At 41.3% G+C, this 144,179-nt stretch overlaps 2 protein-coding genes across 5 annotated transcripts; both read left to right on the plus strand.

Annotated features, from left to right (window-relative positions):
• Positions 1 to 393: 393 nt before the first annotated feature.
• On the plus strand, positions 394 to 72,056 carry ANKRD31 (ankyrin repeat domain 31). The gene is given in 25 exon segments (XM_013130932.3): positions 394 to 725; positions 1,545 to 1,600; positions 3,365 to 3,444; positions 7,215 to 7,261; positions 7,895 to 7,989; positions 8,983 to 9,023; positions 14,844 to 15,473; positions 16,863 to 17,014; positions 17,449 to 17,576; positions 21,822 to 22,001; positions 26,295 to 26,437; positions 28,172 to 28,316; positions 30,727 to 30,788; positions 33,742 to 33,781; positions 34,960 to 35,076; positions 41,596 to 41,784; positions 42,605 to 42,747; positions 44,680 to 44,843; positions 45,327 to 45,405; positions 46,171 to 46,252; positions 49,407 to 49,503; positions 56,278 to 57,340; positions 59,444 to 59,584; positions 60,122 to 60,218; positions 71,036 to 72,056. Coding segments are annotated over 25 exon segments (4,314 nt in total). The 5' UTR covers positions 394 to 534; the 3' UTR covers positions 71,188 to 72,056.
• Positions 72,057 to 78,919: 6,863 nt separating this feature from the next.
• On the plus strand, positions 78,920 to 95,569 carry GCNT4 (glucosaminyl (N-acetyl) transferase 4). 4 transcript variants are annotated; one of them, XM_031042741.2, is made up of 4 exons: positions 78,920 to 78,983; positions 82,447 to 82,617; positions 88,582 to 88,679; positions 93,359 to 95,569. In XM_031042741.2, exon 4 carries the CDS (start codon positions 93,360 to 93,362, stop codon positions 94,725 to 94,727), a length of 1,368 nt encoding a protein of 455 aa, XP_030898601.1. In that variant the 5' UTR covers positions 78,920 to 78,983; positions 82,447 to 82,617; positions 88,582 to 88,679; position 93,359; the 3' UTR covers positions 94,728 to 95,569. The 4 variants fall into 4 exon arrangements, with proteins under 4 accessions (XP_030898601.1, XP_030898602.1, XP_030898600.1 ...); XM_031042742.2 differs by having other exon boundaries at positions 78,947 to 78,983; positions 82,419 to 82,617; XM_031042740.2 differs by having other exon boundaries at positions 78,967 to 78,983; positions 80,107 to 82,617.
• The last annotated feature ends 48,610 nt before the right edge of the window (positions 95,570 to 144,179 follow it).

Below are 144,179 nucleotides of genomic sequence, written 5' to 3' on the forward strand. Positions count from 1 at the left end.
GGTTATGTATAAGATCACTCCTGCGAATACTGTGACAGTACTGGCAAGTGTAATTTGGTTCTCTAACATATGCTCCTATTCTTTAAAACACCGAATCACAGCATCTGCTAGGTTGGAAAAGGCCTTTAAGACCTTCAACCCAGTAACTGCCCTCACACTCCTCAGGACAGCAGATTAAGTTAGCTGCTTAAAATGTGGCTATGGAAGCACAAAAATTAGGAAAAGAGAGCAATTTTTGATGACACGTGTATGAGAATGTTGAGCACTTTGTGGCTTTGCTGAAAGATGTGTACAACAGGCCCCTGATCAGCGGCCCAACGCTAGAAAGGAGGTGCAAACCCCACCAAAGGGCCGCCCCAAGCAAGCCAGGGCTGGTCGGGCTGAAGGACTCAGATCCATCTCTCAGCAGGGAGACCTGCTTTTATCTCCCGCCACCAGCCGCTCTGCCCCTGCCCGCGCAGTAGGCAGCGCTGGTTGCGGCCAGGCTCTCCCCTCCAGCTGGCCTGCTGCAGCGCGGGGCTCAGGCTGCACAGGATGGAGGCCCCCTCCTGCGCTGAGGGGAGCCGCGCGCCACGCAGGGGCCAGAGGCGGCAGCCGGGGAGAGCAGTGGGAAGCGGAGCAGGCATGAGCGGCGGTGGCGAGGACAGCAGCAGCGACGAGACCATCGTGGAGGCTTCCGTGCCGGAAAGCGATGTGGACGACGAGGAATTCCTCTGGAGGCCGAGGTAACGCGGTGTTGCTCTGCGCCGCGAGTACCTGTGGGAGCGGGACGGCAGGTGTGGCGGCGGGCTGAGGGGCCGCTCCCGCGCCGCCATGAGGAGAGGCGGACTGCTGGCCTCCGGCTCCCACCACCGGGCTTCACCCTGGCAAGGAGCAGCCAGAGGCTGCCTCCTGATCCTCACAGGAGGCGCTTCTCGAGTATTTTAATATATTTAGTTTGGGCTTGGCTTTGTTCAGTTTTGGTTTTGGTTTGTTTTTTTTTTTCCTCTGTTTTTTATGCCCCCAGTCACCGTAGTTCTCAGCTCTGCAAATGGCCCTGTGCCTTTTCACAACACACCTTGTGGGCCTCCGAGTTTGTAACCTCCAGACTTAGCAGACATGAAACGTATCAGAACTCAACTCAGAGAAAATAAAGAACACATTATTGAATACAATTGGTACTGATGTTAACTTCTCCACAACTTTAACTTGATACCATTTGCATGACATTATCTCTTATGTCATCTTAAGACATGGCAGAGTTGAAGTGATTGCACTTCTTTGTGCTCTCCTCATGGCCCAGTATTGCTTGGAAAATCCATAAAGCAGTGATGCACCTCCTTACCGCAGGTTTTCTGTGCAGAGTATCAGGTGTATCTTCACAGTTTGGGGGTTCTTCACTGCCCGTGTTAGCTTGAGAGATGCACTCTGCCAGTATGCGGTTAGCAGTGTCCCCAGGGGAGGCCAAGATGGTGCACTTGGTTGCCTCAACTCTCCCTGGAGTTTATAGGATTGAAAAGCAGAGCATGAAACTGTTTAAAGGCCTTTTATTTTATTTTGCAAAGGTTGCCTTTTCTTAGTGAGGATTTGCATTTAAGAGCAGAAACAAGAATTCATAAAGGTAAGAAAGTTTCTTCTTTCAGCCTGTGTTGTTTTTCCAATAAATTGCCGCTGTGTTGCCGAGGTCCATGTTACTTCAACATAAGCATTACATGGAGTTCATTTTTATGAACTGTATGTGCTCCCTAATTATATCCATGGATTTAGCTCTCATTCTAGAAGAACTTTAAGCACATTTTCAATATATGAAAAATAGGCTTGCTCTTAATTCCTCTTTTTCGTAGGTACTAGTAACTGAGAATATCTGGTTTGGGAAGTGCTTGAACTATGTGTAGGGATATCCTTTTTATTTGGGTATGTGTATTGTGTTTGAGCAGAATAAAATAAATGGAATCTAAACACATAAAAGCCTTATAGATGGAATCTTTACATATAGTAGTTGTAGTTACTATAGTTACACATAGTATTTTTTTAAAAAAGCTTTAATATTGTTAAAATATCTATAATCTTTAACACAAATTTGGGTAGGAATATTTAAATGCACTATTTTAAGTGTATTATTAATTTTAACATGAATGTGTGCACAATCATTTAAAGTCTTAAAATTCTCCCTTAGATCAAGTTGCATAAGCAATCATGTTGTAGTTACATAATAGTTTTACGGGTACCTCCTCAGCATTTTTGTGTAATCCATTTGACTTGTGTCCTGTACATTTTATTGCAGCAATACAGAGACTACCCATTCTGTAAGTGGCGCAAGGTGTTCTTAGTGTTCCTCTGGATTTCTTTTTTTGGGTTGTCTTTTTGTCAGTTTAAAGACCTGGGCAGGCTATTGTGGTCTTTTAATCAGCCTGCTCTGAGTTAATACAAGTCTTACATACAGCCCACTGAAATCCACAGAAACTTTTCAAATCACTGTGATTTCCTGATGCTGAGCCTTTCAGAGTTGCTCAGAAGTTTTGTCTGAGGAAAGTCGCATCATCCCATTTTGAATTTGCCTGTGGGTCACTGGAATTAAAACCTTGCAGCATTCAACATGCGTGGTTTAAGGCATGTTTATTTGACTCGTTCAGTTTTTGGACTGGGGATTTGTCTGAGGGCTGGGTGGGGTTTTTTGGTCTCTGTAAATGTAATAGATTATGATATTTTTAGTATTCTGCCTGTGGCCATTTATGTTCAGTAAATTGGAATTAATATTCTTTGCTCATATATTTGTGCATACTCCTATAGTAGCACTTTGGTGATGAGACACATAACAAAGATTAATTTTCTGTATATTTTGTTAATGTCAGTAGCAACATTTTAGTTTGAAAACCTAGGGGCTTTCTTTTTTTTTTTTTCTTTTTTTTTTTTTTCATTTCCATAGAGAAGTCCTTCCTTTGCATAGTTATTTAAAGTATTCCATATAGGACTACAAATATTTCTTAGTCAAGTGGATCAGGCAGCTCACCAAAATTACAGTTTTAAATTAAAAAAAAAAAACTTTAGGAAAGAGTTAATCTCCAATACACACTCGGGGAGGGTGCCAGAACACTAACTGAAATAAATTCCCCCGAGCTGGTTTTATTAATTTCTGACCTCTCCTATATTGTAGATTTAAAATCTAGTTAGATAGACTGTTTAACCACTTAAGTCCATTGCATATCAGAAACTTTGATACCTATACCTCAATTACTGGGTTATGTAGAAATGTGTGGAGTTATGGAATGTTATCTAGAAATGAAGGCAATCAAAACTTCCTTTAATTATAATCCCTTCACCACATATGTCACAGTCTCATTCCTACAGTTACTGTAATTTTCTTGTTTGTTTATTTGTTTTCTAGGAATTGCTTCTCCAGAAATCTGTTTTATACCGAAGTTTTGTGATCACACATATAGTCAGAAGCAACAACACATAAATCCAGTAAGCATAGAAATTATATGTACCTTGCTACACATACCTAGCTAATAATTGTTAATAAACTCACTGGGACTCACATTCTTTATGTGCAAAAGAACCTGGTGGTTTGCAGCTGAAATTAATTTTATGTCATGACAGTTGTCACATGTGTAGGACATTCTCTCCGGGAATGTATCAAGGTCTCTTCCCTGATATTTCATGAGGGTGTATGTGAGGAACAAGACCATGACAAAGATAAAGAAGCTGTGGAGGACAGTTCTTAATATGTTCCCTTCAGAAGCTGAAGGACAACTATCTGGGTTAACCATGCGAGAATACACCCTTCAGTTACTCATTATGAGATTAGTTGTGATCCATTGATTGGACAATTATTCCTTTAAAAAAGATAATAATCTGAAATGCAGAATAGAATGCTTGCATAATGATGGGCTAATTGTTCTACTCTATGGATAATTTTGCATTGCCTATTCTGCTAATTAGCCTGTCTTTCAATATGTTTGCCACATATGGTATCTAGTCAATAAACTCTTGTTCAGTTGAGCAATCAGTTCTCCATCTGCATAGGACACACTCATGAAACAATTAGAAACAAGCAGGTTTCTACTCTGTAACTGAGATTATTTTAAAACCTGTAACTGTTATACTGTCTTTAGTGTTGTTGATTCACCAGTCCAAAGACCACTATGTATCCTTTTTCCAGTATGAGAAAAGTTTTTAAAAGAACTAAACTGCTTTCTAGAGGATGGAAACTACATTGAAAAAAGACACTCCTTCTACTGAAGTGAATGTTTTTACAGAGCATTATAGAATTCCTAATTTCTCTCAAGTGGCAGCATGGGAAATAGTGAATAAATCAAAAAGAAGCTATTACTTCAAAGACTTTTTCTGTAAGTCTGTTCTGCTGCTTGCATGTCCCAGGATTGTCTTGACTGAAGTTTATCATGGTTTTCTAAGGACAGAGGGAGTGACGGAAGTGCCGATTTATGCTCTCCCTTTCTCCTCTGGGAGCAGGGATGACTATCTGCTGCCTAACCTAAATTTTTGGCTTTATGTATTTCACCGGAGTAGCCAGTTTGCAATCCCAGAAAGGGATTCTTCCAAGTCTAAGGATACCACCAAAGGAAAAGTGCTAAAAGCAAAGAAACATAGTACTTTTCACCAAATAGTTTGGGAAACACACAATTTTATTTGTTTTGGTTTTGTGGGTTTTTTTTTCCTGGGAGAACTATATAGCATGCCACTGGCAGCTTGGTTATGCACAGCATGGGGACAATATAAAATGTAAATCTTCACTGAATGTTGTAAGGAACCATATTAGCCTTTCATCATTGATACTTGCATGCATAGATTGTACCAGCGTGGCTCTTCACAGAAAAAGATCTGGGGGTGCTGGTTGACAACTGGCTGAACATGAGCCAGCTTGTACTCCGGCAGCCAAGAGGGCCAATGTCATCCTGGCCTGTATCAGAGATAGTGTGGCCAACAGGGTGAGGGAAGTGATTGTGGCTGCACCTGAAATCCTGTGTTCAGTTCTGGGCCCCTCACTACATGAGAGACATTTGTTGCTGGAGTGGGTCCAGAAAAGGGCAGTGAAGCTGGTGAATGCTGAACACAAGTCTGATGAGGAGTGGCTTAGGGGAACTGGAGTGGTTTAGCCTGGAAAAAAGGAAGCTCAAGGGGAACCTCACCCACTCTACAACTACCTGAAAGGAGGTTGTAGTGATGTGGGAGTCAGTCTCTTCCCCCAGGTAACAAGCAAAGGATAAGAGGAAATGGCCTCAAGTTGTGCCAGGGGAGGTTCAGGTTGGATATTAGGAAAAATTTCTTCACTAAAAGGGTTGTCAGGCTCTGGGACAGGATGCCCAGGGAAGTGACTGAGTGACCATCCCTGAAGGTATTTAAAAGACATGTAGATGTGACACTTAGTGACATTGTTCCATGGTGGACTTGGCTGTATTATGTTTATGGTTGAACTTAGTGATCATAAAGGTCTTTTCCAACCTAAATTATTCTGTGATTCTGTGTAAGAGATTGTAAGTAAAGACTTCTCTTCCACGAGAGATGCAGTAGATATACAGACAGATTTTGTAGGAGTCAGGTTCTTTCCAACTGACAGATCATTGCTGTTATCTACTAACCCCCTACTCCATGGCTTGTTCAGCCAAGTCCCATAATGGAGGTTTGTGCTTTTCATGTTTTTCAGGGTCTTTTTTTTCTTATCCAGTTTGACCAAGTGCATCTGAAGTTGTTTGGTGGCACTTAGGCATCAGTATTTTTTGTAGCACATCTGGAGTCCCCTCAAATAGTTGGCTGTATTAGTAAGTGTTCAAATGAGAAAAATAGTTTGAATGAATTTTTTGCATGAATTTTCTTGCCAAAAGCAAGAGAACAGGACAAAAGGCTGTTCCAAATACTTGCAGTCCATGGCCACAAATACTACTTGTGTAACTTTCATGATGTTAGAAGGCCTCGCAAACTATCAGCAATGCACTGATTTTGCTTAGAACCTGATTTTTTAGCAGACAAAATAGCTCCTCCTTCTTCTGAGGTACACCATTGAGCTTTAAGTGTCTGACTGAGCAATGTTAGCTAGTCAAAGAGATTTAGTAGTTCTTCTGCTGGTCTGCTGACCTTGCTTGGTCCCTGAATAATGTTCTGTGTAAATACCAGGGCTGATTTGTACAAAGGGTGTATTTAGCACAGTTGGTAACTTTCTGCCAGTTATACCATTGCAGTATTTTTGACCTAGATCAGTCTATAATTGTTACACAGGCTGTTTCTATAGAATCTGTTCTGTACCAGTGAGCCTTTTAGCAGTCCTTACTGGGCTAACTCCTCCTATTGCTCATGTCATTGCTAAGATAGTTGTTCTTGCTGTGTTGCTAATATCTTGTGCAAGCCAAATAAGTCATCACTTTGTGTCCACACTAACAGGTTCTTTACCAGAGTCTTCCTGCTGCTGTGAATTTTCTCCAGTGTATGTCACTGATGTGTTTAAAATTGCAGCTGTTAAGCTGATAGTCCACTAGTAATACCCAGTCTTTGGCTCATCTGGATCAGAAGTGTTCTGCAGTTCACTTGCCTGTCTTAATCGTTCCTTGGTTGCCTTAGACTTTACATAAAGGTTTCTTGTTCCAGGCTAGGGGAGATCTTGCCGTTATGTACAGAGACAGAAAAGCAGATCCAAGTTCCTTTTACTAAAGAGTTCCAATTTGTTTCTAGCTGTGATATTAACTCTCATCTTACCCATATGACCTTTCATGCCCCTGCATGTGGCAGCTGTGTCACTTGCAGCTTGCTGATGAGACAACAAGTTGTCAGCTAAGTTCTTTAATTCTGCTCTTCCCACGGATATTGAAAATTGTATACTGAACTCCACAGTCTCTGGAGTAGCACCCTGTCTTAATGAAAAAGGCAATTGTTACAAAAACTGGGAGTTGAAATAAAAATACCTTGTTTTTTTTTTCTTTTGATGTATAAAATACCTAACATTTAAAGCATTTGTATCGTACTTGCATAGGTATGTTTTCCTTTGGGGTGAGTGCTGTCTTTCACAGTATTGATCTATTTTTCAGCATTTTTCTCAAACAGCACAAAGAAAAAAAAAAGATTTAAGTGGAATGGATTTTTATCTTATTAGTATGTATGTAAAGATTGGATCAAAAATTTCCATTTTCCAACTCAATTACAGAAGTATAAGCATGTAATAAAGCTGAGAAAATAAATAATGAAGTGCTTTGTTTGCTAACTTGCTAATTTTTTTTTTCATTCAGATATTTCAAGAGGCATACACATCTGACCAGTCTCAGTCTCTCCTGCAGTGAGTATTATAGGTCACACAGGAAGTCCAGTCAGGTGGACTATAATTAAACAATTAAATTCTAGTTCCCTTTGTATGTTACTTTATTATAAATATTCTATTGTGAAGTAGTTTCCTTGTTTGCTTAGTGAAGCATCTATATTTATGTCAGTGGCAATTCTGTTTCCAGTATGGGTCAAACTGTACTTGTTTTCATTGGTGATATTTCCTTCAATGATATAAGGGTGTAAGCAACAGGAATGACTGTGAGCTACTCAGGGATTAGACATTAGACAAATAAACAAAACATTTGTAACAAATAAATTAGAACTTTCGCTCTTAGAAGCTATGGACAGATTTCAGCAGCAGATAAATTTATAACAGAAAACAGGAAGAAGTAATAAAAATAGGAATGACCATTTTTTTACTGATGTACAAACATAGTTAGCTCCTTTTAGGAAATCTGAAAGTCTTAGTTGCTATATGTGCTTGTAAAGAGATGTATGCCTTTAAAATAATTGCAGTAGTTTCCACAAGTAATTGTAAATACAAAACTGCATAAATAAACTCTGAAGTATTGTAGAAATTGTCCTAAACTGAACAGATTACAATTATTTCTGAAGAAAAACTTTTTATTATATTATTTAATTCCAGGGGTTGGATAAAGTGTCCATCACTTACTGAAAATATTTCTAAGTCTGATTTTTCACTGAATGCTGCAGTAGAGGGACATCAAAATAATTCTGCGGGTATGTTGTGTTTTGCACAAAACTGAAAGCTGCTCTCGCTGTGGCAAAATAATTTGAGAAGCTGAAGCTGAGTATCCCCATAGGTTTATTTAGGATCTGGCTATATGTGGCCTTTACAGCAGTTGTTTAGTCTTGGACTACAAGTTACACGCTTGTAAGTATTCTGTTGGGACTGTTTGAAGAAATTAATGTTTTTCCCAAGCCAGTGGTATATTTTCAGCTTAAAACTATTTTGTTGCTTTTCTGACTAAAGTTACAAGCCACATGGTACTCAAGTGCTCTATGGATATGTGAGATAAACATGGATGTATCAGTTATTAAGGTTCTTACATGCTTCTTACCAACATATCCAAAATCAAAGGCATCTGTAAGAAAGGAGAAGCAAAAAAGCTACTGGTGATTCCCCAGATCTCTCTGTCACCTGCTGCTACGTCAGTTGTCCTTCTTTTTGTTCCTCTATGCTGCCAGCAGTGCAAGATTGACCTAGCTGTTTTGCTGTCTCCCTGTTTGAGCTAATTTTTGCAAACCCAGTAGAAAATCATTCACTTAATTTCTGATTAGGAAATTCCCAGGGAGTTACATGTATGTCAAAACATGGTGATTGAAGCACAGGGATTTGGATCAGCCCTTTTCAGAGGCAGTAAATTATTGGGTTGTTTCGGTTGTATTGTCTAATTGCATTGTAATTACAGGGAGAAGGGAACAGATCTCATCCTGGGGAATGAACGGCAGTTCCATCTGCTGATTGTCTTTGGAAACATGGGCCTCTAAGCTGTGGTGAAGATAATTGACAAAATAGCCATAGAATACATTCTGGTGGCTAACAGAGCCTAACTAGAAACTGTGTTGTCAATTTCAGTTAGGGAACAAGACTGTATTAATTTTTAAAATTTGGAACTTTGGCCTCAGTCAGGAAATGAGGCTGTTTTATTAGAGATGATAATTTTCAGATGTGGAAAATACAACTGAAATATTTTACTCTTCTAAATTTAGATATTGAATTGAATGGATTTCAGAAAGATTCAGAAGAAAAGGTTAGTGTATTTTTACAACTAAATGTATATAAAATACCATTTAATTTAATCAGTTTATAAAGGCCACAATTTACTGAATTAATATAGACCATATTTTACTGAAAAAAATCCTGATTCTTTAATTTTAAAAATCAAGCACACAGCTGTAGAAACTGAAACTGAGTGCACTAGGTGAAAACAACTTGAGAGCTAATTTTTATTTCCTGCTTTTTGAGTAGGAACTGCAGTTATTAAGCTTGCAGGGCCCAAGGGTTGAAGCATAGCAATAAAAGGGAAGTAGGAAAGACATCACCATGACCCAGAATCTATAAGGAAGCTAAAGTAATGAAGACTTATAATCATTTAAACCATATTTTCCATCAATTAAAGTTATGGGAGAGATACCAGGAAAGTCTTTGAGGAGGAACAAATTATCTGTAACTGTCCTTCTTTTAGGGAGTAATGACTTGTCCCAAAAATAAGTAGTACCAGTCTATTTGATACACCTCTTTGGTAACGCTAAAGCTGCTCATGAGTGACGGGTTTCACTGCTGATGAGGTAAAAGTGAGGGAATAGCTTTGGATCCATCTTTTCCCTAAGTTTTCAACTCCGTGATGTTACTTGTATCTGCTTTGCAACCTCTGCATTGTTACTTCCTGTTCCTACTCTGAGACACAATGCTCTGTGTGCTTTTTGATTTCTAGTCTCAGTTCACTCTGACTGGTTCATTGCTTTCAGGTCTATTTGTGCTGGACAGAGAAACTAGTTGAAATTTACTCTGTTGCTATTTTTGCAGCAAAAAGTAACTGCTATTACCAAGCCCTACTGCACTGTCATAGGCAGTTTTGAGAATTTCTGACCGCTAGTGGCATCAGCTGCATGGGTGCTAGAGAAACGAGAGGATCTTACTGGGTACATATAATGCTTGCTGCTATCTGCAGTTTCTTAGGAAACCTCCCATTAACTTAGAGAGGTTACCAGTTCCATTATGTCTTCTTTGACATTCCAGCATGGAGCAATTTACAACAATATGCAGTGTAACTTTCTGCTGAAATCATAGCATTATGACTGTTCTGACTAGTCCCATAGGTTTGTATCAAAAAATAAAAAGTTAGAATTATATATAAATCTATTTTACTTTACTTTTCTCAGGCAGGCTGATTAAGGTTGTGGGGAAAACAGTACTTGCTAAAATTCACTGAGGAGAAATTTAAGACCACTGTGGCTAATTGTCCCTGTCTTGTAGCAAATATGGTTGATTGTATGGTCAGGTATCCCTTATCTTGGAACAAAGGACAAAAATGAAATCCTCTAGGCTATTCCTTTTTTTTGGAAATTATACTACCAGTATACAACTATAATACCAAGTTTATTAAATCAAACATTCATTGTACAGAATTAGTTAAATAGAACAATATCAAAATGCCTTAGGCAAAGGTTATCTACAGTTAACAGCCTCTGTAGAACAGGCAGATTGGTTTCATTGAGGAGTACCTCCAGAAAGGATATTTTAGGAGCCTGTACTAAAAAGGTTGGAAATGATCACTACAGTGAATTATTCTTTTTGCATATTGGTTGATGTTTGCACTGGCAAGATCTAAGTGTTGCAGGAAGATATCTTGTGAGAGGAATAGCTGTCATAGGTTTGTGTATCCTAATTGAAGAAAGGGCAAGACAGCTGCCTTGACAACCAGGCAGTGAGTCCCTGCATGTGTTAGTTTTGTGTACTTGCAAGAGAAATTAATAAACTAATAATCTCTACATAGAAGTCCTGACAGCAGAAATTAGTCTTGCTGGCTTGCCTTGATTTTGGCAGTGTAGCAGCTCTGATATGTATTGTGGTTAGTTTATTACTAGTGGGTCCAGTACTGTTCTGTATCTTCATTAATGGGCTGTAAAAAGGAACAGAATGCACTGTCATCAAGTTCAGAGATGGTACCGAGTGATTGATACACCAGATAGTTGTGTTACTATTCAGAGAGACTTGAACAGGGTGGAGTACTGAGCAGAGAGAAATCTCACGAAATTCCTTGAGGGAAAATGCAAAGTTCTACCTCTGGGGAGGAATAACCTTGGACACAAGTACATGCTGTGGACCAATTGGCTGGAAAGCTGCTCTGCAGAGAAAGACATTGGGATCCTGAGGGAAAATAAGCAGACCATGAGCCAGTGACGCACTCGTGTAGCAAAGGTGAATAATATCCTGGACTGCATAAGGAAGAGTGTTCCCAGCAAGTCGAGGGAGGTGATCTCCTCAGAACTGGTAATGCCACCCAGAGCAAACTATGTCCAGTTCTGGGTCCTCAATACAGGAAAGATACACACACACTGGACTGCATCCAGGGCAGAGCTATGAAGAGAATTAAAAGACTGTTGCATCTGGTTCTCTAAGGCCTTTGATGGGGTTCCCAACAACATCCTTCTCTTTAAATTAGAGAGATCTGGGTTTGATGGGTGGATGAGAAGTTGGTTGGGTGGTCACATCCAGAAGGTGGTGGTCATTGGTTTCATGTCCAGATGGAGATCAGTAGCAACTCAGGGCTCTGTAGTGGGACCAGTACTGTTTAATACCTATATCAATGACATGAGCAGTGGAATTGAGTGCACCCTCAGCAAGTTTGCAGATGACACCAAGCTAAATGGTGCGGTTGGCACCTGAGGGGTAGGACTCCATCCAGAAGGACCTGGACAATCTTGAGAAGTGAATCCATGTGAACTCCATGAGGTTTAACAGGGCCAGTTGCAAGGTCCTGCGTGAAGCTCGAGGTGATCCCTGGTGCCAATACAGGCTGAGGGATGAAGGGAATTAGAGCAGCCCTGCAGAGGAGGGCTTGGAAGTACTGGTACTCGTAAGACCTCACCTGGAGTGCTGTGTTCAACTCTGGAGTCCTCAGCCCAGGAAGACAACCTGTTGGAGTAAGTCCAGAGGAGGGTCACAGAGATGAAGAGCGATGGAATAGCTAATCCTGTGAAGACAGGCTGAGGAAGTTGGGATTGTTCAGCCTGCAGAAGAGAAGGCTCCAGGGACATGTTACAGAGTATTCAAAGGGGGCTGATAAGAAAGATGGGACAGACTTTTTAGTAGGGCCTGTTGCAGGGCCTAGTTTTAAACTAAAGCCCCTAGTTTTAAACTAAAGGAAAATAGATCCAGACTAGGTATAATGAAGGTGTTTTTTACAATGAAGGTGGTGAAACATTGGAACAGATTGCCTAGAGAGCTGGCTGATGCCTCATCCCTGAAAACATTGGAGATCAGATTGGATGTGGCTCTGACCAACCTGCTCTAGTTGAAGATGTTCCTGATCATTGCAGAGGGTTTGGACTAGATGACCTTTGAAGGTCTCTTCTAACCCAGACCATTCTATGATCTTTTGTATGAAGACAGGCCAAGAAAGCTAGAACTGTTCACGTTGGAGAAGAGAGGGCTCAAGGAGATCTTGCCAGTATGTATGAACACCTGACAGGAAGGAATGAAGATGGGAGAGCCGGATTTCTCAGCACTGCCCAGAGAGAACAATCAATAGAAACAAAAAAGAAATACCATCTGAAAACAACAAAAAAAAACCCAAACCAACCACTTTTTAATTGTGAGGGTAGCCAGGCACTGAAACAGGTTGCACAGAAACCTTGTGCGTTTCCATCTTACATAGATACTCAGAACCTGACTGGATGTGGTCCTGTGCAACCTGCTGCAGCTGGCACTGCTTGGGTAACATGGCTGGACTAGATGATCTCAAGAGGTCCTTTCCAGCCTCAACAGTTCTGTGGTTCTCTGTGCATCCCTCATGTCCCACTATATAGAAGTAATCTTCAGCTCAGATGATAATGTTGATCTTTCTGACACCTTAACTCTTACAGTGATTCTTTTACATCTGTATATTGAAAGGCTGAATTCCTCTGCTGTTTTGAATCCAAGCTAGCAGATAGAGGAGTCCACTTAACATTTCCACTATATCCTTATTATTTATGCTTCAGTATTAGTCAGTCCAGTGATATTTGAAAGCCACAGTCTGTGACGCCAAATAGCCGCTAATTTCTCGGTAACTTTTTAATTGTGCTCAAAAACACATGGGAAAAAAGTTCGTTGCATTGATGTGAATACAGTGCCATCTGCTGGAACTGACAGGCCAGATTAACTCTTGCTCCTGTAGTGTGCAAGGAGAGGTGGGTGTCTAAGGCTTTGGTAAGCCTGGGTTGCTCGCTGGGCTTCATTGCAGGGAGTTTATTAAAACACAGTTTTTATATCCACAGACAAGTAAATTTTTTTTTTGATGAAAGTCGTGGTTGACTTCTCTGTCCATGTGCTTCGTCTGGTGTGTTGTTCTGCATCAGCTGTTACCAGTGTATCCTAACTGGGTAAGATGAGGAAATAAGAGATTCTGGGCTGATGCAAGAAGGTCAGTAGGATCTGTGCCTGGATTAGAGAATAATTAACACATGAGGATAGCAGGGGTTTTGTGAACACCAGTCACATTTAAAGTGTTGGATTTTAGTTCGGATTTGGGTTTTTAGGATCTTGCAAAATTATTCATTGATGCCTGTGTGATACTTCTGCATTAATATAAATGTATGTTTCACCCGCCCTTCAGCAAACACATTGATCCCTTTTCTTAGGAGATTTGTAATGTACATACACGCTGTTTATACCACAGTTCTTCAAATACAGAAAGTCATGCCAGTGTTTTGCGTTTTTTTTTTCCCCAATTGTCTAAAGCCTGCAGAAATTAGAGATGTAGTCCAAAAAGAAACTGTAATTCAATACAATAAAGTAAGAAGTAATCAGTACTTCAAGAGCAATTAGCTGCACAGGTACAAGTTAGGAAATAGAAAACTAGGAAATAAGTTTCAACAAGAGTCAGGAATTTACAATGGCTTACAAACTGAATGTGAGTTAGTGCTATCAGATATCTGCCCTTTCTGTTCTACTGACTGTGTGTGAGCTTTATCAAAATAACATTACCAGTGGTTAAAGGATTCTTGCAGTGCCCAGTATTGCCACTTGCTGGCAGCAAGAATCTAAAAATATATTGAAATAGATTTCTTTATGATCAAATATTACTACACAACAGCACTATTATATACAAATGTTATCTAGAAAAATGTACAGTTTAGTTCTGCTGAGGTGTCTGATTTTCTGCAGAGGTATTTGGACCAGGGATAAGAAAAAACATCAAAAAACTACTAATTGGTTTAAAAATGGATGAACCTGTTGAAAGCAGTTAGAGTATTAGAAAAACAGTAGTGGTATTACTTTTCCAAGAACAGTCATGGTCTTGTGTTTCTGTATTCTGTAATTGTATTCCACATTTCTCCATTGTGGAAACTCAAATGTGCAGCCTCCAAACATATGCCTAAAGTTTTGAACTCAAGCTTGAAGCAGAAATGCTCCATACTTGTGTGGGATCCACATAATCACATACTCAAAACTCATACATTGTGTTTTACTAACTGTGCTTTTATATTATTGTGAATATGTTAACTTTCATTATTTCTGGGTGACATGTAATGCCTTCTTTTTGAAGCCCTTTAATACCCTCAGCTCATTGGCAATGACATAGTATCTTTTATTTTTATGAAAGATTTAGTCTCTCTTACTCTAGATTTTCACTGCTAGGGAAGTAAACAGCTAAGGTGCTCTACTTTTGAAACTGAGACCTCATTCTGACCCTTGTTGAGAAATTGTATGAATTCTTAGGAAGGCTGTAAGTCTTGTAGTTTGCGCAAAAATTGCAAACAAAATACATGTATTTATATGGATTACTTCTCAAGTGAATGTTAATGACATGCTTTTCAGAAAGAGTTGTTCCATTGCTTTTTGTAAACTTTTTTAAAATATTTAGATTTCACAGAAATTCAATGAAGATCTCTCTCCAGAAGTAAATGTTTGTCTAGATGTCCTGGAGGATATGATGATGCTTCCAAATGAACAGACATCACAACATACATTTCCATATGTTTTAGAAGATTGCCAGGGAACCTGCATGACCGTTTCTGACATGGATAACACAGTAAAAGAACATTCCCATGATGATGATACACATCTTTCACTGACAACCGTAGGGAAGATTTTCATGGAAGCATTCACTGAACTGAATATAGGCACTAGTGATCTTGAAATTACTGATTTGTTGGGATCCCTCAGTGATTCTGAGAATCTTAAAATGATAAACCCATTGTCTGATGATTTAGGTCATTTCTGTTCCATTGATTCATTAGCAGATGAGAGTAGTGATGCACTGCCAGTAGAGCTTGTGACAGCTCTGAATGCCATGTCAGGATCTCCTATAGTGCCAAATGAGATACCGCTTAACACAGAGGAAGAGCCGTTAGATTCAGAACCTACTGTTCTCCAATTAGGTGATGATTGTACACAAGTAACAAACAGGACTGAGCCTCAACTTGCTAAAATACAGATGGAAGAAATAAAAGCCTTAAGAGGATCTGACTTGCAGAGGACAACAAATGAGCAAGTATATACAGTTTAATTAATACTTGAAAAAACATGTTTATCATGAAATATTTTATAGAATAGCCAAATTACTTGGGGTTGTGAATCTTAGTAAAGAATAAACTGGCATCAGTAATTTACATGTTTAATACATTTGAATTGTTTTTTGTTTAAAAATCCAGTAGTGTTTTTCTTGTTTTGATAGCGATGTTACAAAAATGTCTGAGCTTGCTGGGATGGGAAATCCCAGAAAAGTTAATTCAGTGACTGATGTGGAAATCTATAATCAGCATGGGAGTTTCAAAAACTTCTGATGCCTCTGAACCTGTTCGGCATCTCATGTTCTCTCGAAAGTTCCGAAGGCCCATATCACCTCTGGACCTGGAGGGACCACATCTGCTGAATGTGTCAATTAAAAGAATTAATCAGCAAATCCTCCATTTTCATCTATGTCCCAAGAAATGGCTAGCAAGTTCTCCCACATCACGTGAAAGAGCTAGTATGCGTATTTGCTGAGGGTGTGTGCTGAGAGCTTTCAGCATTGCTCAAGTGTGTAATGAGCTACCCAGGTTTTGGCAGCTTGAGTAATACTTTGCAGCATGTCACATGCGGACTAAAACAGTGAATATACTCAAATTAGCTGCCATGTGATGACATATCTTCAGAGTGGGCTTTCTCTTCCTGACTATTAAAGATAAGCCTCTGGTATACACCAGTAATTTAGGTTCCCATTTGCACAACTTAGGACAATGTGAATTACCATCATGTCTGAAAGTAACTCTTCCTCTTCACTAGTGGTAGGGGTAACAAGGATGTTAGTGTTGTCTCAATACCTGGCTATTAGAAGGCTGAAGGTAAGTGAAGTGAATCTCATCTGTGATGGCTGTAGCTCAGGTATGATATGTCTTTAGAAGTAACATCTTAGGTGGAAGTTACTGAACCTCAGGTGAAGCATGATTCCTGATCTTGTGTGCATATCTAGGTTTGTGCAAGAGTGAAATAAAAAGGGCTAGCTTAAGACATCTTAAATATCACTTTATTTTTTAGGACAGGAGCTCATGCCCATAGGAAGGTGAAATTAATCTGTTAAGACATTTCATATGTCCAACCAAACATCTTTCAGATAGTAACAGCTTTTGTTCACTGTCAGCCAGTCTAGATTTGTTGTTTGTCATTCTGAGTATCCAAATTTACTTTGATAATTCTGCCAGGAGCACATACTACTTTAGGAGTGCTTCTCCGTTGGCAGCCTCTCTCTGTTGTCTCTGTAGAATTCAAGTTATTTGGTTAAGCAACCCCTCTGTTTTTTGTGAGTATACGTATAAGACAATGTTCTTGGAGCTCCTGTATATACCACCCTTGCTTTAACTGTGTGCTACAAGTTCCATGTAACATTTACTTTTTGTTGTAGCCTGTGGGTGATCAGCAAAGAGAGAAAGAAGTAACTTCAAATTACTGGGGTGCCACCTCTAGTGAAAAGCAAACTGTTCAGGGAAGTGCACATTCAGCGAATGCTGCCACATGTGCAGAAGCAGCCCAAACCACATCAAGGAAAGCAATGCAGTTGAGGGAGACCTCCTCAGGAGAGTGCAGAGCTCCTGTTTCCAGACACTGCCAAATGCTTGAAGAAACTCAGCAGAGAATGTCTCACAGTGGCAATACAAGAAGAAATAAAGCTAAGGATTTTGAGTATGACAAAATCATGCATAATATTCTTAAATTTGTTTTTTAAATTAATGTAACGTACAGAGTACTCATTCCTCATGTGAGTGACTATAAATGATGAAAAGGTAAAAGGTACCTTTTTATTTGGAGATCTAGAAGTTTCTCTTCTGACTTTCTCTTTTTTCAGTACTATGTTAGCCTGCATACTTGCGTGCTCTTACAGACTTCCTTTAAAAATCGAATATATTGACGTTTTTATCTCTCATATATAGATTTATATAGAGAATATAGATTTATATGTTTTTGTTGATTCTAAGTAAATCTCTTGTCAGTGAAATTCATGAATCTGCTTCTGAAGATAAGCAGGATCTAGAAACAAACATATGCCAAGAAATAACTCCAAATGAGGATAGTGAAGTTAAGCAGAGAAGAAGGAGCAAGAGAATCAAAAACAAACTGAGTAAGATATCTGTTGATTTTTTATTTGAACAACTATACTGAATCAAATATAATTAATAACCTTTCCAATATATTGGGACATCGATCTATTTTAAAAGGATGGCATAAAAGTTCATTTTAATAATTAAAATTGTTGATAATTTCTCTCAGTCATTTAAACCTACATATTGGCAACCTAACAGTTTTTTCTTAAGGAGTTTATTCTTAAACTCTGTAAGAATCATGAGATTTCTTTTCAGGATGCAGTTTTTATCACAGCATTTTGTATGGAAAAAAAATAAAAATTATGTATTCTGAAAAGCAGAGGAGAAACATTTTCATGCAGAGCGAATATGTAGATCCTAATATACATTTATAAATCCTTCTAAAATCTAGTGTTCTGTGTACATCATTCTGAGGGTATTGCCATACTCAAGAATTGACCTACTCAAACCAGTTCTTCCTGTTTGAATGCCTGATGTTTTTACCCTGTCTGTTTCAAATATAGTATTATAAGGACTTCACTACAAAGTCACAGAGCACTCTTTTGAAGTATTTTTCCTTGCAGTGTGCTTTGTCAGAGAGAAAGATAGCAATTTTTCATCCTTTGAAGATGTATGCAGAGAAGTTCATTGCTTTAAAAAAGAAGTGTGTAGCAGAATACAGAATTTTCTCACTTAAGTGCTCACTCCAGAACATTTAAGACTGGAGTCTTAGAAGGTGTTTTTTTTTAAGCTCACTCAGTCTGGATTTGTCTGTGCACCTGCAGTCATTTAAACAGCTTGCAAAGTTTGGAAGTATTTGAACTGTAACAGCTACATCTTGGGTCTTACAACATATGAGTAATTCTACCTCAAATTAACAAACCTTTTCTTTTACAGGGTTTTAATTACTCCCAGTGGAAGCACTGTTTTTATGAGATTTAAAGTTGTATGACTAACTGCTCATCTATTTCAAATTGACTTACTAATTACCACTCAGAAAACAAGCTGTTGGGTTTTTAGCATGATTTCTACAGAAGGAGTTGCATTGCCTATAGAGGTAGCATCATGTTAATCCAATCTAGCAAGTTTACCTCCCTTTCACATCAGATCTAGCAGTCAAGTTTGTGAGCCATCTCAGTTTGGTCATTCACTGAAGAAAAACCAATCCCATGAAAAACGTCAGTTTGGATCAGCAAGCACCACTTGTTTTGCACAAAGTCAGACAACAGGACAGCAGGGCAGAAGCGATGGGAAATAGGTCCTGGCAAAGTATCAGTTTAAACTGGATTAAGTGTAACACACAGCTCTGCCTTGTTCTGTATATAGAATCATAGAATCATAGAATAGTTAGGGTTGGAAAGGACCTCAAGATCACCTAGTTCCAACTCCCCTGCCATAGGCAGGGACACCTCACACTAAACCATATCACCCAAGGCTTCATCCAACCTGGTCTTGAACACTGCCAGGGATGGAGCATTCACAACCTCCCTGGGCAACACATTCCAGTACCTCACCACCCTAACAGTAAAGAATTTCTTCCTTATATCAAGTCTAAACCTCTGCTGTTTAAGTTTCAACCCGTTACCCCTTGTTCTGTCACTACAGTCCCTAATGAATAGTCCCTCTCCAGCATCCCTATAGGCCCCCTTCAGATACTGGAAGGCTGCTATGAGGTCTCCATGCAGCCTTCTCCAGGCTGAACAGCCCCAACTTTCTCAGCCTGTCTTCATATGGGAGGTGCTTCAGTCCCCTGATCATCCTCATGGCCCTCCTCTGAACTTGTTCTAACAGTTCCATGTCCTTTTTATGTTGAGGACACCAGAACTGCACACAATACTCCAAGTGAGGTCTCACGAGAGCAGAGTAGAGGGGCAGGATCACCTCCTTTGACCTTCTGGTCATGCTCCTCTTGATGCAGCCCAGGATACGGTTGGCTTTCTGGGCTGCAAGCACACACTGCAGGCGGCTCATGTTCATTTTCTCATTGACCAGCACTCCCAAGTCCTTCTCCACAGGGCTGCTCTGAATCTCTTCTCTGCCCAACCTGTAGCTGTGCCTGGGATTGCTCTGACCCAGGTGCAGGACCTTGCACTTGGCATGGTTAAACTTCATGAGGTTGGCATCAGCCCACCTCACAAGCATGTCAAGGTCCCTCTGGATGGCATTCCTTCCCTCCAGCATATCAACAGAACCACACAGCTTGGTGTCATCAGCAAACTTGCTGAGGGCACACTCAATTCCATTGTCCATGTCAGCGACAAAGATATTAAACAAGACTGATCCCAACACTGATCCCTGAGGGACACCACTTGTTACTGGTCTCCAGATGGACATTGAGCCATTGACCACAACTCTTCGCATGCGACCATCCAGCCAGTTCTTTATCCACTGAGTGGTCCACCTATCAAATTGTTGTCTCTCTAATGTAGAGACAAGGATATCATGTGGGACAGTGTTGAACGCTTTGTACAAGTGCAGGTAGATGACACCAACTGCTCTACCGCTATCCATCAGTTCCATAGCCCCGTCATAGAAGACCACCAAATTGGTCAGGCAGGATTTCCCCTTAGTGAAGCCATGCTGGCTGTCACCAAGCACCTTGTTGTTTTTCATGTGCCCTAGCATGCCTTCCAAGAGAATCTGCTCCCAGATTTTGCCAGGCACAGAGGTGAGACTGACTGGTCTGTAGTTCCTTGGGGCATCCATTTTTCCCTTCTTGAAAATGGGGGTTATATTTCCCTTTTTCCAGTCACCAGGAACTTCACCTGACTGCCATGATTTTTCAAATATGATGGCCAGTGGCTTTGCAACTTCATTCTCCAGCTCCTTGAGGACCCGTGGATGGATTTCATCAGGTCCCGTGGACTTGTGTACATTCAGGTTCTTAAGATGGTCTCAAACCAGATCCTCTCGTACAGTGGGCCCAAGGTCTAGGTTTTCACAGTCCCTGCATCCACCTTCCAAGACTTGGGTGCTGCATTCAGAGCCTTTGCCAGTGGAGACCGAGGTGGTTTAATCCCTTCTGAACTGCTTGGCAGGTTCAGACCAGCTTTGACTAGGGAATGCAGTATCTTACATGATTAAGGTCTTGCAAGGCTGGACAGGTAGAGGAGAGGGGGACTGTCCATGTGGTTAACTGAGGAAAGGTGCTCAGTAAACTCATTCCTATTAGATTCTAAAAATCTACACAGAGACAAGGACTTAAGAAGGCTGGGAATTAGTCTGGGCTCACAGTATATGACGATGTGCAAAACAGCAGAGACATCAGGCTTTCTGAGTTACAGCTCAAGGAAAACCATGAGTTTGTAAGGTCACACTTTAAAACATCTGTTTCTGACACCCAGATGGAGTATTAGGGCTAGTGAGCCAGATCTACAGAAGTGGAGAGAAGCAGTGTATATAGCCTACTGTCCCATTTTTTTTCATTAGTACATTAATTAATGGCTTAGGCTATGCATTGTTCTTTTTTTCCTCCCTGCTTTCTTTCCTATTTTTTCAGAAGAGAGAGTAGCCAGAATGCTCTTCTCCACAGCATGAGGATATGCTGGGATAGCACTGCTGGTGCAGTACAGAACTGTTCATATATGTATTGGAAATAATTTAACCCAAGCTAAAAAACTAATGAGTGCATAATTGGAAATCATATTTGTTTTTAAAACAATAAGCTGAAAATTAAAAATAGTATCTTTCTACATTTTATTTTTTTGCATTTAGACCTTATATTTCCAAACAACTATTCCTTTTGCTCATTGCAGAAATGGCTGAACTGGCTGTTCAATAATGGGTAAAAGTAATCAGAGGGAGCTAATCTCAATCATTATCATAGTGTATATATTCCTTGCTCACAAAGTGGAGGTTTTGAAATGGAAATGAATACAAAAGAATGGCTGATAAAATTGGTATTTAAGAAAAGAAAAATATACTGAATAACTCACTAGCTATTGAAATGCATGTCTTGTAATGAATTGTAACCTAGAATAGCAATTTTATTATCCAGTGGGAAACAATGCACTTGGAGAAGATGTCATTAAAAGGGACACACTTCTACAAAGTCATTTCTGTGCATTGAATTTCAGTTGTTTTGTTATGGAATTCACTATGACATCTTTTATTGAATAGTATTACTATTTAATTGATAATATTTTTTTTGAGATACTTGTTTCTACTAGATTGAGGGTCCATTTTTTTTCTCCAGAAAGCTTATTTACTAACTTTAATGCAAGCTGAAAACACGAGAGGAAAGATATTTTTCTGTTCCACAGATCTTTTGCATTATTTTTCAGGACAAGAAGCCTTTGGTAGGAATTCTGTAAATCCAGTTTGCCCCATTTCACTTTCAGTCATCCATAGGAGGAATCTCTATGGTGAAACCTTACTGCATAGGGCTGTTATTCATCAAGATGTAGACCTTGTACATAACATAATAAAAGCTGGTGGAAATGTAAACATTCGTGATTATGCTGGTAAGTTGCAGTTGTGTGAAAATACTATTTCAAAACAAGTACCTAACAGTAAAAAATAAACATTATGAGTCTGTACAGCTGACAAGACACTAGGTTTGTGCTAGTCAGTAGATTATTAAATTTTTATTAGTTTAACTTGGTAATTGATCATGAGAAAATATATACACCTATGTATAAAAGTATATTTAAAAAAAGTTCATGGAAAAAATAAGCACTTAAAAAATTACAAAGTGATGCAGTTGAGTTTACGTAGCCTTGATTTAACAATCCTGTTCATTTTTATCACAAAACAGTCTCTTAGTTAAATAATCAGTGTAATGTTTTTTTTTTTCCGTTTCAGTGGCAACTTGAAATGCCAAGACTTAAATTTTCCAGTTTACTTTTTCAGGGTCTGTGATTTCGTTCCTTGGATCTTAAAGGAAGTTGTAGCTTCAGAATTTCACCCTGCTTTGATTTGGTAAAGTTCTGAGTACTTGGAATTTTGCCTTTTCACTTCATCTTTGGCACAAAAAAAGAAAAAAAGCATGACAAGCAGTGGCCAGCTGTGACCATTTGGTTGAAGCAGTTCACTTTATCTGGCTTCACTTGTGATATTCTGTGTCAAAGACATTGCCAGACCCTAAAGTGTCGACTGATCGTCCCAAATGTAAAACTGTTGTTCCTTCTTTCGCAGTTCCATGTTTCATCCTTTATGCTCTCTCAAATTCCATAACGATAGAGAAAATGGATTCACAGACAGTTGGCTCCTTTTGGTAGAAAACTTCTGAGTTATTCTTAGAATGTTTCCATCTAGTGCAGTGGCTAGGATTTCACAACTGTTCTGGGGGAACAGCAACAACAAAAATGTGTCTTGCAGTTGAATGCTGTTGCATAATGCGGGCATATAACAGACCAAAATTGAGGTAGAAAATCTTTGTCTTTTGGAAAATATTGAAATGGATTGGGTAGCAGCAAATTTCAGACTTTTACAGGATAGGACTCAGGCATTAAAGCTAAGAGTGACTGGTAATGTGGATTAACTTGTGCTAGAGCGTAGATAAGAAAGTATTTTTGTAATGGTTTCAAAGCCACCTGCTGATGTCAGACAGAGAAGCGTTGCTAGTGTGGGTTAAAGTTGCAGCCTCTGTGGTCAAGTGTACTAAAGTGCACTGGTTTCAGTTTTCGGCCTCACAGATACTTCCTTTTTTGTCTTTGCATGTTTTGCCAGGTCACTGTTTCTTCATTGCCTAGACTCTGGCAGCTATTTTTTGGGCAAAAGGAGCACAACTGCACAAAACTTGTTTTAATTGAACTCCTTGAAAAGATGAGAGGCTGACCTAGCTCGACTTCTTTTCTTAGTAAATAAGGTGTAATCAGAAAGAAGTACAGAACCATAGAATCATAGAATGGTTTGGGTTGGAAAGGACGTTAAAGCTCATCTACTTCCAACCCTTCTGCCACATGCAGGGACACCTTCCACTAGACCAGGTTGGTCAAAGTCCCATCCAGTCTGGCTTTGGACACTGCCAGGTATAGAGCTGTCACAGTTTTTCTAGGCAACCTGTTTTGGTGTTTCACCACCCTCATTTCTCCCTCATGTCACACTCTTTTTGCTACAGCCCAGCATATGTTGGCTTTCTGCGCTGCAAGTGCATGTTTGCTGGATCATGTTGAGCTTCTTGTCAACCAGCACCCCCAAGTCCTTCTCCTCAGGGCTGCTGTCAATCCAGTCCGTGCCGTCTGTAGTTATGCTTGGGATTTTCCCAACCCAGGTGCAGGACCATTCACTTGGCCTTGTTGAACTTCATGAGGCCCATCTCTTAAGCCTGTCAGGGTCCCTCTGGATCCAATCACTTTCCTCCAGTGTATCAACTGAATCACACAGCTTCGTGTCATTGGCAAGCTGGCTGAGGGTGCACTCAATCCCACTGTCCATGTTGTGAACAAAAATGCTGAAAAGCACCAGTTCAGTACCATCCCCTGAGGAATACCACTCCTCACTGATCTCCACTCGAACATTGAGCTGTTGACCATAAGCCTTTGAGTGTGACCATCCAGCCAATTCTTTTATTTACTGGGTGCTCTATCCATCACATCCATGCCTCTTCAATTTAGAGACAAGGATGCTGTGCAGGACAGTGTGAAATGCCTTGCACATCCAGGTAGATGATACCAGTCTCTCTTTCCTTATCCAATATTTCCATATAATGCCACCAAATTTTCAGGTGTGATTTGTTCTTAGTAAAACCGTGTTGGCCGTCACCAATTGCTCTCTTATTGTCCATAAACCTTAACATAGTTTCCACGAGGATCTGCTCTGTGATCTTGCTGGGCACTGAGGTGAGACTGACCAGCCTGTAGTTCCCTGTGTGTGCATTTCTAGCTTTTTTAAAAATGGGGGTTATATTTCCCCTTTTCCAGTCAGCAGGAACTTCACCAGACTACCACAGTTTCTCAAATATGATAGAAGATGATTTGGCGATTACATCCACCAGTTCCCACAAGACCCATTGAGGCATCTTGTCAGGTCTCATGGACTTGTGGACCTTCAAGAGTTGCCATACCTGTGCCACTTTGAAATGTACTTTCATCTTGGGCTCTTTGGGAATCATTGTTCTGATCATTATATTCTGCTTCTGTGCCTTTTCGCTTCCTTGAAAGTACTCCACCAGTGACTGTGCATATCTTAGCCTCGTATTTTTCCTTATTCTTGTGCTACAGTAACTTACTGAGTTCTTGGGTTCTTTTGTGTTTTGGTCTTGGGTTGGGTTTTTTCCCTCTGTTTTATTTTCTAGACATCAGCACATAGGATATGGACAACATGGAGGAGATATTGTCTGTGCTCTCAGTTTGAGATGTAATTCACAGTGCCTTAAGGGAGCTGAAAAATGGTTGCAATTAAACTTGTGTTTTGCCTTCGTCTGGGGCACGCAAAGTATCCTCTGAGAATGATGTTGCTAAACTCTATTAATCGTACATGTTGCAGGTTCAATTTTTCAGTTTATTATCTCAGGCATAGGATACTTTTTTACTGAAGAAGAAATAGGTACTTTCTTCTAAGTGAACCATTTTTATCCTCTGCTTAACACACATCAAGCTCTTGCTCTGAAGCATAAAGTTAGTAGAGTTTTTTAATGAAATAGACTCTGTAAAATGAAAGTTAAGTGTTTTACAGATTATACTCTTATAAAAACATTCATCTTGAAACACTGTCTGCATTAGGCAATGTAGTTAAAACTTAGTTGAGTTTCAATTTGGGAACAAAGCCTAAAAGCACAAGGTTTTTTAACAACTTGGTGCAACATCATGTGGCCATAACAAACACAATTCTATACAGATATATAATATTCTGGGTTGGGTGGTGTATTAAAGATCCTCAGGAGTTTCACTTTCCAATGAAATTAAGATAATTTTGCACAGTGGGAGCAAACCAGACTTAATAAGCCAGATTCACATACTAATTAACATATTTAGTATGTGAATTAGGCCCAGACAACCTTCTGATGATGGGAGATGATTGAAGAGTTAGTCTGCCAATCAAAATGGTCTTCTGGAGGGCATGGTTTTTTGAGAGCTGGAAGGTAGGATTCAGAAAACTTCCTGTCTTTTCCACTTACTTTTCTCACCATACAAAAAACTGTCACATAGTGAATGTTTAAGAAGCTGATGCGAGGCTATGATAACCCAGTTCAGAGAGTTACATTACATCTTTTATCCATCCATCCACTCCATCCTTCATGGAGTAGAATTGTTGTGTGTGTCAGGAAGCTCATATCTTGGTTTATTAAATGTAGCTGGGAATGGATATGGTATTTCGGTAAGGATTTTTCATTGCTTTCTTTGGGCACTCATACTGTTCTTGGGTAGTCTTAGAAAACATTTTTGTTTGACAGTAAGGAGTCCAGGTCATTATTTTGTTTCTTCTTTATCACTTACCCTCTTCAGCATGGCTGTGTAAATAAAAGGGTGCTATAAAAAAAATTCATTTTTCTTAAAATAGAACTTATGTTTTATTGGGGGAGAAATTACTAAGATGTGGGTGAAATAATTTTTATTCTCTTATTTTGTAACAAAACTGTCAAATCTAAAACTAATATTGTTACAGCAGCATGTGGTTCTTCAGCAAGTGCGAATTTTGACAGAAGAATGAGATCTACCAAACCTTGTGACTTTGTCATAAATATTTCTTCCTACAACGGTTTTTACCTTTTCAGTATACTCTCTCAAATATTTATCAAATAGACAACCTAAAACTGACATAAATTTGTATAAATTATTTCACACAAATATGAAGTACAGTTTTTCTTTTTGTAGGCTGGACTGCACTACATACAGCAAGTGTGGAAGGCTCTTACAGGATTGCAAATGAGCTTTTGAAAGCAGGAGCTGATGTTGATGCTAGAGGATATGAACAAGTAACACCATTGCAAGATGCAGCTAAGGAGGGTCATTATAAGGTATATTCCAAACTGAACACAAATTATGGTTTAGGGATATAAATTATTGTTGTTGGGCTTAAAAGGTCACGTAATCCTTTTACACATATCTGGTCTTTTCAGATTATGGATACATTCAGGAGCTTGGAAGTCCTTTCTGCCTGATTTCTGTTCAAACTATTCCATACTTTACAAGATTTGTCCAAAAGCAGAAATCAGTTGGTTTTCTAACTGTCTGGGACAATAGCTGAAGTACTGAGGAATAGATTGCACCTGTTTAATAATGTTTCACTTGTTTTGTAATCACCTTACAGAATAATTTATGACCTGAGCAGTCCTCTGAAGTTTTAATTACTTTTTCATCATTTGCTAAACCTGCATGTATGGTGTACAGCCACAGCCATGCACAGCCATGTTTTGTCTATTATCACAGAATCACAGAGTCCCAGGGGTTGGAAGGGACCTCGAAAGATCATCTAGTCCAACCCCTCTGCAACAGCAGGGTAACCTGGAGTACATCGCATAGTATGGAGAGTTATGAAGGCATGACTTTGTATTTTGTATGGTCTTAAACATGAAGTCAACTGAATAGTCAATTTGAATTAAGTATGAGTTTTGTTGCCAAATGCTGTGGTTTCATAAGACTGTGTCTGCATTGTGGATGCTCTTTCAGTCTGTCACTGGTTGCCTCTGCCTGTCTGTGGAGGTTCCTTGGGTGGCCCAGATTTGTGTAGGAGTTCTGTATGTCCCTTTCACCTGCTTGCTGTTTCTTTCACTAGAAATGCTCATATGCAGCCTAATGCTTATCAATTTCCAAGATTTTTTTAGTTTTTTTTTTTTTTTTTGGTGGGGTGGATAAAGTTTTGTCCTTACACTGGTCTCAGCTACGTCATTTGGGGTGCACCAACATCGTTCAATGCAGAGCTGTGTTACAGTTACATGAGCTGGTATATCCACAGGGAATGGTAGTACATGGTGGCACTATATTTCCTCAGGACCAGTGTGGCTGTATCACTGAAGTGGTCTGTCAGCCTTAATTTTTGTTGCTTCTGACTAGCAACAAAATAGTGATAGCGATTCAGTAATACTGCTTTTGGTAACATGGTATTTGGATCAGTTTTTTTCAATGCTGCCTTCTATGAGTGAAGTTATTAACTGTATACTGGAAATACACCTTTTGGATGCTTTATTCATTTCTGCACCTACAATATAGCAAAATCAATTTCTTATTTCAGAAAAATTGTTAGTGTATGAGAGACTTTCTAATAGTATAGTTTAGGGGGAGAGCATATAAGTGTGATGTGCAGCTAAAGATCTCATTAAGGAAGAAGAGTTCTCAACATTACTTGTTGAAAAAAAATGAGATTTGAGACAACCTGTGGAGCCTAATAGGGGGTTTGCTGTGGATTTAACCCTTTTTTATTTGATCTGTTCTTAGCATGTATGTATTGAGAAAACTTCAGATTAAAAACTGGAATGAATTTGTAAACATGAAAATAGTAAGATGATAAGATAATCATAGAATCATAGAATAGTTGGGGTTGGAAAGGACCTTAAGATCATCTAGTTCCAACCCCCCTAGGGGAATGCTTGGGGTCTGTTAACTAAAATAGAGAGGGATTATTTTTCCTAGGCCTTAGATTTGGTTTTAGTTGCTCATGTTGTTGAACAACAAGAGAGATAAGCCATTATAAGGAAGGAGTATGGAAAATACTATCAGAAGATAAACAACCTGAAAACATTCATTTTTTTCAGATGGCAGAGTTATTACTTTTTTATGGAGCTGATCCCTTATTAAAAAATGAGATGGGAAGATGTGCATTGGAAGAAGCTTCTGACCCAGCTATGAGGAAACTGCTTAAAAGCCATGTAGCAAAATACAGAGTAAATTCAGTAGCAGGTAGGATAGAGTTATTCTCACATACGACATTCTAAATGGAGAAATTCAGAACAACTGTTGCACTGTATTTCCTTTATTACTTCTAGTAGTTCCATGGGCTTTACTGTCTCGTGCCTGAGTACCAGTAAGTGCTCCTTACCCAGCACAGTTGCTGCACATTGGCAGAGTAAACCACATAATGATGTACAGCTTTTTCTTGGCTGGAGCTACCTTTACATTTGAAATGAAGATATCAAGCACAATAGCTGTTACCTATCTAAATGTAAAATGGTGACTTGTTGATTGCTGAGGTATGGCTTTAGAGGTAGAGATAAAATTTGGTTCTAAACTGGTACAGAGGCTGAATTTTGAAGGATCCATAAGGTAAAATAATGGATATAGGATTAGATCAAGATCTTGGGGGTTGCCAAGTCTTAACTAGTTATCCTTAACTGATAGTCGTACGACTGGGACAAGAGTAATACTGCTGTAGATAATAGCTAATGATTTTGTGAGGGGTTGGTAGGTGAACATTTTGGTTAAGGCGAGAGTTTGATTTTGTACAGTCTTAGAAATTAAGTTGAGAAGAAGGTTCAGAAGAGACTGCCTACACAACCAAGCAGTGTCCCTGTGCTCTTCCGAGAATACCTGTCATTTCGTCTGCTGCCTGTGCCTCTCCTTTTTGCCTTCTAGTTTGAGCAGCAGGTCTTGACTCATCCATGCTGGTCTCTTGCCATCCCTCCTTGATTTTTATACCTGGAATTACAAGCTCTTGTGCACTATGAAAAGCATCCTTAAAGATCTGCCAGTTCTGTTCTGCTCCTTTGTCCCTGAAGGCAGTTTCCCAGGGTTAGTCCTACTGACTAACTCCTTGAACAGCTAGAATTTTTCTTTCCTAAAATGTAAGTGTCCTGACTTTACACTTCTCTTGACCCTTATTCCCCAGGACTGCAAACTCTGCCAGTACATGGTCACTCTACCTCTGTAATCCAAACTGCCTCCAATCTTGACATTACTGATTAGCTCACTTGTGTTGGTGACCATCAGATGCAGTACTGCATGCTCCTGGGTAGACCTATTACTTGGCTGAGGAAGTTATCCTCAGTGCATTCCAGGAATCTACTGGATTGCCTACAGCTCACTGTGCTGCTTTTCCAGCAGATGCCAGGGTGTCTGAAGTCCTCCAGCAGGATGAGGGCTGGTGAATGTTATGCCTCCTGTAGCTGAAATACAAAGGCTTTGTTAATAGGCTCCCCTTGATTGTGTGGCCTATAGTAAACGACATACACAAGGTTCCCTTTGTTTCACTGGACTTGAATTCTTACCCATAAACTTTCAACCTGCTTCTGGCTAGTCTTCAGAGACAGCTTTTCACAACCTACTCATTTCTTGATGTACAGGGCATCTCTTCCACCCCTCATTCCTCACCTGTCTGTTCTGAACAGCTTGTAGCTGTCAATAGCCACACCCCAGTCATAGGATTTGTCCCACCAAGTTTCAGTAATGGCAACTAGGTCATAGCTTTCTGGCAGCACAGTAGGTTCCAACTCCACCTTTTTGTTGCTCATGCTTTGTATAGAGGTACTTCAGCTGTGCTATTGGCTGTGTAACCTTTTTAGAGGAATATAGTTTAATTCCTCAAAGGTATTTCCCCAGTAGTTTCCCTGTTGGCTCCTATTACCTCAGGAACCCCTGGCTCATCTCTTTAAGACTTCAGGTGTGCTCCACTGTATTCAGCACATGTCAGAGCAGCAGGGGGAGGCCCATCCCTCTAACTTTGCTATGACATCCTACAGCTTCTCATGGGCAAACCTGATATTATCCCACTCCCCTATCAAGTCTAATTTAAAGTTGTCAGTGAGCCCCACTAGCTCATGAGCAAAGACCCCCTTACCGCATTGACAAAGATCCATCTGACATTGGCAGGCCTGCTGCCATGCAGACCATCCCATTATCGAAAAACCTGAAACTGTGGCAGTGACACCAGTGACAGAGCCATGTATTAATAAACTCTGTTCATCTGTTTCTCCCAGTGGTGCTGCCCACAATTGGAAGGATAAAGGGGAAAACTACCTGTGTACCAGGCTCCCCTACCAACTGTCCCAAGGCCCTGGTATGACATGTTGCAGCTTCATCACCACCCACATGGAAGAACAATAGTGTATAATAGTCTGAGGGCTGGGGATTCCTTCTAGACTTAAACTTGCCACAGCCTACACTGACCCATTGATATCAAGCAGTCCTCTCTAATCAAGACTCCTCTTGTGGCACTTTGTACCTTTCTCTGACCTTTTAGATTCTAATAGAATCCTTACAGCTTGATTTTTTTTTTGATAGCTTACACACAGGATTGTGAACACAAGATGGTACATATGTAAAGTAAAGAATTACAGTCTTTTCAATTCTGGTTTCTTTCCATATTTTATTTCAGGTGGAGATGATCCAAAGAATGTGTTAAATGCTGGAAGTGTAGAGGATACAAACCTGCATCAGGTACATCTTTACAAAGAATCCTGATGTCAATTTGATGCTGAACTGTTAGTGGCTTGCTAGCAGTCTTCAGTAAACTAAAGGAGAGGACTATTTCTCAAATGTGTTTTGAAATTAGCACATAATGTACTAGATGCTTCATACCCAGCAGGGGCTGAAACAGAGTGATATTCAATGCTATGCAAATTGTTTGGCAAGCAGTTGATGATTCTCACTTGTATTTGGGATAAGCTGCTGCCTTATGAAAATGCAAAACAGAGACCATAAGCTGTCTCTCATGGACAGTGGTTCTTGCTGAGTTTTTGCAGGTGCTGCAGAGGTATTTTACAGTAAGCATGGTATGTCAGTGCCTCCTGGTACTTGCAGAAACCTGGCTGAAACTGCAAGATGTTGCCTGGCTTGAAGCGGTAGTATAGCTGCTGTTTGTCTCTGTGTAGTAGGTTGTGTTGGATTTCAATAGGAAAAGGTTAGGGAGCCACTGTCTTGCAGAGGAGTTTCACAGTTACACCATGAGACCTCTGTGGCAGCTAGTGCCTCACATGAAGACAAGACACTATGATCAGTCATGTGAGTCATAGTTCATTTGCATATAGCACAACAGTTTTTTTGCATTAAAAGCTGTACACTTGCTTTCTCATTTTCTCTTATTTGAACAATGATACCTGGTAATATCTGAAACATATAATGCAGTGTGCACAGTCACTTAATTTTTGCTTTCTGAAGTTTTATGTAATAATGAAAACTGTCCTTGTTATTCTTAGTAATTCAGCCTACAGCGTCCTTAGAAATGTTGTAAGAGCATCCCTGGTGTATAGACTTAGATTACTTTAAAACATTAGTTGATTGATGAAGAAGGTGTTGTAAACATTTAATTGGGAAACCTATTACTGTGGCTGTGTAACTGGTGATTTCAGTAGTTCTGTGAGCTGTTGCAGTGTTTATGTTCTGGTTCTATCTCCAGATATGAAGTAATCAACAGGATAATTCTATGTAGTCATTGGCCTTTGGAGAAGTTTTCTTCTGAGATTGCCATGAGTTAATTCTGCGGGGTTTTGCTGTGTTATTTCACTTTCTTTATGATTTCCTAGAATCATTGTAGGTAGGTTTGCCAGTAATGGGAACCTAGTGTACAACCACAGAAGCAATGTAGTTTTAATTCTTTAAAGGCAGAGCATTAATTTGAAACTGGTTCAATTTTCAGAAATAAATAGAAGTGTAAAGCATTTCAGTAACATTTGTTATTGGACTTCACACATTAATTTTTACACTTTTATACTCATATTTCTTAGTTGCTTAATTTCCTTGTTCTGCTGTCTTATGAAGTTACATAGACAGAGGAAATAGTTAATTTTATAATAGCACAGTTTTAGAATATAATAAAGCATTTTATTAGAAAATGAAATTAAGTATATGGCCTATTTTGTAGATAGAATTAAATAGAGATTCAACATGATAGAGGGACTCTTCATTAGGGACTGTAGCGGTAGGACAAGGGGTAACAGGTTAAAACTTAAACAGGGGAAGTTTAGATTGGATATAAAGAAGAAGTTCTTTACTGTTAAGGTGGTGAGGCACTGAAATGGATTGCCCAGGGAAGTTGTGAATGCTCCATCCCTGGCAGTGTTCAAGGCCTTGTTGGCCAGAGCCTTGAGTGACATGGTTTAGAGTGAGGTGTCCCTTCCCATGGCAGAGTGGTTGGAACTTGTGATGTTAAGATCCTTTCTAACCCTAAGTATTCTGTGATAATACTAAAGCATCAAAGGAAGTTCTGCTAAAAATGAGCAAAACAGAAAAACAAATTTGGTGAAATATAAAACCAATAAAGTTCTTTAGGATTCTGAATGTAGAAACCAAATGGGGAAAAAAAAAGTTTAAAAAAGACAGATCTGCTATTGTTACAGCAGAGGCTACAGCCGAGGGTTGAACTATTCACAAATAGTGTCTCATGTTAGAGGGACCTCATGTATCCAAGTACAAACCAAGGAACAGTTAAATTGCAGAAAATATATTTCCCTGATGATGGACCTAATGAAACAGGCCACAGTGTTGGCATTTCTGATCATAACTGTTGTATCCCAGTTAATTTGTAGGAAAACTGAGCTAAGTGAGACAAAATTGCAACAGGAACACAAATTCAATACTGGTAACAATGAACATCTCTTTACAGAAGAAAAGGATAGAACTGGTGAAGGTTCAGTGATTTCTGTTGTAATAGGGGAGGAGATTATCAGGTTACACTGCCCCACATCAGTGGTTTCTGGGGAAAAAGTGTCTGCACAGCATTCTCAGACTACTGATTTAGCAGAACTTGATTCTCAGTCAAAACTTGCTTTGACTTCCTCTCACAACCTACTTGTTTTAAAGCTACTACAGGTGATAAACACAGTCTCAAGCAGAGTAACAGTAGTAGTTTGAGTGTCAGGAATCTAAATACCAATCTGATAATAGAATCATAGAAAGGTTTGGGTTGGAAGGGACCTTAAAGATCATGTAGTTCTCACCTGCCCCACCATGGGCTGGGACACCTTCCAGTTGACTGACGAGGTTGGTCAAAGCCCCATCCAACCTGTTCTTTATTTCCTTAAATACACAAACAAAACCCCCTCAGTTTAGAACCAGGGCTAATGCTGTATTGCTTTTGACTAAATTTCCATTCTTTCTTTTTTAAATTTCTTAATTTTACAAAATAAAATTTGGTTATTTAGGTGACTTAGATAATTTATCTTGCCAAAGACTTGTGCATAATCTTGTGCTGCTCAACCGCTGTTCTATAGCAGTTGTTTGTTTGTTTTTCTTTTTAAACTGAGCAGCTTGCAACTTCTTTTGAATGTATTTGTGTAATTTCAGAATGGTTTATTTCTTTGCAGAACTTGACAAATCAAGTTAATTCTTGTGTTGTTGGAAACAAAATTAATGGATCAGCTCTAAATTTAAAACACTCTTTGTCTTTGAGCAGATTTCCTTACAGACAGATGAGTCAGAACCAGCATGTGCAAATTATCTGAATTCGGACAGCATGGACATATTGCAACAGACTATTGTAAATGAGGTTCAAAACATTTATACTGATATACCTGGAGGTGGAACCAGCTGTACTGAACAGACAATTCAAGCAAATGCTGAAACACTGTTAGCACAAGAGTGTTTAGCAGCTACTTATGGAGGAAGTGTTTCTGGAAATCCTTATAATTCTACCAGTAGTGTACTAAGCAATGCTGAACTGAAGGCTTCACAGCCAGAGGGAGGAGGAAGTATTCTGTTTAATATAGAAGAAAGTGTTGAAGGATGTCACATTGAAACTGAAAATGTTAGTAGTTTAGAGGTTGAGCCTATAGCTTTACAACTCCATGAAAAGGACACACTTCAAAGTATTCAAAAGAGACCTCAAGAAACCAGTTCAAAACCAGATTTGCATTTTGGTGTTAATGTAGATAGCAGGTCTCCTTACTCATTTCAGATTGTGGAAAACATGCAGAAAGAAACCTCCCAGGAAACAGGTACAATGTTTTATTTTAAAATATTTTTTTTCATGAGATTGCTGTGAGTGTTCTGTGTACTGTATTCTAAAAACCTAGCTGTTGGTCCCCAGAGAATTTGTTTTGCCATTAATAAATAGCATGGAATGTGCTGTGGTACAGTTATGCCAGATTAACTAGTTAGCAATTTTTGCTTTGAATTTTCTTGATTTTTTTATATCCAAGTCCTTATTGTATTTGCTAAAATGTGAGCACAATGGTCATTAGAATAACTAAGAGGAAATTCTAAAATACCTTCTTCTTTTACTATCTAAGAATCAGTAAAAGTCATATTTTCACAAAAAAATCTTTGAATTGTTCTGTAATCAGTCCCAGTACGTTAATGTGTGATGACTAGTGGATAAAGGATTTATTATGTTGAAGTATTTTCAAAATTGAGTGAGTTATTGCAGGCATTTTTTAATCTACTACTAGGTAATAATTTTGACATTCATTTAAATATCAGTTACAATTTCTGAAATTACTGAGTGTTATGCCACAGTTACTTGTAAGTTCTTTTGTTAAACGAACAGATGAAGTGTTTGCTCGAATAAGTGGGACAAAAAGCTCTGAAAAGAATGGAGAAAAAGTAAATGCAAAGATCAGCATGCTTTGGGAGTTTACTGAAACAGGAATCCAAAGTAAAAGAATAAGATTAGACCCTCAGGAGACAAACAAAAAAGCAGCCTCATATTCCAGTAGCAGCAAAACAAACCTTTCATCTAAGGAATCACAATTCAGTCAAGCAGGAGAACAGCAGACATCCAATAAATCAGGTGAAAAGTTAATAGTATTTTGTGAAAATAGTGGAGGTTTCTTTCAGACATACATGAAGAAAGCTTTTTGTAATACATAAGGGAAAGTTCGGAAAAATGTAGCATGTTGAGCAAATACTCAGGGAGTTCCAAATACTTCAGTCCTTCATTTTATAGAATGCACATATTTATTCTGTTTTATTGTTACATTAATCAGTCTTTCAGCATTGTGGTTGAGGGGACACAAGCTCATAATCAAGAGCTTTAAAATAACATTAAATTGATCCTTACTTAACTATGTTATATAAACGATAGTTTAAAATAACACTTAATTGGTCTTCAGTGAACTATTTTATGTATCACAGATCAAGGCAGAAAACATGGCTCTCTGTATATTTGGAATATGTATCAAATTATATTTTATAGACGATATCCTCATCAGGCACAAATCATCATAGGTGCTAACTCTACTGTTACAATTGGTTTTAGCTATAGTATAGAAACAAATCTACTTATGTGAGGATAAGGATCTAGCAACCTCCAGTGGTTATATTAATTTCTGCCTGCACGTGTTGTTTTCTGTTTAGCAGTTTCATCTCATGCCTAAGATGAGCATTTATCTTGTAGCCTCACTGTCACAATAGGGCCCTGATTGCTCATTTACAACTGATTGCTCATCATAGCCCCATACTCCTTTTTTTAGTAAAGCTGGCAGTGATCTTGTCTATTTCGGTTCTTTATGCAACCAGGGAACAATAGCACTCAAGACTTGCTAAAACTAAAATCCCTAGTTTCAGTGGGATCTCTCCTCTCTTAAAACATTTAAATGTAGTATATCTGGCCCACTGATTCATAAATGTTTATCCTTGTACAATTTGGCATTATCCTGAACTTATGTTGAAATTAAAAGAACTATGTCATTAGATGACAGGAATTGTGTAGCTTTGTCTTGATATGGACTAGAGTATTTGTCTTTTCTGATTGTCTTAGATAATCCTATGGTTTCTGTCTTGTAATTAGGAGTTTGGGAATAATTTTTTTGGGGGGTTGATAGTTTTTAAAATGCTGCCTTCTTAGGATCTTAGCTGTCCGTGACTATCTCCCTGTATTCTTTCGTTTTTCATAACTGCTTATTTATTCTTATTACCATTCACTTCCCATTTTTAATTTTGCATTTACTGTTGCTTCCTAATTCACCTTGTACACCAGGTTAGTTTTTTAATCAGTGAAGCTGTTCATCTTGAACGTGTGATATATTATGAAATACTTCCTAGCTATTACTCATATTTTTCTGCTGACTTTTTTTTTTCTTCAAACTTATTTCTAGCTCTGTGGAACTTTGCCTTTCAAATAACTACTGTGTCAGTGTAAATGTATGCTTTGTATATACATACATAGGAAAAGGGATTTTTTATATATATAGGTTTGTAGAAGCATATGTGAATGCTGGTGTATTTGTGTGTGGATATAGCATTGGATTTACTTTTTCCAAATGCGTGCAGCAAAAAAAATTATTTTCTTCCTTGGACGGCAGTTATGTGTTGCTGGGGTTTATTGGTCTCAAACTGAAGTCGTCTTCGAGTGGAAACTGCTAACATTGAGTATATTGTATATATTTTGAAAATCAATGACATTCATGCTCCTATGTCCACAAAAATGCTTTTAAAACCAGATTACATAACAGCATGCACACTTAATACATGTAACAAATATAGTTGCTTACCCATACACACACACAGCATGGACGAATACATCCACACACATACTGTCAACATACTCAGTTGTTGATCTCTTTTTGTTGTTTGCTTAGTTACTCTCCTTCTCTTTGGGGACTTTGGATCCTCACGAGTCTTATAAGTTGAATTAAGGAGTCATCAGCCAGCCTATGCAATGTCATGCATCACATGAGAAGAAACATTCAGGATCATGCTGATCCTTTTCTTTCTCTTTGATAGTCGCAGTCTTCTTATCTTTCCCATATGTAGCTGTACAGAATACTGTTTCCTTTTTCTGTCTCAGGTATTTGTGAACTTTCAACCCATCTTTAGTTACTGCTCTTTTGAGTTTTTGGACTGGAAGCTTGTGTTTTCTTTTTGAAAAAAAACAAAGGAACCTCATGTTACCTAGGGCTCTCCAATATCTGGCAGTGTTGGCATGAGGCTTCCCTATTTCCAGATTTGGTTCCTTATATTGTAGGAATGTCTTTTTATTTCATTCTGGGAAAAAAAGCCGTAGTGTATCTGGTGCCTTCCATCATCCACTGCTAATTACTAGAAGAATAAACATTCAACATAGAAATGATTCCTTTCCCTACAGCAATTCTTTTTGTAGCTCATATTCCTGCTTAATCTTTCTAAGGTCCATGTGCATGAATACATATTTTTATTTTTTTCCTTTATTTTTTTTGCCTCTAATTTTGATTTTAAAAAACTTTATTCCATACATGTGTCTAACATTTTGGTTACCTCTGGAACTGCATTTCACAGATTAATTTTCCCCCTAAAGAGATTCTGTTGTGGTTTAAAACCAAGTCCGCACAGCTCGTCAACTCACTTCCCCCTTGTTCCCCCAACTCTCGGAGAGTTAGGAAGGAGAATCCAAAGAATGTAGCCCCCACAGGTTGAGATAAGCACAGTTTAATAGCTAAGGTATAACATAAATCACTACTGCTACTACTACTACAAATAATAATGATAAAGCCAATAACAAGTGAAGAGAATACAACACCTCACCAGCCACCAACCCATAACTCACCCCACCCTGCCCAGCTGAGCACCGACCAATACCTCCTTCATCCCCCCAGAGCTCCAGCCCTTCTGGGTTTCCCCCGGTTACATCCTGGGTATGACGTGATATGGTATGGAATACCTCTTTGGCTAGCCTGGGTAAGGTGTCCTGTCTCTGCTTCCTCCTGGCCTCCCTCCTTCCCTGGCAGATCATGAGCTCAGAAAAGGCCTTGGACAAACCAAACATTTGAGCAGTAACTCAAAACATACTTGCTATCAGCAACCATTCCAAGCCCGAAAGTCAAAACACAGCACTGCACCAGCTACCAAGAAGGAGAAAAAATTACTGCTACTGCTGAACCCAGGACAGATTCATAAGAGATTTATCTAAAATTGAATTATTTCTTTCATCCTAGGAGAATGTGGAGGTTTGAGAGTTGGTGTGAGAAAGCATAGCCCTCTGTGCAGTTGAAAGCATTAATAGCTTTGGAGACTGGGACAATGGCATTCAGATTGCAGCAGAAAAAAGTGGAATATGGGATAATGTTTTTTGATGTTGTGGGGTTTTCAGATTTGTTTGCTGTCTCGTGCTTTTTCTTCATTAAATGGCCTTTGTATCTTATATGATTGTTTCTGTGTCCTAGTGGTCTTCCTGATAGTATTCTATTCTTCAATTAAAACCTTTTCTTCCTAAATGACACATTATCACTTTCATCTACAGTCACTTCAGCTCCCAGCTACACTAGGCTCCCACAATACCTATTCTTCTTATACAGAAGGAAGGTACAAACAGCTCACTTCTTATCTTACAGTTCAATTCGTGGAAAGAGTTACTCATTGACCAAAGTTCAAATGTCTTTTTGAAGGAGGATGTCCTTGAAGTTGTTGAAGTGTGGCAGCCTAATCTAATCTGATTGCTGGTTACTGTAATCTCTCCATTTAATCTTAGTACCTCTCTCTGACTGGATTTTGTATTGGCCAAGTACCTGATCTTTCCTGCTTATGACCCACCAGGCAATGCATCCCATGGAGAACTAGTATTTTGTGATTCACGTACCAATGTCCCGTTATACTTCTGCAAATGTTTCATAACAACCACAACGAAAAGTTGTGCATGACAATTTAACTGGAAAACTTTGCAATTATTTATGTTCACTTGCAGCCAATATTGCTAAGGGTCATTAGCTTAATGGTCTGTTGTGCACCTTTTTTTTATTTCCTTCATCTCTAAAAAGTCCCTAGGACATACTCCTATGAATCAAAGGGGAAGAAAAGGAAGAACCAGAAAGCAGATGATTGCTTTGGGAGTTCATACCCAGAAGCTTTTAGACAAAATGCAATACCTTATCTTACAGAAAAGTAGGTCTCAGATTGGAGGAGTATTTCAGTAATGTGACACTTCTATGTGCTCTAGAATATCAGTTTTAATTTAAAAAAAAGAAACACTTTAGCTCTTCTGGTTGCCAGGCTCTGTGAGCCAAGCATCTCCAGTGCACAAAGGGCTTCCTGAATGCTTTCTGACAGGTTAAAATATCCTATGGTGAGCTCCTTTTCTGACATAGTATGTCTGCCACATTGGCTGAACAATTTAGTTTAAAATTGGTATGCATATATCCACACTATATATCTGTCTTCACTATAGTTGCAGTATGTCTTTCATGGTTTTCCGAACAGTGTTGGATTACAAGTTCAGTACTTTACCTTAAAGGAAACCTTGGAAAAAAAGATTTTCCAGAATGCAGGAGGAGGCTGAAGAAAAGCAGCTGTCAAATAATGGAAGATGTTTGATAACAATAGATAATTGTGGGTGCTGGTCGATGGGAAAATGAACATGAGCTGTGTGGTTCGGTTGATACGCTAGAGGGAAGGAATGCCATTCAGAGGGACCTTGACTCACTTGTGAGGTGGGCTGGTGCCAACCTCATGAAGTTTAACCATGCCAAGTGCAAGGTCCTACACCTGGGTCAGAGCAATCCCAGGCACAGCTACAGGTTGGGCAGAGAAGAGATTCAGAGCAGCCCTGTGGAGAAGGACTTGGGGGTGTTAGTCAATGCGAAAATGAACATGAGCCAACAGTGTGCACTCACAGCCCAGAAAGCCAACCGTATCCTGGGCTGCATCAAAAGGAGTGTGACCATCAGGTTGAAGGAGGTGATCCTGCCCCTCTACTCTGCTCTCGTGAGACCTCACTTGGAGTATTGTGTGCAGTTCTGGTGTCCTCAACATAAAAAGGACATGGAACTGTTGGAACAAGACCAGAGGAGGGCCATGAGGATGATCAGGGGACTGAAGCACCTCCTGTATGAAGACAGATTGAGAAAGTTGGAGCTGTTCAGCCTGGAGAAGAGAAGGCTGTGTGGAGACCTCATAGCAGCCTTCCAGTATCTGAAGGGGACCTACAGGGATGCTGGTGAGGGACTCTTCATTAGGGACCGTAGTGATAGGACAAGGGGTAACGGGTTGAAACTTAAACAGCAGAGGTTTAGACTGGATATAAGGAAGAAATTCTTTACTGTGAGGGTGGTGAGGCACTGGAATGGGTTGCTCAGGGAGGTAGTGAATGCTCCATCCCTGGCAGAGTTCAAGACCAGGTTGGATGAAGCCTTGAGTGATATGGTTTAGTGTGAGGTGTCCCTGCCCATGGCAGGGGGGTTGGAACTAGATGATCTTGAGGTCCTTTCCAACTCTAACTATTCTATGATTCTATAATGATAACTGAAAATATTTGAGAAGACAACTTGTCTGATAAGAAGAGGAAATGCTTGGAATACAGCACTAATTGTTCATAGGAATAACTAAGAAAACATGTACAAGAGTTGCAGAGTGCTTATTTGAAACCTTACGCTTTTCCTTTTTTTTTGGACAAATTACAGATTTTTAAGATATTGAAAAAGAACACCATGAACTTTTAAAAAAATCTGATAGCACAGTATTGCAACAGCAGGAATAGGAATCTTCTAAAAGCTAACATGCATGCTATAGCTTTGGAAAATTCACACACACTGTCTTTTTGGTAGCAGTTCAGTGAGGGGCTTGTCTTTATATGCAGAATCAGAACTTTTAAAACCTGTTTTTTTCTTTGTATCCGTTCCCCTTTGATATGTCTGTTACTAGGAGCCTCAGCTTTAGGACGTGTCTGATGATCACATGTTAAAGTATAATGTGCATGTTGTTTGATTTGTGAACCAATAGGAAAAGAATTAAATCAAGGTTATTTACAGTTACGTGTCCAATGCTGCATGTGTATTATTAAAAGGCACTTCAGCTGTGTCACTAGACATTAACAGAGATTTGTAATCAGATTACAGGACATTTGCACTCACAAGCGTAGAAATACCTTATCTAGAACCCTGTCTATTCTCTGATACAGAATTAGGAATGGAAAAGAGGCAATGGTCAAATCTTCACTTTTATATAGTTTCTTAAATACCTTCATGAAAGCATTTTATATATTTAGCTGGCATGTCTGGTAACTTTAAAGCAGCCCATGGAGAAATGTATCATACTCCCTACCTCTATACAATATAAATGTTCATCCTTGTTACCTTTTTGGTTGATCCGTAATTCACTGGATCCTTGTTAAGTCACCTAGAACTGAATTGTAAATTCTTTTGCATAGGGTCTGTTTGTTATCTGAAGCAGTTGACAAGGTACTGTTAAGTAGTGTCTTCTAACCTTTTGTTATAGTGAATTAATGTTACTGAATAAGGCAACTGCACACATTTACATTCATTCAGATGAGTTATGAAGCTTAATTATTTGTTTATAATGAAACATTTTTGTTGTTCCTAATGAACACCCAATATGTGTTTAGAATCCTCCCTATCTACCCGAAAATAAGCTATAATTTTACATTATGAAATTATAGGAGCTGGGAGAAAGTTAACGAAGAGAACTGCAAAAGGGGAAACTCAGCTGCATGTTGCTGCTAGGAGAGGAAATATGTCTTTGGTCAAAACGCTAATATCATCTGGAATGTGTGTCAATGAACAGGACTCTGCAGGTTTGAATATTCTGATGGGCTTGTTTTATGATACAATTCTATATAATTTGTAGTATATATGGTTTTACATAATTTGTGTAATTTGTAATTGATTTACAATATAATTGTGAGGAGGAAAGGAAGTCATTCAGCAAGTGCAAGCACAATATGTGAATCCCTGGATTTTGTGTCTTAGCATGCAGGTAATGCAGCCTTTTTCTCAGCAGGAGCATTAATCGTGTCTTCCTCCTCTGCTGAAGACCATATTTTCAGAGATGTATATGGAAAGTGAACTTGAAAGTTTGGCGGGAGAATTAATGCTGACATACATGAATATATACATGTGTGAAGCACATTCACACACATCTTACTTCCTTAGGAAACAAGGACAAAAATAAGATTACAAGATCATTTCTTCTTTTTTCTACCTGCATGTATAATGCGTTTCTGTTTTTATAGTCTCAGAATGGATGGTATTCTATTCTGGATGCCTGGCTGAGTTGATGTTACAAAATTGCGGTGGCATTAGAAATCAGACTATTAATACTATGCTTCTAAATTTTTTGAGTCTTCTATTCTGTTGGGCTTTTTTCATTATTTTTATCAGTGTAGTACAAAAGTAAACAGTATTTTCCTGCTCAATATTGGATGCATTTTTCTCTAAAGTAAACAGAATTACAAATTTACCTTGGCATTTGAAGATGGCTGTATAATATTTGTCTTAAAAAGAGTAGTCAGTTGCTTACAGTACAGCAAATGCAGCAAAATGTGTAATCATTAATTAGTGATCTGTGTGGATTTTTCCAAATGCATGCTGTATGTGTCATCTTGCTTTTATTAGGTTGGACAGCAATTCATGAAGCTTCCAATAGGGGATTTACTGAAGTGATTTTAGAATTACTGAAAGCTGGTGCTAATGTTAACAGCAGAAGTCTGGATGGTATTTTGCCAATACATTATGCTGTTTCTGGAAATTATTTGGAGGTACATTTACATTAGATTTCCTGTGACTGATTTTCAGCAGATTGTCAGCAAAGCAAAGTCTTTGTTTAAATAAGGAAAGTAAAAGTTACTAATACAATTTTAGTGTAGATTTGCATTTAGGAAATAAACTAATATTATTTAAAATCATAGAAATTTTCTTCAGTAGTGACAGTTCAAATTGTACAGTTAGTTGTCTTTTTCAGTCCAGCAGACAAATCAGAAAAAATTCAGAAGCTCCCCAGGGTTGTTTCCCACATATTGGGCTTTTAAAAAATAACAATCAAATAGAGCATTATCAATTTGATCATCTAGTCCAGCTCTCCTGCCACAGGCAGGGACATCGTTCCTTAGACCAAGTTGCCCATAGTCCCATCCAGTCTGACACTGAACACTTACAGTGATGGGGCATCCTCAGCTTTCTGGGCAGCCTGTTGCAATCTCTCACCACCCTCATTGTAAAAGATTCAATATTTTTGTAAAGAAAAAAACTCTAGGCCTGCTGGTTAAAACTCAACAGTCATTTTTCACTGTCTGGTCCCTTCCAACCCGAACCATTCTATGCTTCTATAGAATAGACTGGCCTATTTCATTTGTTATTAAGGGCATTGTCCAAATGCCTCTTCAACACTTAAGACTTGGGGTATTGACCATCTCTAGGAAGGCTGTTCCAGGGTTTGACCACCCTCTCAGTAAAGAAATGCTTCCTTATGTCTGTCAACCATAAACCCCCCCTTGTGCAGCTTTGAACCATATCCACACGTTGTACTACTGGATACCCTGGAGAAGACCTCAGCACCTCTCTCTCCACTTGTCTTCCTCAGGAAGCTGTAGATAACAGTGAGGTTGCCCTTTCAGCCTCCTTTTCTCTAAACTGAACAAGCTCAGAGTCCTTAGCATAGATATGTCACAGGAAATGCCTTTCAGGCCTTTCACCAGTGTTGTTACCCGGCTCTGGATACTTTCAAGGACTTTCACATCCTTTTTAGATTGTGAGGTCTAGAACTGCTCACAAATAAACAAAATGGTTTGGCACGGTGTGCTCCAGGGAACTGAGCATAAAATGGTAATGCCAGATTGGCTCAAACATACCACTGCTATTCCTGTAAGAAGAGCTGATATTTCATCACATTTATGTTTTCTGTGAGGAAAGACAATGATAGGGGTTAGTCACAGTCCTTGTGCCAAAATATCGGTATAGTTCTTGCACACATGTAAGCTATTATTCAGTACTGCGGAGAGAAACTGACAGATACTTTTTGATAATTAACAGCACTCTGAAGAGGAGAAAAAAAGAAATGCTAAATTTCATATATATGAAAATTCTTTAATATTTTATAAAATCTTTAATATATTCTTATAAATTTCATATATAAGAAAATTCTTTGCCATCAAAGCTGAGTTTGTCAACACTTGTGTGTGATCTGAATTTTAGGGGGTAGATGATTCCACTGATGCCACTAATCTCATTTCCACATTTTACAATAAAGAAGACTTGCAAGAGACCTGGAATTAGGAAAAAAATAGTCAGTGCCTATACCCAAAAAACAAACCCACTATTAAATACTTAAAGGAAAAAAATCAACTTCTTTTCTGCACTTCAATCTTATTACAATAGACCAGTTCCTTTTATTTTAGAGATATGAAGTTTTTTAATTGCTCTCTATAACAGTACTATAAATATGATAGGCTTAATAACAAGTTGTGAATTATTTGTGTATTCTAATGGAAAATTAGAAGTGTTAAGGTACAAGTCGGTGTTGCCAATAGCCAATTGAACTTGTTTGTTTAACTGGGATTGCAACTGTAACAGGCTTTAGGGTATCTTATTTGTACCTTTATTAGTAGTGATTTATGATAGATACAACACATATAGTTGTATTATAAATTTACAGCAAGAATTACCACAATACACATCATAAAAATCTGTAACAGGCCGTCAGGGTTCTTCTACAGCATGGAGCAAATCCCTGGGAGAGAAGTAATTCAGGGAGAAGTGCTTTGGATGAAGCTCATGATAATGAAATGAGTGAACTGCTGAGGTCTTACTGTGTTATGGACTCACTACCTCCTGTTGACACTATTGAAGTTACAGGTATGTCGGGTTTATAATGTAAATCATAGGATTACCCTGAGTCTTAAGGAAAATCAGTATGTTAGAATGCTGCTGATTTGTGGAGCTACGTATCGCCCAGCAATGATACTTTAATTCAATTAACTACTAAATTTTATTTATTTATTTTCAGAAAATAGGATACATTAATTTGGTTTGTTTTGTTTCTTTATTTCCTGAGAGAATGACATACAAAGACATACTTACCTCTTCAGATTTTTGTTATTATCCAGTTTCCCTTCACAGGAGCATTGTGGTTTAGAATGGAGTAGCTTTAAAGACTTATTTCCTTGTGCTACCTAAACTCAGTCTGATTTGCATCTACAAGATATTTTTAATGATGTGAGCTGCCATTGCATCTTTGTAACCTATATTAGCTAATCTAACCTATTATGCTCATGTAAATTCATTTTAAATTCTATTTATTCTTTCTTAATTGCATAGGGACAAGAGATCCTTCTAGATCAAGAAGTTCAAAATATCCTTGTTACAGCAATTGTGAAAATGCTAATGCAGATTTGGAGCCACAATGTGAGAAACACAGTTTGGTAAGTATAGATAATAGAATTTTGTTAAGCTTCTTTATAGTGTATTATTGCAGTGTTATTTACTGACTAAATAACATTAAAATGTAATTTAAATAATTAACCCTTTAGAATGTATGTAGAAAACATCATTACGCAGAGGCTTACAGTATATAAACTGTGATTTACAGTGTGCAAGTGTGTGTGTTATCACTTCTCTCTTTTCATGATTCCTTTGCACTTCTATTTGTTGTGCAAACAGTAGTTAATACTTATATACATTTCTTATTGCCTATATGAATAGAAAAAAGGTCAGAAATCCTGAGGCTTTTCATCACATTTTCAAAATGGCTCTTTGAAAGTGTAACGATTTTTCTTCATGATAATTAAGGTATTTAGAAATTGTTTAATCTTAATTCAAAACAGGAAGATTTTTGCGCAAGTTGTATGTTAAGACAGTGCTTGCTGGTATCTGTAGTCTGTCTACATTGTCTAGGTGGTGCTGTCATGGTGAGATTCACTGTCTAATCCCTGTAGTGTACTCAGGGTTGAGACCCTGAACATGGACTAATTTGAATGCCTAGGCAAAACCAGGATGTGACAGCCCCTTGCAGAGCATACCTTTGGTAATATATATATGTCTATGTTACCAGTGCTCCCATTACTGCCATCCCCTGCCTGGTATTACTAGAGTCCACCAGTACTTAACTTGCAGGCCATTTGTCATGGCATGTTTTATATTGTACATTTGGCTCTATTTCTTAACATCATTTCTGAATTTATCAACAGGAGCCTGTTGCTGCCATACAAGATGCAGAAAAGAGACAAAAAGAACTTTTGCTGCTTGAATTGAGAACTTCCAAAGATGCAGGTAGACATAAATATAAGTTGTTCCATTTTTTTTTTGAGGGGAGGAGGACACAGATAATTATTGTTGGTAATATAATTATTTTAAAAATAATATTAGTTGTAGTATAGTTGATATATATTACATATATTAGGTCTATTAGATGTATAATAAATTAGAGAAGAATGCACACTATTAGCAACATTATTCAGTGACAAATATGTGAGCCCCTCCATGGTCAAGAATGCTATGCCTGTATGTAAAGTAACAGTTGCATCATTTTCATTCTAATGTGTCAGGACTTTCATGATCCTAAAATAATCTATGAGGAAAAAAAGGAGAAGACTTTAAGGCGGGCACTGTGGATGATGGGCAGTTTCAGAAGTACTGTTGCCCAGAGGTGTAATTAGGTGGAAACAAAGACAGGTGGCCTGGAAAGAAAACAGAAATGTTGTCCAGGAAGCTAGGCACCAAGTCAGAAAAGCTAAGGCCCAGTTAGAATTAAACTTGGCTAGGGCTGTGGAAGATAACAGGAAGGGATTCTGTAGGTACGTTGCAAATGAAAGACAGACTAGGGAGAATGTGGGCCCTCTCTGGAAAGAAACAGGAGAAGAGGCTATCCTGGATTTGGAGAAGGCTGAGGTTCTGGAAGACTTCTTTGCCTCGGTCTTCACTGGCAAGTGATCAGATCACACCATCCCAAGTCTTGGAGGGTAGATGTGAGAATGAAGGGAGGGACTGTTGAGAATGAAGACCTTAGGTCCACTGTAGTGCTGAACATCTTGTATTTTTATATACTTAGCTATTTTCTATATCACCTTTGGCTCTGGTAATACAGATTCAAGTTCTGATGGGAGATAGGAGAAATGAGCAAATGATTAACAGAACCAGCACACCCACAATTCAACTTTGGAAAGTCCAAATAATAAATAATGAGGTCTACAGTACCTATGTGAAATTTAAGGAGGCAGACTGAAGTAGCAGAAAGAGGTTTAGGATGTGGTTTGAGAGCATCTTAAGAACCTGAACATGCACAAGTCCATGGGACCTGATGAAATCCATCCATGGATCCTGAGAGAGCTGGCAAATGAAGCTGCTAAGCCAGTGTGCATAGAATCATAGAATAGTTAGGGTTGGAAAGGAGCTTAAGATCATCTAGTTCCAACCCCCCTGCCATGGGCAGGGACACGTCACACTAAACCATGCCACCCAAGGCTCTGTCCAACCTGGCCTTGAACACCGCCAGGGATGGAGCATTCAAAATTCCTTGGGCAGCCCATTCCAGTGCCTCACCACCCTTACAGTAAAGAACTTCTTCCTTATATCCAATCTAAACTTCCCCTGATTAAGCTTTAATGCATTACCCCTTGTCTATTACTACAGTCCCTAATGAAGAGTCCCTCCCCAGCATCCCTGTAGGCCCCCTTCAGATACTGGAAGGCTGCTATGAGGTCTCCAAAGCAGCCTTCTCTTCTCCAGGCTGAACAGCTCCAACTTTCTCAGCCTGTCTTCATATGGGAGGTGCTCCAGTCCCCTGATCATCCTCGTGGCCCTCCTCTGGACTTGTTCCAACAGTTCCATGTCCTTTTTATGTTGAGGACACCAGAACTGCACACAATACTCCAAGTGAGGTCTGACGAGAGCAAAGTAGAGGGGCAGGATCACCTCCTTCTACCTGCTGGTCACACTCCTTTTGATGCAGCCCAGGATATGGTGGGCTGCAAGCACACACTGCAGCCAGCTGTAAGGATGCAGGCTTATAAGGATTCTGGGGGGGGTGGACTCTTCATTAGGGACTGTAGTGATAGGACAAGGGGTAACGGGTTAAAACTTAAACAGGGGAAGTTTAGATTGGATATAAGGAAGCAGTTCTTTATTGTGAGGGTGGTGAGGCACTGGAAGAGGTTGGCAAAAGAAGCTGTGAATGCTCCATCCCTGGTGGTGTTCAAGGCCAGGTTAGACAGAGCTTTGGGTGACATGGTTTAGTGTAAGGTGTCCCTGCCCATGGCAGGGGGGGTTGGAACTAGATGATCTTAAGGTCTTTTCCAACCTAAACCATTTTATGATCCTATGATTGTCTTAGGCTATAAAATCTCAGTTCAGATTAATCTCAGGAGTTTACTAAGTAACAGTGACTTCCTAGGAGATCTCGATGCAGGTGCTGTGTAGCAGTTCAAGTCTATTGTGTCTGCGCCATGACTGTTCCAGTGGCAAAGCTTGCTGCAGGAATCCCTTGCTATCCAGGCAGGGCTGTTTGTGCATGCCCATCAGCTCATGCCCACGGAACAGTTTTGCTGACTGAAGAAAGGAAGGGGGTTTTAAATTTATTTTCCTGAATATAAGGTGGAGCTTTCAAATTGTACTAAAAATAGTTAATTTTAAAAATAAATACAGACTTATGCCAAATTATGGCTTCCAGCTCAAAATTGTGGTTATCAACTGTTAATAAAAATTGATGTGTTTTCTTGAAAAATGTGTTTTCTTTGAGAAAGAGGTAGATGATACAATAGATAAGCCTATAGGCAGAGATCAGTGCAATTTCATAAATAAAACAGAGCTGTCAGACTTCTCCTGTTTAGGGGAGTAAGAGAAATGAGCATGAAGACTGTTACCACTACTGACAAAGGCACCTCTTAAACTAAATTATAGTTATTACTTGTGAATAGGCACAAGACTGAACAAGAACATAGAAGTACACTGACAAACTTAAAATGTAGAATAAAATACTGAAGGTATTTGCATGCAGTAAAACCTATTGTAAATAGTAGATTAAAATTTTCTATTAAGCTGCCTTAATAAGAGTGATATTTTTATATTTCTGTATTTTACAAAGTAAATAAATACCTGTACATACTATGAAACAAGTCTGGGGAAACATTTTACAAATGACATTTTTAATCCTGTAATTTCCCATTTATTATGATTATGGAAAATTAGTTTTTCCTGGTTTAGAATTTCAGGAATTAGGTTAAATGTCTAGCATTGTATCTCAGTGGCATTCACTGGTCATGACTTCTGAACTCTCCTATATGTTACACGGCTAAGAGATAGGTCATATGAAGAAGAATCTATAATTGCTTATATCATTTTAGAAAAATATAGCTACATTAAAAATGTTATTAATGTAATTATTTTCTACCTCTTATTGTAATAATTTTGATTGTATCAAATTGGACAGATACATATATCCAAAGGCTGTCTCAGGTGCAAGATACTTTGAATGAAATGCTTGCAAAACAGAAAGTGGAAAGGGATACCCTTGCTAAAAAATACAGGTAAGTAAAATAAAAGGACTGTATTTGAAAGAACCTATTTTTAATAGCAGTAGTGATAGAAGTTGTTAGAAGGTGAGCATACAGTAGTGTGCAAGTAAAACTATGTCATTCTTATTCATATTTTGTGGAAGTATGGTCTGTATTGGCTTCACTTATCCCCAGTAAGAGTTCACATCAAGGGAGAGCTCATCTATACTAATCAGTGGCTGTGCATACAATGAAAACTGAAATTAGGTAGTGAACATAAAAAAGGTATGGAAAAATTCCTAAACAAAAATGAGGAAATTGAGGTACTGAGTAATTAGATTACATTTGCAACATCATGGAGGAAAGCCATAGTACTACTTGTAGCATCCCTGCCTCCAGTTTTGTTTCTTTAGCACCCTTACGTTGGGAGTGATTGATCATAGAATCATAGAATAGTTAGGATTGGAAAGGACCTCAAGATCATCTAGTTCCAACCCCCCTGCCATGGGCAGGGACACCTCACACTAAACCATATCACTCAAGGCTTCATCCAACCTGGTCTTGAACTCTGCCAGGGATGGAGCATTCACTACCTCCCTGAGCAACCCATTCCAGTGCCTCACCACCCTCACAGTAAAGAATTTCTTCCTTATATCCAGTCTAAACCTCTGCTGTTTAAGTTTCAACCCGTTACCCCTTGTCCTATCACTACAGTCCCTAATGCATAGTCCCTCCCCAGCATCCCTATAGGCCCCCTTCAGATACTGGAAGGCTGCTATGAGGTCTCCACGCAGCCTTCTCTTCTCCAGGCTGAACAGCTCCAACTTTCTCAGCCTGTCTTCATACGGGAGGTGCTCCAGTCCCCTGATCATCCTCGTGGCCCTCCTCTGGACTTGTTCCAACAGTTCCATGTCCTTTTTATGTTGAGGACACCAGAACTGCACACAATACTCCAAGTGAGGTCTGACGAGAGCAGAGGGGCACGCTCCTTTTGATGCAGCCCAGGATACGGTTGGCTTTCTGGGCTGTGAGTGCACACTGTTGGCTCATGTTCATTTTCTCATTGACTAACACCCCCAAGTCCTTCTCCACAGGGCTGCTCTGAATCTCTTCTCTGCCCAACCTGTAGCTGTGCCTGGGATTGCTCTGACCCAGGTGTAGGACCTTGCACTTGGCATGGTTAAACTTCATGAGGTTGGCATCAGCCCACCTCACAAGTGAGTCAGGGTCCCTCTGAATGGCATTCCTTCCCTCCAGCATATCAACAGAACCACACAGCTTGGTGTCATCGGCAAACTTGCTGAGGGCACACTCAATCCCACTGTCCATGTCAACGACAAACATATTGAACAAGACCGGTCCCAACACCGATCCCTGAGGGACACCACTCGTTACTGATCTCCAGCCGGACATTGTACTGTTGACCACAACTTTTTGAGTGTTACTGTCCAGCCTGTTCTTTATGCACCGAGTGGTCCACCTATCAAATTGATGACACTCCAATTTAGAGACAAGGATGTCATGTGGAACAGTGTTGAACGCTTTGCACAGGTCCAGGTAGATGACGTCAACTGCTCCACCCCTGTCAATCACTTTTGTAGCCCTGTCATAGAAGAGCACCAGATTGGTCAGGCAGGATTTCCCCTTAGTGAAGCCATGCTGGCTGTCACCAAGCACCGTGTTGTTTTTCATGTGCCTTAGCATGCCTTCCAAGAGAATCTGCTCCCAGATTTTGCCAGGCACAGAGGTGAGACTGACTGGTCTGTAATTCCCTGGGTCATCCATTTTCCCCTTCTTGAAAATGAGGGTTATATTTCCCTTTTTCCAGTCACCAGGAACTTCACCTGACTGCCATGATTTTTCAAATATGATGGCCAGTGGCTTTGCAACTTCATTCGCCAGCTCCTTGAGGACCCACGGATGGATTTCATCAGGTCCCATGGACTTGTGTATGTTCAGGTTCTTAAGATGGTCTCGAACCAGATCCTCTCGTACAGTGGGCCCAAGGTCTAGGTTTTCACAGTCCCTGCGTCCGCCTTCCAAGACTCGGGTGCTGCAGTCAGAGCCTTTGCCAGTGAAGACCGTGGCAAAGAAGCCATTCAGAACCTCAGCCTTCTCCAAGTCCTGTGTAGCCAGTTCTCCCGAAAGTTTCCGGAGGGGGCCTACATTGTCCTTAGTCTGTTTTTTAACTGCTACATACCTATAAAATCCTTTCCTATTATCTTTAACATCCCTTGCCAAGTTTAGCTCCAATTGGGCCTTCGCTTTCCTAACCCAGTCCCTAACTACCCTGACCACATCCCTGTATTCATCCCAGGCCGCTTGTCCTTGTTTCCACCTTTTATAAGCCTCTTTTTTCCTGTGAATTTTTCTCAGCAGCTCCTTATCCATCCAAGGAGGTCTCCTGGCCCTCCTGCTGCACTTCCTTCTAGTTGGGATGCAACACTCCTGAGCCTGTAGCAGGTGATTCTTGAATGTTAACCAAGAGTCTTGGGCCCCCTTGCCCACTAGGGCTATATCCCATGGAACCTTGCTAAGCAGGTTCCTGAAGAGGCCAAAGTCTGCTCTCTTGAAGTGCAGGGCAGTGAGCTTACTGCACACTCTTCTCACTGTCTTGAGGACCTCAAATTCGACCATCTCGTGATCACTGCATCCAAGACTTCCCTGGAGAGTCACATTTCCAACGAGCTCTTCCCTGTTGGTGAGCACGACGTCAAGCAGGGCACCTCTCCTCATCGGCTCCTTTACTGCTTGCAGAAGGAAGTTGTCTTCCACACAATCGAGAAACCTCCTGGATTGCTTGTGCTGGGCCATACCGTTGCCCCAACAGATGTCAGGGTGGTTGAAGTCCCCCATGAGAACAAGGGCCTGCGAGTGTGAGGCTTTTCCTATTTGTCTGTAGAGTTCTTCACCCACAGGTTCCTCTTGATCAGGCGGTCTGTAACAGATCCCCACAGTAATGTGTCCCATCACCGATTTCCCCTTAACCCTGACCCACAAACTTTCTGTTAACTGATCACCTGTCCCCAGACAGAGTTCCATACTCTCTAGCCTATCCCTAACATAAAGGGCAACTCCCCCTCCCCTCCTACCGGACCTGTCTTTTCTAAAAAGCCTATAACCTTCCATTCCAACACTCCAGTCAAAGGAGCTATCCCACCATGTTTCTGTGATGCCTATTATATCACAGCCCCGTAGATGTGCCCACATCTCTAATTCCTCTTGCTTATTCCCCATGCTACAGGCATTTGTATAGAGGCATCTGATCCGAGCTCCAAATGAAGCCAGCTCAGTGGCTGGAGCAGCTAGAATATTACTACATTGCTCAGAGTATTTATTATAGGTGCTGGCAGCTGACTGGATGTGTTGGGATGGAATGATGCTCCCCTCCCCCAACACAACTAGTTTAAAGCATCCTTGACAAGTCTGGCAAGCCTCCCAGCAAAGCCACTCTTCCCTTTCTTTATCAGAGCAGTTCCACCAGCCCCCAGTAGGCCTGGCCTACATATGTGGGCCCCATGTCCAAGACACCCAAACCCTTGACTATGACACCACCCTTTTAACCATTTATTAACCTGTCCAATCCTCCTTGCCTTTGGAAGGTCTTCCCCTGTGTCTTGGAGAATTGTCAAGAAGACTATCTGAGCTCCAGAACCCCTGACTACCTCTCCCAGAGCTCTGTAGTCCTTCTTTATACTCCTCAGGCTACAACTGTCTATATCCCTAGCACCCACATGGATCACTAGAAGCGGGTAATAGTCCGTGGGACTTACTAGAGCAGGCAGCCTCTCCGCAACATCCCTGATCCGTGCCCCAGGTAGGCAACACACCTCCCTTGCGACCGGGTCAGGCTGACAGATGAGCGCTTCTGTCCCTTTCAAGGCAGAGTCTCTTACTACTACAACCTGCGGCTTTTTCCTGGAGGCAATAGTAGAGATCTTCTGTACCACTGCACCAGCCGACTGTTTCTGATGCAAGTGCACTTCCTCATCAGCCCCCTGCAGGACAGCAAAGCAGTTCTGGATGGGTACAGCAGATTTAGGAGGAAGCCCCTTGCTTTTAATTGCTCTCTTCCTCCTTTGGTTGTTTTTTTTTTTTGTTACTAATTCCCAGCTTCCCTGATCAACAGCCTCCTTCTTTCCTCCATGAGTTAGAGGACAATCTTGAGGCCCCTGTGCTGTTTGGTCCTGGAGCAAGCAGTCCTGCTTCCTCTCAGCTTCCCTGACATCTTGCAGCTTACTGACAGCATCCCGTAGCTCAGCCACCTGCTGCAGGAGGACCTCCATCAGGGAGCAGCGAGCGCAGCCCTGCCCATTCTGCACCTTTCCCTCACCAGACCAGTGCAGGCACTCTCTACACTCCAAGCTCTGCACCGCAACCTCCCCACTTACCAGCTCTGTCTGGGTGCCTATGCTGGCCACCACTGGGGTGGCCGGGGCAGAGTTCCCAGACCAGACCCTGGTCGTACGGCGAGTGCTCACCATCCCACTCACCTGCCCGCGTGAGCTGCCGCGCAAACTGCCTCGACCCGCTCTGTTTGCCCGCTCTGTTCGCCACGCTCCTGGTTGCTGCGCTTCCTGGGTAGATTTTTACCACTCACAGTTGGTGCCAATCCTTCTGTCTCCGCCCCCGGTGAGTCACCTCCTCGCAGTAGCTGAGCTCTTGGGCAAGTCCTGTGGAGGACTTGAGGCTCCCTCCTCAGTGGCTCTTGTCGCTCTGTGGTGAGGCTTCTGGATGCTGATCTCCCCCGGCCCCACTCTGGTGTTACAGGCGTCCTTTCTCAAGCTACTCCCCTCAGCAAGTGACTAACAATGGCTGCTGATGGCCGGTTTTGATGGCCAGGTTTTTGATCAACCAAGAGCCATGTAAAGCAGTGGCTTAAAGTGTGCTTGCAGATGTTCCTTTTCTGTGGGAACACCTCAAATGTGAACTGGGAGTGGTCATCTCAGTGTGAGCATAGACTGTGAATTGTCAGGTTCCTCCTGCCAGCTCTCACAAAGCCTCTTTATACTTCCTCCTAAGAGGGACTGCCTAAATGCTGGTCATGTGGGGAGTGCTCAGCTAACAATGTAGCATTGTATTCAGTGGATGCTTGGAAGCTGTCTGATGAGCATATCTACATGTTGTTTGTGTAAGCAGTATTCATTTGGTCATGTAAAAGCAACAATTCCGAGTTTCAGATAGTTACATGGCAAAACATATAGGCTGGTTGAGCAAACAGTCTGAAATGTTTCAGTCACAGACCATTTTGCCAACTATAAAATGTAAGATACATAGATTACACAGATAATAAAAAATAGAGGATTTTACGTGAAGTTAGGGTTCCACATCATCCTCGTGAACAAACCAGTGACTAAATTATGAAACAAGAACAGTAAAACTAATATCTACGCAAACTTACCTGCCTTCTAATATTGAAAGTGAAACCGTTCCACAGCAAAATGATAAATATTTCTTGGTATTGCAGGTACCTTGCAGCTAATGCAACAGCTATTTAACAGTAATGAGGTATATGCCAAATTACATTAAATTTCCTTTTCATTATACCTTGAACATTTTCTTAACTAATTAACATATAAGCTTTTGTCACACAATACATAAATGCATAGAAAATCTGGAGACATCATAACGTTTTCCATCTTTCTGTTGTTCAATTAGTTAGCCTGCTAACACTTTTCCATTTCTGTCCATTCATTTGAAGATATTAAGTTGTATCTCTCACCTAAGAAAAATGGGAAAAAAAAGCATCCTATTTGTCAGTGGCTGTTAAGTTACTTTGCCTTTGTCATTTTAGTCACACTATCTTTGCCTTTTCAGTAGCAGGTTCTTCTGTATCTGTGTAGCAATAAAGCAACAATAATTTCCTGAAGAAACACTGCTAGAAAACTGTGTGGAGCCTCACTGCCTTGTGTAGGAGTACATAGTTGTAAAGGCTTATGCATATCAGTGATCAACTATATGCTGATATGTTGATCATATCATGGATTCTAAACACATGGTAGTAAGCAATATCACAACATAGACACCAATATATGGTATGGGTGTCAGTGTTCTGAACCAATTAGTCTTGCTGTACCTCTCTCTCTCTCACTAGGATGGTGTTATTCGCATGACACTTCTGGTGTGAATGGAGTTCAAAGCAAACCATGCTGCTATCCCTTTTCCCACACCATGTGGTACTCCCGTCTTCCCAGCATGGTGCCAGAATGGTGGTGCAATCACTTATCTCGGGGAAAGTTAGGAGGAAAGAGTATTACACTGTTCTGGTAGCTGTTATGCCAAAGGAAGTGAGGAAAATAAAGAATTCCCTTCCAGCAGGAAAGGGGGAAAGTCACAGGGAGATGAGCTCAGGTAGAGAGCAGGCTCATGGGGTATTATTACAGTTTTGGCTTCGTAGAATGTTTTGTTGTGTACAGCATATAAACTTTGTGATAGTATCATCCTTCAGTAGCCCATCCTGAGCTCATTTTAAAAGGCTCAAAATGAGAGCTGCAAAGGCACTGAATTTAATGAACTGTTGTGATTTGTGGTGATAAAAGAGCAGCTGGTGTGAGCAGACAGTTTTGATTCTGTGAATGAAGGGTGGTATAGAAGGACAAGGCTATCACTGAAGTTTTGATGCTTTGCATCCTACTTCTAGGCAGGACTCTGCAGTTTGTTGGGCATAAGCCTGGGATTGGAACTGTAAACTTCATGCATGATAAAGAGATTGTTCAAATTTGAGGTGTTGGCAGAATCTTCTGAAACATATTCCTGTTCTTAATGGGTCGCATCTGTTAAGCTGTTTCTGTTTTAAATTTTCTACAGGGCTTCCGTAGAATCTTTTAAAAAAGGAGCACTGAGGAAGCAATTAGTTAACCTTGCTTCTAGGCAAAAGAGTCTGTTGACTGTTGCCCAAAATCAGGAAAAATTAGTCCAGAAAATACAGAATTACAGAAAAACAAAGCAAGTGTTCAGTGCACCACGTTCAGAGAAGCAGATCTCAAACTCAATTATTTCCCGTGGAGATGATGAAAGACAAAGTTTAACTGCTGATAAAATCATGTGTCCTGATGTAGTTACATTTAGCATGGGGCTTGGTGCCAGCACGCCTAATGGAAACAGAGTAGAAGCACATCTCCCTTTAGAAAATAGATTTCTAGCTCAGGACTGCAGCCAACATCCACACATCTGCTTGAATGAGACAGGAGCAAATAAAGAAGCAATTAGAAGCAAAGAGGCTTTTGATCATGCTTTGGCATCTGAAATCAGAGTAAGAGAATATTCCTTCGAAAACAAGTCAAAACCGACAAATGCTGTGGAAGTGGTGACACTGCCTTCAGAACGTACTGTTTCCACTGCTAAATCAAAGTACTCACAGCAAACAGACATTGATTGTGTAGCAATTGCAGAACAAGGAAACAAGTCTTTAAATCCCACTTCTGTGACAAATGTATTAAATACTGTAGAACCCCGAAGCACTGTTGTCAATAACAATGTCTGTCAGCCAGGCAGTAACTGCCAGCAGGTTCTTACAGTTGAGGATCTACAGAGATGCATAAACGAGAAAGAAGCTTTCCAGCACGAGCAGCAGCAACAGCAAATAATTTTGTCAAAATCTACAAAGAACTTCCCTAATACTTTGCAACAGATGATCTTCCGGAGTGCTGAGAACTCGTTTAATGCCAACTTGGTACTTTCAAATCATACCTCAGGTACAGATTATCCAGTAAATCACAGTGAGAAAGCTTCCCAGAGCTATAGTAAGCAAGAATGTGCACAAATCCGAGTGAGGTGTGGACGAAAAAATAAGAAAAAGCTTCAGTTGATAGATCTACTTGAATTGGGAAAGATTAAGCCAGGAGAAAATGTTTTAGAGTTCAAACTGCAGGTAATTACTGAGATATAATAATGTTAAAGTTAGTATATAATGAAAAAAGCCCACAATAACAAACAACGCAAAACACTGAAATGGGGAAAGAGCAGTTGTCATGTTTTAGTCTGCATCTTCAGCACTTAGTATTGAAAATTTCTACTCATTGGTTACAGATAACTTTTTATGAGTTTGGAAGGGAAATGCTATGAATGGCATCTTCTGTTAGCCTGTAATTTTAACACCCAGAATGTTGCATATGTGGAGTTTATTTCTTAACTTTGCATTATCAGCTTCTTAACATTTCCTGTTGCTAAAACCAGAGTGGAATCATTAGTTGGTCTACATTGTATAATACGTGATTTTCATATTGGAAGTAGCAGGAACATTAAGGTTTTTATTAATTAATGTGATTCTTTAAAGCAACTGTCAAGCCCCTCAAATAAAGAAATGTTACATCAAGGATTTCATAGCCCTGTGTTAGACACAAATATATGCAAAATTACTTCCTTACATGCCAGCTGGTTCCATAGTTTACAGTCTGGTATGAAACATATGTAAAAAAAAACCCACAACAAAAAAAACACCTTTTTTTTTGCTACAAAGGCATATCCCTGTGCCTGCAAATACAGAGCAGATTTGTGAGGCAGCTGCCAAGGGACTGGCTTAGTATTGAGCAAATAATGGAATTATTTACTGAATTCCCAGCTGTGAGCTTGTTGATTTCCAGGGCAGCATATTGATTAAAACATGAAGGGTTCTTTTCAGCCAAAGCACCAGGTGCAGATAAGGTAAAAAAGACTGTTTTCTGCACCTATAATCTGCTCAAGAATGCTATTCTGCTGCGAGTGACCACTTCTTGTGGACTTGCGTTTTGTAATACATGGCAGCTGAGTAAGTCACAAGCCTCTACCTTGGGTTGTGTCATAGGTATATATGCATGCTTCTTTTCTTTAAAGGACATGTAATATTTCTCTGAACCTCAAGATGATTAAGTGAAAGGATGAAGAATTCAATATGTTTACTCTCATTTATCAAGGCTGTTATCTGTGATAGTGGCATGATGCATGTGGATCTTAAAGAGTTACAACCCTATATTGAAATGTTGTTTTGGAGTATGGAGAAGTCAGTGATTTTTACAAGAATGAAAATGACAGTCATTTATGTCTGGGAAGACAGTGCTATAAGATAGAAGTTTAGAAGCCAGTGTCATCTTACGAAGAGGAGATGATCAGTAAAGTTTCCTTCTTTATCATTGTAGAGATGTACTAAATACAACATGGAGCTGCTATGTAGTCCTTATGTAAGGCTAGCTTTGGGCAGGCATAATGCAGTTTTTGGATGTTTCACCTAAGCTGTGAAACAGTGAACTGGATTGAGTGTTCATCAAAATAGTGTTTCGAGTGTTCATCAAACATCTTAATTTAGATTCTTATAGACACCCAAGCCAGTGGATATGGTAGGAGGCCAGGTCAGTGTTTATTGGTGGGTCATTACCTCTTACTCTGATTGTTTAACCTTACGCAGGTTAAGCAACCTTACTAAGTTGTAGCTTAGTTTATCAACAACTAATTTTTTGCATTATTTAGTTGTTCTAGCCTGAGACCAGTTAGGTTAACATAATATAGTATAATTATATTATCATAATATACTGATCTATGAATAGTATAAGCCATGCTTCTGGGGGTGCATGTATGTTTGCAGAGTTAGCACTATCAAAGTGGCAACAATAAATACGTATTATACTTTATTTTGCATAAGGCTGTCAGGTTCCTCATAAAACATGTAATTGTTGTCCCTTGACATAAGTGAACCTTATATGCAAACATATTTAATTTTTGAATCATTGCTGGAATTTCACTGTGACATATGCATGTCACAAGCATTGTTCCACATGTGTAAGGAAGAGTGCATTTGTGTAACAGTTTCTGATTGCACAGAATTGCTTCTTGTGAGTTCCTGGTTTCACTGTTGCAATTTTTTTTTTTCTTTTTCAGAGAAAAACAGAATTAGCTATTTTCAGCTATATTGTTCTTCAGTATTTTTTTCATGTTTTAAGGATATTAATTCAGATTTGTTAATTTATGAATTGAAAACTACTTCCTGACTTTTATTTTTTAGGAATTTAGTCATAAAGCTGCGCTCTTAAACAATGGCAAGATCAGAACCAGTAAGGGACAAGTAATGCAGAATCCAGTTCATTGGGTTAAAAACCTACTAGGAAATGATATTTATGTGACATGGAAGTATGCATGGAATAAGGTAAGCCTGAATTTACTCCAAAAATAGCAATACATCACTAATCTGGATCTCTCAAAAGGGGGTACAAGCCTGAATTTTAAAACGGCTTCATACTCTTAATGAATAAGCAGCAAAGAAAAAGCTACATAGCTGTAGGTGTACAGTGATGAACTAGTACAGGTGCTGAGAGAATGTGGAATGCCCACTCTGTAAGCTATCAGTGCTTTGAAAGATTAGTTTTAAAGGTGATTAACAGATGATTAAAAGAAAAAGCTAAAAGGTAGTTAGAATGGAAAGGACCAAGTTCACTGAAATGTCAGCATGTCAGGGACAAATGTTGCAAAAATACTGGTGGAGTTTAAGAGGGCTTTGCAGATGTGTTGCATTATGCTTTTTTTTCATTTACAATTCAAATTAGAAGAATTTTTGCTTGACAGATACAGATTAAACTGTTAAGTGCATAAACTCAGTTTTATGAAAAAAGTGAAATTTTTACACCTATCAGAAAAAAAGCACTAATTAAAATTACCAGGCATCCATTTAGGTGAATTTTTACAGGTTACATATCTTGGGACACAGTTGTCAAAATTTCTTGCTGAAGGAGTATCAGTTTCTGAAGACCCAGAATTACCATCACAAGGAGGAATGCTTTTGGGTATGTACCACTTAAAATCTACTATTCACCATGACTGAAGCATCAGAAAGTGGTTTCTAAAGAGCTTAAATTCAAAAATTCCCCTGTTGCCTCCTGATTAATTTTTTTCCTGAGCTATGTACTTATCACAGATCTTGGGCTTGAAATATAGATAATGGCAGAACTTACCCATGGTCTCTAAAGAAGTATGTTTCATTTCTTCCATAAATTGGTCGTGTGAAGAAAATAAATACTAATGACTCAGTTGCTATATAAAAAATATTCAGGTAACAATTTACATAATAAATATTTTATGTATACTGAAGTTTTAATAAACTAATATTTTTTTATTATGTTGAAAACTCATATACACTAGTATAAGTTTTAATTAGATGTACATCTTAAAATCATATTAAATATTCTTTGTTGGTGATGATCCAGGTATGCCCAAGCAACAGGAATTATAATTATTCTCCAAAAACAAACAGCTATAAGAAGCAGAGTGCATTGATATGACAAAATTATGTTGAACATTTTCTTTAGAAATGCCCAGCAGACTTTAGAACTTCAGCTTAATTTTGATAAGTTGTGTATTTCCAGGGAAACTCAAGTCCCTTTGACTGCTTGTTGCATTTGGGATCTAAAAAGCTTCTGGGCTTTTGTGGTTGGTTCCTTTAATTGTTGGGACACTGCATCTCACTCAAGTGAACTGGGATACCAGGCTCGATCTGTTGTTAACATACTAGAAATAAATTAAAATAAATTGAAATATTAAAAAATAATAATTTAAATTAACTAATTTGGTATTCAGACTACTATGTTCTACTGGAATTTGGTCCAGGCTAAGAGCATCCAGATGATGAGTTTACCTTGCCCTGCTTCATAACCTAAGTTTATACCAGTTGTAAGTGACTTAAAATCGAGTCTTTTAACTGCTTAATAGGTTTTTGAGTATTTCACTAGTTCTTGAAAATTATTCCTGTAATGGAAAATTTATGATAAATATTGTAACTTCTAAAACAGAGAAATCCATTTATTCAAAAAATACTCTTGACAGACAAAAATCAGCCCTAAGATCAGTAAGTTGGTGGGGTTTTTTTTCCTGTTTTTCACAAACAGTCCAGTGTAATCTTGGAAAGGTATTTAAAGAAGTTCTTTTTTTCTGTCACATGTAATTTAAGATCACAGTAATGCCTAACCATTAGCCCTAGGTGAGAAAATGAGGGAGAAAAAGACAGTTTATCTTTTCTCAGTTTCAGTTCTGTTCCAGGTACTATGTGGACAGATAAATATAGAAAATCAAACAGTGCCTTAAGTCATTCCAGAAGAGGATTAACCTGCACTGTTGTATTGTGAGAACAGTTACAGGAATCAGGTAGCTCCCAAATGGCTTCCAGGCCCTGTTCAGGAGTTAGATGTTCCAGGGGCAGTTCCCAACAGGCACTTTGCCTATAGCCAGCCTGCTTGAAAGCACAGGAAAGTTTGCTGGTGTGGATGTGAGCTATTCTGTTCCACTTGCCTGGGGACATCCTGAGGCACTCTTTTATCTTTATAATATACTTAAAACATGTGTGTATTTTATTCATCCTGCTTTTGTAGAAAATAATTTTTTTTACTGTGTTGTTGAAATGAAATTCTAATATGCATCCCAGAACATCATTTAAAAAGAAGACTGGGGCCTGAATAATTTGAGCATTTTTGGAGGAGAATGCTATTCTTTTACATACCCCTATTATTTTAAATATCCCCTTTCACACTCTTTCCAATTTCTCGTATCTTAGCTTTGTGTTCATTGGGCTACTGTATGAAAAGGGAAGAAAATGGTACAGTCAGTGGCTGTGTCCAGTGATCTTTTCCAAAAAAGATGCAGCTATCACTGAACATTGTATAGAGCCCAGTTTAGGAAGCATGTTTTAAGAACCTTGACCAAATCAAGGTCCCTAGGCAAAGACAGAGTATAAGGAATTGCTCTTCTGTGGCTGCCAGCATAAGAAGTGTCCTAGCTTTTCATCTTGGTTGAGATTAAGGTGCTTCAAAGTTAGTGTAGCAGCAGATTTTTAGATGCCTGAGGAATGTTAACACAAAAAACTTGAAGAGCACATTAATTAAAGTAATCCCAGACCAATGCAGGTATGTAACAGAAGCTTTAAAGATTGCAGTTTTGGAATTGGTCACCTAAATTCTAACTAAATTTCACTCTATGCTCCATGTTTGAGTCTGAGCCTTTAGTCTCTTCTAGGATCACACTAGCAGAAAGCAGGAATTACTGAATTCAAGCCTGAGTGAGACCTAGACATTAAGAAAGTAAACAGTACTTTTAGACTGTCTGTATATAGGAAAGAAGAAGAAACAGTAATTACGTGGCTTGGAATTTATTCCTCTCTGCTTTCTGGTGCATGTGATGATGACATACTGTTTGCTAAAAAGGACCAAGAATAACAAGCCATGTTAATATGCGGATGTCAGCTGAAAAACAGATGTAAGTTGCAGAGCAGATACTGGCGTTAGATATTTCATATTGAAATTCCAGCAAAGTCACTTCAAATAAAAGCATATCCAGTTGTTACAAAGAGTGTAATCTATACATTAATTTTGTACATTGCTATTTCAGGAAGATGGTCTTTGGGAAACAGCATAACTAGTGCAATTCTTGTACTCTGACAATCTCTTGCTGCCTTTAATAATTATTAGCCACCTATAAAGATTAGAACAACTCTTGCTCACCTTTAGTTCATGAAAGACCCCAAAGTTATGTTGAATAAAGTGTGTTTTCAAGGGAATCTGGATGATTTCTTAATAGCTGAACCATGGGGCCTGTTTCAGAAGGTTTATGTTAATGTTTTTTCAGGTATCTAGGATAAAGTGAGTAGCTGAACTCAGGTTGCATAAAAGCAAGTAAGAATATTTTTGCTGTGATCATATGTGTTATTATATGTTTCTATTTTCCTTGAGACAAGCAGCGAAACACATAGTTAGTAGGCTACTTTTCAAGTTCACTTTTGTGGCATCTAGTGTAATTTTATCAGTGATGACATATATTTTAAAAAAAGAGAAGTAGTCATCTTATAGCAGCTATGGCTAGGCTGGTAAAAGAGGAGAGGAAAGTCTGCCTTTACATGTGTTAGGTGGCATAAAACTAAGTGAAAACTTCAGTATTTACCTTTAAGAAAAATAAAACTGCAAACTGCTCTTCGTATTAAACCATGAAACCATGAGCGTTAAACAGTACTGTTTGTTCTTAGAACAAAGTTGTCTTGATCTTCTTATGCTCTCAGGAAAGAATTTTATCATGAGGGATCCCAGCAACCACAACCAGCACCATCAGGGTCGTGGTCCTGTCTCTGTTGCTCAGCCTCTTGGGACTTTTGACCGAAGCAATATGCAGCCAAAACCCCAATATTTACCACAAACAGAAGTTGCGCAAACATGCACTGAAAGAGAAGCAACTGTTACCAGAGAATTTAAGAGTAAGACTGTTTTTATCTGCCTAAAAATCCTAATGGTGGGTGCAAGGGCTATACAAGAGATACAGAAGGAAAAAGAAAGTAGGTGGTGTGGAGTTGATTTGTGTGGGGAAGAGAAAGAGAGCTGGGGAGAAATTACAACTCTGCTCATGGGTCAACTGAATGACATTTTTCAGAGCTTAGTATGTTCAACTCTCCTGTGTCCAAGCGAGAAACATTTTGTTGTTTTGATGTAGTTAACAAAATGACTCCGTATTATTTTAAATACTTGGTTAAATATCTCCACAAAATAATAGCGTAGACAAATGCCTTCTGTATTTAGATGGAGAAATATGATACAAAAGCATTGCTGAATAATCTCATGTAATCTAATTTAAAGGGAAGAGTGGAACCATTCCTGAAGATGCTCTGATCTTTATGAAGGTGACTGAGCTTGTAACTTTATGGTTTCAGTGTTACATTTTTATGTTGATTGCACGTTAAACTCTCTCTGTAATATCTGTACAATGTGAACAGTACTTACTGCACTATGACCCAGGATTTTTGCCTATACCACCTTTAATTACATTGCAGAGGGATGACCTGATTGACCACTGTGCAAAATCAGAGGAGCCAGCTCAAACCCCCACTATGCCCAGTGTTGGGTAACACTCTACACTGAAGTGGGTTACAAGTGCTGAGTTGGATCTGCTGTGGGAGACAGTAAGAATGGTGTCAGCCATTTCAAATTGAAAGTGTAGCCACACTATAAAGCAACTCTTTATGCTTCTATATGTCTGTCCCTGCAGCTACAGTACAAAGGATTAAGTAAACTCTGAATATGTGAATCCTCTGCAAAAAAAAAAAAAATGCTTTGTTATGCCACTTTTGGTTGTTTTTTGTGGTTGGCTTTCTTTTTTATTTATGTTTTTTTTTTAATAGAGGCAAGTAGACTTAGTGTCTTAAGTGCCAGGGCAGAATATTTGGAGGGAGGTGGTATTTGAAGTTACAAAAAATATATCATGTAGTAGATGATGTTCAAATCTATGTATCAACCCAGATTGAAATGAATTGGATTAAAACTCACAGGAAAGATGTTTCTCTGCTGAAGAGATGAACAGCCACATTCATGTTTTCTTAAATAGTTACTAGATACAGTTCTGCTTACCAAGATAATGGTTTTGTAGCACGTATGGCCCTTGTTATCCTAAGCCTGTATAGCAAATCCATTTTGTAGCAAAGGTAACCACTGACAGTGGGGATTACGCAAAATTAGAGATTCATAATAAGACAAAAATCAGTAAATTGGAAATATACAGAAATGTTCTTCCATATATACATTTTGGTTTATACCACTACAATTACCCTGTTAATTGAAGGAAGAAAGTGCTAAACATGCTGTGTAACCTTTAAAAGCCACAGCCCAGTTTCTACATCTCTGTCATACAGATCCTAAACTTTTCTCATTCAGTTCTGAGGAGAAGCTTTTCAGGTTTCATGGTCTGACCAAAAATATTTTCGAAAGCAAACTATGAAAAGTAAACTCCTAGTTAAGAAGGGAAATCCTTTTAAAGTAAATGCCTCGGGATGATTATTTCATTGAGTGTCCTTAATGAAGTGAAGAAAGTGAAATCTTCTAAATGAAGCTTTGGAAGTGCCATAAGGAACCCCATAGCCCATAAATGGATGTGCTGTATTTGTTTGCCTTCTCTAATTGTTTCCTCCATCTGCACACTTTTCCTTTCCAAAATCTTTCACCTACTCTTATTTGATTGTCAGCAAGGTAGGAGGTAGAATGATACGTTACTGACTCAGAGTTCAGCTATGTGGCCACTAATAGCCACACAAAATTCACTTTTTAGGAGGCAAAAAAGTTTTAAAAAAAATTTAAAAATGAGCAGCTCTCGAGGTCTACATGCCATGGAAGCCAGTTCTAAGAATTTCATTTCAGTTTCTTATCTGTCACTCAGGTTTTTGTGAAACTGGGGGACTACTTGAAAAGTGACAGTGAACACTGTAGACACTGAAGTGTCACTGAAGTGTACACTGAACTGAGACTAATGTAGGTTAGGTGGGGCCTCTGGAGGACTTTAGTCCAACCTCTGTTTGTAAGTAAACTAACTTCCAAGTTTGATAAGGTTGCTTAAGTGCCTTGTCCAGTCAAGTTCTGAGTATCTTCAAGGGTGGACATACTGTAACATGTCTGTACAAGGTATATGTGTGCTTAAGCATAATCAAGGTGATTTTTTTTCTGACATATCTAGTTGGAATTTTACTTGTTAAAACTTGTAACCATTGCTTCATTTTTGGCACACAGAAACCATGTTTCCTTAAGAAACCTAGCTAAAAGTAAACTAACTCCTAGTCAAGAGCTTTAAACACTGGCTTTCTGCCCTTTTTCCTTTGTTGAGCAAGTTGTAAAAGAAACATTTTGATAACTGACCCATCTTCCTAACTCATCAGCTGCACTATAACATTTTTTATCTGCTTTGGTGTTCCCATGGAGACCAAGAGAAGACTAAGACAAACAGAACTGTTGTAGATAATCTTCCTAGAATACATCTATCTTTTCTTATCTGATTTACAAAAGCAATGAAAGAAAGGCAGTGTGATGAACAGCAAGTTTCAGAGGCAGTGGCTTCAGCTACTGCTTCCGTTGAAACAGAGAAGAGAGACTTTTTTGACACCACGCACTGGTAATGTCATGTCAAATGAAAGCATTTAAGAGACTACCTGATGATCTTCCTTGGTGAGCATTCAGATTATGTTACGCATCTTTGGGGGATTTTTTCCAGGAGTGACTTACAGCAAAGCTGGGACAAAGCTTCTAAAAAAACCAATTCTGTCTTCAACACATGATAACAGTCTAGGAGAAAGCTCTAGAAGTTCTTCTGAGGCTGTAACATAAAACCCACTGAATGAGTCACAGCTCCTGTAGATTTTATCAGTGCATGAAAAACATGAACTATTGTTTTTTCTATCAAATAGCTGTTCTGACCTGAGTGAAACTTAATTTATACTTTATCTTGTGTTTCTTCCAGTCTTCATCTCAGTGTGCTATAAACTGCAAAAAATTTAAACTGTTCTGGTTTTAGTTACTCTAGGTTGGCCCTGGAACTGCTTTTTATCCACTGTCTTGGCACATTACATTCATATTTTATAAAATGGTTAGAAATAATTTCAGACATTCAGGTATTTTACTTCCAAAGATTATGCAAGTGAATCATTATGTAATCAAGTATACAATAACAACTCAAAATAATAAGTTGTATGTATGGTGTGAATGTGCACCCTGCTAGTCATACCAAGAAATAATCTCCTAGGAATCATTTTAAAGCAATCTTAGTGCCTTTTAATAAAGGATACTAGTGTATGCATTTGTTGTTGTTGAATTCCAACTCTGTATTTGATATTTAAATAGAGTGACTGACTTCATTGAGAAACTCAAAGGCCTTTTAAAAAGCTATATAAAAATATTTGTGTGAGAAAAATCGAATAAGCTAGTATGGGTTTTTTTAAAGTACTTATTACATTTTATTTCTGTATAAATTCAGTGCTGAATGTAGATTCGTTTGTGGGAGGATATATACATTTCCTGATTGGTATTTTGCATATACGTCAATCGTACCTCTCTCACCTTCTAAGGAAAAAATCATGTTACAGCTATACTGAAGAAGGTAGGAGTCCCTGAGATTTAAATTGTTCTCTTGTTTCCTGATAGAATATTGCAACATTGATGGATTTCTGTAAGAGACTGGAAGTTTTGAGTTCCCCAATTGCTAAATAAAAAACTATATCTTAATACACCAATTCAAGGACCCTGAATAATAATAATTCAAAACATATTCTATTATATAACGTATTTGGTACTGCCTAACAGGCATATACCAAATGTATCTAGGAGAAGAGACAAAACAGATACTGTGTAAAATTATGATGTAGCCATACATTTTAATGGGGAATAATATATTGTATTTATATCACTTATGTAAGCAACACTTGCAAGAAAGCTATAAAGCATTATTAATATTGTTAATTTCTCAGATATTTAGAATCAAAGATTTCCTAACTGTCTCTCACAAAAGTATAAGATCTTCAGATCTGTGTTGTGGGAACAATACTTTCTGCTACATGAAACATAAAATAATTAGAGATTTCAGCATAAACCTTGAAACTGATGCTTTAAAATAGAATGCATAAATTCTTGATCTTTAATCATACCCCCAAGTCCTTCTTCCATGCAGATAGAGAGTTTAACAAGAAAGGCCATTGTTATAAAATACTTTCAAAGAATGAGTCTATATACCTAATCTTTTTTTTCTGCTTTATGACACTGGTTTTGCTAGTCTCACTGAAGGACAGCAGAACAAACTTCTGAGGAATACTATTCTTCCTCCACTATGTATGTGTTACTTTTTCAAATCTAGCATGTTATCTATCTAGAAGCAACAGAATAATGAATTGTAGAAGTTTTAATTAAGTTCCACATTATTGCTATGCAAATTCTAGTTGCCAGCAAATGATCAACTAAGCCTACAGATCCTTCATGGTGACTCGTGTCTGATATGTGAAGGAATGAACTGTATGCTAAGGTACTATCAGAAGGTGCTCTAAGCCCTTCTGGCACTGTTAACAGCTGTACTAGGAAGTATTTAGTCATTATAGTCCATTAGGTAGCTTCCATAACCTTTAATTTTTTTCAGGGGTTGTAACTACCAGTGCAAAAAATTGCATCCTGCATAATTTAGGATCACTTGATAAATTAATTCTCAGGGGGAAAAAAAGTGCATTCAAAATCAGATAGAGGTGGGCACAGATGATCACAAAGCAATTAGCCAAAATCCCTGCTGGCTTGTATTTTTTAGGGGATGGACACCCTAACTTCAGGTGTTTAACTGACATGATATGTGTGAGTATTAGAACAAGAGCACTCCATACTGATTGATTTTGTAATGGCAGAGACCTTGGCCTCCAACATATTCCTCCAACAGAAGGAAAAAAGAATAAAGATCTGTATCACATGAAATGAATCAAGAACTGTGGAGAGACCCAGAAAAAAATAAAGGCATTTTGGAAGGAGGAGGGGAGCAGAGAGAAACAAAAAACTAAAACAAGACAGGAAAGCATAGTACTTTGTTAGAACCTAGTCTTACAGTGGCAGTCTGTCCACAGACATCTCTTTTTCCAAGATACCAGATCCTTATCAGCTGACAGAAAAGTTATTTTTAAAATTATCACCAGCATGGGTGGAACTCATGTGCTTCAATTCAGCAGCAGGTTTTTAATGAATGAGAAGATCCAAAAATATTCATGAGAGACGCTAGCTGTCATTTACAAGACCCTACTTGGTTTGAATGGACAAGGACTATTGAGAGTCCGGATTGTGACTAATCTTTGTTTCTAAGCTCTTGAGAGGAGTGTGAATAATTTCCAAGAAATTTGAAAACTTTTAAGGTAGCTTTTTGTTCTAAATACTCCTTTGTATTTTACTCTAGCTCAAATGCAGCTACCTTTAAGTGTGTCATTCTCTTTGCTTACTCATCTGTAGCCCACGTCTAGACTAGCTTCACTGAACCAGATCCATCTGAGTCAGAAGAATAAAATCTGCTCTGACTTTGCTGATACAAACTGATACTGTAAATAAGTTCATTTTTCCTTCAGATATGATAATACTCTTTACTTGTTTCACAGAAATACTGAAAGTGGATTAACTCATACCTGTAAATTGATTCAAATATGTTGCTTAAAATGCAAAAGCATTTAAATTCATTTTATAGAAGTAAAATAGTTATAAAATGCTTAACCATATCTCTGTGTAGTTCCAGCACTTTCTTGCTTGGAAAAATAAGGAGGAAAGCTATTTTTTAAAAGTGATCTTTAAAGGGCTATTTTAATGATCATAAAATGGTGACTTTGCACAGAAGTAGTGAGTCTTTGGTGACTAACCTTTATGCAACTGGAAATTTTGGTCTGACATTTATAAAGTTGCACCACTAACGGGAATTCTTTGTAAATACAATTTTCAGGTTCTTAGCAGCCACAGAGACAAGGTCTTGTAAAGCTCTAACAAAATGGAAACACAATTTAGGATAGTTTCAAAATTATAATGCTAAAAAAGATGCCAACAGAGACAGAAAAGCCTTGACAGGCAGCATGGAAAAAGTACTAAGAGGTGACATGTGTTTTTCCCAGATTTATGGGAAAAAAGCTCATTTGGTTATTGATACTTACTGGTACTTGAACTTGTAATTCATGAAGGTGACAGAAAACTGAGAGCACATAACAAGACAGTAAGAGTAGGAAAGCAGAGAAAGACCCTGCCTGTGTGCACTTTACCTTACTAAGTTTACTTCAGTACCCAAAGCACTACAATGAGGCCTTTCTCCACTGCTTACAGTCTGGCATGTGAACACTGTTGTGTTTGAAGAAAACACCCAAACAACAAACCAAAACCAACACAACAATCAGAAGTTGTCCTTACTTTCGAGACAGCCTTTCCTCTCTTGATAACATCTGCTACATCTACGTTCTACCGTTACTGGTGGTTTCTGTGTTAGGCTGGTTATGGCAGCTCAGGAGCTCTGATATTTTGTGCAAGCGTACCAAGGGGAGAAAGTGTGGATGAATGATGAAAAAAACCCAAGTAACTGAAAACTATAGCCCAGTGCCTTTTGGAGTCGGTGCTGTTATATCTAGTAAATGAGAAATTTTTCATTTGAGAAAACGAAAAATTTCAAATGAGAAAAGGAGAAAATGTCTAGTAAAATTTCTTCCTGCTGGATCTTTACAGTGGTAATTTTGTTACTGATTTTAACAGTGAAAGGTAAAAATTCTGCTTTTCCTGCACTGACACAAGGGCCTTGAGTTTGTGCATTGCAATAGTTGTTTCAGTCCAACAGATATTTAAATATTGCAGATAACCATTGTTCAGTCCTGCAGTTTCTTGCTTACAGGTGTACACCTTCCTTTATATATAGTCTTTTTGGAGACTGTAGAAGTGCATTCCCTGTTAGAATGATTCCTTAATTTGGGAAAGTAGACTAAACTTACCCCTTGTGGATATAATACATGAAATTCAAGCAGTGCTGAAGAACAACTGCATTTTCCTGATGCATAGGTGAAAATGACCAAAATGGTTGAATTCTCATCCTGAGCACCATGTATTATGGCCGTTATCTCACTTAAGTCTGGGTGCAAGTGAGAGATACTGATAAGATGGCCGGGATCTTAACACTACAAGATTACTAGGACACATTACAGATTCCATTACAGATGGCTAATGCTTAAGTAGGTCTAACAAGATATGAACGCCTTTCTAGATTATAGTGCCAGTGATTGATTGCTTTCCATTACTTTAATATACAGTCTGTAATCATTTGCATTCATTTTCAGTAGGCTCTTCTGTCCAGTTCAACTCAGTGGAAAGTCTGGCACATTTTCTTCAATTCCATGACATAGTAATGATACCCAAAGAGGAATTTCTACCATGCAATGCAATGGAAAAGTACTGGAATTTCTACAAAGGATGTAAAGATTTTGGATTCTGAAGACTTCCTCAGTGCTAACATTTTTTTTCTTCACTGCCAGTTGAAAGTAAACATTTGAGGTTTTAAAACTAAGTGCTTTGTTATTGTCATGTTGATAGATAATTTGACCAGCGCTTGTAATTAACTGAAAGATTGTTTGGGTAAATGAGGAACAAGGGAATACTTTATAGCAGGTGAGGATAACTGTTAATGTTGAATTTTGTCCTGTAAGATTAAGAAATGGGGAAGTAGATGAGGACTGTTACGTAGTTGTGATCATTGTGAATTATATTACAACTTGATATCTCTGTATGAAACTCCACTTATTTCAGGGGCTGCCCATGCTTGATGGGGCTGCATAGAACCAGATGGGTGTCAGTACTGATAGTCACTTCCTACACCTAAACTTGGAACTCCTCTGCTTGAGTATGTGCTGTCAGAAACGTCTGCACATGCTTATGTAATAGCATAAGCTGTTAGGCTATGTGAAGAATCAAGATGGACAGCTTTGAAAATCACCAGCAGCTTTGCTTTATGTGGTGTGGATGCATACAAATGTTTGAGAAGGGGTGGGTGCTGAGAGAGGTTAAAAGAGGAGTCCTAGCCATTAGAAGTGCTCAGGGAAATTCCATTCACATTCCAGCCAAGTCTTTCTGATAGAAATGTGCTGACATATGGCAGGAAATACAGTCAACCTGTTTGCGAAATACAGTTCTTTCCATCTAACAATATCTTAGCTACTCACCCAGATCTCTGGAGGATTTCTAGTTGCTTGAATTTTATAATGTGTGACTCTGCCTCAGTAGTGTATTTACAATACATCTGACAGTCATGAGAGATATCTGCATTCAGGTGGCATTCTTGCTCTTTCATTCTCTGAATTATAAGAAGAAATGAAATAATAGCACCTGCTACTCTAGCAGGTGCTAATAGCACCTGCATACACTAACTAAGGTGTATGGGATGAGAAGTGTCTCCTGTCACTGCATAGCCATCTGAGCTCAGTAGCTGGAGTGTGAAGAGCTGTTCAGGAGAGATTTGATTAGTGCCTTAAGCAGAAGGTGTTCTAGTTAAGGGAGAGGGGTCTGATGTGCAGAGATCTAATGCTGTGCCCTGGAATGCATCAGCAAACATAGCTTGATGGGCTGCAAGGATAAAGAAATGCAGGTTGCTTGGAAGTCAAAAAAGAAGTTAAAGGCTACTGAGTGGCAGGTATTTCATAAAGGTCACTTTGCACGCAGAGAAAATTGAGCAGTCTCACAGCTGCAGCAGCAAAACAAACCTAAAGGCATACTGGTTTGAGGGAAATGTTAATTCAAATTCCACTTTCACTGAAAAGTGAAACACTTTTGACTGTTCCTTACTGAATTATTCTTTTGTTTGATGTGTTTTCTTTGTTACAAGATGTCTAATAAAATTAATGTATAAAAACTGGAAGGATTTGACAATAATGCTTGTAGTCCATTATATTAACATGATCACATGACCTAAGGCAATCATAAAGTACAGGGACAGTAAATCTGATTCAAGCTGGGCAAAGAGGTAAAAGTGAGAAGTGTTACAAGAAAACCACTGTCTCTTTCTGATGTTATATGTAAAAATAAGCTACCAGTTTGGGGTGCTTTTTTTCCCAGTATTGTATATAAGCATGTTGAGAAAGGTGTGAGAAAGGTGTGAGAAAGGTGTTAGCTCGACAACATATGTTTTAATACGACTAGCAAATGTAGAATTCTGCTTCCCAAGTCTTCTCAAGGCTAAACTTTCTCTATTCTCCCTGCCAGAATCTTAATGTAAAGATCCATTAAGAGGTGGCAGAAAGTCTTAAATAGTGTGTTTTGTTTTCTCTGCTTAAATTTCTGCTGACTGTACTTGTGCATAAAAATATAATCTGTTATAGCATGTCAAGGACAGGCAGCTGTTGGTGTTCCTAACTACAGCAGAGTGATAAAGTTTCTGCTCACCACCACAAACAGCAGCCCCTCCTGCTTCTTTGATTGTTCAGGTCTTTTATTTAGTAAAACCCTTCTTCACTCCTAGGCTGTGTGTTAGCACATACTTTCTGTGGTGATGGTTAAAGTAAAAAGGACATAAAATGCAAAGAATACAAAACTCCTTGCATTCTGGCTGCTATTTGTATTCAGAAGGGGAGTGAGAGGAGAAAGAAGACAACTTTCTTCTCCAAGTAACAGAGGAGCTGACAAGGAGAGGTGCCGTGCTTGACCACATGCTCACTGACAGGGACGGGCTGGTTGAAATGTGATGCTCCAGGGCAGCCTTGGATGCAGTGATCACAAGATGGTTGAATTCGAGATCCTCAGGACAGTGAGAAGAGCTTGCAGCAAGCTCACTGCCCTGGACTATCAAGAGAGCAGACTTTGGGCTCTTCAGGAACCTGCTTAGCAAGGTTCCATGGGATATAGGCCTAGAGGGCAGGGGGGCCCAAGACTCTTGGTTGATACTCAAGGATCACCTGCTACAAGCTCAGGAGTGTTGCATCCCAACTAGAAGGAAGTGCAGCAGGAGGGCCAGGAGACCTCCTTGGATGGATAAGGAGCTGCTGAGAAAATTTCACAGGAAAAAAGAGGCTTATAAAAGGTGGAAGCAAGGACAGGCGGCCTGGGATGAATACAGGGATGTGGTCTGGGAAGCTAGGGACCGGGTTAGGAAAGCTAAGGCCCAGTTAGAATTAAACTTGGCAAGGGATGTTAAGATAACAGGAAGGGATTTTATAGGTATGTAGTGGATAAAAAACAGACTAGGAACAACACAGGCCCCCTCCAGAAGCTATTGGGAGAACTGGATACACAGGATTTGGAGAAGGCCGAGGTTCTGAATGACTTTTTTGCCTCGGTCTTCACTGGCAAAGTCTCTGACTGCACCACCCAAGTCTTGGAAGGCAGACTCAAGGGATTGTGAGAATGAAGACCTTGGCCCCACTGTAGGAGAGGATCTGGTTCGAGACCATCTTAAGAACCTGAACATACACAAGTCATAGAATCATAGAATAGTTAGGGTTGGAAAGGACCTCAAGATCACCTAGTTCCAACCCGCCTGCCATGGGCAGGGACACCTCACACTAAACCATATCACCCAAGGCTTCATCCAACCTGGTTGTGAACACTGCCAGGGATGGAGCATTCACAACCTCCCTGGGCAACACATTCCAGTACCTCACCACCCTTACAGTAAAGAATTTCTTCCTTATATCAGGTCTAAACCTCTGCTGTTTAAGTTTCAACCCGTTACCCCTTCTCCTATCACTACAGTCCCTAATGAATAGTCCCTCCCCAGCATCCCTATAGGCCCCCTTCAGATACTGGAAGGCTGCTATGAGGTCTCCATGCAGCCTTCTCTTCGCCAGGCTGAACAGCCCCAACTTTCTCAGCCTGTCTTCATATGGGAGGTGCTCCAGTCCCCTGATCATCCTCATGGCCCTCCTCTGGACTTGTTCTAACAGTACCATGTCCTTTTTATGTTGAGTCTGCAGGACCTGATGAAATCCATCATTGGGTCCTGAAGGAGCTGGAGAATGAAGTTGCTAAGCCACTGGTCATCATATTTGTAAAATCATGGCAGTCAGGTGAAGTTCCCAACAATGGGGAAAATGATAATTTAACCCCCATTTTCAAGAAGGGAAAAATGGATGACCCAGGGAACTACAGACCAGTCAGTCTCACCTCTGTGCCTGACAAAATCTTGGAGCAGATTCTCCTGGAATGCATGCTAGGGCACATGAAGAACAACAAGGTGCTTGGTGACAGCAGCATGGCTTCACTAAGGGGAAATCCTGCCTGACCAATTTGGTGGCCTTCTATGATGGGGCTATGGAACTGATGGACAGAGGTGGAGCAAGTGATGTCATCTACCTGGACTTGTGCAAAGCGTTCAACACTGTCCCACAAGACATCCTTGTCTCTAAATTGGAGAGACATCAAATTGATAGGTGGACCACATGGTGGATAAAGAACTGGCTGGATGGCTGCACTCAAAGAGTTGTGGTCAACGGCTCAATGTCTGGCTGGAGACCAGTAACGAGTGGTGTCCCTCAGGGATCAGTGTTGGGACCGGTCTTGTTCAACACCTTTGTCAGTGACATGGACAGTGGGATTGAGTGTGCCCTCAGCAAGTTTGCCAATGACACCAAGCTTTGTGGTTCAGTTGATACGCTAGAGGGAAGGAATGCCATCCAGAGGGACCTTGACACACTTGTGAGGTGGGCTGATGCCAACCTCATGAACTTTAACCATGTCAAGTGCAAGGTCCTACACCTGGGTCAGAGCAATCCCAGGCACAGCTACAGGTTGGGCAGAGAAGAGATTGAGAGCAGGCCTGCAGAGAAGGACTTGGGGCTGTTGGTCGATGAGAAAATGAACATGAGCCAGCTTCAGTGTGCACTCACAGCCCAGAAAGCCAACCGTATCCTGGGCTGCATCAAAAGGAGCGTGACCAGCAGGTCAAAGGAGGTGATCCTGCCCCTCTACTCTGCTCTCATGAGACCTCACTTGGAGTAATGTGTGCAGTTCTGGTGTCCTCAACATAAAAAGGACATGGTACTGTTAGAACAAGTCCAGAGGAGGCCATGAGGATGATCAGGGGACTGGAGCACCTCCTGTATGAAGACAGGCTGAGAAAGTTGGAGCTGTTCAGCCTGGAGAAGAGAAGGCTGCATGGAGACCTCATAGCAGCCTTCCAGTATCTGAAGGGGACCTACAGGGATGCTGGGGAGGGACTATTCATTAGGGACTGTAGTGACAGGACAAGGGGTAATGGGTTGAAACTTAAACAGCAGAGGTTTAGACTTGATATAAGGAAGAAATTCTTTACTGTAAGGGTGGTGAGGTACTGGAATGTGTTGCCCAAGGAAGCTGTGAATGCTCCATCCCTGGCGGTGTTCAAGGCCAGGTTGGATGAAGCCTTGGGTGGTATTGTTTAATGTGAGGTGTCCCTGCCCATAATGGGGGAGCTGGAACTAGGTGATTTTAAGGCCCTTTGCAACCCAAACTATGATTCTAAAGAGGTGAGGCAGTGAACCAAAACCACAAATTCAGATTCGTATTTGCATGTATAGATTGATTTATTTATTGATGAGATGGAGTTAAAAAAATCAGTGGGAAGATTAATACCAGTGAGGAAGAATGCAAGGCAGAAAACAAAATAGTGAGAGTGGGAAGGATGGTAAGCAGCCGGGAGGCAGACAGTGCAACACACAATTCAGAAGTTTTAAGGCCAGCAAGGTCCAATGTGATAAGCTGACATCCTGAATAACACAGACCAGAGGTTGTGATAACGTATAAGCAAGAGAGACACAGGGAAAAGAAATAAAGGCAAAGATACAGCTAAATTCACTCTAGGCAGAGGATCAGTACAAAACGTTTCACCTCCTTGCAGGCAAGCTGAAGTATAAGCAGTAAGAGCAGTTAAGGTAAGAGAAACATGGGAATGAAGGCCGCTTTGGAAAGGGATTTGACACACTGTGAGGCACAAATAACTCCCTGGGCCTTTGATGGGGAAATGCAGCTGTGGGGTGGGAAGGGGCACACTGATGTGATACTAGAATCATGTTACCTTAAGAATTTGGATTAATTATTGGAGCAGTTGCAGTTGGTGAGTGTTTTGTCATTATGACACAGAGGCAAAGACTTGTTTTTCAAACCTTGATGTTAACTGGAGAAAACACCATGTTTAAATTATCAAGAGAATGAATAATCACATACATGAGATTCAGGCTTTTCTTCTGGCCACCAGTAGTCAAGTAACCAGTTGATCTGGAATTTGAATTACTACATTTCCAGGCTATCAAGAAAAGAACGTGACTCGGGAAGGGAGGATAACCTGTCAAAGGTGGAACAGGTTTCAAAAACTTTAAAGTTTTCTAATATGTTTTTTTTTTGTTTTGGGAGGTGATGGTGTTGCTGAGGCTTTGACTTTGTCTCTCGGAGAATGTTCTACCAACTTACACCAGCATTATATTGCAGACTAACCTGCAGGTGAGTTGTCCAGCATCAGTGTCCTGATTTCACTTGTGTTTCTGTGGAACCAGCCGAGGCATACAGTTACACACAACTCGGTTACAGTGGCTTAAGCAATTAGCAGCCTTCAGCCGGAGCTGTCACAGTAGTGCCCAGCTGCGACGTCTGCAGTGCGGGAGCAGGCAGATGCTCTCCGCTCTGACGGCATCTTCTAAATTGCCCACCGAACCGGTGCAGCAGACGAGAGGTGCCTCGGAGAGCAGAGCCCAGCCGCTCAACCTGACCTTAAAACACCGGCCTTTGCCTGCAAGTCGCAGGGGAACGGCAGTATTCCAGTATGAGGGCAGGTCATTCGCTGTTGGCAGAGGTTCAAGGCGGTTGCCACCGCCGCTCTCCGCGCCCACCCGCCACTCGCCCCGGCCCTTGACACCTCTGTGCGTTCCGCGGGGAGCCGAGCAGAGGCCGCGGCCGCCCGAGGGGAGAGCGAGGAACTCGGCAGGAGCCCGGGCCGCCAGCGGGCCCTTCCCCGGAGGCGGATGCCCATCCATTAGGGCCGCGCCCTCACCCAGGTCGGCGGTACCTGGGCGCGTCCGAGCCCCGTCGCTTCCCGCGGCCGAACGGGCTCCCTCCCGGCCACAGTGAGACCAAAGCCGCACCGTGGACCTGCGCTCCCGCCGCCTTCACCTCGCCTCCCCGGGCGGCGACGGGGCAGCTCCGCGCCGCCTGCGCAGGAGGGCCAGCGGCGGGACTTCTCCGAGCCCAGGTGCCGGCTCCGCTCCCGGGCACATCGCGGCGGCTCCCCCCGGCTCCCCATCTTCCTCCTCCTCCTACCCGACAGGTTGCGGGGAGGGCGGCGGCTCCTCCTGTTTCCTCCAAGTCAGGGGGTGCGGTATCGCACACATGTCCTTGCGCACACATCGCACACATCGTACACCCACACTGTGCACACACACCATACACCCACCCTGTGCACACACATCGTACACCCACACTGTACACACACACCGTACACCCACCCTGTGCACACACATCGTACACCCACTCTGTACACACACACCGTACACCCACACTGTGCACACACACCGTACACCTACACTGTGCACACACATCGGACACCCACCCTGTGCACACACATCGGACACCCACACTGTGCACACACACCGTACACCCACACTGTACACACACATCGGACACCCACCCTGTGCACACACACCGTACACCCACCCTGTGCACACACATCGTACACCCACACTGTACACACACATCGGACACCCACCCTGTGCACACACACCGTACACCCACCCTGTGCACACACATCGTACACCCACCCTGTGCACACACATCGTACACCCACACTGTGCACACACACCGTACACCCACACTGTACACACACACCGTACACCCACACTGTACACACACATAGTACGTACACGCGTTTCCGATCAGACGAGTGCAGCTCCACGCAGCCCCCCTCCCCGCTCCGTTCCGCTCCGTTCCGCCCCGCTCCGGTGAGTGCGGTGCCGGCGGGGACGTCCCGGGACAGCGGCAGTGGGAGCGTAGCCGCGCCACACAGCACGCCAGCAACTTTCCGCTCGTAGCGGAGCACTGGGGCCGCAGCAGCTCCCGCCTCCTCCCGGCGGCTCTGCCATAGGCGCAAACTTGGAGGCTCGGCCGCCGCGGCGGAGTTTGGATGGGAGGAGATGAGAAGGAGGAGAAGGAGGAGGAGGAAGGGGCGGTTGGTGTGCGGGGCGGTGCTGCGCGGGGCGGGCCGGGCCGGGCCGGGCCGGGCCGGGCGCGGAGCTAGCGGCGGCCGGAGGAGAAGGAAGGTTGGTGCCGGCGGGAGCTCCGGTAAGAACGAGCCGTGCGCTTTGAGAGTTAATGACGGGAGGCTTTCACGTGTCGGGAGCAGAAAGAGGCGGCCGTAGGTCGGGTACGAGGCTGTCGGTGTTGGACGTGCGGGCGCACAACCTGACCGCAGCCCGGCAAGCAGAAGGTGTGCCCCGCTGCTGCAGCCGCAAGAGCTTTTCCTGGGGAGCAACAGTTATACTAACTTAACGTGTGGTTTGGTAACAGGAACAGGGGTGGTTGTGGCGCCAGCTGAACTCTGTCGTGTTTTGGTTGGTGTTTTTTGTCTCTGAGTAAATTGCTGAAAGCGTACCCGTTAGCTTGTAGTCGTGTTTTAATGTGCCAAGTGTACTTACTGATTTCTTCAGTATGGAAAGGAAGAGGCTTTTTCCCTTGTGAGGAAACAAAACTTCACAGAACAGCAACATCTGTCAGATATTTATTATTTCTTTCCTCAAGGAGGGGCAGTGGCAGCTTCTCTCTCATTACGGAGTGAACAGGCTCATAATGTTAGAGTGAGACTTATGGAAGGAGACCTTAAGGTGAGCTTCCCTTGAGGTTAACTTATTCACTGTGTCCCACTTAAGAAACTGCTCCACTAACACCCTCTGAGTTATTCCAAAGATCTAGTTCACAAACCAGCTCATCTCATTTTGGGTTAGGCAAATTTCCCTAATAGCAACCTTTCAAAATAAATAAATTCCCTTAATAATAACATTTTTGCGTTTGATAGCCTGAGAGAGAAACAGCTGAAGGGTAGATGTGGTAGATAGACTTGTGACTGGAGCGCACATGGTGAACAGAAAGAGCTTCTTGCACTCTTTCAGACAAGAACTACAACAGTTAAGTCACACTGAAAGGCAAAAAATGAAACAACTAAGTGAAAGTGGGGTTTTGTGCACCATACTCGGGTCAGCTGTAGAGCGTTTTGGCCTGCCCCTACTCTACTGGATGCCATAAAACTCATGTGGGTTCTAAAGAAACTGGGTGGAAGAAACTGAAATTTCAAGGGAAGTAGAAAGTTGTAACTCCCTGCTTTGGACGCTGCTGAGCTGTGAGAGAACAGAAACAGAAAGAACATGTGGAGAAGATGCTGGAGGGTACTTGTTTTTCCTTCTCTTTCCAGCCACCTGGTTTCAGGTACTTGGAGACAACTTCCTGGACTGCGTGGTCCCCATGGATTTGATGTGCCTGTTCTTCCATGCAGATTGCTTTTCTGAGATGGTTGTAGAAAGGGAAGTGAAATTGTGCTGCATTTGTGCACCTGGGGGTTTTGGTCCTATATATCTGATACTGATGGATTTTGTTCCAGTTCCTGTGTGTCCTCTGTATGCTACCCAGCTGTAAAAGCATTTGAAGGTCACTAGGAGCCCTGGCTAATGCTTTTTGACATAAGTCCTATAAACAAGCAATTCTTAAGGTCTACAACTTTTTGGAAAGCAGCAGTGGTGTGATAGGGGATACATTCAGGTTTGCGTTGCTTGTATTGACACAGCCCTTGTGCTAGAATTACAGTGGGAATGCAGGAATGGGGACTAGGCACTAAAAACCATTTGTGTACTGGGCTGTATATGTTTTGTGGATGACAGCCTATACTGACTATGCTATTTTCTGGCCTAATATGCTAATTATTCTAGTCAGTTAATAGTCTGTCTGTGATGATCATAAAATGATCTGGTGGCTGAGAACAGATCTCTGGAATTCTTCAGAAGTAGTTCAGGTAAGCTGGGAAGAATTAACCAAAGCTAAAATTAAAATGCACAGAGAGTCAAAGCTTTGTGCTGTCGTTGGGAAAACAGTGAGTGATGATGCATAGGATTCAGGAAATCCCAGAACATGTTGAAACATTGGTTGAGAACAAACAGGTAAATTTAGAGATTCTTTCTCATGTGGATCTTGTCAGCTGTTAGTGTGGCCAGATACAGATGGGGGTCTCAGCAGGCATCCACAATGCACAGTATGATTTCAAGAGGCTTTGTGTCCACCAATGGGGCAGAGCAGAGCATTTTCAGAGATCAGCAGAAAGATTTCAGGAGAGGGCAATGCGGGAATTTTGTAAGCACATTAGCTGCTGGTCAGAGCAAGGAGTGGAACACCAAAGGGGTGCTGATGTACCTGCTTGGCCATTAGTCTTGGTGGTTACTGTGTACCTATGTGACAAAGTGACTTCATGTAGGAAGTGAGTAGGCAGCATGAGCTATCCTGATGCATGCTGACGAAATGAGTTTCATCTCACCAACAGATGATGCTTAAGAGAACTCTAGCAGGAGCTTATGGCATTTGTGTAGCTGTTACAGCTACAGGAAGGCATCTGGAGTCATACAGTGACTCCGGCTTTCAAATTCTCCCAGTAAATATGTAAAGGAACTAAGAGGTGCAGCAGATGAGTCACAAAAAGCTCATTTCTGCAACATAATCTTATCAATTAACATTTTCTACCACTGTACCCCTCCCACCACCCTGAAAAGGGGTAAAGTGAACCCAGCTATTCTCGTACCACATTGCATCGTGTGCACACAGGGAGTGCCAAATATCAAGGAGGGAATTCAGAAACTGTTTCCAGTGTATGAAAGTGCTGTGCTGGGCGCATTGAGCTAAGGCAGGACTGGAGGATCCCATGGATCTGCAGCACTCAGACCTGTCTTTGGAGCCTATGAAATTCAGCTTGCTCCTGCCACACTGGAGAAGAGACCACAGATAACAAGCCCCATAGTACAGAGGTGTGTGGTTTGTAAATCCGTATGAGCTGGAAGGCTGATGATGAAGAGGAAGTTGGTGTGCACAGCACTTTGGTCAAAATGCAAGTGGAAAGGAGGAGAATGCTACATATGTAAATTAATACATTGTTTAGTTCCCCAAATTTCCTTGTAACTATCACACACAGAAGGCTTAGGTAAAATAGCACCGAAATATATTTCTTGCCTTATAAGAGACATTGTATACCACACAAGATAGTTATGTATAGGTGAACATGCAATGCAGAGCATCATGTCTCAACAGAGTTTCAGAAAGCATCATCAGGACCGTGAGAGTCACACCAGTGATCCATATTTTGGGCCTTGGCTCTGTGGCAGAGCTATTTTACCTGTGAAGGGCACAAGGCCTCCCAGACCTGACACCTCAGTACCTGAAGTACTGTGTGAGTTTTGAAATTGGTGAGGCTTTTGAGAGAGACTCGTTGTATCTGCACACTTTCCTGTCTCTCCCCAAGTTCTCTTTACACTGCCATAGAAGGAAATTAGGTTGCTTTGATGTAATCTATTCTTTTTATGGTGTTTTTTTCTCCCCATCTTGGCACTTTGAAATGCTATGCAAGTAGACAAAAAATATAGGCTTATTATACAGATAATGGCTTCCGCAGCTTATCACACAAATCTTCCGTGCCTGCTGTTTTTCAGCTAACATTTTTTACTTTTCTTTTGTAATCTGTGTGAGCAGTAATGTTGTCCCTGCCACTTCTGTACAGCTGACGCCGTATGAGCTTGATGCACCCGTAAAGGTGAAGGCTGCAGGCACCCCAGCAGGATGGAGCAGTCACCAGGACTTTGGCCACCAGGCTGGTTGTGCCTGTGTTGATCTTGGACAGAGTATCCTGAAGAGCTCTGCAAGGAGAAGAGACCACAGCAAAGCCCAAGAGGTATGTTTGTAGCTCCACTCGAAATGGTCTTGCTGATCATCATTTCACAAGCTGACTTTGGCAGTGAAGACTTTGACTGGAAGGGGGTGATTTACAGTGGGGGTTGCAGGAAGGAGTCTGCAGGCAGTGTGGTGGAAAGGTGAAGGAAATGGAGGAATATTCTGAGCTGTTAATGGGAGCTTTTCTGCAGCGTGGTGCAGTCTTTCCTGCCTCCCTGTCTAACAGGAAACTTCCACCCTCTTTTACAGTGCTGCTCCTTGCCAATGTACACAGCTTCTGGCCCTTTAGGGATGATATTTATGTTTTGCAGTAGTTTGGGGGTAAAGGTTAACCCTCTCTCCACCATAGTAGTTGTATTATTTTAAACTCTCATATGAGCTGGAATGAAGCTGTTCAACTCTAGATGGCCCCATATTAGAAGAGGGTAAACTCTGTTTACTGGTTGGTTTTGGTTGGTTGTGTTTGCTGGGTTAAGTTTGTTTTTTTTTTTAAATAATTTACTATATATTTTTATTTACATTATTTTTATCTTGACTTCTCCCTTTATGGTATATTATGTCCTTGCCAAACATTGATACTCCCATCTCTTAAAGTCAGAGAATTTAAACATTCAACATACAAGCAATTGGGCTTGAGAATTTCCATGGCTGACTATCCCTGGACTTTCCACAAACTTCCTGTTTTAACAGGGCTGCAGATCCTCTGACCGGCAGGAGAAACTAGTTTGGAATGTACCAAGAGATTTGCTGAGAGATTTTTCTTTCCAGGCCTCCACCAGAACAGCTTCCATCAAAAGTTATTGTAAAGCAGTTAGGGTTAGTCAGGGATGCAGAAGAACCAGGTTCACTTCTCTCATGTGCTGCTGTCTTCTTGCATGACCCTATCAAAGTCACCTGCCTCTTTTCCTGTCCAGAGATCAGAGACATAGACTTTCTTTACCTTGACATATCTGTCTGTGGGACATGGATATGCAGGAATTAATGTTAGATATTTTACTGCAGTTATGGGGATCACTGATGTATTGAAGACAACTAGAAAAATGCATCCAGCCTTCTCTAAAGAAGACAGATTTGGGACTGAGTGGCAGGCAAACAAAACAACTTACTGTCAGTAGAGCAGGTTCTGTTAGGAAACACAGATCTATGTATCCCAGGCAATGAGGAGTCATGTTAAGCACTGGGACAAAGTCATATGTGATAACCATAATTGCCAAATCTTTGCAGAGCCAGTGTTTCCCATTAATGTGCTGAGAAGCTGCCTTTCCTCTTGCAGAAGCACAAAACAGGCTGCGGTAAACTGTAGATTTTTGTTGTTTTTCCTTAGGGCACTGTGTTAAGTCTTCAGAGTCTTAAAATTGGCAGGCTTATAATTTAATTAGGCTTGGGTCTAGGAGTAATGACGTATTTTTCCACATGTCTTAATTAGAGGTCCATAAGGCAGCATGTAAGTAATTGTAGTTACTAGCTCTTTAGTTGCCCATCATTTAGAGGAAATCTAAGTATTACATTAGGCAGGCCAAAACAAGAGAGTGAGCTGTGTGGAATGAGGCTGGTAGTGGGTGTCACTCTGTTGCAAGGGCATGGGCTGAGGCTCCAGTGTAGGGAAAGTGGGTGGAAAACCAGACAAACTCGATAGGATCAACTGATCTAGCATTAATGCCAATAAAAATTACTCCTACAGAAGCTGCATGATCCCTATCAGTAGATAATTTTGCAATGGAACTAACCAGCTACCAGCAGTAAACACTAGCACATGAATAAATTGACTTTCCCAGCTAGCAGCATTGAATAAACAAGTAGAGTTAAGAGTTTAATTCAGTCAGACAAAAAAAAAACCTCAATAACTTCATTACTTTCTTCCTTCCCCAGTTTTCCAGGAACACTGTCTGTGTTCTGATCTATGAACTGACTGGATTCGTGTAGAAAGAAAACCAGAAAGAGTTAACTGTGTTTGTCTGCAGAGTTGCTCATGCAAATAACCAAGTTTGCATTGCTGTGTGAGCAGGTGTGTATTAGGCAAACAGAGATACTTTATCAGGGAGAACTTTTCCCAGAGTGTTTTTGCCTGGAGGAGAGGGAATTGCTCCCATAGCTCCTGCTATCATATGGTTATAGTGTTGGTTGCAAATACTCTATGACCTGGTTTCCAAGGAAAGGCATAGACACTGTTTTTGCCTCTGATGCCTCTTAGGGATGGGAGAGTAACAAGTGAGAGAAAGCACCTGTTTTGCTGCTCTGTTTGAGATTTTTGGTTGTTGATCATGCTGCCGACATGAAAGCACTTACATGCATTGATCCCTCTCTCCATTCTTCTCTTTCATTATTTCCCAGCTTTGGTTCTGCTGCTTCTATTCTCAGGACCCATTCCCTTTTTATTTTTTTAACCTAAGTGATAAGCAAGGAGCCTGGTTTGTGCTTTGTATCAGCAGAAGGGTTTCTCCATAGGGGAGAGAGCAACATAGTAGGGTAGATGCACTCCTGCTCCTCTGCATCTGCTCTCTCTGTTTTCTCTCCTTCCACAGACTTGCATTCAGATTTGTCCTTCTCATCGAACTCTTGCTCTGTGGCAAGCACAAAAGCAGGCTGCTCCACAACAGCATTCATATTGAGTACTACGTATTTCCAATCCACTGGGAGAGAGCACTGCCTTCTCACAGCCTGAGTTTTCCAAGAATCCTTATTCAGATGGCAGCCAGTGTGTCTTGTCACTTCCCACTCCGGGTTACCCACTCTCAGGCTGGTTGTGTGTTGTGACAAGCAGGTGTGACCACAGAGAATGAGATGACTCCCAGCAGCTGGCCATCTGTGCAGGACACCAAAATCATTTATGGCAACTGTAGAGAGTCACAGACCTCTTTGATGGGTAATGCTGAAGTAGAAAAATAGTATAAATTCAATAGGGCTACACGTAACGGAGATCACAGCTTTTGTGTTTTTGTAGCTCAATGTAGTTAGTGGTTGAGCTTGAGCTTTTGCTATCTACTCAACAGGTACTTCAGGGAAGGCTGGCAGAGGGCAGACGAGAGGGGCCAGTGGACATTGCCTTGTACATACCTGTGTTCCTCAGGGAAGTTGCAACATTTGCTGTTGCTGTTGCAGCCAGGGTACAAGCTTACTTGGGTAGCCCTGCCTGCATGTCCTGCTACTGAACCTGTTGCTTTCAGTGCTGTCTGGAGTCCCTTTCCCTCTTCATGAGTCAGATCAGCCTGCTCTGAGCAGAGATCCCTCCTGCCTCCCTGATAAAACCCAACCTTCAAAGAGGGATTTTCATACTTACGCCTGCAGGAAGGCTTCTGATGCATCTTGGCTCCACCAGGCTCTGGTCTTCCTGTGATGAACCAGACTGGTCCATGACAGCTCCACCCTTCAGGCAGCATCTGGGGAGCTTGAAGGCTCTCTAGATCCACCTGGCAGCTTCTGCCTTTAATCACTCAAGTGCTTGTGTTTAGTGGAGCACAAGCTACATCAGAAAAGACACAAAGGAAAGGGAATGAAGTACTGAGAGTTGCAAAATTCTTTGTAGTCTCAAAGTGGTTGACAAGCTGTTAATAAATCAGCATGATCTGAAAACAAACTGGGAACATCTCCACAGTGCATAGGAAAGATTGAAAGAAGACCATAGATTTTGATGAGACCAATGGCACGTTTACCCCTTTTTGGCCCAGTTACAGCAAACTCTTACTTGGGTACTTTTTAGTTAGAGATGGTCTCTATTAAAAGTATCTTGTCTGAGCATTCACTGTTTTTCATGGTTGAGTTTACCTTATGGGAGCTTTAGCTAAGTGGCGAGAAGGAAGAAAGAGTAGATGTTAAAATGTAAATACCCATAGGTCTTTGACTTCAGAGTTACAGAAAAATTACCTTGAATAATGCAGCTATTACTTTAAAAGACAGCTTTTTTTGGAAATTGCTTTATTCTCAAGAAGGCTGTTTCCAATAGCCATAGATTACTTATCTGAGGAATAAGAACAGAGGCTTCTGGAGGGTTTGGAGCTGATTTCTTAGTGCCAGGGGGATCCACTATCTTTTTTGCCCCAAGGCAGTCAGCTTTCATGGTAGGTGAACTGTACTGCTGATAACAGCGATGCAAGAGGTTATTGACTGTGTGGACTGCAGGTAAGGCTTGCTATGCAGAGCAAGAAGAGTGTGAGAGTTGGTATTTTGGTTTGCTGAGGGTGAGGGTAGCTGCATATTCCTGACATTGGCGTCACTATATCGCACAGACTGGGAGCTGCTGTTAGTTCAGATACATGGGGTTTATGCAAACAGCAGAAATAAATGTGTGAGGAGCAGCAGTAAAGCCCTGGGCTCTGTCAGGAACCAGGGCTCTCCACATGTAAATCATTAGGGTCTTGGTAAAGTAGAAACATGCCTTCAGAGCAGCAGCATGAGCCCAACGCCTGCCAATTTCTCTGCACTGCTGAGGGAAACCTGTCTGTTTCTCAGGGTTGCTCAAATCCTTCCTTAACCCTTTATAAAGGGGTGTCCTCAAAGAGAGCTGAAGCTGCTGTAACCCTGGTGGATATGAGCCACCGGAGGTCAGCCAGAGCAAGAGCTTGTTTCTCTGGGTGGGATCAGGCTTGTGCTGACCAGAGCAGCTTCCAGGCTGGTTTTTCCCCGCTGCTCCTGAGCACCTCTGTTGGATGGAGGAGTTGCTCAGTGCTGCTGGCAGAGGATCAGGGTCAGGTGCAATGCTGCTACTCACAGAACGCTTCACATCACCAAGGCTGCAACATTGCAAGTGGAGCTGGCAGAGCTCATGATGCTGGGCTTTTGTCCTGGCTCCTGTTTGTTGGGACAGTGACTTCCCGCGGGATGCTCCATCCAGCTCATCTTGCACCCTGTGCTCTGGGACAAACTGATGGCCCTTTGCAGTTCCTTATGGCTTTCCACCAGCTATGGAGAGGGCTCAGATACTTAGTTCGGCAACCTAAGCGAAATGAAGATTTCTCCAATGGAAATCTTCACAGTCTAGCTGTGACTTTTTTTTCTTTGATATGACAAATTGATAATGGGTCTGTTAATGAGATTGATGCAGATGCTGGTGTTTATTCTTGGCCACCATGGAGAGGGTAAAATCCGTGTTTTTTTTTTAAGCAAAAGTGCAGAGAGAAGAGAGGAGTATATCCCTGAGAGCCAGGGTTTATGCAGGGGCTGTACAACTCAGGGAGGATCTAGACAGAAGACCTATGCACAGTGAAGATCTAGGGCTCCTGCCTTCCTTGGCTGTGCAAACTCACCTTGATTCCTGTTTGCAGGAGATGTAGTGACTCCCAGAGGGGTGGGATGTGGAAGGGCAGGCATGGGAGAAACTCCCAGGCTCTCATGGTGAATCTGCTCTGTTCCCTCCTCAACACCCAACAGCAGAGTCCCACAGCCAAGGCTGCACTGGGGTCTATGTGGGAAGGAGAGGAGGAGGAGTGGGGTGCTGTGAGTGTTGCTTCCTTGCAATAGAGAGGTGCCTAGTTGGATACACATGACATGCTGCAGTCTGCTCACAACAAATCCACAGGGTAAGTGCCTGGTGGTATGTAGAAATTATATCAGCCAGTGGAGCTAGATTTAGAATTGTTTTCTTTTTTTTCACCCTCCTGAAAGAAGCCCTAGAACCAGGCTTTAACTAACGAGCCATAATGAGCCTTTCCTTTGGTTTCACCTTGCAAGATTTAACATTTCAAGCAATTACAGCCTTTCAGTAGGGATTCAACATTTCTGTGTTGTTGTAATCTGTATTGTAAAAGCCAAGAGAAATATCTACTTGTTCAATTTGTTTTTCTGGCCATTATAGGTACACTTTAGTTTTAACTCCATGACAGTATGAGCTCAGGTGATTTAGCCAAGCAGGTTGCCTATGCATAGTGTACAGGTGCAAACACTGCTTTTCATGCCTGTGATGTGCCACTGTAGGGGTTTGTATACTTTTGGGTACTCTGCAGCTTTGCTAGCTGTTGATTTATCTTTACAGATTGCCAACAGGAGCAGCAGCTTTTCTCAGGAAGGTAAAGTTCTGCACATCTGGCTGATAGCAGCTGGAAATGACCATTGAGGCAACAGTCTTCACAGGTATTCCCAGTGATCAGACCATACTTCCCTTCCCCAAACTTTTGCTGTGTTAGTCCCAATGCATATACAAATGTCCATAGCCAAATATTTCCTCTCTTCTTATTTCCATATTCTCTCTCTCTTCCCCAGTTGCTTCAAGTCAATAGAAACCAATCGCTAATTATAGTGTATATCTTTATGTGCATTTTCTAGCACATTTCTTCCTTCAGCTTGGCCTTCTTTCCTTGTGCTTCCTTTAGCTGGCCATAGCTTGGTTCATAACTTTCAATGCTTTGAGTACACAGGGGAGAAAGCTTATCCTCTGGTTCTGTGGGTTTTATAGGGTTTTGTAAGTGTTGTGTGAGCCATGGGAGAGCTGTAGACTTCTTCTACAACTTCCTTATAGATCAGACATGCACACTGGCTTGAAGCACAGAGCAAGGAGTGGAGCTATGCTGCCCACTTGAAGAGTGCCATCACTGCCTTGGGCAGACACAGACAGCAGAGACTTGGCTGGAGACTGCCTTGGAGGTGAGGTCTGAGAACCTCAATTTGAGAGTGACACAGGTCAGCCTCTGCCCAGTCCTCCTGAGAGGGTTTATCCTGCTGGCTAATGCAGCACAGAGTTCAGTGGAAGGACAACTTGGTCTGCAGCTCAACTTTTTAGAAGGGTGTGAAATTATCCCACCACCTTGTTCCTTCTTTTGTGTCATTGCTCAGCTTTCTGAGTTGCCAAAAGCAAACTATTCTAAGTGTTTGAAGGTGTAAAACTGCCCCGAACAGCTTCTTGCAGGGAGAAAACTACAAAATACAGGCGGTGAAATACATCAGTGGAAACCCCAGCTGTTTTCTTGGTGGGATACAAGTGTTGCTGTCATGGATCTAACTAGCAATCCCTCTTCTGGTCCAGCAGTAGATAAAGGCAGATTCAGAGAACAGATCAGTGATCACAAGAAGCATTTTTATTGGTAAAAATTTCCTGTCAGAACCCTTGGCAGCTGGTAATTTCCTGATGTTGTGGTTCCAGGGAATTTGGCTTTCTGTCCATATTTATGTATCAGCAAAGGTAACCCTGGAAACTCTCAATAACTAGCTGATTGCCTAATTTCTTTTTGAATCGTGCTCAGCTCAAGGTCTTTAAGGTACCTTATTACAAACTGTAGCTGTGTTGTGTAATAACGTGTTTCGTTACGCAACACAAATGTGTTTGCCTTCTATTTGTTGCATGTCTTCTTAATTAGAACACCCCTTGCTTTACAGAAGCTAAGGATAAATAAAAACTTCCATTTACTTTTTCTGAATCATTCAGTACTTTGTATGCCAGCCACTGACCCTGTTAAATGGTGTGTATGTGTCTGTATAGCCCAGCTGTGCAGTATGTGTTGGTTGCAAGATGAGACCAGTTTCCGTTAAGTTTCTTGTGAGTCTTCTTGCATGTGAAAGAGAAAATGCAAACAATTTACGAAACAAGGCACAATGGCAATGCCAAGCTCCCTTCCCAGCATAAAGTCTTTGTGCAAAAAAATGGAACCTTGGTTCTGTGTATAGTATGGTAGTACTGGAGAAAAAAAGTACTCATGAGCAACATAACCAGAGGTGGCATCTGGTCAGTGCTACCCAGGTGGGTGTTTCCTGTGGTTCTAGGTGCCTGTTCCTATCAGCCACACATCATTTGTTCCCTCTTCCACAGAAGACTGCAAGTACAGTACACTGCTATGTCTAGGAAGGGCTTTGAATGCTGCATGTGGTAAGAAAAAGGAGTTTGGTGCTTGAATCAAAACCTGATGAGCTTTGTGGTAGCCCTTCTGTCACAAGAGATTTCATTCCCTGGTCTCACATTGTACCTCATGAAACCTCAGTCTTTTCCAGGAACTAACTTTATACTGTTTAAAGACAAATGATCTGTGCCTAAAGAGCAAGGCTGTTGTCCTCATATTGATGTACCAAGCCTGGTTGTGGATTGCACTGGCAGTTACAGCAAGAAAGTATGAATTTAAGACAGATGGAGCAGGAGGGACAGCAGAATATAGGTAGTGGTGAACTGCACTTCTGGACAGATGTTCCTTAAGATGTGCTTAGGAGTGGCTGGGATCACACGTGGCCTGATTCTGTGTGGACCACTGTGGTGATGGTGATATAATGTGAGTTGTGAAAAACCAAACCAAAAGCAAACCACAACAAAGCAAACAGATGGAGTGGGGGATGTAATTACTGGCTCCCGATGCTCTCATCTGACCAGATGCTGGCCCAGATCAGTGGAAGATCCTCCCTAAACATGGGATTTGGTGGAGGAGCTGACATTTCTCACCGATGGTCCTTAATTCCTTCCTCCACAGGGAATTTGAGCCATGTTCAAATTTTCTGGATTTTTTGACCTCCTTTTATGGCATAATAGTGTCTTTTGGTTGGCGGTGCCAACAACCTTGGGAATGTTAAGATAACTCAGTGTGGATCCTTTGCTAATCACCTGCAAAGAGGGAGTCCTCAGTGCTGTGCAGGCGATTTCTTGCACATCCTGGTCCAAGTCCAGACCACACTGGGCTCCAGCAGTCTGGATTACTAGTTTCAGGCAGGGAGGTGTGGTATGACAGCGTTTTTGTTGTTTTGCCTAGCAACAGAATGTTTGGCACTGGGTGGAGGCTGGCCAGGTCTACCATAGATAGAGGGGTTTGGAGCAGTGGAGGATGTGCTTTCCCTCTCCACTCCCTTTTGTTTGTCCTGGCTCTCTTCTTGCCTTTTGGAAGAAGGCAGACGGAAAAGGAAGGTTTGCTCCCTGAATGAGGTGAGCCCTGTTCATCCAAGAGTGGTAAGGGTTGTCCTTGATAACTAGAGAGACCACCAGGCAAAGGCACAGAGTGGGCTTCGCAGGGAGGTCTCACCACACAGGTCTTCTTGCTCCAAAGAAAAAACAGGGGCAGGTTAGCTGTGTTTCTCTCTGCAGGGCTTCCAGCACATGGCTGGAAACCTGAATTTGGTTAGAGGCAGCTGCTGAGAGTGACTTTTCTCCAGGAACATAGGTATAGCAAGGATATAGGTAAAGGGGACACCTGGATTAGACATTGAGCTGGGATTAGTCAGAAAAAGAAATTAAGGAAAACATCTGCTGGCCAAGGGAGAAGGTGGGTCTTCTTGGCTTTGTGGGGAGGTAGGTCTGTTTTTCTCTTTGTTTGCACCTGGAGGTTGCTTGTAAAACCTGTAGGGACCTGCTGAGCTGTCTTCTGCAACATAGATAGGTGTTGGCTTACCCTGCTTCCTTTCCTGTTCTACACCTGGTGCCCCCATGTGATATAGGGATGTGGCATTTCCTTATCCTTTCTGTTGCACCCAGAAGAGAAATATGAAAGAGAAAGATGCACAGGGAAGGGGAAATTCAAGGAGAACTTAATAATGAAGCAGCTGTACCTTAACAGGCTGCATTTTAACTGAAGCTACAGCTTGCAAGACCTGACATTGGTGGGAATGCTAAAGATGCTTGAGTTAGTCTTGCAGCAGGTGTTGCATACGCATCTCTATACTTAATTTTACAATGGGATCTGCAGACATCTGAGCAACTTCTGGTGACCCCACCATTTTATTCATTCTGAAGCATTCCGGAACAACTTCTCAAGAGAAAATATTGTTAGCTGTTCAATTTAGAGGCAAAGTAGAGTTAGTTTAAGCTAAGCAGAGCTAAGTTTAGTGCTGCACATGAGTGTGAGCTCTGGTCTAATTTTAATTTGAGGATAGCTACAATGCTGCTTGCACTCAGCTGGTAAAGCTATATGGAAAGATGATCACTGTGTTTAGTTTTTATTGTGGTAACACCTCAGCTGTTAAGTTGCTACACAGATATGTTACTAAATACCCTGCTGCATAAAAAAGGGCTGTGTGTGTTTTTGCAGTTGAATCTGAGAATGTGTCATACGGGAGAGAACAGGATAGCTGTGCTATTTCTCATTGCTACCCTTCCTGCCCTCAAAAGGTTACATTATATAGTAATTCCAGCATATGGAAGTCTTCATCCATCTCTCTGTTCAGGGCAGATTAGCAATGTTTTCCAGAACAAATCTGGACAGAGGGAGGACGCTGGGCTTCTCAGACCCTTTTGGGAGAGGACAGGAAGGAAACTGATTTCCTCTTGGACATCTTCATGGGCCAGCTCCAGTGTTGGAGACAATGAGGATGCTTTGACTGAATTCTAAAGCTTTCTGTTTAAAATACTAATATCTATGCTTAAGCATGCATTCTTTGCAGACTCACAAGAGATACCCTTGCTGCTCCCATTGAATCCTCTGGAGTTACTCGGGAAAGTAAACAATCCTTCCTACTCAGTTGGAGGACAGTCATGTTTCTGCCAATGCAGGGGTTGCTGTACTTCAGTTCGTGACTCATAAGAAATTAAAAAAAGGTTTGGAAAATAAACAGTGGGAGTCTTGTTCCAACACTGTTGTTTAGCTGGAAATCATCTGAAATCCCAGTTGGTTTATTGCCTTCTGTCAGATAATTGAGGTGAATGAAATCTTTGACTATTACTATGGTAAAGTGCAGCTCTCAATTAACGTGATGATTAAGAAGAAACTGTATTTCCAGTGGCCTGTCCTGCTAAGCTGTTTTTTATCCCGTAGGCAGACCAGTGTGCACATGACTTTGTTAGAACCTGGAACTATCTCTGATGCTTTGCTTCTGATTTAAAATACCATCATGTCTGTGTTTACTTGCAGGATGAAGAGACACAAGTGTCCCTGCAAATGTCCCTCACGAAGGAAAATCCTGATCCTGTGTGTTACGGGGTGGCTGATAGCACTGCTGAAACTCTTCCATGTTGAAAGACACTTTCTTCCCTCTAAGGACATTTATTTGGTTGAGCCCTTCTTAAGCACTTCTTCTTATGTTAGAAACAGGTATTCCTACCTAAGAAATGAGTTCCAGTATGAAATTAATTGCTCATCTATATTTGAACAAGATCCCCATGAAATTGGCAAGAGTTTAGAGATAAGAAGAAAAGAGATAATAGATTTAACTGATGAAGATGTTGTCACAATGACAAGTGCTTGCCATGTGTATCGTTCGCTTAGGAAATATGACCTAAAACCTGTTTCTCCAGAGGAGGAGAGTTTTCCAATTGCCTACTCTTTGGTTGTTCACAAAGATGCAGTAATGGTAGAAAGACTCATACATTCACTGTACAGTCATCAAAATATTTACTGCATCCATTATGACCAAAAAGCAGCAAAAAGTTTCAAATCTGCTGTGAACAATCTAGCTAAATGTTTCCCCAATATTTTCATTGCATCGAAATTGGAGACAGTGGACTATGCACATATTTCACGGCTGCAAGCTGATTTCAATTGTTTGTCTGATTTGATGGAGTCTCCAGTTCCCTGGAAGTATGTTATTAATTTGTGTGGCCAAGATTTCCCTTTGAGGTCAAATTTTGAGTTGGTGGTTGAACTGAAGAAACTCCGTGGAGCAAACATGCTGGAAACTATAAAGCCGAGCAGTAGCAAAAAAGAACGATTTACTTATCACTATGAACTTATGAAAGTGCCTTATGAATATGTGCAGATGCCTGTAAAAACCAACATTTCCAAGGATCTGCCACCTCATAATATCGAGGTATTTGTAGGCAGTGCCTATTTTGTTTTAAGCAGAGAATTTATTCAATATACTCTTAAAAGCTCTCTTGCAAAGGATTTTTTTGAGTGGTCAAGGGATACATACTCTCCAGATGAACATTTCTGGGCCACTCTTGTACGTGTTCCTGGGGTCCCTGGGGAAATTCCAAGGTCGGCCCAGGACATAACAGACCTACAAAGCAAAACTCGTCTGGTGAAATGGAATTATCTCGAAGAACATTTGTATCCTCCCTGCACTGGTACCCACCTTCGCAGTGTTTGCATCTATGGGGCTGCAGAATTAAGATGGCTTCTGAAATATGGGCACTGGTTTGCCAACAAGTTTGACTCCAAAGTGGACCCTGTCCTGGTAAAATGCTTGGCAGAAAAGCTGGCAGAACAACAGAAAGAGTGGGTATATTTGTCGTCTGATAAATACTTTCTGCACATAAATTCTATGAATGCCTCGCTATAAGCAGCACTGTCTTCCCTGCTTTCAGTACTGTGTGCTGTTATGGCACAGCACGTGAAGTTCCTCTGCCTTGACCTGCTGCACGATACGGGCAAGCAGCGTCTGTTCTGCACGAAGGTCAGAGCGCTGGAGAGAGAGGCGCCCAGCCATTTATTTATAAAAAGTCATGCCTCTCTGACTGACTGTGTTGTAGACTGTCACAGTAATTCTGTAATTGTTTTTCAGGGTGATTCTGGGAGGGTGATGTTTGCTTTTGGAGGCTCTGGTGCTGTCTGTCCCAATAGAATATTTCAGAGATGTGTTTTGCATCAAGAATGTTTGTGTTTTCCTAGAAACGCCAACACATCTGCCTGCCTGGTTCGTTTTTCTTTATTTTTGTTTTTCCTAAAGGTATGAAACAAAGACCTCTCTATCTGCTACCTCAGGAAAACTGAAAGTGCCCACCTTATGAACAAAACCAAAAGGTCAGCATGACACCAAATGAGCCATGTGCCCTCTTCTGAAGTCCCAAACTTCCCATCTGTGGGAGTTAACAAAGATCTTTGCAAAGTGAATATGACTGGACAATATAAAGGAAAGATCCTTAGATACCACACTGTCCATAGCATTGTTCTCCCAGCGCATCTGTACATTGCTTTTCCTTCTGTGAAGCACGTGCTCGGGTACTATGTCTTGCCTATGAAACTGGTGGTGGTTGAAACAGAATTATGTGCTGTTATTCTTCAAAGGCTTTTACTTGGCATGGTTAAACTTCATAAGGTTGGCATCAGCCCACCTCACAAGCGTGTCAAGGTCCCTCTGGATGGCATTCCTTCCCTCTAGCATATCAACAGAACCACACAGCTTGGTGTCACCAGCAAACTTGCTGAGGGCACACTCAATCCCACTGTCCATGTCAGCGACAAAGATGTTGAACAAGACCGGTCCCAACACTGATCCCTGAGGGACACCACTCGTTACTGGTCTCCAGATGGACATTGAACCGTTGACCACAACTCTGCGTGCGACCATCCAGCCAGTTCTTTATCCACCATGTGTTCCACCTATCAAATTGATGTCTCTCCAATTTAGAGACAAGGATGTCTTGTGGGACAGTGTTGAACGCTTTGCACAAGTGCAGGTAGATGACATCAGCTGCTCCACCCCTGTCCATCAGTTCTGCAGCCCCACCATAGAAGGCCACCAAATTGGTCAGGCAGGATTTCCCCTTAGTGAAGCCATGCTGGCTGTCACCAAGCACCTTGTTGTTTTTCATGTGCCTTAGCATACCCTCCAGGAGAATCTGCTCCCAGATTTTGCCAGGCACAGAGGTGAGACTGACTGGTCTGTAGTTCCTTGGGTCATCCATTTCCCCCTTCTTGAAAATGGGGGTTAAATTGTCCTTTTTCCAGTCGTCGGGAACTTCACCTGACTGCCATGATTTTACAAATATGATAGCCAGTGGCTTAGCAACTTCATTCCCCAGCTCCTTCAGGATCCATGGATAGATTTCAGCAGGTCCCGTGGACTTGTGTATGTTCAGGTTCTTAAGATGGTCTCAAACCATATCCTCTCCTACAGTGGGCCCAAGGTCTTCATTCTCACAGTCCCTTGAGTCTTCCTTTCAAGACTTGGGCAGTGTGGTCAGAGCATTTACCAGTAAAGATTGAGGCAAAGAAGTCATGAACTTTTCCACATCCATGGTAGTCCTCTTGAAATAGTATGTCTACACACAATGGATAACAAGTGATATTTCTAATTGTTGCTGTGTTAAAATGCAAAGCATGCAAAGTTAAATGGTAAGCATAAGAATAGCTATATTGCAGAAATGAAGACCCTTTCTATCAGTGTCTTGCTGTGCAAGTCTCATGGCCACCACCACAATCCCAGGCTGACAAGTTGCTGAGCAAGCCTTGATTCAGCTGTAGAGCAACCGTTCTCCAGCACCCTCTGCTTCCCATAGCTCTGCCAGGCCTCCTTGTAATGGAGCAACCCAGGAGACTCCTTGCAGTTGGACTCCCCATGCTACAGTGTGAGGGAAATGTTTGTTAGTGCAGGGGTCTCTGTAGAAATGTTCAGAAGTGGCCCTTGGCATTTTGGAAGTTTCTTTGGGATGTTGCTCCACCACTTATTTAGTTTCAGTGTTTCCAGCGGTCCCCGGGTTACAGCTTGCTCTGTGCCACTGTTCACTTTGTACCCATCTGCATTTTATTAAGGGGCCTCTTCCCATTAATAACTCTGTGATATCTGGTCTTATTGATTCATAAATTGCTGCAGTATCAGCCATTTCTCATACCCGTGAGAAATCTTTGTTTCTTGTTTGAGTTGGGGGAACCAAGTAACTTTTTTGTCTCAGGATCAATTTTCATTCATAAATATAGTCATGGTCAAGTGGCTTAAGATGGGTTTGAGAGTTGGGAGTTGTGTGCATTTTTCCTCATTCACCTCAGACAAGTCATCCAAGTTTCCTGTTTCAGCTCTTTCAGCTGTAAAATAGGAACAGCAATGTTCTATTACATTGCTAAGCACTTCTAAACCTATGGGTGGTGTGGGTTGGTTGCACTGTATTAATTGCTTATCAAACTATTTATGGAGTCTGTGGAAACACAGGTCAAGTATTTCTTTGATGTATTGTTTCTGGAATAAATGGGGATTATTTTTAAAGTACGTGTTGCTTACTTCAGTGACTTGCCGTGTCTGTCCAGAGCTGTCCTGACTTGATGTGACTTATAGACACTTTGTAGAAAATGAAATGTTGACAGTATTTACAGATTTATAAATCAGTATTTGTATATACCATAAAGAATCCCCGTGCAGTAAGAGGTTAATAGAAGGTGGTGGTAGGATTCCAGAGGGCTAAGCCACAGCCTTCTATACACATAAATTGATATTTAATCATACATTTATAATTTTTTATTCAGTTAAATTGGCTTAGTGTATGTGTATTGTCCTGGTTTCATAGAATCATAGAATAGTTAGGGTTGGAAAGGACCTTAAGATCATCTAGTTCCAACCCCCCTGCCATGGGCAGGGACACCTCACACTAAACCATATCACCCAAGGCTTCATCCAACCTGGCCTTGAACACTGCCAGGGATGGAGCATTCACAACCTCCCTGGGCAACCCATGGGATAGAGTTAATTTTCTTCCTATTAGCTGCTGCAGTGCTGTGTTTTGGCTTTAGTCTGAGAACACTGCTGATAGCACACTGATGTTTTAGTTGTTGCTAAGTAATGCTTACACTGACCAAGGACTTTCCAGTCTCTCACACTCTGTCAGTGAGGAGGGGCACAAGAAGCTGGAAGAAAGCAAAGATCTGACCCAAACTAGCCAAAGGTGTATTCCATACCACAGCACGTCATGCGCAGTATAGAAACTGGGGGGAGTCACCTGGAAGGGATTGATTGCTACTTGGATATGACATATATAGGCACATTCTCATTTGTGTTTGAGAGGTTTGCTCTGCCATAAACATAAAAATTACCCATCAGCACATTAAACTCAACTGAAATAAATAATTCTAATCAATACGCACCTTTGTGCTGCTTTAACTGAGTTGGGTTAAATGATACTTGTATAATTTAACTAGTTTGAAATAAGGCAGCTCATGCTTCCAAAGTAGTGAAGAAATGAATGTGGAGTTGGCACCATATGGGACAGCATCACCCATTACAATGGTACGTTAGGTGTCTGGGGAAGTACTAATTACATGGGCAGAGTTGCAACTTTATGAAATGCTTATTTTCTAATGAATAATGGGATTTCTGGGTTTTAAAGGTAATGTTAAAGACATTCAAGCCTGTAGAAAGACAATTAACAAGAAACAGATCACTGAGGCTGGAAGATCATCTAACTGAACCTCCCACTTGCAACAGGATTGACACTAAACTTCTGCTGGGTTTCTTGGGCTTTGTCCCAGGGAGTCTTGCAGATCTCTAAGGAAGATTATGCAGCATTCTACAGCAGTGTTTTCCAAAGAGTCCAGGAAAAGAAGCAGTCAAAATGTAAGTTCCTTAACTTTTGAGTTATTTTATCTTTTTTTGTCTTTGTGTCCAGCAATGCAGATGCCATACTGATGTCTGCATCATAGAGAAGCGATTAGAATACAGAGGTGGGTAACAGTTTCATTTTATAGCTTTGACTCCTTCACCTTTGATCTTTACACAGGTAGGTCTTTCTTTGCTGAAAATGGACCTGAGGCATGATCCACAAACCCCTTTCTCTGTGAGAAAAGTGGCTGAACACAATCTATAGCAAAGCAAATGCGAAGTTGTACTTAGGCTGGAACTTAGATTATAGACAGTTATCTGCCATTCTGCTTTTCCAGGGATTTTTTTTCTTTTCCTTACTAAAGTTCAGACATGCATTTCCTCCCCTCCTCTTCCCATTCCTCACTTCTGAAAAAGATTCCTCTTGTAAGCTATTTCACAAATTTGAAATGCACATACATTTGCACGTATTAGATGGTTTCCGCTGGCTTTGTTTAGCTGAAGAAGCCCCATGCTGGCTTTCTTCCATACATCCTGCCCTGTGCTGGCTGCATGGAGCATTTGTACTATCCATTAACCTTATTTTCCTGCTCAAGAAGGATGTGTGGGCAGGGTGCTAGTGGTGTTCTTGGCTGTTAACTCTTGTGCAAAGGTCCAGCCCACCATTCGGTTGATGGCTGAAACAGTGTAAACATTGAACACATTCTAACACAACAACATCAAGTATGGAAAAAAGAACATAATCAGCTTTTATGAAAGAGATGCAGACAACATATGTAGAACTTGTCTAGCTAGTGACTTTATTAGGCTGGATGTGTAGTCAGGAGGATAGTGTATACAAACATAAATGCCTTGATACTATTTTCTTTGACATTGCAATAAAAGGATGTGACAGGAAAGACTAGAAATTAGACACCTAATCTGTAATTGTAATTAAAACAGACTTGGCCTGTTGAGCATTTCTAGGTCTGCTGTGGCATGTGAAGCAGAATGTATAAACATGAGAACTCCACATTTTCTGCCCAACTACTGGTTTGTATGTGGCATATTAGCGTGTGTTTACAGTGTGACCTTGAATTTTAGTTCAGGTATAATACTCTGTTCCTACTTGATGTTTTTACAGAACTGCATCATTCTTAGTGGTGATAATTTCCACTCACATACAAATGATACTTCAGAACAATGTGATCTATTAGTAAGAGTGGTAAATCTGTACTGAAAGCACCCCAGTGCTTTTGGTAAATATCAAGCTGAGAGCTGAATATTCTAGCCTGCTGTTTCCTTCCCCCCCCCCCCCCAAGTAAAAAAGGGTGAAAGCAAAACCCATGAAACTTTGGATGAGGCATTTTCTCAGGTGAGACAGCATATTGGGTTTGCGTGCAACGTTTTGGTAAAGGGGGCCTACAGGGGTGGCTTCTGTGAGAAGCTGCTAGAAGCTTCCCCCATGTATGCCAGAGCCAGTGCCAGCTGGCTGCAGGGTGGATCTGTTGCTGAGTGTGAGTAGTTACAAGAGTGTGAGTAGTCCTCCCCCTGAGGAGGAAGAAGCTCAGAAGCAGCATGTGATGAACTGACTGCAACCTCCATTCCCTGTCCCCCTGCTCCGCTTGTAGGGAGGAGGCAGAGAAAACTGAGAATGAACTTAAGCCCAGGAAGAAGAGAAGGGTAAAGGGAAGATGTTAGGGGTTTGTTTTTTGTTTGTTTGGGGGGGGGGTGTTTTGGGGTTGTTTTTTTGATTTTTTTTTAAGATTTTATTGTATTTCTCATAATCCTACTCTGATTTGATTGGTAATAAATTTACTTCCCCAACTCAAGTCTATTTTGCCTGTGGCAGTAACCAGTGAGTGTTCTCTCACTGTCCTATAATCAGCCCATGAGCCTTTCAACATATTTTCTCACCCTGTCCAGTTGAGGAGGAGGAGGAGGAGGAGTGACAGAACAACTTTGGTGAGCACCTGGTGTCCAGCCAGGGTCATCTCATCACAGACAGGAAGAAGACAGATGGTATATCATAAAGGGAGACAGGGACAATACATTTTCTTGCTACAGAGCTGCCATGTACATGTCTTAGAAGAGATTTGCTCAAGTGGAAATGCTTGCACATAGTATGGCTGCTGCTGCCATCTCTGATTGAGGTAAGCTAGACTTGAGTTAGTACATTTTGAGAAAAAGATCATTAAGGAAACGAAGTGCCCAGAGCCTGTGTCAGTTTCTCTCCTAAAAAAGTGGTGCTCTGAAAGATCTTGAATATTTACTGCAGCTTGACTAGAGTGTTACAGAAAGGCTCAGGAAGCCGTGCTGATTGCCTCAGAGAGGGCAGAGGGAGTCTCTGGGTTTTTTTGCTCAAGGCATGTGAATGTTTTTTAATGATGCTTTCTTTGTTATTTGTAGAAATTGATTTAAAGATGTGCTAATTTGAAACACTAGTGACTGACTTCCACCTTGCTTCTCAAGTGTTTGCTATAACACATGAGTTTATTTAAAAGACTCTTCCCTGGGCTACAATTAGAGACTTCATTGTGATTTAATGAAAGGCAGCAGCTTTTCTGTTGCTGAGCCTCTTTTCTCTGCCTGAATGTGTTCTCTGAGATTGAAAAGTTGGCAAGTCTAAGCTTTACCTGGGGTGATGAGAAGATTAGAGGGTATACAGAGATGCTGCAGGTGGCATTAGCACCATAGCATAACAACTAGAAAACAAAAATCACTGCATCTTACACTGTAGAGCTTCAATTCACTATTTATTCATAGACATAATAGGAATTGGAAATTGTGCAGTTAGAAATAACTACATGCAAATATTTTAGAACTGAACTGCTAGAGGCCATAGAGAGTAGGACGAAAATACAGGTGGTATGTTCATTTTTATCTGATTCCTGGAAAAATTAGCTGTAGATGAATTGAAAGACCTTTCAGTTAGAATAAATGTAGAACTCCTCACTGTTAGATGTTCAAAGCAGCAGAATTGAAGGCAACATACCATTTTCTCCAAGAAGTGTTATGCTTGCTTTTGTTTCCTGCAATTGTTTCTTACCATCTAATACAGTACTCCCAAGTCCTTTATGGCCATAAGATACCCACCTCAACTAAATTATATCACTTATCTGTCATCCACACTAAACTGCTTTGGAGTCCAGAAATTGTTTCCTGTCCTGTAGCAGGTCTAAGGGTTCTTAATATAATCACAATGTGTCATGGCTAAATTTCCATTTAATTTGCTTTAGCAGAACATGTGCATGTGCTCAGCCACCATGCACCTGGACTGGTACAACAGTTAGGAGCTTCCAACACTAGGAGATTATCCATACCTTACTCCACTTGTATTTCAAGAAAAAAAAATTATCAAAGGTAGTCTTTGTTCCTATGCCAGACTTCTTTCTCTTCAGTTGATTTCTGCTTGGTACAGGCTCTATATAAAAAAAAACTGTGATAGAAAGATACATCCAAAGGAGTAAAATTATGTACATCACCAGAAGAGGGAAAAAAACCAAACTCACCAAGTTGGTTTGGGAAAGTGATTTCAAGTAATTGAAAAAGCAGATGATGCTGGGAATGAGCAGGGATAAAATACATACAGCAGTTATTACAGCCAGTTGGAAAGTCACTTCTCTGACTTTTCTATTGCTAATAATGTTCTTAGAAACACACTCTTATTTCCAGACTTTTGCTAAACTGGGGTGTGAATGCCTGGAATTGGTAAAGCTTCCTCTCTCTTCTTTGCCCTGTTGTTATTCCCTGTGAAACCACGAGCAGGTTTAGATGGTTTATTTCTTTGCCAGGCCTTGGATTCCAGACTTTTCCTAAGGTAAAGCAGAACCAGAAAATCATCTGGCCATCAGCACACAAGTAATTGGACAACGCAGCCCCTGAGGACAGAGCTGCCTCCAGAAACCAAGCTTCCGCCCGCTCAGCTGGCAGATCAAATACTCTCTGTTTTATTTCATTAGAGCACGTCAGCATTACAGTTTCTGAGACCAGCCAACTAATTGTATTATCTGTGTTGGTTTCATTGGCTGAAGAATCTTGGAATTCTGTCTTGCAGTTTTCTTACATGAAGATTTATTTAAAAACTCTGTACCTATATTTTAGCAGCAGACACAGACAGCATGTCTTCTCATCCTCGTTTGAAACCTAGACAACCGAATCAGGTTCTGAAGGCCTTAAGGGGCTGAAGATCTGAATAACTGTGTTGTCCTAAAATTCAGTAGCTTACCTAGAAGTTTTTGTTTCAGTCTACATGAAGTGAGATGCTTTCATTTCAGTTGCTGGACAGATGTACACACCACAGAGCTGTAGCTGACACTATTGCCACCTTCCCCGGTGCTTCAGAGGCTGTGCTTTCCTCGCAGCCCCGGTGAGGCATTGTTCACTGCAGTCACTAAGCGAGGGTGCAGAAGAGACAGCCTCTGTTCCACATCCCTTGAAAAACCTTTGGGCAGTGATCCTACCTGACAGTGTTCAAAGGCTGTTGGAGCAGATAAACAGGACAGATTATGAGCTTCAGTACTGCAGCCTTGGGAAAGAGTCGAGACAAGGGCTGGAGTCAAGACAAGACACTGCATCCCAACAAGAAAAAAAGCTCAGAGTCAGGTGTGCAGAGATGTTCACTTCAGATGACCAGATGGAGAAATTGGGGGTTTGGGTTGCATTAACGATATGCATTGCACTTCGCAAGCTAGGTTAACTTGCAACAGAAACTTGCTTGCTTAGCCCTAGAGCGTTTGGCCACCATTTCTTCAAAGTAGTTTCCTCTGCTGTCATTATTCTATTGTTTTTGTTTTGTTGGCTTTCTTTTAATAGATTTTCTTCAAATCTATTTCAAATTTCATAACAACTGAACTTCTGAGTTCTGCATAGTGTCCAAGTCCAGCTGATGGATAGAGTGACATGAACTTGATTTGACAAGGGTTTCAGCTGCCTTAGAGGCATTCCACAGTTGCCAGGTTAGCTGATGATAGCAAGAAATTTGGGAGCGGCTCGCAGAGAGTTTAAAATTAAACTGAAATGTTTCCTATTAGACAAATGGCACTTTGCATAGTGTCTGAGAGGGATTGCTCTGAATAATCATCCTTCTGGTGGCTGTTGCTTTGCCATCGAGCAGAGGCATGGTGGGGTAGTGACCCTTTGTGCTCCAGGAAGCACAGTGGCTGCTGGGCAATAAGGGGGGAGGATCTGCATCTTCTTTCTGGTGCTGTTAATTGAACTGAATATCCAAGGTTGGGTTAGCTGTCAGGTCTGGTGAGAAGGTCATGTTTTTGCACCCAGTCAAAGCATAGGGATGACAGAATCACCTGGCCAGACAGTTCAGTTAAGATTTGGCTGGTTTTGCACAGTCAGAAAAGAATGCAGTCCTGGAGTGCTACGAGCCAAAGGACAGGGCACTCAGCAGCTTCCCTTGTTTCCAAGGCTGGGATAGGCGTGTGTTTGAAGACAGGAATGGCCACACCTGGAGGTACGGTATAGCTGCTGAATCCACTCCTGGGTGATTACATTGCCTCACAACAAACTGGACCTGAAGTCTTTCTAAGGATAGATTCATTCTCTTTTCCTCTCCTCTGCAGCTGGGTAAATGCTCCTGCAAAATCCTTCTATTTCTGTTTTCTACTGAGTCTACTGTTGTGACCAACTGTTCAATCATGTTCTGCATTTTTGTGCTATGTACACTAAAGCAAATATGTGTCTACTTGCTGAGATGTACTGGAAGGCATCACCAGGCCATTGTTCATGGCTGCAGTTGACCCCACTGATGTGAATGAGCCACATACTGAATGTTTAATGGAAGCTGAGTTATGGATGAGTGACTTGATCAGATAAAAGTAAAATAGCACCCAGAGGAAAGGGAAAGCAGCCAAAAAGATGTTATGCCAGTGCTTCAGATAAATGGAGATACCTGCCTTATTTTTAGCCCCAAGCAAAAAAGCAACTTGATGTTGGGCCATAAATGTAGAAAATGAACAAATCTGCTGCTACAGTATTGCTGAATCTATCAGAGGGAAATATAATGGAGGTCTAGTGGCTGGAACTTAATGTCAGATATTAGCAATGAAGTCCAATTTTAGTTTTTTTCTCAGCAAAGGAATTTGTCTTTGGAACAGATTGGCAAGGAGTATGTTTGATCCTGTGATATTTGAAGTTACTAGTGGTTTGGCTGTAACTTTAAGGCCTGTGGGAATTACCCTAATTTTTCATGGCCAGTGCTATACAGAAGGAAGAATGCATTTGATCAAGGCTGCAGATAAAGTCATAGAGTCAACCTAGGAAAAAATACAGATATATTCATGTGGGAGTGGAAGTTGTTTGTATTGACCATCGCAAACACAAAAGGCCCTTGCATTACCTAGCACCAGCAATCCAAACTGGCTCTTTGACTCGAAGTATCAGGACTCAGGTGTCAGCCACAGCTAGTGGTGCTCCTGGCTCTGGTACATGAGAAGAGCTCGTCTGTCACTTGTGATTGCTGGTCCTCCAGCAATAACATGCTGTATGTCAGCTCTCATCCTACAGCTGTCTGTACTAATACACATATTGAGAGTCTTGGTTTACAAGCCAAGAGACAGTTAACGGCCAGTGATACAAACCAAGTCTGGTCTAAAAGCCAAGCTGAAGTTTTTAGTGGTCTTATGCTACTGAAAAGCAGCATCTACAACTGAAGTTAATGAACAGGAGCTCGTGCAGCACAATCACACCTTGAATGCTCCTTGGTATAATGTAACTGCTTTCTCTCCCAGCACAATCCCACTTCAGACTTCAAACTATTTCTCCTCACTGTTCATTGCCTCCACAGGAATCCTGTTCCTGCCATCAGGTTGCCTTAAAAATTATAGATGGGGCTTCCTCAAAGGCTTTGTCAGATGCCTAATTCTTGACAGTTGTCAAGCAACTTTTCTGGTTCCAGAAACTGTTTTTCCATTTCCTGAAACAGTTTTAAACTCCAGTTTGTCAGGCTCTGTGGGAGCCCTCTCAGAGAAAGATTAAAGTTTAATTAAATATTAGGAGGAAAGAGAAATGGTTAAAGCATGAATGAGCAACAGAAGTAAGATGTAATTTTTGCTAGTAATTCTGACTGTTTTCTCAGGAGCACATGCCTGTGCTCTTGGTGTCAAGGGACTGATCCCTTCTTTCTGTGGCTCCAGTGACTTAGCTTGATTTTTGCTTCTTTTCCAGTGTCAGGAATGGCCTCTATGGGAAATCAGTTTTACACTTCTGCTGGCAAATATCTTAAATATTTAATGACTCTGAAAGGGGAGTTTATCTGTTAGGGCAATAGGAGTGCTAATAAATGGACTGTGGTCTTGCAGCTGCATTGGACTGGTCAACTTGTTTGACCCCATGGACAAACTGCATTTCCCTCATTTATGAAATATTTGTTTCACATTTAAATTGGCTAAAAAACTGTTTGTAGATACTGCTCTGGGAGCAGGGCTGCTTTCTGAAGACAACAGGGCCTTCTGCGAACAGTGGCTGAGCCAGAGGCCTGCTACTCCTGGGGGTTTGTGGGAGGGAGGGAGGGACACAGAGAGGGATGTTCCCCGCGGCACAGCCATGCCAGGCTCTAGAGGGAACAGGGAGGTCTGCAGGCCAGCTGGGGAGGTTGGGAGATACGAAGGGTGAGTGGGAACACCGAGGCTGTGAAGAGGTAGAAAAGGTAGAAAATGCATAAAGGTGGTGGGGAGCTCCTTGCAGAGCATATATAAAATCTGAATGGCTTGGAGGTTTTTCTTCTTTTTTTTTTTTTATTTTTCCCTAATATGCATTTTATTCTTTTAGTTTTGGTTTTGTTTTTTTTTTCCAGTATTTTTCCAGTATTATTTTTACTGCTTTTGAAAATGCAGGTTATCTAAGACGACCTCCAGTTCTTCAGTTTAAGATATGGGCCAATGCCTGTATCACATGCCTGAGGCCTTATCTTCTTCATGGATTAGTATGTAAAGAGACACCAATATCAGTGGGCCTAAATATAGCCAAAATAGTGCTACTGTGTGTATGCTGGCTTTATTGTGCTCAGGTGAACCATCATTTAAGTAGCATTGCTTTTGTCTCCATCCCCTCCCACATCTGTACAAAGGTGTAAATTTAGGCAGCCCTGGAATTAGGTGGTTTTGAGACTGTAGGTAACCATGTGTGAGAGCAAAGCATGAGTGATACTTGAGGAAGAAGAGACAAGACATCACATGTGCAGAGTATCTCTCAGAAAAAAAAAGTTTAGAAGTACAAAAGAGTTAGTTTTGCTTGGGTTTTGCTATGATGGAGCCATTTAAATAGTGTCAGTTGGATGCTAATTATGCTATGAGTTGGAGCAAAGCTCTGATCTTGATATTGAATTATGTGAGTCTTTGAGGAAGTTAGCAGTAAAATTGTAAGAAAATATCTGCTGAGGTTGCTGTTCTACACAATACTGGAATTCTGATTATTTCTCCTGTGACCACATTGACTTTCCTATAAAAAAAAAAAGTTTTAAAGATTCCCCTTGGTATTGGTGTTGCTTGAATATGAAAAACTGTGGTTTTCAGATGAAACGTTTTGCCAGTTTCTCAGTGAAAATATGTGTAGTCACTGTGGGATTGTAACAGGTAAGTCTCAGGAAGGGTTTGACCAAACATTAATAACTTGATGGCATGTATATACTCTTTAAATATTCTCCAAAATACATGTATCTTTCTGCTGACTCCTTTTCTCATCTTTCCCTTCTGGTTTGTCCTGCGTGGCACTCTTTTCTGCACTTGTGGCTGGATAAATTCTAATCTGTAGCCTGTCTGCAATACCTGTCTGCAAAAAATGTCCTGCTAAACCCAGGAAGGATGAATTACCAAGGTGTATACTACCTTTGACAGGGCAAAGGAAAACCAGTTTGCTGTATTTTTCAAACCTGTGGTCTAAAATAAGCAAGAAAGCAATATGAACAGGAACTAAGACTTTGGACTTAGGCACTCACCCAGAATGTACAGAACTGGAGCATTCAGAATAAATATTTAAATTCTGAGACTTAATGTCAACTTTAGTATTAAAAGTGGAAATGATTCTTGCAAAGCAAGCTATCAGTAAATAATAAACAAGTGGGGTACTTCTATTAGGAAGTAAGCCTCCTGCGAAACCCCTGTGGCTCAGTGTATATGTATGTATGTCCTTGTTACCTCTGTGACATGAACAAACATTTGACTTACTGCTTAGCTCATAGATTTTCAATCAGCCTGTGAATAGTGAATAATGCAACAGCTACCAATGTGATATTTATTTCTAGATGCTGAAAGTTGGTTTTAGTTCAATAATTTATGAAAATTAATCATACTGTCTCCATCAGTTTTGGCAATGTCTGCAGCATGCATCAGCCCAGAAGGTCACATGGAGGATTGTTTTCTGATTGCTTTTATTGGCTTCTTCCCACAGTATTAAAGAAAAGAACCCTCTGCTCAGTATATTCTGCCAGTTAGTATAGATGGGTTTAAATAGATGAGTGTGTGTATGCGTGGTGTATGTTTTCATTATGATCTCATATATAGATAGATCTGCCTTGTACGTACTGATTAGGGACTTCATGTCCTTATTTGACTGGTCTATTGTTTATTTTGTGCTTCTTTCCATTCTAGCCTACATAATTGTCTTGCAATGACCAAGAAACCTGCAGATCATCTCTTCAGCTGCTTCTGAGGACAGAGCCACTGCATAGCAGACTTCAATAAGGCTGAGCTCAGCTAGAATAAACATGATTTTATGCTTCAGTATCTGGGGCCAGCAGAACTCAGGACCAAGAAGCCTGCCAGGAAGTGGAACTAAGAGAGCAAATGCATTAAATCCTTCTACAACTGTACTGCACAGGCAGATCCTGGAGACCATCTTTAGAGAACTAATGAAGTTATGCCCAAAGCAATTTCCTAATGTCGGTTTGCTCATTATCTTTTTATATTTGCTTGCTTTCAGCTCACTCATATGCACTTCTTACAAAAATTACCCATGGTTTTATAGGCTACATGTGCAACTCCTTCTTGTCTCCTCTGGGACATAATCACTGATTGAAGAACCCATTCTGACCTCCTACAGATGTGCATTGTAGTGACATGGGCATGTCACCCTTCTGCCTATAAGCCAGGTGCACCTTATATTCCTTTAGACTTTCCTTCCCTTAGGGACAAGGATTGAGAATGAAACTTCTGTATTACAGGAAAAGAAACACCTATGAAATTCCTGCATTTGTCCAACACACTTGGAGGATCAGGAATATCATTATGTTTCTTAGGGGTTGTAATGGACAGTGATTGTAACTGGAGCAAATTCTTTTTCTGGAGTAGAAGAGGAGATATATTTTGTAGTCCATTGGAACAATGAGGAGAATTTTAGGATGGATAATAGAGAAATAACAAGGCTGTGGTTTAGAATTTACTGAAAAAAGGACTGCCTGAAGAAATGCAGTGCTGATATTGTAGCCCAAAAAAGTAACGAACTTTTTATAGAGCAAGTGACGTTGAGCCATCCTGATATGCAATGGCAAAGCGATGCCTTTGGATCAAAACTGTCTCTTCCTTTTTAGTACAGGCTGTGTGTCTGTTAATAGCATCAGAACTCACAGTTTTGGGAATACCATGACTGTGGGGTTCCAGGGTAAGAACTATCATCTAATCACAGCCGTTTTTTGAGGTCTAGACATAGCAGTTACCATAAGACAACATAGTGTTTAATACATGCTAACCATTAGAGGTAGGACAGCAGAGTAACTTAGCACATATGAATAAGCATTACAGGCAGGCTAGATCAATTTAATGATAAACTAACAAATGATGACTAGAAAATGTCAGAGGTGAATAATAAACCTAATGATAAATCTGAGCCTGGAATTTCCACAAATGGTAGGAAGCAGCAGCTTGAGTACCATGTTCCCAGGAAACATAAATTTATTAAGATGATAGGGTTATATACAGCTACTTGATACAAAGTAATATCTATTATTAATGAAGACAATAAATAACTGGTCTGGCACCATGATCATATTCCTCTGTCTTTGAATGCAGTTCATATGTGCATATAACCAAACACTTGTTGAAGCTTAGATATATTTTGTAACATTTTCACCCTAAAAGGGTTCTTCCCTAATGTTCATTGTAATCTTTCCTCTTGATTTGAAAGGTCTGCTTTCCTTCCTTTTACATTTGTTGGTATTTTCATTCTGTTTCAACATAGCCATCTTTGCATATGTTTCTTATGCCTGTAGTAAATTAATTTGCCATGCTATATTCACATTGGGGTTGAGCTCTTGTGATTTCCCAGCTAATGTCTGTGGGCAGAACTGCTTTTTGTCATGTAGAAATAACATGCCTAGAAGTCTTGAACAGGAATATAGCAAATTCTTTCAAGCTAATAAAATATGTATCTTATCAAAGGGATTTTTTTTACTGTTTAGTGAAATATGTGGTTCATTTGCAGATACCAAGCTGTCTGCCGTGCTGGAAAGTGAGCTGCTGCAACATATGCAGCCATCTAGTTCAGGCAGTGACACTGGAAGCACTGCACCTGGGATGAAACTGAACCTTGGAGAAATTACTGTGCTGAATGCAGGCAAAGTGATGAGGACAAACAGTAAAAAGAAGTGAAATATATCAGGAAGATTTAATTCCTGAAAATTGCTGCCTTGAGTTTTGTGTATAATGCTCCTGCAAATGCCACATGAGGGGGTAGGTTAGACACACAGCATTCAGGGCAGTTTGCATACAAACAAGCTGCAAATGGTACAACTTGCAGTAAGGAAACATGAAGATAAGAATAAACCCACATAATCCATTTAGTTTACTGACTTTTGTAGCAGCAGTAGGACAAATGCATCACGGTGCTATTTACTGACTTACCAACCCCAATGCTCCATCTCACTTTTCATCTTAGGTGTCCATGATATGAAAACCTATTAGGAAAACTCCCTGAAAAACGTGTCTAATTTTGTCCAGAAGTACTTGAGACAAAATACTTACCAGCCCTGTCCAAAGCACACAGTAATGACCTGAAAGAGCCCCTGAGATGTTTAGGACTCAACTTTATCACAAAGAAGACAAATAGGGAAGGTCACTTACATACTCTGTGTTGTAGGGATGATTTTATTCTTTACTGATGGTTCACGAGAGCCCTGGGAGGATCTTTGATACCTAAACCTTATCTAGTCATCTCTTCAGACAGTGACCTTCAAAACAGTGAGTCAGCCAGTGACGCAAGCAATCCCGAAACAGAGCCTTCCTTTTAAACGAATTCACTGCCTTTGCTTTTGTGAGTGGCAGCACTTCATTAAGGATGAAAACCCGTGGGACTGGACACCTGAGGCTCTGCTTATGAGTGGTGAGTGTGCAATTTGCAAAAAGCATCCGCATGGTTTCCAGGTTTTCACAATGATTCATAGAGAAGGTTTGTAACTACAATTTGTGGCAAAGGGGGAAAAAGTTCTTGTAGCTGCATCCCTGCAAGTAGGGGGGCAGGAGATGAGAGGGTAAAGGTGGTAAAGGTGTGTGTTAGTCAACTTGGGGTACTTATGATGTCATTTTTTTAAGCAAAGCTGAAATTCCATCCTTTGGGCTGTGATTTCATTTGCAGTACATGACCCAGCCACTCTTACTGGTCATCAGGGCTGCTTTAAGGAAAACTTTACAGCCCACCTGAAATATCAGTTTACATACCCACCATGTGTCCAGCTGTTCAGTGCTGTCAAAGAGTGGAAAAGGTGGCTGTGCTTGGCCAGGTTGCTCAAGTTTGGAGACCCTTGCTATGCCAGGCCTTGTGCCCTGCTACCATGGTTCTGACTTGCTACAGGTTTGCACTGGCTGGGCCAGCCCTGGGAGAGCTCAGTCTGCTGCCCTGACAGGTTGTCTGGGCTCTGGTGAAAAGTCTCTTCCCTCCTCTGCCTTCACAGACTCAAGCCTTTTGCTACCCAAAGAAGTTTCAAGGAACCTGCTCACCTCGCAGCAGGTTTCCTCAACCACAACAGTGATGTGCTGTCCCCTAAGCAAAGCATAAAAACTATAACCACAGGGACAAAACTGTAATTCATGTAAAGTCTGTTTTCTCCTTTTCTGCCACAGTTAGACCGTTGGGTTCAAACTCTCCTAATTTTCTATTATCTGGGGTTTACACTAGGGCTTACCACATGTTTCCATGAGATAAAGATAAGGGATCCTTAATGAGCACAAGTGCTAATGTCTTTGATTCTCTCATGTGAACAGCTCTGCTGCATCTTTTTTAGTAGGAGAGATGTGGAACATCTTATGAGAAAGAGATGTGACCTACTGAGGTCTCATCCACTATTGTTGTGGTATTAATTATTCCTATGACACATCTGGTTCAAATAGTGACACAATATGAGGCTCACAGTCCAGGGTGCAATGGTTTCAGGAAAGCAAGACTTGTGCAGTCTGATTTAATGAGAAAATCACTGTGACAGTGGACATTGTGTGTAGGCAAGCCCTGGAAGCCGAGAGCAGGATGTGATCCCGTTTGCATTAGCTGTTGCACATACAAATATTCAGCAGCATTCTGTGGTACCCATTTGTTTCATACAAAAGCTATTAAGATACTGTGTAGCATGTTTTCAGGACACACTTATTTGCAGAGATAACTAGTGACCTGGGAAATCTTCCCGTTCTGCGTAATCCAGCCCACAGCAACTAGGACTTTCAACAAATGAACCAGAAAGATATTATTAGTTTAATGAAAAATTACTTTAAAATTAGAACAGGCTGCTGTAATACGGGCCAGAGAGTCATACACATTTATAATCACTAAGAAGATTTATGTCAAATGACATGAGAATAAAATTTTACAGAGACAGCTCATAAAGTAATTTGTTGTCCTGTTGCCAGAATTTGTCTGGTAGTGACAGTGAGTGACATGCTATGTGGTGCACCAAAGAGAAAGTGTGATCACTGGTGACAGTCAAAACATGAGGAAGGTACTGCCCTGATCAACTAACCATGACCCATTAACACTGGCCCATTGAAATCAACTCAAATGATGGGAAATAAGGCAGTGCTTAACTGGATAACCAAGGGAATACAAAGGTTTATTTGCAGCTGAGAGAGAGGAGTAAGTTTCAAGAAGCCATAATCTGCAAGAAAATTATTGAAAGCTCAGAATAGAGTTGTTCTGGGGTGGATCAGGACAGTCAAAGGTAGCAAAGTAATAGCAAAACTGGTAACAGAAATAGGTAGGGGTAGGGTTGAAGAAAAGGGCAATGCAATCTGGGTTGCATGCACACAGGAAACTTGTCAGGGAATGATCAATGCCTCTGTAGAAACTGAGGAAGCCTGATTTTCCACTGTGCAGTCAACTTAATCTGGATTTTCATAAACTTGTGTCGAGCCTGTGGTTTTGTCACTTGTAAATCTTAGCAATGAGTCATATTTGCTGCTACCCAGAAAACTGATATGCTGGCAAGGGTTTCCTCCCTTGAGCTGAAGACTGTTGCGTTTGCTTGTGGAACCTGGAATAGAAGATCATGTTCCAATGGATACTCATTTGTTGCTCCCTGGAGAAAGTGGCTCTGGCTATGGAAGGTACCTGAGAACATCATGAGACCAGAACTTTTACAGGCAACTCTGTACAAAAAACCTCTTGTGGGTTTGGCAGGAAGCATTATTTCTGACGGGTGGCTGAAAGAAATCCTATAGAATAAGTAGCAGACTAACCTCCTGTAAAACTTCAAGGTGGGTTTTTTTTCTGACAGTCACAGAAATCTTTCCATTGTCTGGGACAGAACATTGACTCTGGGGAAAAGAAAAAAAATAGCTCAATGTGTTTGATTTGTCAGTGATCAAAGCACTTCTTTTTTTGGGGGTGTGTTTTATACCTTCTTCACCTGTTAAACTTGTCTCTAAATAGATATTCTGTAGGAGCCACAGCAGGGAAGGCAGGCAGGGTGATGTTAAGGATGCTGTCCTCTGAAGGGCTGTACCTGCTTTTAGCAGTGGATTCTTGAGCAAGTGCCTTGTGCTGTTGTACTGTTCCTGTGAGGGGGACTGGCAGGGTGGTATAGATTAGGGTATAGATGCTGCAAACCTGCAAAGTGAAGGGGGTGCTTCTTCATATTCCTTATGAGATTTCAGGTTGCTCAACTTCTTTAATGTGTTGCTTATTGCTCTCAACTTCAAATACTGCTTTTCAATTCTCTAAATAGATGAAAGTGGTCAAAAGCACCTCATCAGTAGCTGCAGTATTGCAGGACAGAGTCTTCTGTGCTTGGCTAGTGTTTGTCCTTTCAGATAAGTGTAGTTTTTGCTTGGAACTCACAGCAACACTGGGCATGAGACTAAGCTGTGTTTTGTGGGGTGAAGAGTGATCTTTAAGACAATAGAAAAAATAGAAAACAGGTATTAGAAGGTCTTTGATTTTATCTTGGTGAGTGAATTTTATTGCAGGCATGTAAGTGTTAGGCACATGAGAAAGTGATAAAAAACATCATCTGGGCAGCAAAATCAGACAAAATCCTGAGCTCGTGTTGCTAGAAGTGCTCTCTCCTCTCAGCTGAGTGCCTAGCACCAAAGAGACTTAGGGATGCTGAAAAGGTGCTGTCTTGACAGACAAAAATGCTTTGTTTTGAAGCCACATTCAAGTGGATGCACACGACTGAAAACTGAATCCTTTGGGCAGTAAAGGCAGCAGGGTTGCTCCTCTGTGTGACAAGGTCACAGGCTGCACACTGGGAAGTGGAAGGCTGTTTGAGCCCCTGGATAAGCTTCAGGGATGCCACAATCTCAAAGGCTACAATCTGAGGAAGGAGATACAGACAGGAGTTTGCAATGCAGCCTAAAGAGGAAGAATTAACAGAAATATTTGGCATGTTTTCAAAGAAATCCCTCAATGGAAAACCCCATTGTGCTTTCAGAATTAACAGCCTTCAGGAAAAAAAAAATAGAGGAAGTTTGAAAAGGCTAGCGCTTTGGAAGGGTCTCCCTCAAATGATGGCACTAGTCTGATATGCTCTGTGTGGAGAAAATTATGGAGGCAGCATGGACTGCCCTCTTTGACCAGCTGTCTCTCCTGTTTCCTTCTAATGTTTTGGTTTTTTTTGTAATAATGTTTGTTCTTATTTCATGTGCTTATCGGCTGTTCCAGCTCAGAACAGCCTGGCCCAGCAGAAGGAGGTCAGGGCTCTTGCTGAGCTCCATTCTACCCTTTCAGGTTCAAAAATATATACCCCTGTGCCAGGGCTAGGGCATAGAAATGACACAGGCTGCATAAAATATGGGGAGAGTTTCTGGCAGCTGAAGATCAGCATTCAGAATCTGCTCTTTCATGTTTTTGTTGGTCCTGCATGACCCATATCCACAGTGCTTTGCCCCTGCTCTTTTTACTTTGCTCTGCTCTAGTGTGTCAAACCCACTCAATTATTTCTTCACTTCTGTTTTCACTGTGTCCCAGATTGCAGAGACCTCCTTCCTCGTGCCTTTAAAATAAAACATTTCTTTCATGAAGTCCTGATCATCTCCTCAGATGATAAAAGTAATCTCCCAGAACCTTCAGAAGGTTGCTATTACCTGTCACTACACCTAAAAGCTTTTGTTGCTGACTATATTCTCTTCCTAGCAAATGCTTTACTACCAGTGTTTGTTTCCGTCACTCATCTAATAATAGTTCAATGTAAAGTCTTGTGGATCTTGTGGATGTGAGCAGGCTTTATGTGTGAACTAGCTGAAGAGAAACTGGCAATTCAGATTGTAGTTTACAGAAAGAAATCTATGGTTGCTATTTTCACTTTACTGGATCTGCTGTTTTCATAGTGCTGGAGATAAGAACCTGGCCAAAAGAAGTTAACTCTTCAGAAAAGACTGGAGGAGCACAAAAGACAGTCATATCATTTAGGCAGGAAAAGACCTTTAAGACCATCGAGTCCAACTGTTAACTGTGTGGAGACCTCATAGCAGCCTTCCAGTATCTGAAGGGGGCCTACAGAGATGCTGGTGAGGGACTATTCATTAGGAACTGTAGTGATAGGACAAGGGGTAACGGGTTGAAACTTAAACAGCAGAGGTTTAGATTGGAAATAAGGAAGAAATTCTTTACTGTGAGGGTGGTGAGGCACTGGAATGGGCTGCCCAGGGAAGTTGTGAATGCTCCATCCCTGGAGGTGTTCAAGGCCAGGTTGGACAGAGCCTTGGGTGACATGGTTTAGTGTGAGGTGTCCCTGCCCATGGCAGGGGGGTTGGAACTTGATGATCTTAAGGTCCTTTCCAACTCTAACTATTCTATGATTCTATACTCTCAATTAAAACAAGCTTCACACTTTTTTAATTCCTGCTGACAGGAGTGGCAGCAGAACTGGCCTGATGGGATTTCCTCCATACATATCTTTACACTTTTTTTGCCAATGGCACGATCAACTGCAAAATGGTAATGGAATTGTGAAGGACAGTATCAGGCTGGTTTTAAGCTACAGAAAGAGATGACTTCTAAGGGAAAAAAGTCACGTTCCTCAAAAATAATATAGATTTCTGAATTTGTCAATCTTTTAAGAAGTTTTCTCTTCATTCTCAGAGCAAATATAGCATTTTTAAAGCCAAAATAATGTTTCAAGAAAATGTGATATATGCAAGAACAGGGCTTTTTAATAGACTACATGCATAAGTACCTACCAAAAAATCTTGGAAAATTCATAACTTCTTTATGTGTACCAGAAGGTGAAAGATCACAAAACATTTTTTTCAGTGTCTTGAGCAGACTTCCTGTTTAGAGTGTGTGCATGTGTGTATATTCGTAGTAGTAACACTAGGAAGTAAGCAGAATCAAGAAGTATCTATCTGATTAGAATGCTACTACATATGAGAAAATGTAGAAGGAGAAAATCAATAGATTAGATTAGCACTGAGGCATCTGTAGCTTGTGTCCTATTAAAAGCCCAGGCTGTCTCTTTGACAGAACATGTAACCTAAGCCTCTATATGACTGTGAGCAGTTCTGTCCATGAAGATGTAACTACAGGTTGCATTTGATCTGCTGTGAGTAGGACAAAGTTTTTCAAGCAAATGTCTGTGAATGCTGCTGTATAGGAAACAAGTTTTCCATAGTCCTTTTGGATCTCTACAGAAAAGAATCACCAGATATATCAAGAGTTTGTCATGCCAGTCTTGGTGGACTGTTTGGTGTTAGAGTTTATGCTAGCTGTTTACAAGACCCAGGAGAGTACAGGAACAAGGCATGGAAGTAGAAAATCGGTATTTTCAGACTCCTGAACTTACATATCTATTTGCATGGTCATAAACTTGTGAAATTGATTTTGACTCTGTATCAGGGACAAAGTTCGTTATCATGCTCAATATCAGGCAATTGTCAATGGGGAAAATACTAATCATGTTCAGTGCTTGAAAATACTGAGTTTTTTATTAACAGCTGCAATTCCAGCGAGCTCCATGCTCAAAGGAGCTCTGTATTTAGCTGCCTCCCTGATGTCCTATCTGAATTCTGACTTCTCCTGAAGGCTGTCATACTAACAGTAATTGGTGAAAAGAACAAGTACAACAAGATCTGTCTCACACAATGACTGTATTCAGTGGAAGGCCATGACAGTGAGCAGACTACACCTACTGGATGTGACACTTCGCTAGTAGACCTCTCTGTTTAGTATCACCCTGATTTGTATTCATGGTTTTGTAGGAAGCACACAGCAGGTGGAAACAAGGCAGTAACGGAAGAGAGGATTCCACAAGCCACAGCCGTGTCTCAGGGCACACACAGTGGCAAAATCAGTCAGAAAAAGCAGCGCTGCAACACTGGAACCTCACACTGTATAGCACCACCAGCATCACCAACCTGGGCACATGAGAAAACAGTGCTAGCCGTAGTCAAGTCAAAGAAAGAAATGGTTTGGGACAGCAAAATTGCAATGGCCTCATTTTAGCCTGTGCCAGGCTGTTGGGAAGCTGGGCTGGGGGTGCTGCTTCTGCCAACATGAGGGGTTGAGGTGTGCTGAGCTTGTTCCTCCTGGTGGCAGCACACCTCTTCCCAAAACCTCTCACAGCTGATGATAAAGGTGCATCAAGATTAACTCTCCACAGTCCCTTTCCCACTGCTTTTTCCATTTCTGTGTGCATAGCAACATGAGCTTGGTCTAGTCCTGATCTTGTTGCTGATGTGGCCAGACAAGCCTCAAGGCAGCTCTGTGGCAAAAATACGCAGTTAAACCTGTAGCACTGGTTCTTTTAGGCATGGGCTGTGGTAAGTTTGTGTTCTCTGAAGAAAAAAGGAAAGAAAGAAAAAGAAATATAGCTCTGTTGTGCTCAGACACAACATGGAATAATTTTGAGACTTTTCTCTCTATCCATGTAACTGCTGGTCAGAGGCAACAAAATCTGAACAGTTCCTTGGCCATTATGTTAATCAGAAAGGCTGATCTGCTTATTATGAATATTTTGTGTTGCTGAAGTGTCCAAAGTACTTGGCAATGCCTTCTGCATTCCAACCCCGTTGGCATTAATTAGAACAGCTGGCCCAGAGCAAATTTGTAGCCAAGGAGATGGCTGCAAGAGGGAGAACAGGGCCACATTTGCTTTCAAATTCTTTAGAGATACCCTACATTACATTGCAGTGCAAAATGGAGCAGTGAGCACTGCCAACAAACAAAACCCACCCATTTAACTCAGTGGCTAAATAAGCAGAATCAGACCATTTGGGATTAATGGATCCTGTTTACACAGCTAGCCTCAGGCAGGCTGGTCTGTCCCTGTATCTTGCTGCCTTCTCTGTAGGGAACACAGGCATTCACTTTAGGAAGATGGCTTTCCTATGTACATAGAATTAAGGTAATGGCGTGTTTCAGCCAAGCAGAGCAAAGCCTACCCTGGGATCCAACAGAAAGCTGGGCATTTCTGGCCAGTGGACAGACAAAATTAAAGTGTAAAGTGTTCAAAACCAGGTTGGATGAAGCCTTGGGTGATATGGTCTAGTGTGAGGTGTCCCTGCCCATTGCAAGGGGGTTGGAGCTAAGTGATCTTAAGTTCCTTTCCAACCCTAACTATTCTATGATTCTATGATACAGTTCCGGTACTAACTTGCAGAAAAGGGAGTGCTCATTAACCAGGAACAAAAGGGAATAAGGAAAGACAGCAGTGTGGAATGATTTGTTTTTATTGACAGAAATGTCCTGGATGCAAATGAGGTTCCTTCTCAAACAGTAACAAATAAACTTATTTTACCTGCCCTTAGGTGAGAACTGCAAGCTCTGAAACAGACTGTGGACTGATACTATTGCAACTTGCTTTGTGATCTACAAACACCTGTGGTCCCTCAGGTTTCATCAGTTTATGTCTAACCCTAGTATTCACTAGGTCTGAAGAGAGTTTCCCCACCTCAGGAGCTTTGCCCTTCTCTTTCATTGCTGCTTTTCTTACCGTAGTGCAAGACACAGAAATGTCTGGCTTCACCCAGTCCTCAGTGTTTTCTGCACTGATACCAATGAAGCAATACTGTTACATGGTGGTCTCCAGTGAGCAGGGTAGCATCTCCTGTTATGAGTATTATCACATAGATTCTGATGAGAAAGATTGCATTAGGGTGTATGTCATTGTTTTTTGGGTTTTGAATTTGCTGCTCACTGCTGTGATAACATGTCATGTAAACAAGGTGTGGGCAAATTGGTTCAGAAGAGGTGGGGACAGAAAGCAGTTAGAACATGTGCAAGGCAGAAATAATAGTTATTTTTTTCTTAGTAATTAGGGAAGCATATTTCTGTGATTCTAGCTACAAAAGCCACAAAGCTAGATTACATTAAAAGGTTTCACATCGTATGAAACACTGAATTGCTCCTGGAGGGACCTTCTTAGACTAACTGGAGAGCCTAATGCTCCTTATTTAGGCAGCAGTGTTTGTTGCCAAAAATTAAATGGTGTGACTATTCTCTGGCTTCTACCTCAGGCAGATGGGAACCAGTCATACACTCCTTGTAAGGTACAGTGCTGTGGAGCAGATGAGCAAGCATAGCTGTGCCAGCTCCTTACAAGCCATGTGATTCTCCTGCTGCTTCCACCACATCTTGCCATCCTTTTTGTGGTTCTCCTGCAAAAGGAGATTATAATTTCTTCACAGATGCATTTGCAACACCAGAATACATCAGATGTCCTAACCTGATCAAGAAGCTCAGCACACAGACAGTAATATCTGTTTCTGATAAATCAGTCTCCAGTGGACCCTGATTAATGGTGACAGAGTACAGATGTAATAAATCTGCCAAGTTTAGGGTGGCATAGCACTGGATCAGGCTGCCCAGGGGGTCTGTGGAGTCTCCCTCTCTGGAGACATTCAAAACCCACCTGGATGCGTTCCTGTGTAACCTGTTCTAGGTGGACCTGCCTTGGCAGCAGGATTGGACTAGATGATCTCCAGAGGTCCCATCCAACCCTTCAGTGGTTCTGTGGTCCAACAGTTTCTGGTTTTACTGGGGCTTTCACAATCACCCTTTAAAATGATGTGGTGGTTGAAGTTTTGGAGTCTTCAAAATGCCAGTGTAAGTTGCTACAGAGGCTAACAAGAAACAGTGGACTCAAAAAGTACATGGAAATAGATCCTGCAAGGAAAATGAATCTAAGACTGCTTTGAGCTCCCTTGTGCGGGTAGTGCTGGGTCAAATCAGCCTGAAGGGCCAGTAGTTAGTCCCAGTTGTATGAAGGGACCCTCAGGAATATTATAGTGGGTTGTGCTCACCCATGCTACCTGCTTCATTGTGTACCCTTCACACTGGGAGGGTGATAAGAGGAGCATGAGGAGATGCAGCAGGACTCGTTTAAATTCCTCCTGCAGCACAATCTCCTGCAGGTATCTCAGAATTTTTCTAGGCATCTGATCAACCACACAACCACATGCAGGGGGAAGCATAAAAATGCTTTGCAGACTTTCTACCTTACTGCTGAGGCTGTGGGCAAATGTGAGCATTAGACAACACGAAACTTGATTAGGGAAGCAAGTTTCGTATCTCTGCAGCAGTGCAGACCAAACCAAACTGAAACAAACCACCCACACCTTTGCTCTCAGGTTTTGCCTTCTGTAGAAATCCAGGAGTGTCTCTGTCCCTGAGGGCAGCACTGTAAAAAGGAAGGAATTTTCATCATTCATCTGTTTTCCTTTCCTCAAAAATTGATCACTCAGGTTTCTGCTTCCCCCAGGTCTTTCCCAGCCCTGAAGGGGAGGCTGCTCTATAAGCTTGTGGGGTTTATGTACTGTGCTTTGGGATTTGCAAACAAAGTTTATTAACCCCACTGTAATCTATAAATCCCAGGGAGCTCAGCTGAACAGAACAAAGTTCGTGAGTCTCCTGGAATGATGTCTTCGGCAGACAAACAGGGCAACCAACACCAAGCCTGTTTGGAGTTTTTGCCTCTTAACATCTTGGTCTGCTAGGTCCAGCAATCTGATCAATCATTTTCATTATGTATTGATAAAGAAAAAATAGCGGTCAAGCTTCAAATGGTGAGAAGCCAATGCAGTTTGTTACAAGCTTTAATTAGTTATTTTATGCATGTTACTTGATTTATGCATGCCTCTATCTCAATGGCTGAATGAATTAAAAAAAAATAGTTCTCACAAAGTAGAGAAGCAAAAGTGGTAAAGTTCTCACAAAGCAGCTCCTCTCCTGATTTTCTAACTTCTTGATCTTATTCTATGATTCTACCTACAAGGGTGCTGGAGATGGACTATTCATTAGGGACTGTAGTGACAGGACAAGGGGTAATGGGTTAAAACTTAAACAGCAGAGGTTTAGATTGGATATAAGGAAGAAATTCTTTACTGTGAGGGTGGTGAGGTACTGGAATGGGTTGCCCAGGGAAGTTGTGAATGCTCCATCCCTGGAGGTGTTCAAGGCCAGGTTGGACAGAGCCTTGGGTGACATGGTTTAGTGTGAGGTGTCCCTGCCCATGGCAGGGGGGTTGGGACTTGATGATCTTAAGGTCCTTTCCAACCCTAAATATACCATGATTCTTTCCCTCAGTAAAGCACAGCAGCTGTGGGATAGGGTCAGCTTGAAAAGGTAGATATTTATCACTTGAACTAAATCCAGGACCCATTAGCTGTGATAGCAGAGTGCTATCGCTGATGAGAAAAGGCTAGACAAGGACATAAGATCAAGATACAGCATTTTGCAATCAGAAATTTGGTAGTGATTGTGGGGATTGTGAAGTAGACCTGTTGAGTTTAGTGATAAGGGTTTCATTGAACAGTGAAGGGCAAGAAGCAAGGAAGAGTACAGAACTGGTTTAAATCAGTTTGAAGATACACATGAAACTGATGAAAACAAAATTTCCTCTGAAGTATTTGCTCCTTGGTAATAGGACTGTGAGGTTTTGGGCCCCCACCGTGGCAGAGAGGAACAGCCCTGTGTTCCACAGTACCAGTCACTGGTCCCATTCCTGTAGAGGCAGTGCCCCTGGGTGCCTTGCTCTGACATGTATGGGACTGGCACTGCAAGGTGCACCATGGCAAAAGCTTGCAAGGTGTTCAGGTACCTGGCTGCAAGGCTCCTCCATCCCTACCCCTACCTCATTTCAAGGAACAGCATTTACAAAGAGTAGAGGGAAATAGAAGTGCATCTGTAGGGGAATTCCCTCTGTATGTGGATATTTAGAGACTTTTCCCTCAGCTCTTCAGTGCATGAGTTTGGGAAGAGGATGCTGGTGACAGCAGGGAAGCTGAGGCTTGAAGCAGAAAGATAGACTAAGGCTGTGCCTCTCCTAGGGTGTGGTGCAAAGTACAGATTAACAAAGGCTGTTTGTGAATAGGTACTGCTTGTGAGTGAGGGTCGCCTCCGAGTCCTAGTGAAGAAATGATTTTTTGATGTCAATGGGATATTGGCAATGTTGCCTTTACAAGCAGTGTTTATGTTGTCTTTGTGTTTATGTTGTGTTTATGTTTGACTTTGTCATAGTATGCTTTAAGCTTCACTGCTTTGCTTTGTTGATATCAATATGCACAAGCTATTTTAGTATTAAAGCTTAAATGTACTTCTCTTTGAAAGGCATATTTATATTCAAGTGCTGCAGCTCATTGCAATTGGTTGGAAGATTCTCACTGCTCTAGATGAAACGCCTTTCTGTTTTTTCAGTTCATCGGCTATCACCTGGAATTTCATAGAGCTCCAGACTGGGAATTTTTAATTTCATATTCCAAATATGAAACCTCAAATGCACATTTTAGAAGGCCAAAGCCACCTGGATTTTTCTGAGTTTTGTGTGTGTGTGTGTGATTTTTAGCCAACTCATTAGAAACAAGAAGGCATAAGATACCATTTAGTTTTGTTGGTGGAACACTAGTGGCTGAATAACTCTCTGGGAGAGATTAGGTCAAGAGAAAGGTGAACCCAGTATTTGAAAGCAGTATTAATTTTAGGAGGGAGCTAGCAAAGGAAACTAGAAAGGGTTGGTACAAAATTGCAACGGGAGATACAGATAAAGCTTTGTGTTCTACATGTAAGGCCTTTTTCTCTTAGAAATGTGCATGGGAGGTCTCAGCATGCCAGCTTTTCAGTGTAAACAAAAGTAGTCAATGATAGTGCTTATGGTTCTTGAACTGTGAGTTACCTCACTTTCTAATTGTGGGGATTTTTAAATGACTCAAACTCTAGTGCACTGGGCTTCATATTACAGGACTTTTTTATTACTCTAGCTACACCTTTTTTCTCTGGGACCCGCCATTTTAACATTTGTTGGAATGCCATTTTTCTTTATGCACAAACTCAATGTTCTTTTAACTTGCATATTCTGCGTTCTACTGAAATGAAGAAAAACTTAACATGCTTGAGAACCATTCCTGCCAGTTGTAATGAAGCACACCCATACAGGCTAAGAACACAGATGTGGCACTGCTTTCTGCTCTGAGTCTATAACATTATACATGTCCATTCCCCATTCCAGAGAATGAATGCAATGATTCTCTGTGGTATGGAAGCCTGCTGCATTCCACCACAGAGGTCTGCTTGTGACTGGCATTTTCACTCTATGGGGAGGATTATGTGAGGTTTTTCAGCTAGTCTTTTTTCCCTCTCATTTCTGTCACCTGTGTCATGTGTCTGACTTAACTGGAATTAGGTGAGAGGAATTACTTTGCAAATATATAGCATGTTGTAAAAGAAATGCATATGTTCTTGAGGAGTTTGTTTTCTTACAAAACACTGTGCTATGTACTGTAAATACATAGATGCTTTTGGCCTTATTAGTAGCTTACCTTTGTGTTCAAATAAATCAAATCCTCCTTAAGCATCTGCAGAAGCGATGCATAAATTGTTAAGTATTTGGGTTTCCAAGCATACTTACAAATGTACTGAATATATCAGCTGTCTTGTCATGTTATTGCTATTTTCCTTTCATTGGGCTCAGCAGAATGTATCTGGTCCAGATTTACAGCAGTTTAATATTAAAGCATCTTTGTGCCAACACTGTGATTTGCTGACATTATGAATTATTAAAGCATCTGGGTGCAGGAATATACTTCAGAGAAAGCTTTGTGGGCCTTTGGCATTAGCAAAACTATGACAAGATAATCTGGGAGCTTTGGTACCTTGAGGAATGCAGCTTACTTGGGGAACCTGAATGTGTCCATTATCTGAACTGCAGTGAGCAGAAGCCCTGAAGGATACACAGGTGCAAAATATGTGAGGATTCCCAGATTTTGCATCAGTACTTGCAGAGTGCTGATGGAAAGGAGTGCACGAAACCTTTTAGAAGAGAGAGTTGCTACTTGCAGCTCCTGGGTCCCTGCGATGACAGGCTCACCAGAGCTCGCTGTCATGGCCAGCTGCCCAGGGCTGTGTGATTGTTGCCTGTAGAGCAGGCAGGGCTAAGGGGAGCTGAGGGCTTCTGGATTCTGATGAGATGAGGGCATTCTTCCAAAGTGCAGAGATGCCCCAGGTAAGGAAGGAGACACAGCAGCTTCTGGGGAGTGGACGTAAAGGGCTGCTCCCTAACTGAGAGTCACTTCTAGCTGTTCTTGGTGTAAACGGTCTTCTGTTATTTAATCTGCTGTTTGCAGCAGATGTCTGTGGAAGAGCAAGCCATTGCCAGCATTCAAGCAAAGAGTAAGACTACTCAATAGAGCACAGCTGTTCTAGGAGATTTGGATTTAAATCAGCATGGAGCAGCTTGTGCCAGACATTAACCTGCTGCTGGCCTGGCAGAGGCTTTGCTTTTTCAGTGTCTCCCTAGCTGACTTTCAGCCAGTGGGGTCCTGTGCCAGATGTTGTACATGCCAGAAGAGACCCAGCAGTAAATCTTCAGCTGGTCTGTGGCCAAGCCTTCCTGTAATTTAAACTGCTTTGTCTGATAAGGTGTATGAGAGGAATTACAGGCACCTATGCAAAAACTGATACAGATCCTAAGAGTCAGGCTCCATAGTGGAAAATATTGAATGTTCTATTTTCTGTTTCATATTTTTAAATATAATCCCATTAGTGTGCTGATTAAATGCCACATTAGATATTTAATTTCAATATTAAAATTTTAATTTAATCTAGATTAACTATGGAAGCTATTTAATTTCTATATTTAGTATCTCTTCCCTGCCACACAACCCAGAAGGGGTTGTAATATGATGTACAAGTTGAATTTCCATCTTGCTCTTGTACCATTGGACTATGCATTTGAATGATGCATGTAGTCAAGAAATAAATTAATGCGATGGAAGGGGAATAGATTTTTCTCTTTAATATTTAAGAAATAATGAAGTTAAATGAGATTTTAATAGAAGAGGCTGAATACCAGGAGGCCTCAAAAAGGGATATGAGGGTGAGAGCGTATCTGTTCACTGCAGGGTTATGAAAAAGGAGGAGGGAAAGCAAGTGAGAGATAATATGCAACTAGACATTAAAAAAAAAAAAAAGAGAAAACCAGCCAACTGCAGAGGAGATGTTTTTGTACTTTGGGAAAAAATATTTTAGTTTAAGCATTAACCAGAGAGTTACAGAAATCCCTCTGAACTGCGTGCTGTGGAAGGCTTTCTGTCCTGTGCCTTTTCATAGTAAGTCTGTTTTAGTACACCCTTTTTGTTGCTCATTTCCTCAAAAGTAATACTGGGAGGCACTTCACTATTTGGCTGTTTAAACAATGAGCTCTACTTGTCCTGTGTCCAGAAGGCAGCTACTGGCTCAGTGTAAACCCTCACAATATGAGCTGTATTTGGTGGCTGACACTAAAAGGCAAAGTTGTAGGGTCTATTCTCAACTTCTTTGCAATTTGAAACTAACACCTGCTGAAGTCACCAAGGGCCTGTGATGTCTCTAGGACTAGAAACAACAGGCTGGTCAGCCTCCTCTTGATTCCTGGGAAGATGATGGAACAAGTAGTCCTGGAATCCGTTTCCAGGCACATGAAGGACAAGCAAGCCATTGGGAGTAGTCAGCATGGATTCACCGAGGGAGTATTGGTTGCAGAAAACTCTGCCTGAATATTACAAAACACAGTTTTACTGTGAGGATGCCTGAGCACTGGTGCAGGTTGCCCAGAAAGGTTATGAAGTCTCCATCCTTAGAGATACTAGAAAACCATCTGGATCTAGTCCTGGGCAACTGGCTCTAGGTGGCCCTACTTCAGCAGGATTTGGGCAAGATGACAAGAGATCTCTTCCAGGCTCAGCCGTTCAGTGATTCTGTGAATTATGGTATGATCTGTGGTAGGCAAATGACTTAGCATGTCAGTGTCTAAATATATGTGTTACCCCCCCCATCCCCCCCAACATATTACCCACTTTGCAGAAGTGCTGTATTGTACTGGTGAAGTGCTGCGATACTAGGAGACCAAAGTTGCTGGTAATTATTTCTGTGTTGCTTTTCAGCACTAAACCGAGATTTCAGTGTAAGATTAAATCCTGCTGACTTTCACACTCCTATGCCTCTGTTGCTTGTGGGTCATCTTTGAGGAATGTTAGACAGTGTTTGGGACCAAGAATGGGTATACTAAGAATACGTGTAGTTGATGTCTTGATGAATTGCATCATAAATTTGCCAGGCAAACTAGGCAACAGCCTTGATGGCCCTGACAGTCTCCTCCTGTCATATGTTTCTCTGTGGTCTCCACAAAGAGAGAAGAGGGCTCTTGCACCTTTCCTTCCCAGTGCATTCATATCTCAGGTCAATGTCCTCTGCTGACAGAGGTAACATGCGCCTTCTGGGAAGCACATCCACAGATGTGATGACCAGCCAAAATGAACTAGGGGACAGATATCTTTTAGAATCCAGTATTTTAGCATTTTTCCATAGAATGATAAAAAATAGTAGACAGCCAGCATTCAAAGACAGGTCAGAGACAGGGTGCTTGTCACATACAGCTGGGTATCAGGACCTGGGAACTAGAGAGTTAAATTTGTTTGACCTTTTTCTGATGACAACACTATTCTGGACTAAGCGCATTTGTTCATTATTTCAGCCATGGAGAAACTGCGTGCTGGGATACTTTCAGAAGCATTCGGGGGATTTATGATCAGAACATGGAGTCTCCTATAAGTCAATAGGGCTTCTGTCCCTAAATCTTTCAGCTGGCTTTTAAACTCACTCCTGTAAACTGTAAATGGCCAAGGTAAAAGGGATTACCTTCTTGGCAGTTGTGTTAGCAGGTCAGTGACTGTGTCACTGAGAGGTAGAAGTAACATCGATCAGTTGTGTGCAGAAACCTCTGAATAGAGGCCTTTGCAGCTGCATTACTGAAGAATGTCTCAGGAATTCCTTCAGTGCTGACCCACTGCCCCTGTTAATTATTCAAGAAGTATATTACTGGTGAGGACCATATTTCTTTGATTGCTGTTACATGTGAATTCCCCAAAGCCAGCCTCTCTTGAGACAGAAGAGAAAAAGTTACCTGTCTCTTCCCTAAAAGTATGTGTGTTATGGTCTGGTCAATGCTCACTGTAAGCAGGGCTATTGGAAATCATGTTAGATGGAGGGATAAAACTTCTTGGCTGAGAATGTATCTTCTGGAAATCTTAGTTAACTGAGTGATTGCACGTAACATAATCACACATAATGATAGCAATGTTAAGGAGCTTGTGTCAGAATAGCCAACCCAAAATTATCATGTCTACTGTCGCAAAGACTAAAGTTGCCTGGACCAAATAATCTGTAATCAGTTTAAAACTAGATGGAACTTTAATTTGATTTGGAGCTACACTTTTGTTTCTGTTGTTTTTTTTTTCTAAATCATTTTCATTTATTCAATTTCTCTTCATCAAAAGTATGTCCAGAAGTGGTTCTTGAACACAGACATTAAATTGCTGTGCTTCCTGAGCCTGGATAAACCCAGTGTGATCAGAATGGCCTTTTGACCACAGTTCAACTGAATAAGCTTCATAATGAGGTAAGTCATAATAGCACTTCAGGTCCATTTGAAATACAGATAATGGTTACTGCAAAATATGTAACAGGGACCTTTCTTTCTTAGTCCTTAAAAATGAACAGTTTTGCTATTTCACAAGAACTATTATTCAGACACTGGGACAGGCTGACCTCTGTTGAGTAATGACTCATGTTTTGAGGACATTAAAAATTAATTTTGAAACTGTAGAGAGGCAGAAGATGAGTCCTTAAAGAATCCATGCCAGGTTTCCAGGGAAATTAACTCTCTCTTCATAAGGAGGATTCTGTCTGTGGTTTAGTAAAAAAATGCAGTAAAGCTCTGTAATACAAGTCACATGATAGAAAATAGATGGGCATAATCAAATTTGTCTAACAATTAGATCAGAGTAAGGGTTTAACAGCCGGCTCATAACAAGGGCTGAAATTGGCATAAAAAATATCTTAGTTGTAGGGGGAGAAGAAAGGGTCGCTAGCCTGACCTTACCAGTGAGAATAATCACAGAATCCCGAGGGTTGGAAGGGACCTCAAAAGATCATCTAGTCCAACCCCCCTGCAAGAGCAGGGTAACCTAGAGTACATCACACAGGAACTTGTCCAGCCAGCCTCGAATATCTCCAGCATAGGAGACTCCACAACCCCCCTGGGCAACCTGTTCCAGTGCTCTGTCACTCTTACAGTAAAGAAGTTCTTCCTGATGTTAATGTGGAACCTCCTATGCTCCAGTTTACACCCATTGCCCCTTGTTCTGTCACTGGATATCACTGAAAAAAGCCTAGCTCCATCATCCTGACATCCACCCTTTACATATTTGTAAACACTGATGAGGTCACCCCTCAGTCTCCTCCAAGTTAAAGAGACCCAGCTCCCTCAGCCTCTCCTCATAAGGGAGGTGTTCCACTCCCTTCATCATCTTTGTGGCTCTGTGCTGGACTCTTTCAAGCAATTCCCTGTCCTTCTTGAACTGAGGGGCCCAGAACTGGATGCAATGTTCCAGATGTGGCCTTACCAAGGCAGAGTAGAGGGGGAGGAGAACCTCTCTTGCCCTACTAACCACACCCTTTCTAATGCACCCTAGGATGCCATTGGCCTTCTTGGCCACAAGGGCACATTGCTGGCTCATGGTCATACTCCTGTCCACCAGGACCCCCAGGTCCCTTTCCCCTTCACTCCTTTCCAGCAGGTCAACCCCCAACCTGTACTGGTACATGGGGTCGTTCTTCCCCAGATGCAAGACTCTACACTTGCTCTTGTTGAATTTCATCAAGTTTCTCCCTGCCCAACTCTCCAGCCTGTCCAGGTCTCTCTGAATGGCAACACAGCCTTCTGGTGTGTCAGCCACTCCTCCCAGTTTAGTGTCATCAGCGAACTTGCTGAGGGTACACTCAGTTCCCTCATCCAGGTCACTGATGAAAATATTAAACAGCACTGGTCCCAGCACCGGCTCCTGAGGGACTCCACTAGTCGCAGACCTCCAGCTACATTCTGCCCCATTGACCACAACTCTCTGCCTTCTTCCTTTCAACCAGTTCTTGATCCACCTCACTACCTGATCGTCAAGCCCACACTTCCTTAGCTTACCTATGAGGATGCTGTGGGAGACAGTATCAAATGCCTTACTGAAATAAAGAAAAATCACGTCTACTGCTCTACCATCATCCCTCCACCTAGTCACTTCCTCATAGAAGGCTGTAAGGTTGGTCAAACATGACTTCCTCCTGGTAAAACCATGTTGGCTGTTCTTAATGACCCTCTCATCCTTGATATGTGTAGAGATGGTGTCAATTAACTATTTGAACAACTCAGTGTAGTCTTTTTCTCTCCCAGAGGAAGATTTTGTCCCCATTTGTGGCCTTTACACTGAGATGGGAAATGTTTTGGAAAAATATGCTATAACTGAGCAAGAAATATTTGGTTTGCTAGCTACTTGTGGAATCTTGCATTGTAGAAGAGATCATATCATAACAACTTTTGAATCTGTGAATCTGAAGTTTCTGGTAAGAGTTTAAAAGTGAGAAATTAAAGACATTCTGCTTTGTCTTGGGTCTTGCACAGAATTTTCTCTGGTATGATCACCTGACATAAGTTTTGCCATGAAGGTAAAAGATGGATTTGTTTAAAGGACGGGTCTGTTGGGAGTTTGAATGGCTTGCAGGCATTAGATGAGAAGGTAGAAATTTTAGAATTAAATTTTGGAAGCATATGCAGAAGAAAATACAGGAAGAGTAAGGAATGCATGACCCACTGTGATATGGCTGTCTCACAGTTTGCACCCTAGTGCACTGGGGAGATTTTCTATTTCCTTTTTTGTAAGTCAATTCAAAGCCTAAAGGAAAGCACACATGAGTTTTACAGTTTCTTTAATGCTAAAATCACTTCTTGATATATTCCACTTAATAATTAAGTGTTTTTCTAGTACTTAAAGTACATTCCTAGTATCATCCATACTATATTTACTATAAAGAAACAATTGATAAATTAAATAGGTTTCATCAGTGTTAACTTGAAAGAAAGTTGAGATTTTACGTTACCTCAAAATAGGATGATGTTTATTTGTACAGTCATTATATGTAGGATTTTTACCACAGTAAAGGTCATTCTCATTGATTCTTTAAGGCCATGGCTTATTGGTTGACTCATAGCATATATATATAATAAAGTCTTGAGACTATAACAAAAGAATGATGCTTCATTGCTCAAATGAGACTGGTTGCTAGGAACTTTTTAGAGCATCTTAAATATAGATCATGATGTTCACAGCTGAAGGTACATTAATCCTGAACAGTTCAAAATCCAGTAGTATTCAGATGCAGAAAGATAATCAAGCATTAGAAATTTCCCCTAGGCTCTATTTTCTAGGTGTTTTCTTCTTGTCTTAGATTAAAAGCTGTCAGCATAAATATCTGGAAAAAAAAAAACCCATGAAGAATGCTGGCATTACCCTAACATGTTTATCATTGTCTTAATTTGTCAGGGCAGCCTAGGAGCCTGAGGTCTCATGTTCTATAGGAGCACAACCAGCATTTCCTCAAGACCCTGATCCCCTTTCCATCCCACTGCCTCCATCCCTCCTCTTCCATACACACCCCTTGCCTCCCAATACCTCAGTGCATATACAGTCCCCTCACTCCCTTTACATGTATCTGGTACCCATCTTGTATCTCCCTCCTATGTACCTGTGGAGCATCCAGTTGCTGACTGCCTTCAGGGTTAGATTGTGTGGAACAATAGGAGAATTTCATGTGTTGGTGCTTTTCTTGTGGCCTGCACATCTGAATTCCCATTTTATCTTCCAAATAAATGGAAGATACAAAGTGAAATGTGCCTAATGTTCTCAGTGCTAAGGAATCTTCTTCCTGTTCTTATTTTAATTCTTATGCTTTTTTCTGATTTGCCTATGTATGGTTTGAAAATTGCTGCACCAATAGGCAATACCTATACACATGACTGATTGGCCACTGTTGGTTTTGGCTGGTTTTGTGGGGTCTTTTTGGTTAGTTGATTTTGGTTTTGAGGTTTTTTTTCAATTCTGTAATGTTTTTTTCAATTCTGTTAATTGGGAGAAATTGTGTAAGAACTTAATAGGACTATGCTCCTTTCAATTTGGATTAAATTGGCATATAGGTTTAAAACAGAGTTAGAAGATTATGTTAAGTGGACACTGAGGCAAAGAGGCTATATGGAGTGAAGGTTTTCAAAAGCATGAGAGAATTTAGCAACATTCTTTGTTTGTGGGGAACATTATACCTAAAAAGTCCAAAATTTTACCAGATTGAAATATTGGCTAGAGGGATGTCCTAGGTTCAGCAGTAGCAGTCATTTTAGTCCTTCTTAGTAGCTGGTGCAATGCTGTTTTTGACTTTCAGCCTGGGAACAGCACTGATAATGCCAATGTTTTTAGTTGTTGCTCAGTAATGTTTACTCTGACCAAGGACTTTCTGAGTCTCATATACTCATCCTCCAGGGAGGAGGGGAAGCCAGGAGGAACCAGACAGGACACTTGACCCAAACTAACCAAAGGGGTTTTCCATACCACAGCATGTCATGCCCATTATATAAACTGAGGGCAGTTACCCAGAAGGGTTAGGTCACTGCTCAGTTGGGCTGAGTATCGGTCAGCAGGGGGTGAGCAGTTGTATTCTCTTCCCTTGTTAAATCCCTTTATCATTATTATTATTGGTGGTAGCAGCAGTGGTTTGTGTTATACCTTAGCTACTGGACTGCTCTTATCTCAGGCCTTGGGAGTTACATTCTTTCCATTCTCCTCCCCATTCCTCCAGGAGCAGTGGGGAGAAAAGGAGGGGGAGTGAGAGAGTGACTATGTGGTTCTCAGTTACTGGGTGGACTTAAACCATGACAAGGGATTATTTTGTTTTTTATTTAGACATTTTTATTCCAGTGAAACTAAGTTGCATGGATGTTGTTAGAACAACAAAAGTCTTGCTAGTACAATTTCTTTCATTCAGAAACAATACTAACACAGGCAGCCTTTTATATTTTAACCTATAATTTTTTTACAGTAGGAAAGCCTACCAGTATCTCCACACTAGCAAACTTTATCTGGTGTATGGTTGTGCTTCTAAATGTTTTCAGTATTTCTCAGCCATTCGCTGCCCCTGTTTTTAGTATCACCTTGGACCTCTGTGAAGCACCAGAGAACAGTTGCTGTGGCATCCAAGTTTTATTTTCAAGATCAAACATTTTACTGAGATAAGCCTTTGTTATGGTTTAAGCCCAGCTGGCAACCTAGAACCACACAGCTGCTCGCTCAGCCCCCCACCCTCCTTCCTCCCCCTGTTCCCGGAGGGATGGGGAGGAGAATCAAAGGAATGTAACTCCCACAGGTTGAGATAAGAACAGTCCAGTAACTCAGGTATAACACAAACCACTGCTGCTGCCACCAATAGTAACGATAAGAGAAATAAAAAAGGAAGAGAATACAACCACTCACCACCCGCTGACTGGTATGCAACCTGACCGAGCTTTGGGTCAGGAGTCCTGTCTGTGCTTCCTCCCAGCTTCCCCTCCTCCCTGGTAGAGCATGAGACTGAGGAAGTCCTTGGTCAGAGTAAATATTACTGAGCAACAACTAAAAAATCAGTGTTATCAGCATTGTTCCCAGACTGAAAGTCAAAAACATAGCACTGTACCAGCTACTAAGAAGGACTAAAGTGACTGCTACTGCTGAACCCAGGACAGTATCCACCCCTTATTACATACCATTCATGTCATGCTCAGATCCCACATTTTCAATTTACCACCACTCTTGTCTCATTCATATGTGTATATATATATATATATATATACATCCACACACACAAAGAGAGAGAAAGATCATTCCTTAGTGCATGGACCAATTCCCATAAAGCTGCCGAGTTCATCCAGTCCATGATGTCGGGCTCCATCTCTTATAACAGTCTTTCAGAGCAGGAGAGGCTGTGTGCAGTGTTGGACCATTGCCTGCTGATGACACTGCAGAACTTCACTTGTTCTATCAAAGTTTATTCTTTGTTGGGATGATGGGCGGAGGGAAGTCAGGGCCGGTCACTGGTGACCTGAAGACATCTAGTTCGTGGGCTATAAAAGTGCTACATAGCAGGCAACAGCATACAATTGAGTTCATTGGCTGTTTTCCCCTAAAATCAAATCTTCTTGAGGTACACATCTGACTTCCCCATCTTCCCGCACTACCCACCAGGTATATCCAGGTCCCTGAGCTAAAGCAATCCCACGAGTGGGTTTGCCTTTACCTGAAGCAGGAATAACCCAGACTGTCTTCCCCAGCAAATTCTTTATGTGCACCACAGGAACTTTGTCCCCTTCTACAGTATGTAAAAGTTCTGACTGGGCTGGGCCAGCCCTGCTGGCAGATCCTCTGGTGTTGACCAACCAGGGGCTTTTGGTAAGTGTGTATCCCAGTGTTTGAAAGTCCCACCACCCATTGCTCACAGTGTAGTTTTTAAGAGTCCATTGTACTGTTCAATTTTCCCAGAGGCTGGTGCATGGTAAGGGGATATGATATACCCACTCAATGCCATCCTCTTTGGCCCAAGTGCCTGTAAGGTTGTTCCGAAAATGAGTCCCACTGTCTGACTCAATTCTCTCTGGGGTGCCGTGTGACCACAAAATCTGTTTCTCAAGGCCCAGGATAGTGTTCCAGGCAGTGGAGTGGGGCACAGCATATGCTTCCAGCCATGCGGTGGTTGCTGCCACCATGGTAAGGACATGGCGCTTGTCTTGGCAGGTTGGTGGGAGTGTGATTTAGTCAATCTGCCAGGCCTCCCTATATTAGTATTTCAGCCATTGTCCTTCATACCAAAGAGGCTTTAACCATTTGGCTTGCTTAATTGCAAGCACAAGTTGCACAGTCGTGAAGAGCCTGGGCAATGGTGTCCATTGTTAAGTCCACCCCTTGATCACGAGCCCATCTGTGTGTTGCATCTCTGCCCTCATGGTCTGAAGTGTCGTGGGCCCACAGGGCCAAAAATAATTCACCCTTATGTTGTCAGTCTAAGTCCATCCAAGCCACTTCAATCTTAGCAACTTTATCCACTTGTTGGTTGTTGTGGTGTTCCTCAGTGTCCCAACTCTTGGGTACCTGAGCATCTGCATGGCATACCTTCACCACCAGGTTCTGCACCCAGGCAGCGATATCTTGCCACAGTGCAGCAGCACAGATGGGTTTACCTCTGTGTTGCAGGTTGCTTTGCTTCCATTGCTGCAACCACCCCCACAGGGCATTTGCCACCATCTATGACTCAGTATAAAGTACTGGCCACTTTTCTCTTTCAGTAATGTCCAGGGCCAGCTGGATGGCTTTCACCTTGGCAAACTGACTCTATTCACCTTCTCCTTCAGCAGTTTCTGCAACTTGTCTTTGAGGACTCCACACGGCTGCCTTCCATCTCCGATGCTTTCCCACAGTACGGCAGGACCCATCAGTAAACAAGGCATACTGCTTTTCACTTTCTGACAGTTTATTATATGATGGGGCCTCTTCAGCAAGCATCACCTCCTCCTCTGGTGACATTCCAAAATCTTTGTCCTCTGGCCAGTCCATGATGACTTCTAGAATGCCTGGATGACTGGGATTTCCTGTTCAAGCTCGTTGTGTAATTAGTGCAGCCCACTTACTCCATGTAGCATTGATTGCATGATGTGTAGAGGAGACCCTGCCTTTGAACATCCAACCTGGCCTGGACAACCAGGGTGCCAGGAGGAGCTGTGCTTCAGTACAAATCACTTCCAAAGCAGCTTGAACCCCTTCATAGGCTGCCAGCATCTCTTTCTCAGTTGGGGTATAGCTGGCCTCTGATCCTCTGTATCCCTGACTCCGAACTCCAAAAGCTGAGGGGTCAACCTTGAGCCTCACCTGGAGTTTTCTTTCAGATGCTCATGGTTATTGCTGCAGGGAAGATGATGGCCTCAATGGCAGATAGGCACTGGCAGAAGTATGGCTGTGTTTCCACCCCTGAGGCAGTCAGTTCCAAGTGTACTGGACACCCCTCCAAGTAAAAGCGACCTGTGGCCTGCACTCTGCTGCCAAAGGAATTGAGAAAAATGCATTGGCAATATCACTTGTGGCATACCACTTGGCTGCCTTTGACTCCAGCTCATACTGAAGTTCTAGCATGTCCAGTACAGCAGCACTCAAGGGTGGTGTGGCTTCATTCAGGCCATGATAGTCTACTGTTAGTCTCCACTCTCCATTAGACAGCACTGCACCAGCTACTAAGAAGGAGAAAAATGACTGCTACTGCTGAACTCAGGACAGCCTTGTATCATATGTAATGATGAGTTTCCAGTGTCAGCAGTTCTCAGATAGGCATGGGATTTTTCAGAGGACAAATTGATGGGGAGCCGCTGGGGCTGGAGCAAAGGAGGTAGCCATGAGCTGCATTTATTGCTTCTGTCAGCTCCCAGCCTTCAAATATGTTTTCACTATCACAATGTCATATGGGGATTCCAGAAGAGATTCCCTGCTCATTAGCATCTGTCTCATAAGGTTAAGCTCGTAACATATAACTATGGTTATAAGAAAAATCAATGTATTTTAAAACATATTTCATATAAATTAAAGATTTCATTTAGATTGTATATCAGTGTGCACACTGCATATAAAGGCACCCTAGGATTTTAAAATAATTTTTGTAGTATCGTTAGTTTACAAACCGATGGCAAAAGTGAGGATTTGGTACTGACCTTAAAGCCCCAGGTGCAGCAGCTGTATGGAATATCCTTGCTTGTGGGGGATGATTTGAAATGCCAAAGGCCAAAGGCCCCCAGACCACAAAGCAGGAGTAGATATTCCTTTTTGATGTTTCATTTCCCAATCTTTTTAAGCCATTCTTCCTATGACTAGGAGGGCCCAAATAGGCTTTTTCCTCTTGAACCCATTAGTGGGCAATAGCATTTTGTGTTTATTCACTCTGTCTCGCTGATGTGTTTGTATGCTGCCCGGTGGGTGTTCGCCATGGTGGTGTTCATCAACAGCCTTCTGGTCAGACCAGCCAGTTAGGCTTCCTTTATACAAGACTAACTATGCAGAAGAGATATCCCTGTTCTTTCATTTTCTGCTGTACCTCTTTCCTGAGAACTAAATGAATGGCTAGCAAGTCTAATGGGAAACTGTAAAAGCTATTAGGTTGCAAGCCAATATCTGATAACGGGAGCAGCTATAGATTATTTATTGTCCGTTGGTTTCAGACTATGTTTGTTGTATTGACTTGGCACTGATCTTAGTATGCAGTTGGAAAATGCATTAGCAAAAGCCCCATTGTTTAAATATCCATTACACAGCAACAAAATGTTTTACCAATTAATGCAAACCTTGGTCAGATCATGTCTTTGGAAAGAGCCTTCCTGGAGGAATGGATCTGTGCAGCAATGGGCCAGCAGGTTTGTAGCAGCCAGAGAACAAGAGCTCGGAGTTTACCCCCACCTTCAGACAACAGCTGTGTTGAGTCTCTTTGAGCTACATTTGCCAACATATGTGACTTTTTTTTGGTTTTCTGCAGAAAAACACATCTCAGAAAAATACATCTGAACACAGAATCAGCTGAACTTGTCAGAAATTTTTATCAGGAAACTATGACCCTTGTGTATTCCACTAACAACAGCATGAGACTTAAATGAATAGTTTAGAAGAATGATTCTTCTAAACATCCTTTTGTCCACAATCATGTTCAGACTGTTCTGTTTAAAGCTGCTGAAAATTTTCAGTTTCTCTGGATACTGTTAATTTATTCTCAGCAAATCCAACCCTATCTCCCACACCCAGCGATTTACACACCAGTCTAATTTCTCTCTCTCTGTGGGGTGGTATGGAAGAAATATTTTGTCTCTGATAAAACTAAGCATAGGACCATACTTCATTTTTTTGAAGATTTCTAACATTCATTATTGCATTTTTATTGCAATATTTTAAATAATTCTTAGTTACACCACCTGACTAACTAAATTTGATGAGCTGCTCCCCAGTGAAAACTGAGAGGTATCTTAGCCCAGGCAGATACAATAATACGTTTGGCTTTGAAATCTATTAGCTGCATTATAGCTGAATATTATTTATTATGTGTCATAATAGTAAAATTTTTGCTGTCCCCTAGTGGCTAGTTCATTTTCTGAATGCAGTATGCCCATTACTATTCCTGTCACCTTACAGGAAATTATAAACTGGTTTGTAATTTGATTTATACCAGAGAATACACACAAACTTAAAAAACTCAGTTAAAAAAATCCTCCAACATGAAAGCTAACTGCCTGATAAAGGCCTTATGAAATAGCCAACAATTGTATCTGTGTAGCTTTAACTTTCAAGGAACATGCCAGAGACTCTTCATGTTGGGTGGCTATAATGCTTTCCATCTGCTAGTCATATCAATAATAAATAACAAACTAATTTGTTCTTCAATTTCCCCATAACTGCCTTTTCACACAAGCTTATGGCAAAAGATAAAAGCTATGAAATCTGAAAACAGGTGAAGGAAGCAGATTTAGTTTTTATTGAAGCAAGTAGTGATTCTTTGACACAGTGCTGAATTTGCTTAAATTTCTGATAGTGTGAGACACACCAGACAATGTTTTGTCCTGGTTTGAGCAGAAGCAGTAATTTTTTCTCCTTCTTGGTAGCTGGTGCAGTGCTGTGTTTTGACTTTCAGGCTGGGAACGGTTGCTGATAGCAAGTATGTTTTGAGTTACTGCTCAAATGTTTGGTTTGTCCAAGGCCTTTTCTGAGCTCATGCTCTGCCAGGGAGGAGGGAGGCTGGGAGGAAGGAGAGACAGAACACCTGACCCAGGCTAGCCAAAGAGGTATTCCATACCATAGCACGTCATGCCCAGGATGTAACTGGGAGAAACCTGGAAGGGCTGGAGCTGTGAGGGGATGGAGGAGGTATCAGTCAGTGCTCGGTTGGGCAGGATGGGGTGAGTTATGGGTCGGTGGCTGGTGAGGTGTTGTATTCTCTTCACTTGTTATTGGCTTTATCATTATTATTTGTAGTAGTAGTAGCCGTAGTGATTTGTGTTATGCCTTAGTTATTAAACTGTTCTTATCTCAACCTGTGGGGGCTACATTCTTTGGATTCTCCTTCCTAACTTTCCGGGAGTTGGGGGAGCAAGGGGAGGAGTGAGTGAACGAGCTGTGCGGACTTGATTTAAACCACGACAGAGAGCAGGAGCAAAGTGACTCCCTCTCCTCTGCACTCTGATGTCAAACCATGCTTGTGCAACCAGATCCCATTGCCTTCTGGTTTAAAACCATTTTTGCACCAGCAGAGCTAACAGATGGCAGCATTGTCTGATGTGCAGCATCAAAGGCACCATAACTTCATGAGATGAGATTAAAAGGAGCTTCATGAGTGAGTTTTGTGTCATGTTACTTGTCCCAGTCTGTGCAACTAGTGCTACTACCACTGCAGTGACAGCAAGGCTCTGCCTGGCTTCAGCAGACTGAAGATGGGAAGATGGGAGTAATGTATGAAGTCTGTAAAGAGGCTGCAGAGCAGAAATGGTTGTTGAAATGTAGCTCATGCATTAAAACTAATTTAAAACCACTCATGTAGAATTACCAAGTCTTTCTATAAGTCTGCACAGAGTGAATCCATGAGGAGCATAGGATGGCCTTCCTGCCTGAGTATGTTTTATGTCCATTAGTTAATTAAAAGAATAAAGAATACTCTACTGATTAAAAACTTTTTTGTTACTTCTGTTCTTCAGAACATGCTTTGAGGGCCCTCAAATGTGTAGCAGGGGTACTGGCCTCCAGAGAACACCCGTAAGGCTCTGCTACGCTTCCTCCAGCCAAGGAACAGTTACACAACTTGGAATATGCTGTGTCTGAGCTTCTGCTGGTGGGAGGAGTAGCCTGTTAGGGCAGCTTTTTGTGCTGATCTATGGAGCAAAACTTGGAGCCAGCAGTACAGGTCTCTCATAAACTCTGTTCTGAGAACCTCCAGTGTTGCCAAAACTCAGCATCTCAATGCAAGCCTGACAATATTTGGTGTTTTTCACGAAGCCTCTGTCTCCTGGCATCACATTGCATTTGACTGCTGGCCAGCACAAGAGAGCACTGGTGTCCATGCCTATGGAACAGGGGGATTCAGGACAGGGGTGGCTCCACCTTGGTGAGGACTGACCAGTGCCAGGGACTTGAGTTGACTTTCAGTCACTTGGGAAAGCACCTCTTTCTTGGCCATGAAAGGATCTGTTAGATTCACATCCAGTGCTGGACTCATGCTGGCTTCACACACTGGTATGGTGGCTTTAAAGTAGTATGTTATCCTGTTCCCAAAAAGACTCTAATCAAAGCAGTTAAGGAGGAAAGCAAGCAAGGAAAGAAAGTTAAGGAGGAGGGTGTGCTTTGAGGAGTAAGAATGTGTAGGTGGGAAAGCGAAAAGGTGTTTGGCATGCAAAGGTGTGTGAAGCATCTGGGTAAGCAGCACAGTGGAGGGAGCAAACAGAGAAAATATGGAAAAGGTTTTGCAGTTGTCACCTACTTGTGTGGGGCTGGAACACGTGGCATATGAGGAAGGATAAGACATTTAGATCTTTCAGCCTGAAGAAGAGCAGGCAGAGGACACCTTTTTTCTCTCTTCTGGTACCAAATGGGACACTATGGAGAAGACAGATTTTTCTCAGAAGTGCACAGTGATGAGACAAGAGGCAATGGACATGAGTTAGATGTGAGAAAGTCTCATTAGGTATAATGAAAACATTTTCTCCACAAGGGTTGTCAAGTGAAGTAACAAGTTGCCAAAAAAGGTTTCAGTCTCTGTCCTTGGAGATATTCAAAACTTAAGAAGGGCTTGCACAGCATGATCTGCCTGGACATGCTTTGAGCAGTGTCTGGGCTAGACAGGTCTTAGTGATCCCTTATGATAAAAATTTTTCTGTTGCTATTATATTTTGCTGTTATTTATCTAGTAAGTATTTCTAGATCTGGCTCTGAGTTTTTCTGTGCAAACCCTGACATAAGGAGCTGATCAGCAGGATGCTGTCAGGACAAAATAATGATTAACAATTAAAACTTTTTGAAAGGGCTGGGCTGGCCTTGCTTTCATTCAGAAGCATAAGTATTCAGATTACAGGGGGGTTAGTGGACTAGTGGTGATAGTGTAGTTGAATTTCTTAAACAGATCTTTTTTGTATAGCTTGCAAATAGGCATGTCATACACGCCTATTTTCTTGCATGTAAATCTGCAGCTTGTCTATTTCCACTATTAGTGGAAAAGTCTTAGCTGGAATTTTTAAAGGAGTTTGATTATATTCAAATTCAATTGAAGTTGCACCTGAATCTCTGTGAAGCTTCACTTAAAACAGGGCCAGATTTGCGAAGAGGATCTAGCCTAAAGGGCAGTACCTGGTATAAAACAGTTGTCTCAAGATCTCCCACATCAGTGGAAGTCCTGTTTATTTTAATGAAGTCCTATTTACTTATTAGACCAATATGTAAATTGGTGTAAATTCTCATAAAATACACAGTCAGGAGGAGAGAGATGGGGGCCATAATTTTGGCAGGCCATAATTTTCTTTCCACTACCTCCACATTATCTGGGTGCAGAGGGTCCCAAGAAGTTTATGCAGGTGCAATTGTTGTCTGTAGTGTTGTGCATTGCAATAATGCAGCCATAGTGCTTGTTATGAAAGTTATCTATAATACTTAACAGATGTCTATTGCAAATGTGTTTTTTATATAGAATTCCTTTTTTTTTCAACAGGTTCTTTGACAGAAACACTAGTTAATTTCATTTTTTTATTACTCATTAGTACCAGAAATGAACTTCATGTAGGGTGGCTATAATGCTAGTCACATCAATAATGAACAACAAACTCATTTTTCTTAATTTCTCCATAACTGCACAGAAAAAAAACCCAAAAGCTTTGCTCACTTATCCACCGCTCTGTTGTTGATACAGAGCCAAATGTAGTCTTTATTTTTAAGTCAATGGAGCAACTACATGGATGAATTTAAGCATATTGAACAAATTACACAAAATGAACTCTTGTTTTGTTTGCACATCCGCACATGGTGTAAGGAGCAATAGAACACAGTAACAGATGCTTCTGTGTTCTTTTTTTCAGTAAGACTTCAACCAAGCAGTGAAACTATTTTTTTACAACACTAAAACCCAATGCAACTAATATATTCATAATGGATTTTTATGATCCACTCTTATATCCCCAATGGCTCATTTGCAGAGCTTAATGCAATTCTCCAAAAGCTGAAAAAAATAATTCAGAGGAGCTTCCTGGTCTAAAATTACATTGATTCACTAATTCACTGTTTATAGCTTCTTGTTGCAGACAAGGCTTTATTTTTTTCCTACAAGACCGTTTTCAATAAGTAAAATATAAAACAGATAAAGACCCCAATTCTTTAGCTGAGTTCACCAGGGAAGTGTTTAACCACATCTGCAACAGGCCTCAAGTACATTTTAAAACTGAAGCATATGTTTAAATATTCTCCCAGAATAAAGAGGTTTTTCTAAACTACTTCCAAAACCAGCCGAGAAGGGCTTGTCTACCAAGAAACTGTTGAAGACGAACCACACTAAACCATGTCACCCAAGGCTTCATCCAACCTGGTCTTGAACACTGCCAGGGATGGAGCATTCACAACTTCCCTGGACAACCCATTCCAGTGCCTCACCACCCTTACAGTAAAGAACTTCCTTATATCTGATCTAAATTTCCCCTGTTTAAGCTTTAACCCATTACCCCTTGTCCTGTTACTACAGTTCCCTAATGAATAGTCCCTCCCCAGCATCCCTGTAGGTCCCCTTCAGATACTGGAAGGCTGCTATGAGGTCTCCATGCAGCCTTCTCTTCTCCAGGCTGAACAGCCCCAACTTTCTCAGCCTGTCTTCATATGGGAGGTGCTCCAGTCCCCTGATCATCCTCGTGGCCCTCCTCTGGACTTGTTCCAACAGTTCCATGTCCTTTTTATGTTGAGGACACCAGAACTGCACACAATACTCCAAGTGAGGTCTCATGAGAGCAGAATAGAGGGGCAGGATCACCTCCTTTGTCCTGCTGGTCATGCTTCTTTTGATGCAGCCCAGGATACGGTTGGCTTTCTGGGCTGCGAGCACACACTGCAGCCGGCTCATGTTCATTTTCTCATCGACCAACACCCCCAAGTCCTTCTCTGCAGGCCTGCTCTCAATCTCTTCTCTGCCCAACCTGTAGCTGTGCCTGGGATTGCTCCGACCCAGTTGTAGGACCTTGCACTTGACATGGTTAAACTTCATGAGGTTGGCATCAGCCCACCTCACAAGCATATCAAGGTCCCTCTGGATGGCATTCCTTCCCTCCAGCGTATCAACTGAACCACACAGCTTGGTGTCATCGGCAAACTTGCTGAGGGTGCACTCAATCCCACTGTCCATGTCAGCGACAAACATTGAACAAGACTGGTCCCAACAGCAGTCCCTGAGGGACACCACTCGTTACTGATCTCCAGCTGGACATTGAACAGTTGACCACAACTCTTTGTGTGCACCCATCCAGCCAGTTCTTTATCCACCAGGTGGTCCATCCATCAAATTGATGTCTCTCTAATGTAGAGACAAGGATATCATGTGAGACAGTGTTGAACGCTTTGCACAAGTGCAGGTAGATGACATCAGCTGCTCTACCCCTGTCCATCAGTTCTGCAGCCCCATCATAGAAGACCACCAAATTGGTCAGGCAGGATTTCCCCTTGGTGAAGCCATGCTGCTGTCACCAAGCACCTTGTTGTTTTTCATGTGCCTTAGCATGCCTTCCAGGAGAATCTGCTCCCAGATTTTGCCAGGCACAGAGGTGAGACTGACTGGTCTGTAGTTCCCTGGGTCATCCATTTTTCCCTTCTTGAAAATGGGGGTTAAATTATCATTTTCCCCATTGTTGGGAACTTCACCTGACTGCCATGATTTTACAAATATAATGGACACCCTTCGGAGCCTGAATCCTGCTGTCAAAAGAAGGTCCTGGGGCTCTGTTCCTCATCAACCCAGAATGTGGATCTGATCCTGCTTGAACACTCCCGTGATTTTGATAGGGTTGGTATATTCAAGCGTGTCTTGCAACACTCTAAGATAAACATTACTTTTCTTTTTATAGTTGAAAGACCAAGTTTCAGAGAGATCAGAATGTTTAGGCAGTGCTATCCAAAGCCTAGGTGCCACTTTATCTGCTGTCTGAGTCTGCCAGCATCTGAGATTTTGACATTCAAATTCCTCCTGTACTTGAAGGACTTCTCCCAGGCACGTATAGAGGCTTTTTGTTCCTGCTGCTTCACAGATCATCTTGCACCTCAAGCCTAAGCCTGTTGGGATTCACACTGTTGTTTCCTCACCTGGCCTTTTTAAGAACCGTTTCACAGATGTTCATAGAGACACCTGCTGCATTGTCTTCCATGTAAAATGTTCTTCCTGCTGGAGCAATGGGGGAGGCAACAACTTTTTTTCTACATGGCTTGAGGTTGGAGGATTGGTCTGTTCCCATATGCGCGTGGCAGCTTTGCTCTAACCAGGGAACCAAAAGTTCTTTGGCTTAAAGCACAAGTTGAGGAAAATGACATAGCACTCCGCATGAAGCCTGCTGCTGGCAAAACTAAGTAAGGTGCAGAGTGATGTAGGCTGACAGCAGGACGGCAGCCAGGTGGTTTCGGATATGCTTTCAAAATTGGCACCCATGCTCCAAAGCCTAACTACAAAGCTTTAATAACCAAATCTCAA

The sequence above is a fragment of the Melopsittacus undulatus genome, chromosome Z (genome assembly GCF_012275295.1).
Source record: "Melopsittacus undulatus isolate bMelUnd1 chromosome Z, bMelUnd1.mat.Z, whole genome shotgun sequence".
Lineage (NCBI taxonomy): Eukaryota > Metazoa > Chordata > Aves > Psittaciformes > Psittaculidae > Melopsittacus > Melopsittacus undulatus.

Bases quoted from the DNA above. Each gene is read 5' to 3' on its own strand.
- GCNT4 (XM_031042741.2), top strand. From the start codon at position 93,360: ATGAAGAGACACAAGTGTCCCTGCAAATGTCCCTCACGAAGGAAAATC.